General features: G+C 39.3%; 1 protein-coding gene across 2 annotated transcripts; it reads right to left on the minus strand.

The window, feature by feature from the left end:
• Positions 1 to 11,700: 11,700 nt before the first annotated feature.
• On the minus strand, positions 11,701 to 111,859 carry GALNT2 (polypeptide N-acetylgalactosaminyltransferase 2). Of its 2 annotated transcripts, none has more exons than XM_075708396.1 (16): positions 111,746 to 111,859; positions 56,628 to 56,718; positions 49,679 to 49,832; positions 44,345 to 44,443; positions 43,699 to 43,766; positions 42,705 to 42,770; positions 39,308 to 39,429; positions 32,734 to 32,821; positions 28,945 to 29,032; positions 28,313 to 28,416; positions 23,557 to 23,683; positions 19,371 to 19,463; positions 19,085 to 19,168; positions 17,165 to 17,291; positions 13,181 to 13,300; positions 11,701 to 11,856 (listed from the first exon to the last, which is right to left on the minus strand). In XM_075708396.1, the coding sequence occupies exons 1-16, from the start codon at positions 111,857 to 111,859 to the stop codon at positions 11,701 to 11,703; spliced, it is 1,701 nt and encodes a 566-aa protein (XP_075564511.1). The 2 variants fall into 2 exon arrangements, with proteins under 2 accessions (XP_075564511.1, XP_075564510.1); XM_075708395.1 differs by having other exon boundaries at positions 56,628 to 56,715; positions 111,701 to 111,859.
• Between the last annotated feature and the right edge of the window lie 10,037 nt (positions 111,860 to 121,896).

Raw genomic sequence — 121,896 nt, forward strand, 5'->3', positions numbered from 1 at the left:
AACCAAATCACTTTGACGCTACCTGAAAGGGAGAAAACTAGAACAGAAAGAGAGGAAGAAAGAATTTCTTTTTACTATTTCTTTTTAAACAATGAGGAGTTATTTATAACATCATTAGGTTCATTGTTGTGAGGCAGCAGTGCCCTTTCCCAGCTGACAGAGCTCTCTAGCAATGACAGCCTCACAGTAGCCTGCAGGATTTTATCGCCTGAGGTAGCTTAACCCAGTTTCTTGCATGGTTAATGAAAATCAGCACTGGATGAGATTTGCTGTTGCTGCTGCTCTTCGGGACCCTATGCAAAGGCTGAGGCACCCAGGAACGCATGAGCAGCTCTATCTCTTCAAGACAGGTTTACTTAAAAATGGGTGGTTTCAATGTGGAAAGATGACTTTACAAACAGAGAATACCATCTTATCTGGAGTCTAGGGGATTTACAATCTGGTCCAAAAGTTGCCCTCCCCTCCTGTCAGCCCCTCGGTGCTGTGTGACTGAGGCACTCGGCAGAGACCACACCACTCCCTAGGCAGGCGACCTAAATCCTGCTTTGCCCATTGATGCTGCAGGGCACTGAAGGGGTTTGTGTGCTGCCTTTCCTCCCCTCACCACCAGTTAGATTCTCTGGGATGCTTTCACCCCCAGTAGGCACCACGGGACAACCCAGGGGCATCCTCGCAGTTTGGAGCAATGCGACTGCTCCACAGTCCCCAGGGAGTCACCCCCCCAAGAGGGACAGCCTTCAGAGGCACCATCAATGGGGCCAGCATCACACGTGCCAGGCCCTTATCCACGCAGGTGCACATTGGCACAGCATGGCCATCAGGCCCAAATCTGCCTTTCCCAGCTCCCCAGCAGTGCTCTGCAAGTGCTTGCTTCTGCACACATCCATCAAGATCGTCTCTGGCCTAACAGCACATGAGCATCCCAAACAAGTAGCAAGAACAGCAGCAGATTTGTAGGCATCTCAGAGCTGCTCAAAGCAGTGTGGAGAAGATGGAGTGGGAGTGTTTTAGGAAAAGGTGATAAAGGGTCACTATCATGGGACATCTTGGACCTTTGGCACCTTCACACAGGCCTTGAGTTTCACAGGATGCTCCCTGGATGGACCCGAGCCTCCTGAGTCAAGCTCTGGCCAAAGAGCTTCGCTGTAACTTTGCAGCACCAGTTGGAAAAAGACACAGAACTTGTGTTTGGCACAGCTGCCAAAAGTTAATTAAAACAACAAAAACAAACTAAAGAGAGGGCTCTGCATATGACAGGGTTCATCAGTCAAATCAGGTAGAGCTTCTGCTTATTATATGTGTCAGACCAAACTCCCCACAGCAAGCTTTCTCCACAGGGCTAATTTAAGAGCTGTTCTTTGCAGCCCATAATAATCATGAGAAAAAAAAAAAAAAAAATCTGTTCTGCCAAAAGGAGGAAACTGGAACAAGGGAACCAGCAGGAAACTTGTCTTGCTGCCATCTCTGGCTTTCCTAAGGAAACTTGTGCTCCAGGGCATCCAGTCAAAGAAAAGGGAGCTCAAGCTCTCCCCGTGAGGGAAGCAGGGCAAGCAGGGGCTGGTTGGCTGGGAAAGGGAAGGCCACTTCCCACAGATAAAAAAGCAGTGAGCTCATATGTATAGGTGAACACAGAAATAACCATACCATACAGACAACCAGTTAGAGAGGCATTTTCTCTGTGGATACCTTACACTCAGACAGCCTGTTTTGTACGTACAATCCCTCCAAATCTTTCCTGTGATGGGCAAGAGCGGTAACCTCCCCTGCCCTGAAAGACAGCCCCTGACAAAATGGAAAGCATCCGCTCACTAACAGAGCTCTTCACACTCTACAACTCCAGCTCAACAAAATGCTTAACACACATTTGTGGCTATTCTTGCTGCAGCCTTTCCAGACTCAGGGAGCGAGGCTGATGTGAATGCCACCTCCAATGCAAATACTCAGGTAAAGCCAGAACAGAGTGAGCAGGCTAAAAGGTCGCGTTCAACTCACATGGATTTGGGCCCACCCTTTGTGTCCCCCATGAAACAACCTTTTATTTGGCCAGGTCTACACAAGATATTCCTTTTTTTTTTTTTTTTTAAAAGTGACTTTCCAGAAAGTCACTCGATGGTGCTTGCTTCAAGGGCGTTGCTCACTCCTGCCAGGCTCAGTTCTGCTCCACACGTGCTGGGCATGTCTTCAGCTTCATCGCCGGAAATTGTTTTCATCCACATGAAATATATCATGAAAGTATAGTACTGGCACTAAGAAAAATGGTGGTGCTGGTTCCCACCAAGCCCGCAGTGCAGGAGTTCCCAGGTTGCAAAAGCCAATTCCCCTTTTTGTCATCATTTCTCTAGCAACAGAGCCTGGGGTACCCCATCTTGAACCAGGACCCCCTTTGTGCCAGGTGAGGATATTCAGAAGCTCATGCAAGCCTTTCTCCAAGCACTGCTAATAAAGGTCTAAATTCAGATGGAGGACAAAGATGATCACTTTCAGGCTAATGGAAAATTCCATGGCATGTTTTCAAGAAGCTCATAAAAAGCTTGTTTTCTTCAGAAGTCTATGAGCTCTCAAAGACTGTCCTTAGGGACTGCACAACAAAGAGACACCAGAATGTCAAAGATGCCATCTTCTACCTAAGAGGCTATTAAGAATGCCAATTCTTACAGGTTTATATCTGTAGCAGTTTTGGATCGGAAGGAAATTCTTAAAATAGCATGTGGAATTTGATCTCTGAAGATTTCTGCTATTCACAATAAAATACAAAATTAATTTCCTGACCTTTTTTTAGGCTCGTTTTTTCCTGTTTCATCTTTCTAGGTACAAGTCTGAAATTTAAAAACTTTCTGCAGCCATTTGCCAATATAATATTATAATCAACCAAAAACCTTTTCACATTTTATGCAAGAGGTTAAGGAGACCACAGTAAGCAAGCTGTAGGAAAGAAAGGCAATTTGAAATGAGAGCTGGAGATGGGATTCTCCACAAAGCATATTTAATATCAGCTGCTTGGTAATTACTTCTGGGTGTGCTCAGCTGGCACTGCAGCATCGCACGTTCCTGGCACTGCACTGTTGCTTACCTTGCCTGCTGTTCTCCAAGATGCTCTGTGCAGCCATGTGTTTGTCCAGCCTCGGGTATGAGCTACCCAGAGCACTTCAGCTGGAAACTGTTAGCCAATGTGGACCAAAGGACATGTTAATCCAGTATCCAGACATTGACAACAGCAAATGCCTAAGGAAGGATCAAAGGAATGAGATTAACACTGAGTAATATTTCCTCCACCTGCCCTCCAAGCTCCCATCAGTCTCTGACTTACAGATTTCCTGGTGCGTGTTTTACATGTTTGCATGTTTTACAGCCCCTTTTTTCGCTGAAAGGGCTTTCACATCCATGGAATAATTTTCAACAGCGTGAATTACTTTTGTCTTAAACTTGGTACCTGAAAACATCCATTTCTGCTTTCTCATTTGCTGTTTGTAAAGAACAACCAAGACTTAACGCCCTATCTGTATTCTCCCTACTGTTCATGATCTAACCTCTTCTTGCACAGGCACCATGCCTTTCCAGCTCAAATCAGATGGAGCAGGACAATTCCTGCTCCTTGCTGATAAAGGACTTCAAATTAACAGGGAAAGAAATTGCACCATGGCATCCACTCAGCTTGTAGTTGAGCTATGTCTGCCTCTCTTATTCCATTTTCCCCATGCCTCTTCAGACTGACCAGCATGCTGTATGAATACTTTGATCTATTCCAGCACATAAGCCTATTCTGAAAATTGGGAACCACAATAGGTCAGAGGTCCCAGGTGGACAACCAATTTTTGGGATGTTCCCTGAGCAAACTGACAGACCCTCAAGAGTATTGGTTCACATCAGCAGCCTGCAAGCACTATTCCTGGACATCTGGCAGTGTTTTGTGTATTATTTTCATCTAAAAAAACCCCCTATCTTATCACCTACAGGCCCAACATTGATTTACCTTGCTATGCTGCATTTTCTGGAAGCCAAGGAAGATCATACCGCACCTCAGGATCATTGACGCAGAGCCTCTCAGAGCACTGTCTAAAAGCTGGCTGCCTTCATGACAGCCCAAAGTACAACATGAGTGGTAAGCATCAGCGCAAATGGTACATAAGTAACAGCTCTAAGTGCCTCATCCTGTTTTTACTGGAGTCAAGAGGAGGACCTTCATTCCTCACCATCCCTCCATCTGCCTTGAGGACAGCTCAGGGAACAGCTATAGCAATGGATGGTCTGAAAAACCCGCTTCTCAGCTTCACCTAGTTTAAGAGGCTCAGTCTGTAAGGGGAAAACTTAAGAGATGATAGAATCAGACTCCAGAAGTTCTGATACAAAGAAGAATATTTTGAGCAATGAAACTTAATTAGCAGACAAATGGCTGGGAGTTGAAGCCAGACATTCAGCCTGGATCCAATTACTCATTTGAAACAAACTTGTATTGGAATAGCTGACAAGAACAGAACTGAAGCTAAAGAAAAGATTTCCTAATTCTCAAATTCATCAGTTTCCCATGATGTTTAACTGCCTAAATTTTATTTTTAAAAACAGACTGTCTTTTACATTCGAGGTGAATGCTCTTGTCAGAGGTCACATCCAAAGAGAAGCTGAGGACTTGGCACAGATATCACTGTCAAAGATGTTACAGCTTATACTGTAGAGCACAGGACAGCTAGATCTCATTTTCCCTTAAGCTATGAATTTACTGACTTCAAAATACATTCTAAGCTACAGCTGCTTCTCCACACCCTCTCACTTTGCACCTCTTTCTCTTCCACTTGACTTTTTTTTTTGTCTTTTCTACCTAGACATCAAGATACCGGTAAATGTGTTGTCTTTGGTAGCTCCTACTATGACAGAAGCCCTGACCTTCACCAGTGACCTAAAGATGCCACCCACTTTCAAACAACTCATTCAATAGGAAAAGTAAAAGCAACATCTTCATACAATTCTGAAACCAGCTGGCAGGGAGCCCAACACCGGTATGGTTTGCACCATACCACACAAGACACAAACTGCGTGCAAGATGGAGCATTTTCTTTGTCAAGATTGTCTAAACCAAAATGTTATGTCCCTTCCAAGTAGGAAAGTCCCTATCCAACATTAGCTTGATGTTGAAACTGAGACCTTGATGCAACTAAAGAAAGGTTTTTCTCTTTCTCTCTCTTGCTCTTCCTCCTCTCTTGCCACTACAGGCACTGCTGACTTAAGACTCAGATATCAGCAATAAGACTGTTTTGGTATAAATAATAATAATTAAAGGCATCTCAACTGAAAAGCAAAGCAGAACATCTCTCAGCTCAGGCTCTCTCATGAAAACAAGAGGTTTGATTTTATGGTCTAGTTAAGCCAAGCTTGAATGGCTTTCAGCTACTGAAAGTAGCAATACTCTTTCCCATGGGCTTTTTTTTTTTTCCCAAACCTTCCTTACACCCCACATTGGCTCATCACAAGGCATTTCTAATGCTCCTTTTAACTGCTGCTGGCTCACAGATCAGCACAGGACAGGGATAAAATTGTACCCAGAGTCTCACAGTGATGAGCAGGGAGGAGCAACACCTGAAGCAGACGCTGGGTCCCACTGCTCCACAGGGTGGGCAAGCTGCTTTCATGTTTCATTCGTGCTGGGGAGGTCAACATCTTCCCCCCTTGCCTGCTTCTGGTTATGAAACCCTGCCACTTTGTGCCAACTCCAGCTCTACAGACCCTTCAAAAGGCCAACTCAACTCTCCAAGATAGATAGGGAAAAAAAATAAAGTTAATCTTGTCCTGTTGCTTTATTGACTTAATTGTCTCACAGAATGGGCACCAACGGTAGCACAAGGGAGGAGAGGCAGGGTCAGCATCCCGCTCCCCCTCAGCAGCAACGAACAGGCTGGCTCAGCTGAGCATGGAGCTGCCACCTAGGAATCCACCTCACAACCAACTTGCTGGACAGGAAGAAAGGTGGCACAAAAGTTAAGAGAAAAGTGTTTTGCAGAAGTGGTGCTCACCACGCAACCAGAGCACAACAGACTCTTGGTAGTCATTTTCTAACCCTTTTTTACCACAATGCCCAGATTACCAAAGGTGAGGTTTAATTAAAACAGGTATGGCAGAAAACATAGCTATATACTACTTCCAGATCCTTTTTAATATTAAAAAAAAAAAAAAAGAGAAAAAAAAAAACACAACAAAACCCACCACCCCCAAAATAAACAAAAACCAAAACACACCAAACCCAAAAATCCTTGGATTAAAAACATCTGCTGGGTAGAAATAGGGACTTGAAATCAAACAGGTCCCTCTTCCTGCATACAGAGCAACAACATGCTGCTGGGCTGCAAGAAATCAAATCAAATCAAAAGGGTATTTCGCACCCATTCAGACAACCTCTTGGAGGGCTGTACAGAGAGAACATCTGTGGACTGACTTTATTCCCAATTTTTAAGCTTGATTACTAGCAGATCTTAAAATAGCTACTGGATGTTAAGCTGTAAATAAAATGTGCAGTCTAACAAAAGATGCAACCCTGACATTTGTGCTCATTCTGTAATCATGGCTTATTATCCCAGACTATTTTTTCAGTGGCTTCTATTCATTTGAAATCATTCTGTACAGGAACAAGCCTCTTGCTAGAGCGTTCTATAAGAAGTTATTGCTATGAAATTATCTGTATTTCAGGCTGGATAAGGACACAAGTGATGCATGCATGCATGCAACTAAGGACCACAGAAATTTTATAGAGCATCTACATTTAATATACATCTAAGTAAGGCAAAGTAGACATTGGCATTTATATACAAAAATATAACACTTTAAAATAACTAAGGTTATGGCAGTAACGCCCCAGACAGGAACTGCACAATGCTCTATAGGACCCACCTTAAACAAGACAACAGTTTGTACCTCAAGCAGATCACAGCCTTTCAATCTCTCCCAATATTCAGCTTCCTTTCCAAATGCACACAGGCATCTTCTTGAAAATTCAGGATTTAAAATACGTTTTTGTTAATCCACAAAGAGGAAAGATTAAATGTTGTCTTATAAAAGGGGTATAAATATATCTGGTTTTATTCACAGTGATAGGCAAGCAGGGTAAACCCATGCATAGAAACTGGCTAAAAAGCATGACCTGAAATTCCAGAAAATGAATTACACTGAATGGGAAACTTTTTTCATATATATACTTGGGTATAAGGCAAAGGAAACAATGGAGTTCTGACCAGAAGTAATGCAAAATTTGCTGGACTGTTCTTTCAGTCCAGATACTTACACTAAGAAGTTTGCTGAGAGCAGTACACACAGAAAACATGTAAGACTCTAGGCAGACATGAAACACACTCCTACATTTAACATTGGATTAGAGTAAAAGCTTCTGCTGCCAGAAGCCTGGTATAATTATCTTTTAGTATTACCTGTCAGCTCACAGGTGTCAGAGGGCATTTTCAGATGGAGAATCCTCATCTGAGTTCTCAGATATAAGATGCAAACGCAAGGTTGTTTCTTTTGTTTGCTGCAGTTTGACAGGGCCTTTTAATTTTTGCCAACCATTAATATTTAAGATCTATTTGCTTGATTTAATTTAGACTTTCTGAAAGGTGCCAACTAGCCATTGACTTCTGGCACACAGAGAGTTAAGTCCACACCCACAAACTCTCCTTTCCTACAGCCTAATAGGTAAAAAAAATCTTCCTGTCAGTAAAATTAGAAGAGTAGAAAGTGTTTAAATCTTTCCTATAAATGCTCTGCAGGTTATGCTAGATGAACATGTCCTTGGGGCTAACTGTAAAGCTAAGTTTCCTTGACCAGGAGCAAAGATCCAGTCCTGCATGCCAGAGTGGGAAAGAAGGACGTGCCCCAAGAACTGACATGAGGCATCTCTGAAGCTGGACAAAACATCACAGATGAGGTTTTTTTACCTCATTCATTCTCCTGCTTCTCATTTACCCTCCCAAGGAGTATCATACCATCCTCTGCCTGTCTGGCTTGCAGGCCACCTCTGCCAAGGTGATATTGTAATCGATGTTCATTCAGGACTGTCATGGTTTAACCCCAGCCAGCAACCAAGCACCACACAGCCGCTCAGTCACCCTCCCCCGCAGTGGGATGGGGGAGAGAATAAAAACCAAAAAAGTAAAACCCATGGGTTGAGATAAAGGCAGCTTAAAAGGACAGCAGAGGAAGAGAAAGTAGTAATAATAATAATAATGATAAAAGAATATAAAAGACAGCAGTAGGAGGGTCTCGCCTTCACAGCTGTCCATCACCTACCATGGAGGATTTGCTCCCTCCCCAGCTGTGCCAGCGCAAGTTCATTTGCAAGCTCCCTAAACTAGACCTGTGAAGTGCTTGCCACCCAAAAAATACCTTTCTTAAAAGTCTTTTTTTTTTTTTTTTCCCCCTGTTTTAAATACTGGGTATTTAAGACCTAGCTTCAAGTGCACCACAGACATCAGAATTACTACCCTGCACAACAGAGAGCAGAAAGACAACGTGAGCAGATGAGGGCAGGCACCCCCATCAACTAGGAGAGCTGCCGCTGCAATCGTCCTGCAGGCTGCAGGAGGCCCTGTCATGCTTGGCACAGAGGCTTCTGGCAGCAAAGTGAGGAACAGCGGAATTCTCAAGAAGATTAAGGCCTAATGGGGCAGGAGGGGAGTGAGTGCCTTAGCAGTATATCTTCAGGTGACTACAGTCAGCTTTAACTCACTCCTCCACGTAAAGCAGCTTCTAAAATAAGACAATTTCCTCAAAGTTATCATATTAAATACAAACAAATTCTCTTTTCATAAATGCAGATATACACCCACATAAACACACTTTTAGAACAGAAACTTTATGAAACAATCAAGTGAACTGAAGCATTTGAGAACTACTTCAACCTACAAGCTCCAGGCAGACTTCTTGGTTTTACTCAGTTACATTAACCACCACACATTTATCTATAAAGCATTCTTCTTTATTTAAGTTAAACAATTTTTCAAGGATGGTTTCCATCTATAAAACGAACAAAGTACAAGCTCTGTACAGCAGACTTTTCAAACCAACTGAAAAAACAGTTTCCAAACTATGTTTTGAAAATCTGCAAAACACAAACAATATCACCATTCTTGCTCTGAAGACGGTAAGAAACGTTCTCAGGAGACTCCATCGCAATTTGCTTCAAGGGCTCTTAATTTTTCTTTCAAATGGGCGAATTTCTTCAACATTAAAACCCCTAAAATCACAGTAAGTAACTTTGGCACACTGTCATGTAAACATAACAAAAGGATACCATTTCTTGTCTGTTCTCTCAAAGAAAAGCAAAGCTGTCTTTAACATACAGCTCCTATATTAAAACCTCTACGCACAGCATCCATGGGGAGTTAGTGAAAATATTCCTACTTTATATGACAGCAGTTGACATTAAAAACTTAAGAGGTGGAATAAGGATTTTTTTTTTTTACTAGCACTTCTGACAGAGTTAAGAGGCAGGTCAATATTCAGAGTTGCAACTGCTGATTTCAGTTAGTACTACCCTTACTACAATCAAAGTTGCAAATGGAAATACCTCCATGGCAGAAGCTGAGTGGTTGGGGTTTGTTTTTTTTTTTCTTTTAAATTCTGTTTTTCAAAACCTCAAACAATTGACTTGCTGCTGAGCCCAAATGTCAGCATTTCTTTTGCAGAATATGAAGAAATCTACTGCTATGTTATGAATCACATTCAAGTTCTCAGCTAGGTTAAAAGGCTACAGATAGGGAGAGACTAAATGCTGAAAAATAATTTATCCACTGTATGGCCTCTAAAACAGGCAAGTTTTGGAGAAAGTGGACTGAAGAAGCAAAAAAAAGTATTAATTATTCATAAAGAAAAAAGTCAGATGATGAATGGGAGAAACTGGATTTAATGCCCCCATCCAAAAGGTACGGAGGTATTGGCAAGTCATAATTTCAGACACACAAGGTATTTATGGGCACATTGACTGGCACGGTTAAAGCCATGTTGCCCAGAAGAGTACCACCTCTATACCCAAGGTATAGATGCAGCCAGTGGAAACTGAGAATCGGGAACTACTCTACTTCCAGGAACAAAGCAAGAAGGGAACTGTACCAGCATACTAAAGTACAGCAGATGTTTTTCATCTCCTTATGCTCAACCCTTACATTTTTCCAAGATTCATCTTCTTACCAAAACCACTTCCTGGCACTGTATGTCTGCACTAATTTTGTCAATGCTGTCTCCCTTATTAGTACTTTTTTACCTTTCCTTTTCACTTTAAAAGCTCATTGAAGCATTTGCTTTTAATAAAAAAGTATATAGTCTATGCAAACATAAGAAAGGACAAGTCAAAGTCAGGGTTAACTTTGACAGCATTATTTTAATATAAAAAAATGACATCAGCTGGACTGAAGCTGCAAAATGCATGGGTTCTATGGTTAAAAACACATAGGATTTGCTGGTATCCAGGCTGATTCCCAGAGCCAAGCCTGAATCCATTCAAAAGCTCCATTTAAAGAAAAAAAACGGAAGAAGATTCCCCAGTAGTAGGTCTATAAATTAAGCAAGTGCAATTCAGAGATATTACATAGCTGCTCGTCCTTGCAAATTAAAATTCAGATCTTGTGCTGTCGACAGTAACGTTACTATTCTATCTTATTTCTACAACTCAAAAGGGAAGTTTGAGACAGAAATTTTTCTCATTAGGGCCCAGAATAAAACTGTGCTGAACCCACATGGCTGCATGAAAGATCTGCTGTTTATATAGTTTTGTAACAAAAGAGGAAGTATTTTAAAAGACAAAGTACTACAGAAATGATCAACACAAATGTCAAGTACAAGTTTAACGTTATCCAGAGCACATGTAATGAATTTCCAAGTTGGAATAAACAATCCAAGCAATCATCTGTACAGATGCATTGGCTTATTCTGCTATTTTCTTTCTCCTCCTGAGTTTCATGATCTCCAGTGAGGGTGAAGTGTTAAGAAGTAGATCCAGTTTGCAAAGCAAAAGCATCCAGTGTTAGCACGGACATCATACTGAGCAGCACAAAATCCGCACCTTCATAAAGTTTCGCTGTCCTAGCATTCCAATCCAATTTCTGGTTATACATATGTCAATCACTTCATTGATAATTATGGGATGATGAAAACTGATATAAATTGTTGGGAGCTGACAATATATATACTTTTATATATTTATATTTAGAGTCCATCATAGAAAAGTTCATATTCAAATTACCAAGTACACACAGGAGAAAAAAAAAACAAACACCTTCGAAATGACACTTCTGTTTCTGGAAACGACAAACCATGATTTCTATGCAAATGGAGATTTCAAATGACCTTCTCCTAGTAATTTTTCCCACCCTCCCCTCCCACACCCTGTTCCCCACAGGTGTTTCTTCAGATCCTTTTTTTTTAATCATACATCAGTTGTTCCTAGAGTTAATTATCTGCTGTGCAAGTACGTAACTGAAGACAGAAAGGAACCATTGAAGTCTTCACACCAAGAAGGAATTGTGCTGCAGTCATGTTCAGTGACATCTTTGCAGTGCTCCAAGTCCCCTGGATCCCTGGTGTCTGCTTCAGCACTCTCCTACTTTCAGATAAAGGTGGAATACTGAGGTATATAAGTTCCGTGGAAAGTTTTAAGAAATACATCAGTAATTCAATCAAAACTTTGCCCAACGTCTATGAATCAAAACAGCATTTTATTTGTAAGTCCTTCTACTGCTGCAGATTAAGTGTGAATTTCCACTGTTGTGACAAAGAAGGACTGCAGATCTCAACGGTGAGACCACCATTTTTAGCATTTCGGCTGTCTAGACAGAGGTTGCTGCCAACGTGCCTCAGTTTAGAATTGCTTTCAATTTGTTCCCATTTCTGGAAAAGAAAATACAGTTATTGAGCTGGAAAAGCAGGAAAAGGATGAGTTCTACATCCTGTCCTTTGAAGCCTTCATAAGCTTCCCTGGCTCGTGCTTGGGAAAGCTGTGAAAACTGCAATAATAGTACACAGTTTAGATGATCCTTGAATAAGAGTATATAAATTATGGCAAGCCTTGCCAAAACAACTGTTCATTCAGCTAACACACCGCAATAGATAGAGAATACACCAAATCATTCTCCTGTACTTCAGCACTTCTCAAATACGCTCTCACACCATGTTACCTGTGTGAAACCTTCAGTCTGAACAAAAAAACAAACAAACAAAAAAAATCAAAATCACAAAACCCATCCACATATCACTACAATTCTGAACAGAGAAGCAAGAAGCACGATCACTAAAGACAACTTTACAGAAATCCACAAATCTGTCAGACACCTTTCAATTGCCCAGAAGACAACCAGTTAATCTGTGCTGTCAGAAGCTCTTTGCCCAAGGTGATACCAAGGATAGAGTGAATCCCAAATACAGGAAATTAAAAAAAAAGTTTTTTCTGTTGTACTTTTAACATATTGTGCCTTTAACCTTATCAAGAAACTCCTGCTTCCCATTTCAGAAAAGTGGCAAGAATATTCTTCCTTCATCAAGGAATAGCCTTTCAGTTATCTGTCTGCAAAAACTGAACACAGATACAGAAAGCAAGGAAGCTGGCAGACAATCAGAACTGATGATTTAGCAGAAAGAGATGAATTGTTATGCGACTAGATCAAAAAGATGGTATGACTCTGCAAATGTGATTTTCCTCAGACATGGGAAATAGATGGAGTTACAATGCTGCATTAATAAAAATGCACTGAAGGAGTCTAGTGCTGTTATAAACATGTCACAGCTGAAAAGAAGAAAGGAAAGCCAAACCACACTCTTCTGAGACACAGACTCCATAATCTTCAAACTTCACTAAAGAAAGCCTTTCAAAAATACATTGTGGAATATATATTCTATTTCAGAAAACAGATGTGGCACTTGAAGACTGTTACACAGCAACACTGTTGGGTGAAACCTTTGTATAAGGCCAGTGTTGGGGTAACACCTCTATATGTTCATAGAAGATTGTCACTGGCCTATAAAAAGAAAAGCTCAGTACACAAGCTTATTCCTGCTGTTCTGCCCAGATGTCATGCATCCTAGCTTTACAAACAACAGCGATACAGAGTGAAGAGCAGAACGGATAGCAGGTATGATTACCAGTGCATATTCTTGCATTCTCATTCACAACTCTTGTTTTCCCACTGTTTGCAGAGCGCGTTCGCAACATACTAACCTGTCTGCTGTCATTTTCCCTACAGCCCTGAAGTTTTATTAGTGAACCAGGTGCTCTGTCCACAACAGTAAGGCACAAATCCATGTGTTTCACTGACTTGTCCTTTGTTAAGGCCCATTCCTAGAAAAAGGAAGAAAAAAAAAAACCACATATACAAAATTGTGTATACTAACATATGCACAAGGCACACGTGCTATCTCTGCATACGTAGTACAGATTAAAATCCTATAAATGGCTATGTATGAGCATTCAAACAGTTCATTGCTTCCCACAGAGCAGGAGAGGAAAAGAGGTCTTTTTCAAACACAACTGCTTCAGCAGCCCCAAGTCAGCTCAGGGCCGGGCTGGCTGTTTGCTCCCTCTGCTGGCTTTACACAAGTACAACGGGCAGTCACACAGGTCCGCAGGTTTAAAATATTTGTCCAAATATTTGTCCAGCTATGTTTTCACCTATCTATTTATATATATACATGTCTGTGTGTGCATTACATACATATCTTCTATGTAGGAGAGGTTTAGATATACGTAAAAAAATATATATAATTATATATAAAAACCCTAAAAAATGGGGCTGCAGCATCACTGGCCGCCCTACCGACACACTAAACAAAGCATACATACCACAGTGAGGCAACAGTAGTTCTTAATATGATAGAGACCACCAGAAAGCAATACACAAGCAGGCCAAACTCAAGGGAAGAGGGAGAATGTTACTTCCTATCCAAGGTGTGATGTAGAACGGAATTTCTTTTAAATGCATTTAAATATGCAGCTTCTTAAATAGAGAGCAAAGAAAAGCTGTTCTGTATGTACTGTTGCCCAGCTTGTTTGATCTCAGCATCCTTCTGCACAGGGCCTGATCTTGCGCTGATGTTCAAAATCTCTCCATGCCTTTCTCCCCAAAGTTTGGTCTCCAGGATCCAGATGGGTCTTCATTTGTCTAATTATCCTTTGAGGAAGGAAGCTGATCTATCAACTAAAGCCACACTAATTATCCAAATCATGCTTATTGCTACTTAAAAAGGCACGGTTAGCTTTTTTTCAGCAACTAAAGAGGATTCAGAGTTGTGTAACACAAAACTCTAGATACACAGGGCCAAGCCTGGCTACATTTAAATGGTATTTCACAACCAGTGAGTGTTTCAGAAAGAAATTAAATGGCTAATCCCATCCTATTTGTTTTTACTTATTTTCTGATACCATAACTGAATTTTTGGTTTGCATAATCACTTTTAAACTCAGCAGATTTAACAACAATTGAATTTCTTTGAGAACAGATGCTCAGGAAACAATCAGGACCTCTATCCCACACAATTACAAGTAATCGCCATCATACAGGTAGCAAGCCATTAGATGGGTCCCATATTATGCAAGTACTAGAATAATGACAAATATGCAAAACAAAGCAAAGGCAGGAGAACTCTGTGTATCCCTTCACTTGTTTCCCAAATCCATAAACTGAAAAATTTTCCTTTCACTCAATATGTAAAATATTTTCCACTACGTTAATCTCAGGTGACAGCAAAATTACTTGCCTTCTCAGTTCTGTCCAGTTCATAAGATGTCAGTAGGAATCATTAATAGCCACTTTTAACAACTTAAGGAATTAAGTTATTTTCAGAGCTTATCAGGAATCACAAATGCCCCTGAAAAAGATGGCTCCCTTCTAAGATTTATACTGAATAGCGACAGTTGAAATACTACCAGGGAAGTGGTAAAACTTGTGTTTGAGAACCCTGCAGCCAGAGAAAGTTAGAGCCTTGAAAATACTGCTTTATACATCTTCACCCTTCCATGAGAAGGCTGGAAGAGCCCCAGACACAACAGCAATCACGCAAGAAATTAACACATTTAAAAGCCAAAGGTACTTCACAAAAGCTCTAAGCTCTGCGGCTGGAGACATCTACGTGATGGCCCTTCATGGTATGAAACAGAGTGTATAGATGCTTTCCTCCAGTGCTCAGGAACTATGATTAGCTGTAATGGAGGTAAGATTAAGCAAGTTCCACTACACCAGAAGAGAAGAAAAATTGCAAGCAGTTTATATGCTCTTTGCACAGGCTAGAAAGAGGACGGCTCTGCGTAACAATTTGAAAATGAGGACATCTGAAAAAACCTGTGTCGTAAATCAGAAATACAAAGTTAGGAGAACACCACTAGTCTGAAACCTTCCCCTTGCACCTAAGTGCATTTGGCTTTACCTTTAGCTCCTTATCATAACCCTACATATTTGTACATATTTGTCAAATACACCAATTTCTTCAGCTCTTTAGAGGTGCACATTTACCTTTTTAATCACTGAATTCCACCAACCGGAGGCGGGGGGGGGGAGGGGGGGGCAGGGGCAGAAATCCCATTTTGACTTAAATTTTGCATTTTAAGTTGTGTTGGAGCATAAGTCAGAGTACACTCTTCAAATTATAGGAGAAGGTCTCCACAACCTATATATCTGAGTACTCTTAATCCCAACCTCCCCCCAAACTCTCTTGATAAGAATAGGTGCAAAACACATAGTAGAGATTTAAAGACTCTGGTTTGTTCCCTATGCCTCTTCTCCCATGCTGAGCTCACTCTGCTCATTCCCTCCAATCCAATATGAATTCTGCTTGGACATAAAACCTGGTTTTGACCCGTTCTGCCTCTTAATCTGTCTGAAAGTCCTCTCACAGGGACCTGTTCGGAGCAAGCGTATATTAGTTTGTCAAGGTCAGCTTCGCAGAAGAAACTACACAGAAAAGAGCATCAGATTCAGGGGAAGGGAGTTTGAAAGAAGCAGCTAACTTGTATACCTATAGAGAATACACAACATCACCAGAGACTTCCAAGTTTTTGCGCCAAAGCAATTCTGACGCATCCACCTTTTCTCCTAAAAACCACTGTGGTGTTCTGAAAGATGAATGTACTTTCATAAAGGTAATAGAAAAAGCCTCCCCGGATATATTCTCTTTAATGATAGGGAAGAGAGGCATATCTCAGATGTATGATGGCAATGCATTCAAATCAACATGGTACATCTTCTAGGAAATAACCTCTTTATTTTAGGCTTCATCTGATTTTAGAGTTTTCCCCCTTCTAATTCAAATCAGAGAGAGCAAAATTCTGATATTCATTCAGCACTAGATTTGTAATTTGGTCAGCTTCCTATTTTAACAGAGGTACTTGAAGTATTAATCTTGCATTTGATTTATAGAAAAGTTGATTCTGGAAAGAATTTAGTGAGAAAGCAGCACACAAAACAGCAAGCATGTATGCATATATTTCGTGAACACTAAGTCACAACTGCATAAACAGATTCTTTGAAATAACTAATGCTCTCATTTATAGATTTGACACATTTGCAATTAGTTTAAAAGTAGGATTAGAAAGGATTTATTGAAACACTCCCTTTCCTGTGAGTGAATAAGATATGACATTTAGGCATCTCTGTTTTCTAGAAGAGCCAAACAGGGATTTAAGACAGTTGTGTTTTATATCCTGCTACCACAAATTGGAAATGACTAATAGGGCACAGTAAAGCATTCTTCTATCTTGCTGACCTTTGTATGCTTATATGATTAAGACAAGCCAAATCTTTTCTTCAGTAAAATCCCCCCCCCTGCCCCCCAAAAAATCAAACACACCAATTAATTGAAAAAAACATTCATTTACAAGTGTAAAACTCCTGGTAAGGATGTTATTGGCCTCTAGTGTAAAAGCAAATATTAATAGAGACAAAGGAAGGGGATAATCTGATGCACACTGAATGAATCTCTGGGCTCAGATTCTAATCCTGAAAATGCAAAATTGTATTTGAGGGAGAAGTCATTTAGCCAATCTGTTACAATAACTGATCTGCTGATTTGGGTTCATCTTCCTATCACCAGTACACAGTACCTGCTTGAGTGAAAAAGTTAAGCATAACTTAAAGTTAACTTAAAGTTTCACTTTCAGCTTTTTCCCACAGTATGTGATCTTAAAAAAAAAAAAAAAAAAGGGCATACAGACCTGGTTTCCCCCAGCATTATGACATTCATAAACTCCAACAACACCATCTGCAAAATGGCCCAAAGTGTCAAGGCAATTGGTACCCTGCTGCAAAGCCCCAAAAGCTATATCTTGATGATCAGGTACACTGAAATAAAACCAGAAATATCTGATTAATTAATTTTTTTTAATTTTTTTTTTTTGTTTTAACTCCTTGTCTTTACTCAGACTCTTTTTAAATGACATGTTAAAGATGAGGGATGACTACTATCTGGAAATCTCAATCATCTTCTGAGGAGGAAAGGCAATAATCTGATCATGAACTGATCAAACACGAGTAAACTTGTAAGCTTAGGACTGAATACAAAAAGACTTGTACCAGAGAATGAGGATGAACAAGCAAACTCAGCACAAAAAGCAAATTAAAGGTGACTTATCATCATCATTTAAGGTCACTCAAGCTTAATGCTATCAGTTAAGGTCATCAAGCCCTCTTGTTTTTTCAGCGAAGCTAGATTGTGGCAGAAATGACATTCTACATTTTGCCCAGACTGTTTTTACTAAAGTGTTAGAAAGGGGGTTAGGAGGTTTTTTTTTTTTTAAAAAAAAAAAAAAGAGACAACGTTTTGCTGATATCTATTTTCTAACGGTTGCACATAAAGTGCACTCATATAGTATGGAAATACCTAGGCAAACCCATTCAACAAAGTACAATTGTGGGTAGAGACCATAAGTTCATGTCAAACAGTAAAGCACGGGCATATTAGCTCCTTTTAAAACTTCAGACTATAATATGAGTATGATAATTCAAGCTAGCAGAAGAGCACGAGAGATGGCACAGAGTAAGACAACATTATACTTAAGTAATGCTTATGGTAGCACATTTTTGAGGAGAGCTTGCAAGATTTATTTTTTCTGACAAATTAAACAAAAATAAATATCCTCTGGCACTTTCAAGAGAAAATAAAGAATAACTTACTTCCTCAGCACCATCCTGGTTTATGAGACTCTTTAGTGTGGTTCTGTACACGTTTCACTAGGGCTGTAATGGCTGGTGCTTGTGCATTCCAAGCCTGTATGCCACTAGCAGTTACCTGACTCTACTGACATCAAGTGCCCCCAGGAAAAAAAAACAAGTATTCTTATAAGCCACACGCAGCATCTTACCCTTACACTGCCAATATTAGGTTGACAGCAGACAAACTAGTTCATAGACTCAGATCTGACAGACATACTTATTGACAAGTTATTGAACAAAAACCTTTTTATCCTTTCAAAAAGTGTTTCTCTTCGAGGATTTTTCATTAGTTAGGATGCATTCATGTTACAGAAACTGTTTGCAATATTACCCCTCATTTCCCTCTTCTCCCCTCCCCTCGCCCCGCCAAAGTTAGTGATTATGCAGTGACAAGAGACAGAAAGAGCAAAAGACTCAGCTTCTTAGAGTCTTGGGCATCCACCCTTGTCTGGCAAATACACAAGGCTCTCTTATCTGCCAATTTCCGTCACTTGTACTGTACTGAGATGCAGTCTCCTCACTCAACTAGGCATGTGCTTAGGCAAAGGCAAAAGCTTTAAGGGGATGACAACAGGGTGCAGAACAGGGCACTTCTGAGCAAACGGCTTGCATAGGAGACTAACTTCAGGCTCAGATAAGTTGAGTTCTTTGGACACTGTTCTCTAAAATACATGCTACTGCAGCTGTAGTTGTGGTAAGAAGAAAAAGAGAGAGATGCTTACTAGGGAAAAATGGCGCTTTAGGAATAGAACTAACAAAAACCAAAAGCAAATAAGCCTGCATGAGGCATTGCTTTCACAAATAAATTAAAAAACATCCTTTACATCCAAGGAAGGAGAATGAGAAACTGATGATTTATGGGGAGAACAAAAACAAACAAACAAAAAGAACTCCATACTATCTCTGATTCAGCCAAAACTTACCGTAACTCAGGATAAACATTTTCAAGATACCACTTGAAGGGTTTGCAGCTAAGTCTCTTTCTGAGTTCCATTCGGCTTTGAATACTAGAGGGGAAAAAAAGGAGCAGTTTTCAAAGTCAGGCTGCTTTCTTCATATACTTTAAGGAATACACAGAAACCTCAAGAACAGTAGAACTGTAGAATTACATCTTAAAGAGATAACACGAGAACCAGCACTGCTTTCACCTCAGAAGGCACTGTCTCATGAAAAGTAAATGAATAGGGCAAAGAAGCACTTGTGACTTACTTGCCATAAGGTACATTCCTGGCTGAAGGCACTGCTGCGTAATAGAAATTTTTATACTCATCCATCCAGACTTCTGCTGCCCTGCGTGTATTTCTAGGGACAATCATATGAAACACATAGGTTATATTTTCTCTAGCTGCAATTAAACCATGTCATTTATCCTTGGGTTGATTTTAATCCTTCCCAGTCACAGTAAGCTGCCTCAAGCCAGGCAGAAGATTCCCTATTAAAGACCCAAGTAATAGAAAACTATTAGAGAGTGACATAACTGAAATCAATGCATTAAGAATGAAAATTAGGTCTTTTCCACACTTTTCACTGCTTCAGGTTTTCATCCAGAATTCAATACACATCTTGGAATTCTTTCTGCAAACTTCATGGAAGTTGTTAGGTTATTGTTTGTTGGTTTGTTTGGGTGGGGGTTTTTCATTTGTTTTTTTTTTGGGGGGGGGGGGGGGTGTTGTTGCTGGTTTACTTTTATTTTTAAAAAAAAAACAACTTGACAGAAGTCAAATTCAGTGAGTGTTCACCTGGGTAAGCAAGCTAATTGGAAACAAAAATCTCAACAATTAGCAGTATTTAATAATATCTTTTACCCTTCTGAAAACAGATATGCTAACATGGGCAAGACATATTTTCAGTCTTCATCCTATTCCTACCAACAGAGCTCTCAAATTTCCAAAAAGACATAAGCTGTCATGACATTTAAGGCTATGAACCAAGTGAGTCTGCTGTAGCTGAAGTAACAGAAGAAAACCAGTAAATTAGAAAATATTTTTAATGCTTGAAAATTCAAGAGAGATTAATTATTGCAATAAATGTGAAAAACACTAACCCAAATTCTTTACTTCTAATCAAACACATCTCTAACTAAAATTTCTGTGTTTATGTAGCTGTGTCTTTAATTTTGGACTGCAAGAGGGTAATGTCTTTTTCCATTCCCTGGCTTCCATGTAAAACTCATTTACTTCTATTGTTTGTAATTTTATGCTCAGAAAATTAAGTCTTGCTTCACTTGCAACTGCCATGCTCTGAAGCTTATTTTACATTTGGCACTAAGTTCATCTGAAGCAACTGGAGTAAACTCAGCCAGCCAATAACTTTTTTAATATGATTTTTCCAATTCAAAAGACAAAAAATAGTCACAATAAAGTGAGGAGTTCTTGCAGGTCCCTGAGAAGGAAGGACACGAGGAAGAAAAAAGTCACAAGACAGACCTCAATCATTTTTTGAGGACTGATTTTTACTTGCAAAGATTCCTTTAAATTTTTTGTAAGCAAAATCCCATTCAATCCAGATTAGAGAGCTATTCCAATTTATCTTCACTTGCAGTCTCTCAGGCCTGTGTGAGTGTCAGCCAGCCACTCAGCACCTGCCCCTGTTGCTTGCCCAGCGATCAACTTGGCTGCCCATAGGAGGCCAAACACGTTTTGGTGGTGGGAGAGGAACTATTCGGTTTGCCAGGGTTTAACGACTCCAAAGGCAGAATACATGCCTGCATCATGCTTCCCCATACTCAGGGATGAACAGTTCAGGCTTAGTGCAACACAAATATGGAAACTGTGCAGATGTTGAGAACTGCCTAAACTAACAAGACCCCAAAGAAGGCAGGGTACTGAGAAACACAGCATAGGGTGCACTCAGCACTTAATGCTGAGCCACAGTTAAGGAAACCTAGCACTGAGCGATCAGAGGTAGCTTTGCATGGAGCAGGCTGGGGCCTGCAGGGTTTATTAGCTCGTCTGAAATAATGTATTAAGGCAGTGCATACTGGTCTAATAAATCCTGCCAGATGCAAGCCGTATCTGCCCACACCACACAGCCAGGATGTGGTCTCCCCTCTCATGAAACCAGACACCTGGTCTCTTATCACCAACTTGTTTTGGCTGCCAAAAGGCCGTGCGTACTGACTAGTCAGCTAAAAATACGACACTTACCCAGAGCACTCCAGAACAAATTGCATACAGCCAAGGGACAGGTGATGGTATAAGCTAACAAGTCCCAACTGCAAGATGAGCACAGATTCCATGCACCAAGTTTCTTGGCACCATGGTCCTATACATATCTGATAATACCTGTACTACAAGGGTATCCCATTACCTTAGGTTTCTCATTCTGTCATTGCTAAGACTGATTTTAAGGCATTGTTATATTGGTTTGACACCCAAGAAAGCTGACTGAGGAAGAAACCTTCAAATATACAGCAACTTGGCAACTCAGCTTTTATGCAATATGCAACTTTTCAAGGCCAATTAAAAAATAATTCCAATGAAACGAAGAATTTTAAGGACATTTCAGAATTTGAGACCATTGGACAGCTAAGGACAAAGGTAATAAACCACTTGCAGAGAAAGGTAGATCTGGAAAGGGATGCAAGTACCCAAGACACTAGTTTGCAGGCTTCAGCTATCCTCACCATTCAAGTACACATGGGATCTCCTTTCAAAGAGATTTTGAACACAAATGACTGGAAAACACAATGAGACTGTAAAAAAACCCTGTCATAGTAATTGTCAGGACATTTGAATGATCAAATCAAAACCATTATTTGACTTCACAACAAAATCCAAAAGCTTTGATCCCAGTATGAACACAGAATCTTCAACCCCCTGCTAATATGATGCATTTCTGATGTCTTCTGTATCCTTGCATGCATACAGCCACACCTTCTTCCTACTTTTCAGTTGAGCTATGTTTAAGTACTTATTTAACACCACAAGAAAAGCAGCATCTTGGCAACAGCCCAAAAATAGAACAGCTGCAGAGGAATGGAAAAACTGCACAATTTATATATTTATTTTAATTAACCATACTCCTTGTTATGACATTGTCACTTTAAACCTACCGTGAAAGTAAAACAGTTGCATCCTAAGCCTGCGTAATACAGTTTAATTGGTATACCCTGATGCACACTATAAATACTGGAATAGAGATGTGATGTATTAAGATATTTCATTGCTAGCTTTTGTTTTCCCATAAGTACTATTACTCATTTTTCACTGTAGAATAGAATAAAGATCTCAAAGAATAGGGGACCAGAAAAATCCCTGCTATAACTACTGGAAGAAACAGGACAGCAACTTTATTTTAGCAGGCTATTAAATTCATTAGAGTTATTTTGGTGGCATAACCAGTGTGGAAGAGAAGAATTATACCCCTAAGGAGGTTCCTCAATCTAAAGTGAAACACAAGTCCAAATATATCGGCAGCTTAGGGCATTCTTACGAATTTAAGTACGTCTGTGCTCTCTGTGTTGCTTCATGTTAAACAGAGTTTGGACTCCACACCCCTTCAAGGATAAATAACCAATTTTATTTGCAGCTCTTAATCCACAGAACCTTTATCTGAGACTTGTACTTCTTCAGCCCCCTGAGCACTAAGTCCAGTTCTCTAAACCAAAACTTACAGTGATTCTTCAGCTACAACTGATAGAGCATTGGTCAAAACATCTACCGCACACTCATGCAATACGTTCATCCACGTTACTTAAAAACCACTATGAATATGAATCAGAATTGCTATTCTCATTCTACAGAGGAGAAACTGAGGAAATAGCTCAGTATTTCAGCTACCACCATATACTGAATCAACAGCAAAATTAACTGGCATATTAATCTAAGCCCTTAATACTGCAGTTTCTTAGGTCTATAGAAAAAGTATTTTTAAACATAGCACAGGAAAGGCAAATATGATATAGAACGAAGTTGCCAGACTGGCACAAATGCCAGAATCAGTCTACATAATCATTTGTGTATCACATACCAATCATATATTAACAAAAAGTAAGCAAAGCATATTCATAACTTAAGTGTATTCTGGCTCTTAGTGAATGATGAAACTGTTTCTATAAAATGAAGATTTGAGATAGTTCTGAAAATAAAGCCTTCTTTAAAACCAAATAAACACAAAGTTCTCAAAATTGATAGAATGCCAAGCTAAGCACTTCCTTCTTTTCCAGGTTCTCAGGCTGTGTCTACTAGAAGTTTTCCTTTTCCAACAGGTTCTTCTCTCAATCTGTGTAGTTGCCTCAAAGTCATTAATTTCCTTTTAATTAATATGTTTCCATGCTAGATAATGCAAATACTTCTAAAGAAAAGATCCTTAAAATGAAATTACTGCCACCTGCTGATCATCTGAAGAAATCCAAAACATTCCTATTCAGCTGAAGACTTGGCTTAACAGTTACCTTGCAAACACAGTACCACTCCCACCGGGAAATGTGTAGGGATGCTGTTTGCGGAACACATGACCCACTCTGCTGCAAGGGATGATTTCTAGACTCCCACCGCATTGCCAAACTCTGAATGAGATCTCTGAAATAAAACCATGAAAGACCGACATCACAAAATACTGTAATTTTGTAGTATACTATTTACAGAGAAGGCTTTTATTGACTATCACTGAGAAGATCAATAAGAGAGTTTCCTGAGAAATTCCTGCATAAACAAAGGCATATCTGAGCATGTATTATTCTCCAAGCTCAAGAGAAATAATCATATTAAGTTGGAAACAAAACTCTATGTCTTCTCTTATCTGAGGTTACTAGCATTCCCCTAATTCATAAGCCATGCTGCAATTTGCCAGAGTAAGTTAGGTCTATATGTACCATTACTGTACTTTAGATAAAGGGTAAGCAACAGTTGATACACTTCACAGATAAATTAATGACCTAGCTTACAATAAAATTTTTCAGCTAAAGATGGAGTAACACAGTGGACAAAATCAAGGCATGATAAAACAATCAATAGATTCGAGCTGCTAACTTACTATAGCAGATAACCAAACACTCACCATGGAAGGAGTTATATCAAGTCAATCTTGACTTGAAGACAGACTGAATAAAGATGCAACTTCTGTAAACTGAGTGTTATGGACAGTACACTTCTAAGCTGATCTAGTGAGCTGACCCAGCTAGTGAGGACAAGAAGGTCCAGAAATATTTAGACACCGTTCTTACCTTAGACCTTTGACAGCAGAAGTCACCTAGTGCTGACAAAGTTTTCCTCATTCATTCCAAATAAGCGCAGTAAGAAGGGTGCTTCCAGTAGCACTGTTTCAATTTTGATGTTTCCCCCTTTAGTCCAGTACCTGCTACCAGTTACTGAGTGCTACCCTTAGTTTCAAGCCTCTTCATAATCATTCAGTATCTTTACACAGATTAAAGTAATAATAATAACAATCTCTAATTTAAAGTCAGTGTCTACCTTTTATGACTTACACTAAGTGCCATTCCTTCCTCCAGAAGCCTTCCTCCCACATACACAAAATAAGCCATAAAAATAGCATTACTTCAAAAATTAAATTTGGGGGAAAAAAAACCCAAAACAAAAACAAAACCACCAAAGCTTAGAGAGCATGTCTTCTTGATGGTCCTTCCAGAGAAAAAGGGGGAAAAGGAGCAGTGGGGGGAAGAGAGGTGCTGTGATTTCAACTGCTGACAGTGCAAGTTAACTGCCTTTCTTCTGAATGGTCTTTGCTTTTACAAGGATCATTTCCTATTTGCATTGCTTCAGTGATAAATTCTTTTGTATCAGGGCCAATTAGGCATATTCATGAATCCTAGACAGTCCACATAGTCCAATCTATAGACAGATCATCCTCCAGAAATATTAATGACAATATTGTCTTTGCCAGTAACTTATAGTCTTGATTTTCCAGTTGAATTAACATGGGACAATAGGCAAAAGTGATTTTTAAATCAACTGAACATAACATTCTCTCTGTACATTTTTCACAACACTGACTTCAGTCTTACACCTCTAATTTTGAGCTTAGAATAATAATAAAAAAAAAATAGAATCACAGTAAACAACTGGTCACTGCTTCTACTAAACAACTTAGTAACTAAAGCACTTCCATGTTTCTACCAGAAAAAATTGCACATAGATAGAAGACTTCAGGCCCTCCCATATCTAGCTCAAATTTAGTCCCATACTGCTCAAATTGAGAAAGCAGAGGAGTAATAGCTTTCTTGTACCACTTTGAAGCATTATTTATGGAGTTTTGCTAGAAAGTTCATATAGGTATTAGCCCAATGCGAGGGGATGCTGTGCTCAGTGAGGACAGCCTAGTGAAAGAAGATAGGGCGATCTGATCAGAGATAAAGGCTTTTGCGTTGACAAGCAAGTGCAGACTAAATGCTTGAAATCTAGTATTAGACTTAAATAAGTTTTTAGGAAATACACACCTCTGAAATGAGGTAAAGTGAGAGATTCTGGTTAAAAATAAAGGTCAATGCAGTTTTTGGGTTTTTTTTTTTTTTTTTTTTTTTTAAAGTGATTCATTTGAAGATTTAATCCAAAAAGTCACTGTCATCTATTGAATGTGTGTAGGCATTGAAAAAGTATTTTTGTTTTTTAAAAGTAATTTAGAAATACCTTGTGTCAACTTTTTTCATTATTCATAGCTTCCTCTACTGTGTACATTAGTTTGATTAATTCTCCCTCCATAAATTCCCAGAAATGTAAACCTACATGTATACTTTCCAGCACCTTAGATTCTGAAGAACCTCAAAAAAAAGTGAAAATGATGAAAAATAGCTCTATGGGAAAGACAGCAAAGGACTAGTAAATAGGGAGAAGAAAACTAATTCTTATTTGCACCAACATGGCTTCTAAAGGCTGTGTGGATTTTTTAAAAATCCAGAAAAAAAAGGAATATACAGCAACTAAAACTTAAAAAACTCCCACAACGTCTTACTCGCTCCCCGATTTTAACAAAATTATTTTTAAAAGCCTAGGCTTTCAAATTAGACCCAAACCTTGTAATGGTCCATCCAGTTCTCCAGTGTACTCTGATCCTCCTATGCTTATCAAAAGGCATTGTAAAGATTCTGAGAATTAGAGTTTACGAATTCAAGACAAGACTGAACAAACCTTGATCCACATTTTGTACAGCAAGCACGCGTTATCAGTCACGTTTAGCAACAATCTCAAAATGCACCGTATCTTCATAGTAAGAGCTGTCTCAGCTAATTTAGGCAAAACACACGTGAACAAAATCTCATATAACAGCTGCTCTGTACATGCTTGAAGGAAAAATGCTACATTTTATAAAGCATAAATGTAATGTATAGCATTATTTTGCAAGTCCATCTAACAGATTATCAAGCTGCTGATCCAGAGATATGCTTGAGAGTAGAGAGGCCTGATGAGTGTGCATGTTGAATTTTAAACTGCACATCAGAGATTTCTGGTATCTTTGTCATTTATTGCCAATTAAATCATATGCCATGTGATTTTTACTCATCTTCAGTTAGTCTGGCAGCTATGAACAAATCATTAGCTGTCTGCTGTAGTGGTTGACTTTGCCTTTTCAGGGGACAGAGAAAAAGCACCCCAAAATCTCCATCTCCTCCTTCCTGTGGAGGAGGGGGAAGAGAGTGCAGCAGGAGCAACACTAACAGCTTTTTGCATACAGTCTTCTCACCTTGAGGAAGGAGCTGTTGCTTGTGCCTTTCCTGCTATCAAAGCCTCAATTATCAGAGCATAAAAGTAGCTGCTGAATTTTCAGAAAAAAACTCTGTCGCTCAAGTACATGCTTGCAGCTAATCAAATATTTAAGTGCTCTAGTGGCAAAACAGGTTTTCAGAGTGAATGCAAGTATTGCCGTAGTAAGTTTATCCAATGACTTTCCAGGACATTTTAAAAACATGAAAAATTTTGATACACGTTAATAAAATTTAGCAATATAAAGCCAAAATAGTGAGAAAACAGAAACACAGAAAGTAATTGTTCAAAATGCATGAGAGGTTTCTTCGAGTATTGCATAGGAAAGTCAGAGACTGGACTGTAAGGATGCCTCTTCCAGCCTTTAAGTTCCTCACAAGAGTGTTAAACATTTGGTTACCATATCTCCATACTTAGTGTGCTGTATACAGCAGACATTTCCTTGTAGGCCAAGCATATGCTCAATGCATATGCATATTTCAGTAACTCAAAATACCCATTGGTTTTTACAAGTTCGAGGTATTTCAGGATTTTGCAGCTAGCACGTGCAGTAGAGAAGTTTCTATCCTTAGAACTGCTCCTAAACCACACAACTTAATGTCTGAGATGCATCTCTACCCTAAAAAACTAAATTAATGACAGAATGGAAGTCTTGAGAAGTTGTAGAGTTCTGCTCCTCCCAAACCTTTTTTGCTTTAACACAAGTATATACGTCTTAACTGGAGAAAAAACTTTGTACAATACTGTAGTGCAAAGAGCCAAAAAAGCCTACTAAAGCCAGATCTAACCACCAGGTCAAAGAAGAAATGGCTAAAGCACAAGTTCTCTCACAGCTCCTCCTCCCTCTTCTCTAAATCCCAAACATCTGAAAATAAGGAATTACAGGAAAAATACCTTCTCAACCATAATTATCTCATAGGGGTGAAGTAGGCGTATAAAATTAAAAAACTCACTAAGTTTAGATGCCAGGCAGTATAGAATTATTAATGTTAAGAAAGATTATTCTTCAGTCAGCTAAGTTTTAATTGATTTCTTAAGATGTACGTAAGAATATTAAATTCATGAACTCCTATGTTCTACTTTTCACGATTAAATTTCAGCAGTATCTTAAAACATACCTTAAATTGCCAGCATTTAAACGTTACTGTATTTTAATCAATAACTTTAGATGAGGATGTGACTTTCAAACAAGGTAGCATTTTTGAAAGTAATTTCCTGCCTGATAAAATAAAAAATTACAGGATGTAGACAACTTCCATTACAAAAAAAATTTCACTGCTTAAAACACACTTTTATTCTCTCACATTTAGCATATAATTCCTACCTTGTTTTAATTCTTTCATTGAAATAAACCTTTTGGATTTTGCCAATAATGCATGTGAAGTTTGAACCCTCTTTGCACAAAATCAGGAAGACCATGACTCTATGACAATAAAGGCAATGATCAAACCTGCTTTCTTTAAAGACTGATTTGAAGGTAAATAATATACTTACCTAAGTTTTCTCCACCCCAAACATCCATCATCATGTCATACTTCCCTAGTTCTTCAAAATAGGATTTGTCCATCACAAATAACCCACCAGCTATCATGGGTGTCCTAAACAGACAAAAAAATTAAATTACTTACAGAACCATGACCTGGGAGGTAACTATTTGCACCTCAAGATTAGTATCAACTTGAAAAAACTTGCAATGCTTTCAAATGCAACTAATTTTGCAACTATCACTTCAAATGTTGTCTGCACATTTCTATGGCATATATAGTGCCATGACCACCTTTTGAGGCAGTTTCCAAATCTCCATTTGGCTCACAAGTTCCTTATGTAAAGGGTGCTAACTTGTGCTACTGATGCTGTAGATTTAGCCCTCAAAACATACCAACTTTAAACAAAGTGACATCTACTTTTTGTTAAGGGTAAAATAATCTACCGGTGTGCTTTAAAGTATTTTTTAAAATACAATTTATTTCTGAGAGTCTCATAATGCTACATAAATATGAATGAAGTTTCAATATTAATGAAAGCTATAGTAAAGATCCCCTTTCAGATTCAGAGAAGATGATTTCTAACTTTGGTTGGTTGTGAACTACAACCTATTAGAGGGAGAAGTGGTGGTACAGACATACTTTATGGGAGCAACTGGATTTCCTTGCCGTGCTCTTCTTTGCTCTGGTGTCATGTAATCCCACTTGAACACCAGGTTCCAATCAAAGCCTTCAAGAAGAAAATATTAGAGAGTAGGATGTTAAAAAGACTGTGGTCATCATTCAACTTGTAGAAATATAATGTTGACTGAAAGTACTGGGAACTGCAATTTAAATTAAAAATTTAAACTTCTACAAACTTCTGGGTAGAAAAGAAACAAGTAGGAGTCCAGATAAAAGTTAAAGAAGTTGACAGGACAATAAAAAAATTAATCTTAAAACCAAAATAACTTTGATTTCTCTTGTTGCCATCTATTACACAAAGAAACCCAGTCAGCAAGTGACAAAGCAAAAGCCTTATATAAGAATCTAACGTCTCATATCCTTATATCAAATAGAACATCATATGAAGATCTTCGAGCCGTTACAAATGCTCTCAGTCTTTACTGTACAATTGCATTTGAACTCTTATCAAACAATCACATATTTATGTTTAGATACAGGTCACAACAGGCTATGTAGCTCCCACTTATTAACATTAATTTAACTTCCGCCTTTCCCACTGTATGCTTTTAAGTGCATCATTTTTTAAACCCAAGGCAAGCACTAGAGCACCAAAATCTTACTTCTCTTATGTATGTACATATATGTGTGTACATGCAGCAACAGCTGGTCTGGTCCTTTTGTGAGTTAAGCACAGAAGCACATAAAGATCACTAGAATAGACAAGACCAATAGGTCACCTACAGCAGCTTTCTACCTAACAACCATTTGAACTACCTCCTTTAGGCAATGATACACCACTGGTATTAGACAAACTTCCTATAGGAAACACTTTCGTAACAGTTTTTGAGCTGGGTTATGCCCATAAGCATGAACATTTATTAAAAAAAACTACACAAGGTCCATAGCCCTCTCCCAGTACACCTAACAAATCAGCCTTAGACAGACTGCCTGCTGCCAAACACATTTAGATCCTATGAGGTCATGTAATGAATGATTTCCAGATTTCTGGTGCACAGATGTCAACAGTTTTCTTTCTCCAGCATACAGATAAAGCCATTACTTTGTGGGGAAGTGGGGAAAAAGCTAAGGTAAACAGACAACAATTACAGTCCTACAAACTGTCTGCCTGCATCCATAAACATGCATAGTAATGATTGATGCAGAGAGTTGAAAACTTTAGTTTTCATTTTAACTCACAAGATATTTCCCACACACACACACAATACAGAAATTATCCTGAACAGTCTTTACAGCATGCATGCCAACTCTTTCTCTCCATATTTCAGTATTTCATTAAGTGTTGCACTGTAAAAATGAAAGACCATGTAACTATTCCAAAACTCCAAGTAGCAAAACAGTAAAATGGCTACGATCTATAGTACTGCAAAACCTCCAGCATGAAAAGTAAAATGACCTCCAATATTTCCATGCAGTTAAAAAGTTGCATTTCATCATATGTGCCCAGCAAAATTACTTGCATCTGGGAGAACTTGAAAAAACATACTGTTCTCCAGCAGAAGTAGTAGAGATAGAGTTACATATATTCAGTGAACACAAGGGGTCTCTTTTGGAACACAGCACTCTGTTACGAACTCGGAACAAGTGTATAAATTGTCTACCCATAAAAAACGGTCTTCCGTCTCCATTTTCACTGACTCTGGGAAAAATCTGCACTCAATGAGATAATATCAGTAACTGCAAAAGGAGTATTTTTAAACACAAGTGCATAGCCAGTATGAAATTCTATCCAGTGTAAACTGCATCATAGGCATACTCTGAATTATTAGATCTCAGTTAACCACAGTTTATCCCAGTAACTAAAGTGTTTCTCAGGGCAGCATAAACACTTTTGCAAATCCCCTCTCAAAAAAAAATTTGTAACACGAAGTGCGTGGATTTAGGAGTGGCCAGACTTGAGAATCATTTCACCCCTGTCAGCTTTAAAAAGTTTGTAGCATTTGCTAGGTTGCTTGTCTCGGGTGATTAAGTCCTTTCAAAACAGACCAGGCACAAATGCTGTCCCAGCTGTCTCAACTCTCCATGCTTCAGCCACACAGATACTGTATCTAAGGTTGAAAGCATAGTTTGGTTTCCGTGTTTAGACTTGGCCCCAGTGAAAGTGTCCTGTGATGCCAAATGCCTCTAACATGGTAATCTGTCCTCTGGGAAGTGAAAAGAAATATATTATTCACATTTCAACAGACCCCCAAATAGCTTTAAACACTGGTATGTGCAAAATTTCTATTGTTAACATTAAAAAAAAAGACAGCTTCTCACTCCTCAGTCCAGAAGCTCCATGCACTTTAAAGAATCTATTCTATTGTGTATAGGGGGAGAAAATAGGGAAACATAGTTCCAAAGATGAGGCATGAAAAGCAGTAACAAGTGAAATGATCTCTCAATCTTCTCCCACTTCACTTGGGAAGAATTAAAGAGCATGAACCCCACAGGAACCAATCGAAGGTTTCAATGAAAGAATTCCTCCTCCTACTGCAGACAACAATAAAAGCCACATAATGGTATAGAGATTTCCATACTCAAGGCATAATGAATAGATTGGGTAAAAGCCTTAAGGTTTTAATAAAGCTGGCACACAGATAATAGCACAGAACTATACATTAGCGCACTGTGAATACATGCACTGTGTTATTTCAGACCATTAATTAAAAGGATATAGAACCTCTCACCTCCAGATCACTGACTGGAGATTGAAGCACGTGTGACACTATGCAAATACTGCTTTTATTTTAATTTACTGGAACAACACTTGGTGGCCAGTTCAAAACTAGTAACTGACAGAACAGGCTTGAAATTGTTTTTTCCTTCCTTACTCAAAGTCCATTCAGAAAATGCTGAAACACTGTGAGAACAGCACTGCGTAATTTCTATATTGTGGCTTATCTTATATCTTTGTGCAGACAGTTCAGTTTCCAGGGTTGTGGGAACAATTACTTTAAAAAAAAAAGTGGGGGGAAAGGGGGCAGAGAACCACTATTTTAAATGCCAGATTCTTGCTTACAGTGAAGAAAGTTTTGAAAACTTGTAATGAGTAAGGAATTTAGTATATGGTTGCCCTCCCCACTTTGGAAAAGGAGAGGGGGGGATTTTTTTTTTTTTTATATATGTTTTGAGTGGTTCACAAGTCTTTTTACTATTTACTGCCAACAGTTCACATTAGCCAGACATAGGGAAACTGTAGTATTTGTAAACTCAATTTAAAAGGAAATTTTGTAACTGCAAAGGTATAAACACTAGAAATTTTGAAGGTCACATGTTACTCTCTTCACAATTAAAGACCATGGTAACAGAAACATTTATTTTTTAAACACATTCCAAAGCTTTCTGCTTATTCAGAAGAGTTTAATTTTTTAAGCAAATCAGCATCTTGAAAAAACCTCATAGGCACTGCATTGCTGATGGGCTTCTAAGCTAGAGGGCAATTAAAGCCTATCTTATCTAAAAAGAGAATCATAAGCTCTGGCCATAAGCTGCTTCTGACACATTCACACAATCCTACAAACATTGGAGTACTGCACATTGCAGCATAAACTTATAGGAATTAGTATAATAAAAACGAACTGTTTTAAAGCAGAAGACAATAAAGCCAATTAAAATCCAAGCGTAGAAACAACTGACCTATAGAACTTAAACTAGATATATGAAAGAGGAGAATAGTATGTTAACTGCCCATTCTACAACTGCAGTGATTATGAGCTTTGATTCTTGATGCTTTTTTTTAATTTGTATTCCAGTACAGGTACATACCGCCTTTTAAATCAGCTGACGCCCCCACGTACTGGAAGTTGTCCATATTAATTACATCAATAATAGGAGACACAACTCTGGTCTTGTCCTAAAATAAATATTAGAAAGTAATATTGAAATATTAAATCAATATATAAAGATTCAGGCAGGATGAGATGTTGAACAGTTCAGCAGGTTTTCATTAGCATGTCTCCCCCAGCTCTCCCCCTATTTCAACTTATGGCTCTGAATAGCCAGTCCTGTGAACAGCATTGCTCAGCACTGCTTCAGAAAGCAGAAACCACACTATACAGCTGGGAATCTTCTTTCTATTCTAGGCTACTTATATTCAGGTAAACCCCCTCTTCTGACTTGCTCTTGAAGGAGGCAGCAAACTTGTAGTTCTAAAGGCAGTCAAGCAAACGGGACTTCCATTCTTACTTTTAAAACTGGCTCAAAGAAAAGAAGCATCCAGGCAATTGGTATTTCCCACAGCAAATCTCTAGCCACACAGTGTACTACAGTCTTATTACTCCAACCTCTACGGAACCCTTAGGCCTTTCTGCAATCAGGAAAGTCTTAGGTTAATGCTAACCCATTTTACACTAGAAGAATCACACTTCACAATCAGATACTTAGACAGGAAAGAGAACCTAAAAACACCTCAGACTAATGAACACTATTAATCTCCAGCAGCCAAGATTCCAGTGGTGCAGATACCACATTCCTCTGTCCAACCATGGTCTCATATACTACTCTGAGTAATGTTAATTACCTTAGCTGATGTGTTTGTCAAAATAGTTTTTAAGAAAAAACAAAAATCTTTCCAACAACTCCACATGCATCATCCAATAGGATCACAAGACATCAGAAATAGGATCCAATAGGATCACAATAGGATCACAAGATATCAGAAATGCAATATCATGGTTAAGCCAGTTTGTCTCCATGAAGTACTTCTTGGGGAAGGAAAACAAAACCAACCCCAAAACCAACAACACACACATACACACAAACCAAAACAAACAAAAAACCCCGAACCCAAGCAACCCAGTTACATTTACACACTGAAACATAACATCTATGGTAGTTTGATCAAATACTTTGCTTGAGGAGTTCAGCACACAATTTAGCATCATTCAGAGAGCACAGATAACTTCAGAACAGTGTATCACCAGATCTGAATATAAACAGTGTTTTGAATAAACAGGAGATATTTTGGTAATTCTGTTAGAGAAATGGTTCTCATGGTTTAAAAAATACCAACCTAAACATCTCCATTTTAAGAATTTATGTCATAAGTATGTCTTCAAACAACAATACGTGTATTCTAAACAGCAGTTCAGCAATGCATCCCCCCTTGCTAATCAGTATTATACAGAACAGATCGGAACCAAACTAGTATGAGAATAGTTAGAGCTCATAACGAGACTTAAAAGCAACTCTTGTAGTCAAATGCTTTGGTAGGTCCAATGAGGACATTAAACACCCATTTTCATTTATTGAATCTTAACTATTCAATCTGTGCTGATTTTAATAAGCCCAAATTACATAGTTGGCATTTACTAGATCGTTCTACCTGAGTGAGCAAAAGGTCACTAACTTCTGTATCAGCCAAAAGGAGAACTGAAGCTGTGTCTTCAGCTAAAAACTGAAGAGTAAGCTAAAAGGTGAAGACTCATTACTGATTTCTACATTCCTTTTAAGTATCACTGCAGCTATACCACCTGGGCCAAACATCTGCCTTTAGGACAGATCTAATGTAACAGCTAATCAGGTCTGCTACTAAGTATTAATTAGCTTAGTCTAAAGCAAACTAGAAACACAGACAAAAAAAAAGGCCAACCTGTCCTGTTCCACCATCAGCCACATCTTTAGCTCTTATTTCTGTTAGCCTGTAGCCCCAAGTCCATGCTTGTAATGGCAAGCTTATGGTTTTGCTAACGGTGTTGTACTTGGGAGGCAGTTATGATTTACTGCACCTTAACTGCAAAACACTACTTGCGTTTGTCTGCTCTCCTACACCACTAAAGCACTTGAGGTGCACCCATGACCTTATTTGAGGCATTCTATATACAGTGATAGAATTAGAAAACTCCTTTATTAAAGACTGATGATACAGAAGATACCCAGCCTATCAAGTTACTCACTATACACCCATCAGCATGAAATACAGAAATGCAAACACCTGTCCTCTCTTTCTCCTTCTTTCCTTAGCTGAAATTGAGACAGCTGATAGAACAGAATCATAGAATCATTTAGGTTGGAAAAGATCTTTAAGATCGAGTCCAACCATAAACTTAACGCTGCCAAATCCACCACTAAACCATGTTCCTAAGCACCGCATCTACACATCTTTTAATTACCTCCAGGGATGGGGACTCAACCACTTCCCTGGACAGCCTGTTCCAGTGCTTGACTACCCTTTCAGTGAAGAAGTTTTTCCTAATATCTAATCTAAACCTCCCCTGGCAAAAATTGAGGCCACTTCCTCTCATCCTATTGTTTGTTACTTGGGAAAGAGAGACCAACATCTATGCCCATCTCTAAAAACCTTTTCTGACAACAATTTGCATTTTCTCAAGTGGTTCTATTCTGCTCAGTTGAACCTGGTGGTAAAAGTTGCCCAAGCTTCAGGTGTCACATCAGGCAGAGCTTCAGTGAGCTTCTATAAGCTTCAACTTATCCCCACTCCACTGTGCTGGGTAAGCAGGCAGCACGTTGTCTCTATGCATTTGGGATTTCCTCAGGCTTTTACTGCCTGATTAGTTCCATCAATATCAGCAACACCATACTAACACCTCTTGCTACTCCTGACATTATTTAAACACCTTGCAGTTGTTTCTCAGACAAATAGCCAGGTTACAACCATTCAGTTTGATGTACAACCCCCACTTTGTTGGCTTGGAAACATGCTGCTCCTTCCATGATCTGAAATTACAGATTTGCTCAGCAGCAAAGCAGACAAGACTTGCACATTCTTAAGGTGATGCTTTTCAGGGCACTACAAATTTGTTAATGCAGAGACTGCTAAAAAGAGCTTTTGGGTCTCCAAAGTACAGAGAGTACATTCACTTAAAACACTAAAAAGCAGCTGCTCCCTTTAAATTATCCTAAAGGAAGATAGTTATTTATCCGTAGCATGATTAAAGTAGAAATCTGATGTGCATTCTAGAAACAAAAAAACATGATCAAAAAGGAACTCCTCTTTTTGTAATCTCCTGTTTCATTCTGAAGGGTTGACATGGTAACTTATAATGGAACACACAATTGGAAAACCATGTGCTTCTTGGTGAGGGTAATGAAAAGAAATAGCCTGTGAACTGCAAGTCTTTAGTGGCTGGAAATTTGTACCAGTCTATTTCATTTTAATATTTCATAAGGAGGTTATGTACGCTCTAGAGAGTTAGACTATTATATATTAGTCTCATAAACCATCAGAAATTATCCTCAAGATTCTGCGTAAATTGCTTCCCCCCCCCCAAAAAAAAAATCTCAAGACACTTCAAAGATTAAGCTTCACAACACTCTTGAGAGAAAATAAGTATTTTCTCTTCAGCATTGTGCCAGTTTAAAGTTGACTCATTCAAGGTCACAAAAATCTGACACATACATATGAAAAAGGAATACACATCTCATTTCTTAATCTTAGTTCTTTCTTCCTTTTAAGATCACCTTTGTTTAAAAACACCTTCCTAAAAGGGATGTAGGATTTACAGCTATGCTATGAAAACAGATTAGTTCAGTTCTGCACCAGAATCTTTCAATTCTTATTTTTCTCACATAACTGATGTACTACAAGAATAGAACAAAATTATTAGAAATCGGAAATGGAAAAAGCCAAGTAGACAAGTGTTCATGAAATAACTAGTAGTTGCCAATGTTTTCAAGATTGTCTATACTTATTACTATGTTGATATTTTGGGGGAATCAAAGGGTTAACCTCCACTGTCTCCTCATTTCAACACACATACACAAAAAATCTAGAGGACATAAAAGGTAGCCTTAGGGAAAGAGGCAGAAAACCATTCTCCAAGACGAAGCAAAGAAGGAGAAGATATACCAGCTCCAGGTTACACAAGTATCTGCATGTTCTGAACTCTAAAATATTCACCTTGTATGTATGCTGCTTCTGCTTTAAGCCTTTGCTCAAATTGCTGAAGAAAAATCCCTAGCAGTGTCAGACCCCTCTAGGAATGCTAAGCAAGCCTGCTCAATAGACAAAGATACTCTAACCAGGAAACCATCTCAAAGGAAAAAAACTGGGGGATGGATCATCCTTCAACTGAAGAAGAGAGCTTGATGCCTCAGGTGCTCCTAACACAAGCAAGAGGTCAAAGACACAGCTTTCTAAAGCGGTTACAGCACATCAGATAGAGTACTGTAGAAATTATTCAATTCAGACTGTTTGTTGGAAGCTATAAATTTTTATATTGTAACACACACAACTAATCCCCCAAACTCTGACAGAATTAAATGCCAAGCAGGCAATTCTGGAACAAAAAGAAAGAAGAAAAAGCCCACTCTTTCTACCACCTATAGAATAGATGCAGCAGCACATCAGAAAATGCTGTATTAATGTATAGTAGCCCTGACCTGAAAAATGTCAGCTTTGAGGCCAGAGCAGGACTGAATTCAGATCTGTTCAGCTTCTTGTCACTGAGACTATCAAGAAAATGCTGCCAATTGACATTAAGTGACATACCATCTACACTGTGAGCAAAATCAATCCATTTAAAATAACAAAGAACTATCATATACTCTATGTAGACACTATCCTTGCCTTACTTATTTGAACAAGCAGAAAGTTTAGAAGCTGCTTTATCAGTCCCCAGACTTGTTGCTTGGGAATCTTCCCCTGTGAAAGGAAACTGGAATTCCACACCAGTTATTTATTTAACAGTACATCAAGCTTTTAAGAATGGAAAATTGTATTTATACAGCTGAAAAGTATTCAATGGCACACATGATTAGTGTGTATCACAGTGACAATTGTGAGGAGTAAGTTTTGAAGGATCTAGTAATATATGTGCTGCTAAAAAGTGGCTGCTGCACAAAGCAAAATATGCACCAGTTTCTCCCACCAAGTACACCACATGTAATATTGGATCTTCACAAAACTGTCAACAATTTAGTAAGAAGTTTTACATTCTATTATGATGAAAAGGTTAACACTTTTTCATATCCCATATCAGTTTCAGAAAGCAAAATGAGTATACCCTGAAAAGTCATAAAGAAAGAGGATAAATGGCAAAATAGCTGTCTTACTAAAAGCAGGGTTTTGCTGACCAAAACTACCATTTGTCTTCTGACTTCTTGAACAGGTAGATGCTTCAAACCATTTACACAAAGACTTGAAAACAGTTCTCATATCCTAGAATCCATTAGTGCTTTAGCTGCAAGCATTCTCCACTTCCGTCTGAGATACATTTAATGCCTTCAAGTTTATTTTCCTAGTTAATTACTATAAAGAAATTCCCCCAACCCTTCTGAAGCTGCAACACTTTACACGAGCACAAAAATAGAAGGAAGTGCTATGTTACTCACGCTCAAGGGCTTTGTAGGCTCTAGGTACTTTAATAGTGTCCAGGATTTGAGCTGATTAAAGTTATTTCGACTCCAAAATAGGATTTTAACTGATGATATGTCTTAGGCAACTTACAGTATTTCTGGAACACACAGTAAAGCATCATAGAACCAAACAGAATAAGGAAAACGAGCCATCAGTTGATAGCTTCTCCATTGGCATATCGAGTATATGGGTTTTACTTGCCTTTTTTCCCCCCCCCCTCCCTTTTTGGGGGGAAATGCAAAGGGAAGCGTAGGGAAAATAAGCAAGGAACTGGGCATTAACAAGAAAAGAGTAGCTTAGCAAAACCATTTTGACCAGGAGCATTTTGAAAGAAAGCCTTTCCAGGAAGCAGAGTTTACCAGAAAGGGAATGCAATTAAGAAAGAAGAAAAACCCTGTTGTCTTGAGTGTTCCCCAGTGCTTTTTGGGATCACACTTGATTCACTTTCCACTTCAACTGAGTTCCTCCAGAGCAAGTCAACAAGTATAACCAACCCCTGGAGAAAACAGCATACTTTCACTCTCAATCCTCTCAATTGCTTTTCCGGGACACAGACCAAGCATCATTTTCATAGAAGCTGAGAGCCCACAGGCCTTGCTAATTTCCATGAGAATTTTGGTTTCACACCTCAACCTCTCTCCTATTATCACACTGAATCTTAATGAGGCATAAATACTCAGGTAAACTGAATTACATTGAGAGGATATTGAGTGAGGAGAACTATATTTTGCTCTAAAGATTTTCACCACTTACTGAGAAGGTCCCTAAAGAACCAAAGAAGCATATATTTGAATTGCTTGTAAAGATAATAATAAATATTCACATTTTATGTTCCTGTGTTCACAGATTAAATGAACAAAAAGTGGGTTTTAATCACAGAACACTCTGATCATCTTCATCACCTCACTTCAGAGGAAAAGCTTCCTTAGAAAATGCATAAAATTAATGTAGTATAAACCAGATGGCTTTAAAATTTTAAAGCTACTCCTTCAGGAAATTACTTTAGAAGAACTCTTTACTAACCTCAGTTACTCTTTCCAAAAGTGGTTCCAGCCAGTGTTCATTGCATTCACAGTGACTATCCAGGAAGGTCAGTACTTTTGCTTGTGCTGCATCTGCACCTCTGACACGGGAGCGCATCAGCCCTGCGAAGTAAAGATAAAAAGCTTAAAGTACTTAGTGAGGAAAACAATCAACAGTAGTGAGAAACTATTGTATTCCAAGTCATTAATTAAATAACTCGGACAGGGCAAACACACAAGTTCCATTATCAAAATGAGATACTAGTTAACAATTCAGTGAAATGACTTCATAACAAATAGCCTGCAAGCTTCCAACCTAGTGCACAATAGTCTACAGATTTCAATCTGATTTAGGTAGAAGAATTAAAGTACTTTTTTTGAAAAGTGATACACAAGTACAGCTGGGTCTGCATTACAGTAAGTAGTACTTATACTGATAAATATTACTCAAGATAGGGCCTGAAAGCAAACACCTTTCCAACAGTTCTACAATAGAACTGAGGAAAGCACCATCATCAGCTTATCCTCCCCACCTTTTTGCCTCCCCCATCTTAGTTCTCACCGCAGTCTGTCCATTCTTCTATCAACTTCTTCCAGAAATAACCATGCTTCACTATTTCATATCCGAGAGCCTTCCTCCCACCCCTTTCAACTGCTTTTCCCCTGTGTTTCTTGCACTTCTCTTGTTTTGTAGTTTGGGGTTTGTTTTTTTTTTTTTTTTTTTTTAAATATTATCTTGAAAAGATTTCTTTAGGAAGAAACCTATGGTAAAGGTTCTTCTCTATAACTCAATTACACAGATCCCCTCACTGATTTTCCCTGTTCCTTTCCTTCATTCCTTCTCTTTTAGTATTTGTTCATTGGATGATCTCACCATTCCTTAAAGTCCCTTGCTATATGTACACACATACCCTAGAACATCCCATGATGTACTTCAATACAGAAAAATAGCAAGCTTCCTCTCATTCCTTTGCAAATTCCCCCCTACTTTTCCCTATTACTATTCAAAATTAATTGATTTCAATGTCACTCAAGATCAAAGCCAAGTAGTTACTTTTTTTCCTTTTTCTTTCTACATTGTTTCCCACCAAATCTGTTCTGCCTTTCCCCCTTCCCCAACTGAAACACTGTAAAAGAGTCAACCCCACTTCTTTCCATCCCCTTTACAAAATAAACCTGCAAAATATGACTCTGCCAAACAGAATACAAGAGGCTTAAGAGGAAAAGCTTGTTTGCTCTGTCCAACATTCAGCAATAGCCTCATCAAGATCCTTGTACTGCCTCTTACTGCAAACGTGAGCACTTCACCATTGTAGGTATGTGCTATGCTGATGCTTTCCCACAGTAATTTCTACACCTTATCTGTTGCCCATTGGCAGCTAACTGTACCTCATTGCTTTTTATGCTGTCTCCCTAATTCCAACCTTTGAACCTGTTCCGTTCAGTTTTTCTACATCAAACCATTCCTCAAGCACTCCAGCTATGTTTCTTTTACTTTTGCAATTCCTTCTTCCAGAGCTTACTATTTCTAACTTACTTTCTTAAAGAACCTACTGTCTCGCCCTACTTCCATAGAAAACACACAGTTGCATTTCTAATTTCAGATTTAGGGCCAAAAAACTTGCTTGGGTCATTGAGTCCTCTACAATCACATTCAGCCTTACAACAGAAAGAGTCTAGAAGGTTCCCTTGAACATTTATTCTGTAGAATACCATGCCCTCTGAAACATATCTGTTCTCATAACAAACTCCGGTCTTACAGATGAGGCTAATAGCTACTATCACTTATTTCTGAAAGCGAGGCAGTCAATGTCATCCCCTCCACAAACACTATCCCTTTATTTTAATTTTTGTTTTAACACACACTGTTTTTCTCTGTTGTTCATACTAATGTGTTACTCTTAGCATCCTGCACACTGGTTGATTTTACTGATTCTCTTAATTTTTAATTTGTATGTGCCTGAGATATCAGTATCAGTCTACACTTGAAAATGAAAAGCAGAGTATCAAACTCAAACATAGCAGCCAGCAATCAAATGAACTCTTACAGTATTTTAATTTAAAAAATTATCACCTGGTTGCACATATGGATGCCTAGGCAAAACTTTATGAACACTACAGTAGATCCCATGGGTAACAGTTTAATCTTAATCTCACAAAAATATCAAGTAAACTAGTACCATGCCTTCAATCTGAAAATAGTTGTTCTTTTCTGACATAATAAAAGATTTGTCAAATCGTATTTCATTTTCAGATATACAGACGCATATGTTTAAGTAAGAATCTGTATATGCAGTACACAGTTAATATTCATAATTACTAAAAAATAAACATCAAAAAGATGTTACTTCATGCCATTTTTTCCATTACTATTATCTCCATCTTTAAGTGCTGTACTGATCAGAAAAATGACATTAACTTACTCAGAATCCTGCAACCATGGCAAGTCACAGAAGGCCTGCTTTCCTAACAAGCCTTTATTCACAAGTATATTCCAAACAAAACATTGAAACACTAAGAATCCACCGGTTTGCAATAACTGTAGTTATGGGACAACACAGGTTTTGCACATGTAATTTCCAGTTTCTGACAATCTAATGGTTCTAGCTGCTCTCCAGGCGAGGCTGGCAGCCTAGAAGATAGAGTGCTTATAATAAACAAGCACATATCTGCTAACTCAGTCAGCTATTTCAACTGTCAACTCTCAGTTATTATTTCAAACAGCTGTAGCATAACAGTTGCCTATATCTAATACTTTAAGATCCATAGCCAGGAAGCTGCTGCCTGAAGGGCTCAGTGATAAAGACCATAATTTACAAAGCAACAAAGAAAACAAAAAAGTAAGACAAGTTTGTTACATAGCACACTGGCTTCAGCAAAACTGGCATATGTGGTCCCAGCCCTCCTGGCTGCTCAAATCCTCTCAAGTCTGCCAAACAAACTGTTTGCCAGGCTGTCCATCAACTGGATCCTTAAAATGATGTCTAGTAAGGGAACCAGCAAAAAAGAGGGCTATTTTTAAGCTGGATCATTTCAAATATTCATACAGTTTACAGTGAGACCTTCCGTACAATGGGAGCAGCTTAACTCAGGATTCAGTATAGTAAAAGAAAGGAGAGGTTGAGGGTGAAAGGCAATTTCTCAAGTCAGCTTTCACTATGAAAGCCAACAATGGGCAATTGCACACACAACAATACGGAATTTATCAGAATTACTGTTTTTACTTGCACAATTGCATTTGTTTTTATTTCTTCCACTAGAAAGTTGATTTATAAAGTGAAAATCCCCCCTTCGATATGGAATGTATAGCAGAATGTTAGTTTAAAAGACTTGATGAAGACTAACAGGTAAGACAGCACAGTGGAATTTGTATCTGCCTTCCCGCAGATTAAGCCTACCTTCTCGACGATCATTTCGAAGAACCCGCACTTTTTCAATTTTTCCCAAGAGGGCACCATCCTCAGCTTCAAAAAATAAAATAATTAAAAAAAAAATCAGGTGATGAGAACCAGTTTGATACCCAACACTGTATATCATAAGAGTGGCTGTCTTCAAAGAAAAACAAAAGCTTTGTAGTGGAAAGTGTTTATGGTCATAACAGTTAAATATAAGATACATGCTTAAAAAATGCCTACTTGTCCCACCAGAAATAAAGAAAAGTTACCAGGCTAAGAAATTACTACCCTCATTATGTTATTTAAAGCTCATTTAATTTTAGACTCCTGAAGTATTTTTATTTAATAATATTCTCTTTGCTTACTTTAAACAGCTTCTACACTGCATAAGGAAAAAAAAATCTTTTATAGGATTAAACTATTTTTGAGGATTAACTGTTTTCTTTGCATATAAGAAAGCTCACTTTTTAACCAACATTAAGGCTTAAACCTATCTTAAACTAGCTATAAACTAGCAATGCAAGTGTAGACATTAACTTCCTTGAACAAATGTTACTTGGAGGTCCATGCCAATTGTTTAAGTTTGTATTGCGATACCCTAGTACTTATAAAACCTTGACTTATTTTAGATTCAGTAAGAATTTTTCCAAGAGATTGATGGAGAACAGCATTCATTTAAAGCAGTGCTACAAAAACACTTGGTGCAAGCATTATGGGTTTTATTTTTACATCAGATAACAAGCTATGTAAAGGCTGTTTTCAACTATACACTCTACTCCTTCAGTTAGCAGGAAGTAATAAAATATACCTGAAGTACTTATCAGAACTCTTCAAATTTCCACAATGACACATACAAAAGAATTAAGACTTGGGTTTGGATCAGTCTCTGAGAACTCCTATTCATGTGACCTATTCTCAAGCGAGTCACCTACTAGCATTTACAGAAAGTGTTACCAGAATAAACAAAATAAAGTTAGGACCCTGTAAAAGTACTTACAATCGTTACTGTAGTCATCCACCAGTATGATTTCCTTAATAAGATGTGATGGGCTTTTTTTAAGGACACTGAAACAGACAAAAATAGTAATTAAAAAAAAGCATTAAATACTAAGCAGTCTTAATTTTCCATAACAATGTCATAAAAGCAGTTACTTCAAGCCACAGCAGAACCTAGCCCAGGATGCTATCTTCAACAACAGCTATTGGCTTATTCTTATGGAAAGTGTTTGTGAAGGGAGGCACATGTAGAATTGTTCCCCCCCCCAAACGCCACCTTCCAGAAATCAGTGCATTAGACAACGTGTAACATTGAAGTTTTGCAGATATCTTTAGGTCAAATATCCCCTGAGAATCCATCTTCCCCAATTTTTTCTTGAAACTAGTTACACAGCCAACCTCCACACATCATCTGATAATTGGTTGCACACTTCCATGCACTTGTAGTTAAGGGGAGCAATTTTGTTTAACATCGCTATTTCAGAACATAAGAACTGGAGGCATCAATGAAATTAAGACTCATCTTTCCCTCTGCAAATGGTTCAGAAAAAGCGTAACGGATTGTTACTTCTCTTCCTTATCATAAACCATTATCTGACACAAATGAATGGCCTTTAGGGACAAATCAAAGTCTCTCTTAGGTATACCTGACGACAGTTCGAAGCAAAGCAGATCTTGCTTCATTATGAAAGGTGATCACCACACTAGTGGCTGGCAAATCTATCCGCCATTGTTTCCGTTGACACCTGAAAGACATAATACCCTGTCATTTGAACATAATATTTACAGCCCAGGCTTAGCAGACAGCCTTCATTGTGAAGCAGTTATCTATTAAACTCATGTACAAACAACATCTACCTAGGAAGAATGAAATACCTTTTTTTCAGGTGAGATTATAATCAACTCCCACCACTTTTGGTAGTTGTCTTAGTACACAACATACTAAGAAGTCAGCGTCAGATATAGGCAGGTTCAGAAAAGTCACCGGACTATCATCACTGCAGTATGTCGTAAATACCTTTCATGCAACTGAGTATGAAACCTGAGCACTTATTTTACTTTAAAAGCATTCAATAAATCTAAGCAAATGAGCATGTTTTCAATGAAAATGCACAGGTTCACAAGCTACCGTATGTCTCCTCTTCAGAATGGCATGTGTCTACTTCTGTCTTTATTTTTAAAGCTACTGTGGCATCCTGGTCTTGCTCACAAATACAACTTCTCAGAAGAAGAGAAAACTGCTTTTAAGGATTGTAACATTCAGAATTTGAAAAACAAAGCTAGCTGTGACAACATTGAGCCAACTTAACACAGAACCACATCCTTGCAAACCATAACGATATCATTATCTTCCATCTATGTCAATTCATTTTTCATCATCTCTAGTAGCCTGAAATTAATATAATAAGCAAAAAGAGGCAAATCCCAAGATACTTCCTGCAGGACTACATAAAGTTAAGCTGTTTAAATCTACTGATAATAAACCTAAAAAAAGACACTACTGTCATTGTATTAGACACTAACAGTACTAGAAAACACTGTATATCAAGTTTATGCTGAAAGCATTACAGTCTGAGAGGTCACGATGCTGATCCCCATTCATGCAGTAACATACACAAGTGATGTATTTCTTCACATATCCTTTACTTAATATTAGGGGTAGAGTTTTAAACAGGCCTAATTGTCTTCAGAGGGGATAAAACCAGCTAGCATACGCCTGTAGCAAATTCAGCAAGTAATTCTGTGCTCTGTGCAGTATTAATCAAACTAGCTTTTAAGGGAAGAGAGGCAAGTTGCATATTGCTGCCTAAACTTCTAAAACTAGGCCTCTGCCTATATAAAATGCCACTGCACACCTCATTAAACACCTGTGACATAGATCATAAACCACGCAACCTTCAACATCTTGGAATCAGAGAGCAAGCAGCAATGCGCTTCTTGCCCTTGCCCACCCTACAAAAATCCCAAGGACCTGCAGTGTTTTTGATACAACGCACCCATAATGTCACACATGTTAGTGCTTGCCGTGGAACAAAACGTTATTGTGTTGTGGTGATCCCACTCACTCTGAAGAAAAAAAAGCCCATGCCAACCCTAAAATTGCTGTGTCAGATTAGCAAGGCCTTATCTAGTTTTGCTTCTCAAAGGGTGGGCGTACAAGATGGCTTCATCACTAGTGCCCAGCGTTGAAGCAATAGATAACAAATTTGTATGCATTCCTGGAAAGTAAAGAATTAAGACCTTCTCTATTGTGAGCTTCTGGCAATTCATCTAGACAGCTACGAGACACCCAGATATTATACACCAAAGCCTAAGTGCCCAAAAAGATAATCTTTTTTCTGCTAACTTTCAAATTGCCCACAGAGGACAAGCCTACTGTGCATGCAGTTATCACATGAAGCACTTGCATTAGAATAATTAAACAAGTCAATTTAAACTTATACTGATATCTTTGCAGAAGACAGTGCTTGAGCCAGAGCACATCTTAAGGTGGAATTACTCAAGGCAATGAAGCCTCTCAATTTTAAGAAACCTGAAGAGAAGAGCACTACTGCATATTTCTGAGGGAGAAATTGAGATTTTTAGATTTCCAAATAAAACTGGAGGAATGTTTCACTGAGTATTTCTGCTCTCAGCTCTTCAAAACCCCCTGCTTTAACTGACTCAGTAGCAGTCCTCCTCCTATTCTGCTGTGTCAATAGCACCACAGTTAAAACTCAAGCCAAAGAAACAATGTCATCACTTTTGGCACAGAGATTAGACTTTCTTTCCTCAAGTTACTGCACTTAATTTTACATGCAGGATGAGAAAATACATTTGGATAAAATAGAACTTGAACTGAAAACTTCAATCTAGACCTTCAATGCTTAGCATAGGTCATTAAAATCAGTTAAAACAAAAGTACATTCTTTCCCCCAGAAATTTGAGTCACTGGACTAGTTCATACCATTAACAAGTTTTCTGAAACCTCCATGGTTTGTTGAAACTATTTTTTGACAGAAATATCCACTTTAACCAGTGCAAGAATAACATTCACCTCAACAGATATCTGGGTACCGAAGAGACAGGAAAGTGTTTCTTCTCTACTTAAGAATAAAACTTGAGGGTGAGGTCAGAATCTTCTAATAGTTGCCAAATGAGAAAGAAAGCACGGTTTAGTCCGGCTAAAGTACTTACCAGTAATGCTCAAGAATCATGCCACCACATCAGGTAAGAGACATGATCAGAAACCACTGGTCCAAAGTAAGTGTGATGGACATTGGTCCACAAAAACCATGGAGTAGTTCACTCTTCACCCCACTTGGGAGACTATTTTATACTGACAGAAGGACAGGTCTGGAAGTTTCATATTACAACTGTGACACACTTTCTGGATATCCAAAACCTACCATGACAGGGATAGCTCTCAGTTACACATCATAAACAGACTGCAACAGAAAGAAACCCAGAGGGTTCTCAGAGCTGTTGGAAGTGGCAGTTGTGAGTATCAGCTGGAGTGCAAATCTGCAGTCCTGCTCAGACCTCCCTCCTTTCTCTGCTTCCTTTCTTATGTTATATCCACCTGTTTCTCACTTCTCCCTTTTGTTTAAAATAAAGGCAAGCAGCTTAAACAGGCGAACCAAAGTATTTTCTAGTACTGCTGGCAGGCTTTTACAAAAAGCAAGTAGAAAACTTTGGTCTTAACCTGATGCTAGTAAAATTTTGTCCAATGCAGAATAGACTAAACAATGTAGTATAAAAAAAGATGCATAATTACACACACACTTACATATCTAATGTAGAATCCTGATAAACTGCTTCTAAACAGCTTGGACGTTTTCAGCAATTAAACAGTATTATTATGTAGTTATTTTAGAATCAAACAGCCTTTTAGGCGCATCAATACACTTAATAAAAAGTTGCTTAAGCAGAAACAAGTATTTCCTCAACCAGGTTTCTTTTTTAAAGAAAAAGATTGTAGCAGTTCCATAAGAGGTCTTAATCTTAACCCAGTTGCCTCCAGTTTTATTGAAAATAACGTGCTTCCAAGTGTCACGTGCTCAGATCTGTAACATATTATTCTTCCTACGGCTATTGCTCTTGCTCTTTCCATTGGACATTTCCCAAACAAATATTTCATGTGACTTTCAGATTTTGCAGTGAATGTCCTTGCCAAAAGAGAAGGAAAATTAACTGCAACATGGCAGGGAAAGCATCATGAACAATTTGCAGGAATGACTGCTTCAGTTTGGGTTTTGGTTGGGTTTTTTTGTTTGTTTGTTTGTTTTCGGTTGCTTGGTTGTTTTTCTTTAAAAAGATGACCATTTACAGACTGATGGGCACTTAAATCTGCTCCATGGTAGAGTCTAAGTAATAATCACAGCACAGATACAGCCTTTCCCCAGAAACATCTCTCTCACTCTCTCTCCATTGCAGGTTTCTTTTCCAGCTCCATTTATTGAAAAAACCCAGGCAGGTCAGCATATAATGACAACACTGACAGTTAAAACAAACATAGCCACTGTAACATAATTTGTCTCCTGTCATCTCTCTTATTTAAGTTCTTCTCAAGGAAGAGCATTTGCCTGTTAGACCCCCCTCAGAGGTTATTAAATATCTAGAAAAATTCTAAATTCAGCCTATCTGAATCATTGAAGCTTCTAGAAGTTGGTGGCTGAGCTTTGCTCTTGTGGAAAAAGAATACCTGGTCTAAAAAGTTAGAATGCATTTCTTGTGAAAGAAGTATACGTGATGAAGAAAATTCAAAAGTAATTTTAAACTCCCCAGAATACCATGGGCATTGTACTTTTCACTGCTTTCACAGCAACAAGCGAAACACCAGATTCTTCCTACTCTCCCATTCAATTAATGGCAAATTATACAAGACTTGCTTTACCTTATCTACTTATCATCTGCTTAAAGGAACCTAAACCCATGCTATTATACAAGGGATTTAAAAATGACACAGCAAGGGTCTGAGTTTCTATACACATCTCCTTTGCTATGCCATTCCCGATTAAAGCTCTTTATGGAGGAAAAAATAGGCACCTTCCTTTTCTCTCTCCCTCTGGTGTCTCCTCCAGCTTCTTTACCTACAAAGCTGTGAATGTACGTTCATCCTAACTGTAGAATTAGTTAGGCAAATTAACTATACACAGTTGGCTAATTTTAGGCTTTGAGACTATGCATGCCTGGTTTTTAAGAGCAAGTTCAACCTGCTTTTGTAATTTTTCTTTAAGTTATGGAAGCCCTAATGAGCAACTGTTGTTTTAATATTAATCAATTCTGCTTAAACAAGATTAGTGCAAGTCACTCAAACTCTTTTTTAAATGGAAGTCTTCTCTACCCACAAGAAAATAATATTTTTCCTTACTCGGAAGTTTACTATTTCCTGAATCTGCAGCAGCAGCCTAACATAGCAGAAGTTTTTAAGTATCTGAAGTGTAACTCTGTCCTACGTTCACCAAAGTGTGCAAAAATGGATTCCTTTAGGTCTGGAGTTGACAATCATCACATACTTAGAACAGAATCACAGAGCAACTGAGATCGGAAGGGGCCCCTGGAAATCTTTTAGTCCAAACTCCCTGCTCAAAGCAGGGCCAGCTACAGCAGGCTGTGCATTGGGCTTTGAATATCACTAAGCTTGGGGACTTCACCGCCTCTCTGGGCAACCTGCTTCACTGTTTGATCATCCTCACAGTGAAAGAGACTTACAAATGTAGAAACCAAGAAAAGCCATCAGATAAACAGGAACAAAAAGAGACTGAAATGCAGCATCACTTTGGATATAGAAAATATGCTGATGGAAGTAATGGAACCAGAAAAACTTGAGTAAGATTCATTGTTCTTTAACCCACTGTTTAAAGATACCACCACAGTTTTACTGTTCCTGTCATTTTGAAAGCTGGAGAGCTCCTACTTCAGAAAAACCACCTGCTGCTCAAAAACCATAAATACAAAAAAGTTAATCCAAGTCAAACATGGCTCAGGCTGGCACTTACTGATCATGCCTAGTGTCAGGAATGCTTCGGTCCATTCGCAGTTTGTCACTTTCTACCTGATTGAACTTATTGCGGGCATATGGATCCTGACCAGATCGCACCATGGTAGCGCCAACATAAGCATCTTGATCAAAGTCTTGCCACCGAACTTTTCCTACAACAGAAAAACAGGAAAATATCCAATTTAATCTTCGCAATTTAAAGAACAGCATTCAGCAATCCAAACATAACTGATGAAATAGCTCGTTTTCTAATTTTGCAACAAAGTAATTAAACTTCAACAGTCTTGTTAAGTGTAACAGCAGTCACTTTTGCATATTAAATTCCTCTAGAACACCTTACAAATTAATATAAAATTGAACAATTTTACTTGTATAAAGAGAGATCTGTAATCACCAGACCGTGCTTCATCTTGTCCGTTTTGTTTGTTGGGTTTTTTTAACCCAAACTACCACAACTTCCATTAAAAAAAACCCAAACCCTCCACATATGAACAGGCATTAGTATGGCAGATGATCTGGCTATAAAGTTACCCAAGTAACATTTATTTTTTAAGATGCAGTCCAGACTTCAAAGACCTTACAGTTTAGTTTACTGTCTCATTACGTAAGTAAAAACCCAGTCAGTTATAATCAAATCATTTGAGGAACAGGCCTTTAAGAAGCATAAGGCAACATTATTCTCAAAACCCAGCATTTCATGTAGGTGGAGCACTAGATCGCCCTCCAATATGACATAACTGCAACCTCCTTTACAATCAGAACTGACTAATAGATTAATCCCTCTAACAAGGACTGTGTTATGATGTGACTGGTTGTGGCACTAACACAGAAAGGTAGATTAGCATCCAGCCACCAGGAATAAAGCTTTGGAACTTTCACCATCTTCAGGTACAAAACAACAGTATGGTATTTATCAAATGTCTTAAAACTATCAGTTCTTACTTCTGGCTGAGCATTTATTTTTTTGCCTATCGACAGCCAAACCTATGCTGCCTACAGCAAATTTATACCACCTTTAACTCAAAATCAGAGCTGAAGTTCTAATGTGATACAGACGTTCTTGTTTTAACGTGGATGTGTATGAGAATCTCCTGCAAGCATGTTGTGGTGAGCACAGCATGCTGTTGGCATAAAAAAAAAATACAAAGCAAAAGCTGTCTTTCGAGGTCACTGTTTATTACAGATGAGAGGAATTAAAATTCATTGTTTTCAGAATTAACATACAAAGTTTTTGTGGTACTTTCAATTAAGTTCAGTAAGTACCAGGTTGCAGAGATGTCACTCCATTCAAGCTCAGCTTTTAGACAAATATTATAGCTCAGGCATATCCTAAACTAAGCTGATATGAGTAGAGGGAATGCTACTCTAACAGCTATTAACAAGAGTCAGAGGTTGCTTAAATGTTTCAAAGTTTGCCTTTGCTCGGTTTCTCAACCTGCACAGCATGGAAACTAAGGCAGACTTCTATCCATAAGCCATGCCTCAACTATGGTGTGTTAATTCCTGCTAGACAATTGATACTGAAAGAACACTTTCCATCATTAAACAAAATAACTGTCTGTTGTTTAACCAGACAAATACCACCAACTTGCCTAAAAATTCTCTATGATCTCAGGATCATCTACAAGAGCAACTTGGACCCAAGGTGTGATTTGGTTATCAGATGGTAGTGGAGGTTGTAAGGCAAACATATCAAGGTTGGGGGGGTGGGGGCAGAGGTGGTTTTGGGTTGGTTAGTCTGTTTTTAAGAAAATTCCAACATCCAAGTAAAGTCACAGCATAAAAGGGCCCATACTTTTGGATTACTGGTTTAAGAGCTAACCAGTTAATACTAAGCAACTACTTTTACATCTGAATTACCATCCTAAAGAAGTTAAAACATGCACACACATACACAGAAGCCAGAAGTAGAGAGTTCAACAAAAACAGACTGCAGAGCATTTAATAGACACTTGGTGAAGCAGCCCAGAGGGCAAATTATAGGAAAACGACTGGAGAAATACAGATTTTCAAATTCCAGTTACTGAAAGAATTCTAAAAAGGAAGCTTTCCAGCTGTTGTTAGTAGCCCACAGACTGCCAAGAGTTTTTCTTAGCCTTTCAAGTTTTTTCTTCAAAATATTTCCAGGAACTTACTTTGAAAACAAGTTTACACCTTAGCCAGTTACCACACTACAAATAACCCAATACAGAATTGTTTACAAAAATTACACCAAAGCTTACTTTCAACAAAACTATACAAAATACACAGTGGCTTAATTCAGGAAACTGGAAGAAACAGCAGAGATCACAAGATCATCTCCCTATATAACTCTCTCCCTCAGCATTTCCTGACACTTTTGCAGCCTCCTTGGTAACTAAACTATATTATCACCCTTGCTTCTAATTTATAATATAGCTTCAATCTGGAACATATGTTGAATATTTTCTGAAATACAGGACATGTCATGTCATTGCTTTTCCAGTCTAAAAATAAAGATGTTAGTGCATTTTACAAAATATAACCTACACTAAAATGCATTTATATAGAACTTCCAAATTTCAAACACTCCAACTTCCAATGGATTTTAGTGCTATACCTGCATCAGGACTGCCACCCCCATCCCCTCCTCTAGTTGCGTTCCATCCAGTAGAAAGAGTAGCTAAAAAACACATAAGGTCATGAGGGCATCACAATAGTGGTACAGGTGATGCCATCACAAGCATTCTTCTTAAACAGGTTGTGTTCTTTATGAACTACAACGTGTAACATGGGCTGCCCACATGGTTACAAGTACTAATGGCTCAAGTCGACTGCTGGAAAATGAAAGGCTGATCCAAAGCTAAGGGTCCTGCACTTGGGTCACAACAACTCTATGCTTGGGGTCACAACAACTACAGGCTTGGGGAAGAGTCACTGGAAAGCTGCCCAGCAGAAAAGCACCTGGGGGTATTGGCCAAAAGACAGCTGAACATGAGCCAGCAGTGTGCCCAGGTGGCCAAGAAGGCCAACAGCATCCTGGCTTGTATCAGAAATAGTGTGGCCAGCAGGAGCAGGGAAGGGATCGTCCCCCTGTACTCAGCACTGGTGAGGCTGCACCTCGAATACTGTGTTCAGTTTTGGGCCCCTCACTACAGGAAAGACATTGAGGTGCTAGAGCGTGTCCAGAGAAGGGCATCAAAACTGGTGAAGGGTCTGGAGCACAGGTCTTATGAGGAGCAGCTGAGGGAACTGGGGTTTTTTAGCCTAGAGAAGAGGAGGCTGAGGGGAGACCTCATTGCTCTCTACAACTACCTGAAAGGAGGTTGTAGTGAGGTGGCTGTTGGTCTCTTCTCCCAAGTAACAAGCAATAGGATGAGAGGAAATGGCCTTAAGCTGTGTCAGGGGAGGTTTAGATTAGATATTAGGAAAAATTTCTTCACGGAAAGAGTAGTCAAGCATTGGAACAGGCTGCCCAGAGAGGTGGTGGAGTCCCCATCCCTAGAGGTATTTAAAAGATGTGCAGATGTGGCACTTTGGGTCATGGTTTAGTGGTGGACTTGGCAGTGTTAGATTAACAGTTGGACTTGATGATCTTAAGGGTCTTTTCCAATCTCAGTGATTCTATGATTCCAAGTATACTCTCCAGCCTTACTTTTGCTGAAAGGCTTTCCTTTCTGACATTTTATCAACTGAATTTTGAAGTTAGAAGTGGTTTAACAAGACTTTTTCCAATAATAGGTACTGCCTCTGTTGTACGCTTTCCTGGGGTGCACAAATAGGAGCATGTTTGATTTCATTTCTTCTGGGGAGTTAGCTGGCTCTAATTTCCTGAGTTTCAATGACTTTGCCAGGTGGAATGAATATCAGAAAACGTAACTACATTATTTCAAACTTAAATTAAACAACTTTGTAACTTTATATTCGAGCAAATGAGTGTTTACATGCACTGAGACCTAACATGACAATAAATTAATCTTTTAAACTCAACAGTAAATGAACTGCAGAGTTTGCTACCAGAGTCAAATAGAGCCAAAGTAATCACTGAACCAGCTAAGAACCTAGAACCAGGGTATGCTGCAGTGCTAAACTTAGTTTTGACAAGAACTGTGTATTTTACAGACTGTTCTGAGCCTGAGAAGCTGAGTAGAAACAAGAAAAAGCTGAAATCCAGTGAAGCTGCTTCTTTTTGTCCCAGGTATTTCCCAACTCTGAAGTCCTGGGGAAGGCAATCAACAAAAATAGTGCAATTTACTGATATTATTTTTAATAATAAGCTGGTTGATTTTAAATAGGAGCTACTTGTTTTTTTTTCCTCTGTAATAAGTAGCTGTATTTAAAAAATAGTGCTAGTTTGGTACATTTTATTCCATTCCAGTTTCCATCCAAGTAGAGCTTGACATAAATCATTCAAAATGCATCATTTACCATTTCCAAGACTTTAAAACCAGCAAATGCAACACTAGTCCAGAAAGCATAGAGTAAATTTGAGAAGAAAGAACAGAGACCTCTTCACAGGCCTAAATTTACTGAAAAGCAGTGACAGCCCACAGAATATAAGAACAAGTGAGTTTGGCTTCAGGAGCCAGGAAGGAGGCAAAGCCTGGCTCTGGCTCCAGCAGAAGGCCCTGCCAACTGTGTGCAATATGAATCAGATCTATTAAGGAAGAGTCAGATAACAGTAAGAGCAACTCAAAGAGAGATTGAAAAGAAAAAAAAGCATAGCAGATAAATCTGCATGCAGCCAAGCAGCAGGCAAAGAGTAGCAATAGATGGATACAACATCCCCTAAATAGCTTGCACTCCCTCTTACTGACTCAATACAGCTTAAAAGCAGTAGGATACTCAATATATAGTGATTATTTTGACTTACAGGCATTAAGAGATTCCAGTTCTTCATTAACTAACAAAGAGAGCTGTTTGAGTAACTGCTGAAACTCCGACCATTACAGAGAGCTGGTTATACAGTTTTGCTTTAGTTACCCACACAGACAGTTCACGGTTGTCTTTCTAACTACAAGAGCTAACATCGCTATTTTTACAAAAGAAGAAATAGACTTCTGCAGCATATAAAAAAAGTCACCAAATGACAAAGAATAGGTACACTCCAACATACAGAAGGTTAAACACCCCAACAGTTTAATCTTTACATAAAGCTATTTTAAAGGTAAAGATAATAAACAATTCCTTAAATCTGAGAAGTTCTGAAAGCTACCACACAGCATAATGCTGAAACCTAAACTACAGGTCTCCTAACCTCAGTGGAAAAGCAAGAAAGTTTTGAACCAAAGCCCTCCTAAAATTTGATCACTTTGCTTTAAAACAGGGCAAAGAACCTGCAGAAACATGAATTCCAAGCTTCACTGCCATAAGGATTCAAAAGTTTGCCTACACGAATTAAAAATAACCAAAACAGTGATTTAAGAGTGCATAATTCTGTTTGTGTAGCCTTTGATGTTTGACTCAAGACTTTCATGCTACTTTGCAATAACGATTCTCCTGTCTGTTAAATCAAGCCATAAGAGATTACTAATAAACAGATGAAATGAAAAAAACCCTGACCTGCTCTACTTTACACTTAATTTTACTTCTAGCTTCAACCCTTTCAGCTTCTGATGTCTCTACCTTTCAACCTGTGACATTTCCCACTTCTTTTAATACTCAAATAGCTGTTTAGGGCCACTGGGAAAGGAAGGTCTTAGAGGAAATGTATAGGGTTTGGCTCAGAATACATAAACATTCAAAAAGGGGAAATAAGAATAGTAGCTGGAAGGTGCAAAATTGGCTGACCTATAATCCCAGTAACGATATTTGCAGAGAGTTCTGTTAAGGAAAAAAGATACTTGGAAAGATCTGCCAGAAGTCAAGTTAAATAAGCCAGGCGCTTCAACTTTTTAGGATTTATTTCCCAATTCACACACAAAGGTTTTGCCAAAAAAGCATATATAATCAAGAGTCTTGTTTCCCCTCTCCAGAAAGCAGCTAAGACAAGGTAGGCCAAAGACTACAGAAAAAAAGCCATGAGTGTCAAACAGCTTATACTGTATCAGGAGTCTAACACTGTAAACCAAAAATCATACCTCACACATTATTGGGGATGGAAGTTTCCAGCTGCCTAAAGGAAAATTTACCTTGGTTAGTTCTTTCTTCAAAACCTCATAGTACTTCACATGTTTGGCTAAGACAAATTTGTAAGGCGAACATTAGGATTAATTGAAGAAGAGTAAAACATGTTGTGAAGCTATCTGATCAGAAGTTGTGCTCCTTGTATGGTAGATTTTTTGAATACAATGTAAAATATTCAAATCCATTTTACTATTTCTGTATTCCTTGGTACATCAATTCTAGCTATATATTAAATCTCATTGATGTGAAACAGTTAAGCAGCAAAAGAAGTTTCATGGAAGCAGTCATATAAAATGAAGGTTCCTTAACACCTAATTTTCCTAGCTCATCCTCAAGACATGAGACCATTTCATTCAATTAAACAAAATTCACATTGTTCTTTTTATTTGCCAGCATGTGACAAATACTGAGCAAGTATGAGAAAAATAAGGTACAGCATTGGTGCACTCAGGAAAAACTGCCACTTCAAAAGCTAGATGAAACTAAAAAAGTATGAACCTTGGCTGAATCTTCCATCGGAAGCACAGTCCCAAGGCGACTTGTCTGTTGCCTGCCAGCACTATCCATCAAGAGAAATGGACTACTCTTGTACCAGAGGCTTTTATGGGAGCTCAAATCTATTGCAGGACAATACAAATGTACTAGCAAAGAGTCACATTCTCTGTGGTTTTAAACCCAAAGGAGTAATGAAGCAGGTGAAATTTAAGGAAGCTAAAGATTTAAGAATACAGAAGTACATATTACTAAAATAATCCTAGCACTTCCAAACTACAAAGAATAAATCACAACTGCCATGTTTTATGGCTTTCAAGGATAAATATTTTATGGCTACGGATCTTTCATAACAAACATTACTGCAATACCTGGAGGTAGCGTTTCCACACTTTGTGCTTTGTCCTCCCCATCATTGCCACGCACGTCTTTCCTTTTGGGGTTGATATCATTTGGGTCCTCCTGAAAAAAGTACATAATCTTTAAAATAATCTCCTTAATTGATTTAAATTTTGTGTTTTCAAAGCAAACAGCAATAACTAAGCTTTGTGGGTTTTAAACTCAGGAAGTGGTCCAAGAGAGCTAACTTTGGGTTGTAAGAGAAAGGTTGATTTCCTCCATTACTTGAAAAACATAATTTAAGAACAAAAATTTAAGACAGGCTTTTGCATTTAATTTATGCAGCAAATCTTACTTGAGGGGAAAAAATTGTTTAAGAAGGAAACATATTAGGAAAAATAAAATAATAAATTTATTAATTAAAAACACCCCAGTAATATTCAAGTGAGCAAGGCAGGCAAAACAATTAAACAAAACCTGAAGAAAGCCCTGCTCCTCTAGGGAGGAACAGGCCAAATTAGGAAAGTTATCAGAAAAAGAGAAGTCAGGTTATCTAGCAGTTGTATCCACAGTGGCAGCATTCCAATTGGAAAAAACGTTCCAAAATATCTGCAAGTTGCTATTTTCATGTCTTCATTTCAGTGGAGCTTATCACGGGTTTCACAGGCAACACCACTGGATTTGCAATGCCAGTAATATTGATAGTACCCATTTAGAGAGCGGGGGAAAAAAGTATTAATAAGTTTCATCTCTCCCCCCCAAATTTCCAACATTGATTCTAAAAATCTATAAATCTTACTTTCCTATCAACAGAGAAAAACGCTCTTCTATGCTTATTACCAAAACCCATACAAGTCATCAAGCTTGAATTGGGTCCTTACCACATTGTGCATTTGGAAGAAGTGGAGAAGAAGTTAACTTTTTAACAAAAACCAGACACACGCATAATTAGCAACTGCATGCCAATTTGCACACTACATTTAGCCAACTGAATTAAATGCCAACAGTTTCAGTTATTCTCGCACACTTGCCAAAGGAAATTCCGTTGCCTTCCCTAAGTCTGCACTGAAGAAGTCCCAATTATAACACTGGCTTTATTTGCACAACCCCACTAAAGGCAACACCTTTACTACATCATGTAAGAAGATGCAATGCTATGCCTATACTAAGAAATCAAGCGTGCCTAGAAACATTACCAGTCACTGAAGCCAGCAGTGCAGAATGGTTTGTATCTCTTGTAGGAATCTGCCTGAGCCTCCAGAACAGGGTGATGGTGTGCCAAGTGCATACTGTAAACTGTCTCTGCCATCCCGGCTCCTAAGCCGCACCTGAGAATTCTTTGGGTAGAAGAGCAAGTAGTTGGAACAGGCCAGATTTATGTTGGGGAACATGTCAACCACAAATGGTATCATTTCAGTAAGTCCCCAGGCATGTCTGAATTTTCCAATGTAAATTCAGCTTAAGTGTCTACATTAGGTAGGCACTAATAGCTAGAAATATTTTGGAAAAGAAGGCTTTCTGAAATACTGAAATGCAAAACTGAATACTGATGCTTTTTTGTAATTGTTAATCATTTTCAGAGAACAGCCATATAAACACTAAATCAGTTAAGAATGAAATGCTACAAATGCACGTTTTTCATAGAATTGTGCATTGAGTATATCAGAGAGAGAGAATTTGTCGAGGTTCTTATACTACATTCACCATATGGTCCATGCTTTGGGTTACTGGGCCTTGTGGACATCAATAGCTTTACTTAAATAAAGATTAAAGCAATAAAAATAAAGAAAAAACCCCCCACAAAAAAAACCTCACCACATTTCAAGAAAGTTATCAAGGCTTATGCTGGCAAGGGAAAGTATCTTTTACTGTGCACTGAGTGCCACCAGCATATTGAAACAGAAACTTTCTATGGTTCTGGGAAGTTGTATTTCACTAGTTATTTGGCTTTGTGCACCATGTTAAAAGATAGCAATGCTATGGAAACACTTAATAAGTGCAAGTATCAAATGTAGGTGGATGAAAAAATCTTCCCAGTAAGAATGTCAAATTTTGCAAAATTCCACCAAGCTCTTCACTGTCCCAAATTACTGTAACAAGTCTAAAAAAAAAAAAAACAAAAAAAAACCCCACTATGTAAGTTGAAAAATAAATACAAAACATCCATTAAGCAACCAAAAAAAATTGCAGGGATTTCTCCTGTAGTTAAACAAAAACTACCGAGTGCTTCCTCATCCTCCTTCCTGCCCCTCCCCTTTAAGCCTTTAGGGGAAACCCTCTGTCTTCCCATTAATCCTACCAGCTGAGGACCATGTGCCATTAAGCATGATTATTTATCAAGTTCTTCCACTTTGGTTTTGTTGTGGTGGTGGGGGTTTAATTAACACAAACTACCAAAGGCAAAGGTTAGATTTAGAGATCTAATAGCTAAATGTCATTTTAAATTCTTACAAATTCAAGGCTTCTAGGAAATTACTTGGGTACAGCCTTCAGAAATTCTGAGGGGAGCCAAGCTGCCAGAATGAAAGTGCCCACCACAGATTGCTGGATGTTCAGCTTGCCTCCTAGGACTCCCTATAAAACAGTGTAGTGATAGGAGAGTATGGGATATTAACCTCGAACCTTTGTGCCCTAGATGAGGGCTTTGTGGTATTTTTGTTCTCCCAAAGAAGTCTATTTTAATGATTTTTAAAACAGACTACTCTGCTAAAACTGGTGTTCTGTTGTAAGCACTAACTTTCACCCATTAAAGCATTTGGAAAGTACATGTGGGCATCCCATGCCTTTTAGGGGCAAACAATATGTTATATCCTTTAGAGACAACTCGAGTGCAAAATAGGAGAAGAAAGCAGACATGAAAACCATAGACATAAATACAACCAGTTTCTTTACAACTCTGACTGTAAATTGCTTCAGCATGTTAACTTGGTGCAATACACAAATGAACCATATGGTCAAATGACATTCCTATGTTGTCATCATCACAGGACAGAGTTGATTTTTCAGCTTGCTTGGAGTGAAATAAAATCCCAACTTCTGGTGCAATCTTGAAAAGCCACTTGCATTTGATGAGTAATCTTTCTGGTAGAAGATAACAATACTTGCACTGACAAAAGTCATTCATACAAGAAGCTAAGCTTAAGGCAAGACTGAAAGCAACTGAAACCATTTAAGAGGAGGCACAACTCTTTAATCATGAGAGCACAAGAGAGATTTAATAAACAAAAATTAAACAGAAAGGCTAATGCCTTTGCTATATTAAAATACTATTAGCGCTTAATACTTTAAAATACTATTTTCCTGACATACTAAAAAAAGCTGACAATATCAGGCTACAGCCTAAATATGTAAATGCTGTAAATACACCTGGACAAGTATTTTGAGCTTAGTAAAAACCAAAAAGGTAGCTGGCCAACTAGCATAGACACTAACCAAACATTAGATGCACGTGGATCGCCACAAGACTAATACATTTGTGGCTGTTATTCATGCAGTTATTTTCTCAGGCCAGGAGACATATAGCAACATCAAAATAAGTACACACCAGCTATAATGCACATGTTGCAGGGATTTGGCATACATTAATTTTACACATCATGTTACTGTTTCCCATAATTCCGGATTCAGTACCAGATGACATGCGAAGAAATAAAATTGCAACCTTTTGACTCTATTCAGTGGGAAATCTTACAACAGTATTGTAGTAATATTTTGGATGTACCAATTAAACCTAAATTAAATGTAACTTTAAAAATTCAATTATCTAAATACCTTTGCTACTCCCAAAGCTCAGAAGTTAAGGTGATGTATGTTTACTTGCCAATTTGTTAAAACATTCCTTGCAAACTATAACCACAATTCATTATGGTTAAATAGAATAAATTTTGGTGGGTTTGGGGGGGGGGGGGGGGGGGTTAGGCTGATTAATCACTGAAGTACAGCAACTTTTTCTTTCAGGATACTGTAAACTCTCTCTATACCTCAGAAAGCCTACATCAGTTTACAAAGCTTGCTATTAGCACTTTTCCTCCTCAACTCACTGGCTCCATTAAGACTACCCAGTAGATTGAATTTGAGATACAACAAAAATGCAGTATGAAACTCCAGTTTTGAGAATCAGACTCGAAAAAATTGTTTCATGAAATGATTAGTTACACATTTGCAGCTGGTCTGACTGGTGAGGGGAAAGGCAGGATGAGGTAGTACAAGTGCAAAGCAAGATTCAAACACATTTTTACAGCATTTCTACACATCTACAACAAGACACGATCATATTCAACAAGAAATTTAAGACTAGTACCATTTTAGTTTAGAAAGCTGTAATTATACACAGATGTACGTTAGTGGATAATTTCATTACCATTACTTAGATCTTCCAGATAGCTTACCCTTCTGGTTTTGATATATTTTTTGCACTGAATACTACATTCCTTACAAGCATTGCAGAGCAATTAGCATTTGGTCAATTGTTATTTCACTTGGCACAAGAAAAAAGATATTAAACTGATCCAAGTCCCTAGGTATGACTCCTATACAAAAAACACTTAAAACCACCACTGTTTTTCTTATTTCTGTCTTCCTTTTTTTCTTTTAATTAAAGTTTCAAGTATCACAGATTTGACATTTAACTGCTATGTATTGGAACTCATTATAGCAGCAACTTCTATCCTACACTGGCTTCCTATCAACAAGAGAACAATTTACCAACATGTAACATCACTAGATATATTAAGATATCACAGGCCTTGCAAGTGGCGAGTCAACACAGACTTCGGCAAAGCCCTTGTGGTTGAAAACATCTTAAGTGCAAGCTGAGTGTGCCTCCAATACCAGCCATCCCTCTCACAGACAGACCCAGATGCTGAGCAACACGCAACGTTCGGGCACAGGAGACGGATGGGAGCTATGACTGCACCACGTGCTACCTGGACAGCTGTTCACTGTCTCTTCCATGGAAATGGCAGCAAGCCAGAGGAAAACATCTCACAGACTAACACACAGCACTACCCAAGGGCTAAGGCCTTCCAGGTATCCTAGACACATGTCGAACCAACTGCTTTGCTCATCACCATGTACCAGCACAGCTTTTTAAAGAAGTTCATACAGAATACAAAGCGGGGAATTACACAGAGTAAAACAAAGTTCTACTTACCTTGGTAGCATACACTCAGATAGAATAATTGAGAAATGTGGCTTCATGGGACAGAATACATGCTAAGGCTTAATGTCTGTTTTGGTACTTGCTTTTAAGATGTTGGCCAAGGGCCAACTGCAGACAGATTTTCTTCTACTGATGATTTTCTAAGAGGAAACTGAATACTGGCAGCATCTTCAAAGAGCATGATTTGATCCAGCTGGCCTAATACAAGGCTTCACTGCATCATGAAGCACAGATCAGTCAAATCAGCTGATGATTTTGGAAGGGGTGTTCTCACTGCAGACACTCCTCTCAGCACTTCATATACTTCTGTTCTGATCATGTACTTGGGGCCAGATACAGATAAGTACTTTGATATTACATAGAGCAGCACTTGGCATTGCAACAGTTTAATGCCTGCTACAATTCAGATCCCTAAACCAAGCATGAAGGCTCCTTACAGAGCTTAGTTACCTAAGAAAAGGACTCAAAGCTGAGCAGAGTCAGACAGCTGCCTAAGCCACAGATGCAGCCAAAGCCCAATCTTCTTTGCTACTGCTGGCACTTAATATCTGCCTCCACCCCCCACCCCCAATTCAGTTTACAATCTTTTAATTAGACATCACCTTAGATGCTTATAGAATGGCTAAGGAGGCTCTGAAGTCCTAGATCCTTCTAACCCAAGAGGACCTTCAGCAGAGGACAGAGTCCAGTGTGTTGACTTGCTTTCTGACCCAATGCTCACTTGCTGCCTTCCAAGAGGTCTTCAGAAACATGACTCCAAATCTCTCTTGGTGTAGGAAAGCTGGACTCATTTACTGTGTGCCAGGCAAGCACTCTAGCCATTTAATGTAATTACATTACAGGGCACCCATGTCTTCCCTTGTCAGCAAAAATGTTTTGTACGAAACAGAGATAAAGGGTACTCTGAAAACACCTGGAACACTGATTCTTACAGGCAAGATGAACAGCAAATATCCTGTAAACAAATGCTGAATTCCTTTGGTTGCCAACTTGCTTAGCATTAGTAAAACAGACATTTCCAAGTACACCAATAAGCAAAATATAAGTAACCAGAAAAAGAATGAAAAAAAAAATATGGGGACAATCTTTTTAGCAAGGCCTGTTGCGACAGGACAAGGAGTAATGGATTTAAACTAAAGAAGAATAGATTTAGACTGGATAAGGAAGAAATTTTTTTTTTTTTTTTTTTTTTTTTTTTTTTTTACAATGACAGTGGTGAGGCACTGGAACAGGTTGCCCAGAGAGGTGGTAGATGCTCCATCCCCACAAACATTCAAGGTCAGGTTGGATGGGGCTCTGAGCAACCTGATCTAGTTGAAGATGTCCCTGGTCACTGCAGGGGGGTTGGGCTAGATGATCTCTAAAGGTCCCTTCCAACCCAAAGCATTCTATGATTCTACGATTTGATTACCACTGTTAGACGTAATGTCTGAAATTATTACAGCAAAGATGATTTAATTTTCATTCTTATTCCTTTACACAGTTTAAGTAAATTGCTGCCAAAGGTACATTCTTTTCATATGTTTGAATACTCAAAACAAAAATAGAAGCTTCCAGCAGGGGGGAATGAACACCCACACACACACACACTCATGCATACAAGAAGGCAATTTTAAATTCTCAAAAAAAGGGAAAAAAGCAAATCAAGATTATACTTTGATGGCTCCATATATAGGAAATATGTTTAGATATAAATCTCAGTGAATACACTCAAAGCATTTTGAAAATGCCAATTACTATAAGCTGTAGTCTCCAGAAAATTAAATGCCTTAGTGCCCTACCTTCTCTGTAAATTTTACCTTTACTTAGGGCAAAGTACATATTTTAGAGCTTACAGGCACTATTTGAAGTACAAAAACAACTATAAAACCTGACATTTTATAAACCCAGAATGGATTAGACAAAAATAATGCTTTATCTGAAGTTTCTGGTATACGTGTATACATATTCTCTGAGGAAGGTATGATCCAACTTTGCAGCAGCAGATTTATTTGTACAGCAAATGGGATCAATTGGAAGTTCTGGTTCAACTTCATTTAAGATTATCGGGCACAATAAACTTATTCAACTGATAAGAGCCAACGAGCAACACAAACCCCCATGTACAGCAAGTAGGGCTATTCACGCAGTAGGCTTTTAAGTATAGATAAGCTGTTAAACACAAAGATTTGCATTTCAGTATATTTTAGGGAACTAATTCAAATTTGAAGGTAACCTAAAAGTAACAGCATGACTCACCACACAAATGTCAATATTGGTTTAACATACACTGTGTTAATTGATTAGCCCGCAAATGCTATGCAGTTTTCGACTGTATTGCAATATTTTACAACAAACAATAAATTATTCTGTAAGCATCTGACATTATAGGATGTGATCCTAAAGGTATAAAAAACCCAACCCCACAACACTTACAGCTCCATGAGAATTCAGGTATCCAGCTCCAGGTGACCTCTAATAAATCATGTTCCCTTTTGCCTGGATATTTCATCCACTCTAGTAATAAGCGTCTAAACTAAATGGTCAACCTTATCACCTACCAAGAAAGCAGAAAACTAAATGCTACTTGCCTTCCAAAATTGGCAAGCTAGTATACCACCAGAAAGAGGAAACAAAAAACCCCCACAAAACAACCCACAAACCCGGAAAACTACAACATACCCTTTGTTTTCTTCAGCTGTATAGGAAGAAAAAAAAAAAAAGAAACCAAAAAAACCCCTAACATCTGCTGGAGCTGAAGTGGTCCTCAGACTCTTAGACTAAGAGGACAGTCAAGACAGTGCACTAACACACACCCCTGCACAGATAAAGCGTGGGTGGATAAGAACACACCTTCTTGCCAGAGGCTGCTTCTAACACCAGCTAACCCAGGTCTACCACACCTAAAGAAGCCCTACCAACCAAGCAAAAATCTCTGCAGAGGCTACCACAGGCAGAAGAAAGACCGGCACCTGCTGTGAAGTGCCCAAGGACCAGAAAGCAAAACAGAATCCTGCTCCAGCTCGTGGGAGAAACCGTGACCTCTCCAAGAAACAGCAGAACCAAGTGGAAAGTCTCACGCACCAGAAAGAACATGAATGCAACGGAAACACTGCAGAGGAGCCATTGAAGGGCCTTGCTGTTTTTTTCTAAGACTATTCAACCCTCATGATTCATGAAGCTGTGTAAATGCATGGGGCAGGGGAGAAGAGCAGGAGAAACATTTAAGGGTACTGGGACTGATGGAAGGGTAAACTCAAGTGCACCAGTAACTTTGAAAGCAAGGAATAAGCATCTCTAAGGATGGCAGCAGGGAGTCAGAAACAGTATCTAGTATTTCCTGCTTAAATTTATCATGTCTGGGGGGAAAAAAAAAAAAAATCTCACTTGTCTGCACTACCTGCCACAGACTATGGAAATAAAACATCACAAAACATTTACTTAAATTCAAGATAACATCTAAGTCTATTATCACTCATTTTTAATTCCCCAAAGGAAAGACTGATAGAGACAAAAATAAGGCATTTCTTTCAACAGTTAATTCATGGTTTTTTTAAAGTAATGTTGAAAACAGCCTTCTATTCTAAGTTCTATTCTAAGTCACTGTCAGTGCAGACACATAGTTCCACGATTTACAAAGTGCACACTCAGCAGCAATCATGTTTACATTGCTTTTTTAATTGCACTAGGTTGAGAAAAAATCCAAGAATAAATTAATCATAAATCATTATCAATCAAAAGGAGTTATCTGATCTGTTATACATACACTTGGAAAAAAAAAATTCAACAGCAAAAAAGAAGAGTCAGGAAGATGCCACAAAACTTTACCTAATTTGCAATTTGTTAAAAGCATCTTGCTATGTCCTATGTCCACCTCCAGGGAGCATTTTGTCATCACGTCTCATGTGGGTTAAAAAGTGTTTTAAGGCACATGCTCAGGTAGCAGCATTCATGTTAGTATACCTATCTCACACCTACTGCTTTTCCCACACTTTATAACGTTTGCAAAGACTATTTTAATTTTTTTTTTTTTACTGTTTTAATTGATCAGTTTCTAGAATGGGACAAGGTAGAAAATGTGATAACAAGTCCCAGAAATGTAGGGCATGCCTTGATACACAAATAGTATCCACCCGCTGTGCTTCTTTCAAAGTCCATAGCTCTAGTTTGAGAATTACTGTGCGTATTCATTTTCTCGCTTGAGGGCTTTCCAAGATGTGAAATCTGAACATTCAAGTGGCTTAATACAAGTACACAGACTCCAATTCAGATCCAAGAGATACAGCGGGCACGTTAGTCATTCAAAAAATTAACGAGATTAGACTAAATCCCTGTTTAACAATTCCAGTTGATTTTACTTACAGCAGATGAAAGACCCCACTGAACAACTAGTCCAGCAAGGGGAAGAAACCAGAAGGACAATATAACCTTAAACTGCTGCAATGCTTTGCAAAGCAAGCGTGTAGCTGGTGCCGCTTACCCTGGCAAGTCAGCTGCTCTAAAGGCTGCTGAAAGGGGCTGTTCACACTTCATCACATCTCCATCCTGAGCTGCTGGACTGTCCCCATTTCTCCCCTTATAGACACTGGTGTGGCAGATCAGGTGATCAGATGCATTCAACTGGCTTGACAGTGAGCTGGGTGGGCAGGGTGTGAACGTATGGATGCATTATTGCACTGGTTGGGCTTTTTTTAAACCACAAGATCAACCACTAAATTATCCGAGTTATTTGATGCAAGGCAAGCAGCAGCCAGGGTAGCAGGGAAAAAAGGGCTGAAAGGGGTGTTCCCATTACAAGTGAAGGATTACAAGTTTAGTTACAACATTAAACCACCCATCACTCAAAACCACTACATATTTTTCTGCTTGAAAGAGGCAATTACTCCAACAAATGCTCAAGCATGATTTAATGCCATCTCTTGTTAATTCTACAATATCAGAAGTGTCTGATGAATTAGCCTGCATTTCAAGGTCCTGTCCCTAATCCTCTTTGAATTCAACTCATCACTGCTTGCTCGTAGCTCTAAGACTGACTGTCTAAAGGAAAAAGAAAAAGCAGCTCTTCCACAGGAGAAGGGGGAAAAAAAGCACAGAAAACAAAGCCTGTGGTGCTTTGTTTTAATATTTACACACATGAGAAAGTCATATGTTTTCTGGAAGTCCAGGCAACTGGAGTGAAATAATTGAAAGAAAAACAAAGGATGGAATAAATAAGCAGAACTCAAAATGTATGCATCCAATACATTAAGGATACTGAAGTATTCCAATAACCCAGGTATTTCCAATTCTCCCTCTATATACTTCTGAAGGAAGCAGCAGGCAGTCCCTCAGCTGCAATACAAGAACCAGCTGGGGCACAAGGAAGAATGGAAGAAAAAGCCTCCCATGCCTTTACACACATCTTGAAGCAGAGAGCAGAAAGGGAAAGCAATTAGAACTAAACCGTTTTCAGCTTAATTTTGTTTTATAAATATTTAAACATGCCAATGCAACTGAGAACAAAAGGATATACATTTATCAGAAGCACAAGTATATATAAAGGCAAAACTGCTGTGGCAGTCGCATCCGCAGTTTGTTAGTAAAGGGAACAAGGTGACTATTATAACAAAACAACACAGAAAAAGGATCCAAGAGAGCTGTCTTGAATGAGGAAAAAGAAAAATAAAGAAAAAAAGAAAAATGAGATAGAGTTAACAGGTTGAGTGTTTTGCGGGATCAAATCTGCAGGGTTATGATGCCATGAAGCAACACAACATTACACCACACTTTCTCAGCCCAAACAGAAGGTTATCACAGGCATATAAGGAAACTGAAGATAGGTTGAGACAAGGGAATTAAAGTTGCTGTGTCTTGGATCTTTTCTGTAGTATGCAAAAGCATTGCTTTGTTCTCTAAGAAAACAATAGAAAAAAGTGACATTGACTTAAAATCTTAACCTTTTTAAAAAGGGGAAAAGGTTAATCTTCAGATTCAGAAACTATTTTCTTCTATCTCTTTCAAGGAGGACATATTTGAACACAAACAGATGGAGTAAGTCCCAGAAGTCTGAAAAATTACTTAGTAACTCCACTAATTAAATAACCTTGTGACAAACTTGGATTTGACAGATGACTTCTGCCTTCAATAACTCTCTGCATATTTGCCTTTCCATCCCAACATTAGGATTTATGGACAAGTCTCTGCAGCTCTGGGCACATGACACAGTACACACAGTATCACTATTTAGCATCATTGTTTAACTGCAGATTCTTATTTTTAAAAAAATAAAAATGAAAAATATTGTCTGCAGCAAGTATAAAGTTTTAGTACAGTCCAAAAATTCTGACAGTAAATAATACCTACTAATGGATTCAAACATTACAGGCTCCATAGTACAAAATTCACACAGCTAATTGCCAATAACATCTTTCAGTTTTGCTAGACCTAGACAGCATCGTTCATCTGAAATACTCCGGACTACTAAATCAAAGCTCAACCCCATAATGAAATGAATGCCTATCACAAACCAGACAAGAAGTGTGAAAGGCAGACCCCTGCATCAGAAGGAAGAAATACTAATCACTACAGAGATAAGGGACATCTATACTTCCTTCAGATTCTTTCTGCCAAATTTTAGTACTAAGATTTGTATCCGAAGTAGGCAACACAGATCTTTGTATCTCTGTTCAACATGGAACAAAACTATACAACATTATACTTCTGAAAGACACCATTCTGCAATAAGGCACCAACTGGGAAAAAAAAAAGCTTGCTTTTTTTGTCTAAGGTTAACACCCAAACTGATACTATTACAGGAAACAAATGTCAGAGCACTCTGTTAGCAAAATTTCAACCATGCACAGACCCACAGCTTCAAGGCAGGAAACCAAGCATTTCACCTTGCTGCTAGACATTCTGCTCCTAGCACACAGCTTTTCCTCCAAACTGCACTTCATTAGTTTGTACTTTCTCAGAAAGTACATTCCTTCAAGTTGGGATCCCACTTGTTCAGTCCTAAACAAGGGCAGATATTAAGGTGCAGAGGGGAGCAGCAGCTTTCTGCAGCTAGATTTTATACCAAGTATATAAATGGAGCCCTTTAGATACAATTTAGGTCCTGTGTGCAAAACCTTCAAGATTTCCACTGTGTATCAGATATATTGCCGACACCTGGGAGGACATAACCTTCAGATGTGAGACAAAGCTAACAATACACAAACCTGTTCATAGGAAAACAAGGTTTTCAGGACTGAGGGGAAGATGTTTGGAAAGGACTGGGCAGTTTACTGAAGCATCCCAGGAATTCTGCACAATTTGCAAGCAGCAAGCTGGAAGGATTTCACACTACACAGGCACACTGGAGCTAATTGCGTTCTAACAAGAAGTGGGAAACCTCCTCCTGGATGTTAAGGCCTAGCAAGAAGAGGAAGGGGGCTAAAGCCTGCTCAAGTTATGGCCTATTCATCTGCAGTCCCTCAGAGGAGAGGTCACCAACTGTGCACCCTTTGCAGAGATCTCACACAACCTCCACAAAGAGCCCTTAACATAGAAACTGACCTAAGAGGGGGAAAGCCAGAACTAAAGGCTGATCCAAGCATGATGGCTGAACCAGGTGCAGCACAGAAAGCTTTTGTGCTGCTCTCAAACCTACCAGGAAGAAAAAGTCTTGGAATTTAACAACTCAAAAGACTCCAACAGGAAAGATGACTCTAACTCAGATTCCACTTTAAGGCTGCCTAACTCATGAACTATTAGAAACTTCTCAAAGTTGAAATTTAAACCCTTATACATGAGTTTATGAGCTACCATTTTCCAGAATTCATTAGCTCAAACAAGGAGTTTTACTACCAACTTGGAAATGGAATATTAGTCTTAACATTGGAAAATGCCGAAAGATGAGGTAAAAGCCATCATCTGTTTGGAAGTCATGAATGGTATATAAAAGATAAGAGCAAAACACCACTCCTATCATCTACGGTTTCCACAATACATACTACTCCACTATTTTCAACAGTGAGCTCTCTGCCTCCTCTCGCTAGATACACCCATATACCAACATTTAAGTCAGAAGTCATTCCAAAGTAAGTGAGAAAATAAGAAAAGGATTTGAGGAGAAAGATTCCTTAAATTCATGTGTATGCCTGCATATATATATATAGGTATATGCACACACAACAATATATACGCACATGCATACAGAGAGAAGTACTCTTTCACAGTAGTGGCCAGAAGTGAACTCAAATCGCAAACTTACTTTGTGGTAGAAGAATGGGGTCAGGCACAGGGTAGGAGACCAAGTGCACTTTCAAAAGCACAACAGAAATCCTAATAAGTAATCTGAGCTTCCACTGGAAGACAGAAAAAAAAAATAATTGCTCTCTGACAAGTGAGAGAAGAGTTGAAATCTTGATCACAGCACAACAAAATTAAGAGATACATTACCCCAAAAAATAAATAAAAAAAAAAAAAAACTAAGCAGCAGCAAAAAGATTTCACAAAAACTAAGGAAAAAAATAGTAATATCAGCTGCCTTGAACCCTCACCACAGCAGCATTCTCAAATTTAACTGGTAGAATAAAAGAGTGTGTTCAGCTTCCTGAAAAATATATTGTCACATGGATTAGAAAAGTCCTTAAAGATGAGAAAGGACTACATGATACTCAGGAAAGACAATGTATGTCTATTGTCCTGGTTTCAGCTGGGATAGTTAATTTTCTTCCTAGTAGCTGGTATAGTGCTGTGTTTTGGATTTAGTATGAGAATAATGTTGATAACACACTGATGTTTTAGTTGTTGCTAGGTAGTACTTACACTAGCCAAGGACTTTTCAGCTTCCCATGTTCTGCCGGGTGCACAAGAAACTGGGAGGGGGCACAGCCAAGATAGTTGATCCAAACTGACCAAAGGGGTGTTCCATACCATATGACGTCATGCTCAGTATATAAGCTGCGGGGAGTTGGCCTGGGGGCAGCGATCGCCGCTCAGCAACTGGCTGGGCATCGGTCAGCAGGTGGTGAGCAATTGCATTGTGCATCACTTGCTTTGTATATTATTATTTTCCCCTCCTTTTCTGTCCTATTAAACTATCTCAAGCCACAAATTTTACTTTGGTTTTTTTCCCAATTCTCTCCCCCATCCCACTGGCAAGGGGGAGAGTGAGCGAACAGCTGTGTGGTGTTTAGCTGCCTGACAGGTTAAACCACAAACATCTATAAAATAGAAGGCAGCTCCAAATCACAAGTTAGCTCCAGTAAGAATATGGTTACCAGTTTGATCAGCAGGCTTCATATTGAGAAAGATCACTGCACTGCTGTGAAAACTTTAATTACTCTATGTGAACATACTAACTCATTCATATGTTGGTGGTCAATCAAGCAAGATAGAGTCAGGTAATGCAGTAAGTATCTAACACTGCAAATAATTTTTAATAAAATAGCACAATTCTCATGACCATAAAGAGTTAATGTTTCATTAATAGGATGTTACTTCTTATTTCCTCATCATTTTTCATTTCATTTTCTGTAACAGTCAAAACAGTAGCAGAACTGACAAAATTAAATAGCTGATGTCGTGGGAAAGGAATAAGGATTATTTTAGTATTGGTTATTCCACAAGATACTCAGGAAAAAATATATGATTTGAGACAGCAACATTTTCTTTCCTTGCATCAGTCTGAAAACATGGATTTTATTTATGCCCTCACGTACACTGTGGATGTGGTCCTCAGTTTTGCTCAGCAGTAATACCACTTCACACCTGAAATCTAACTCATCTACTCTTTTCCAATTGTTATCCAACTAGAACATCATCTCTACAGGATAGTAACATTCTTTCTGGCTAAAAAGGGGATCATGGTCTTTAAATCAGTCTCACACTCCATTATGAAGTGCCACTGTGTTGACTAAATTTATCAGAGACATGTCATCACACACACAAAAAATAAACTTTCAACACTGGACTGCACAATCAGGTTGCTATGGCTGTATTTTCCACTTTTACTGATTGTAGAGGCTGTTTAATCCCTCTTTTATACAGTCTCATTTTACGTAGAACTTTAAGCAGCCTCATCCTTTACAAGCACATAAAACAGCTGTCCAGCCCCAACAGTTCAGACAACAGGGGATGAAGGGAACAAGTAGTAACATGAGAGACTACATGTAGATATCAAGACAGTTGCATCATTGGTTTTTTAAACAACCTCCTTCACTGTTGTTCTTTCAAATCATCCATAATTCCTCATCACAAGAGGCATTAGAAGTGTCAAGTGCTTTCACTTGAAGGCTGAATGATAATATTTCTGAGAGCAACAGGTTATAGCTGTAGACATCCAGTATCTCAAGCCTGAAGGCTAGATCCTCTAAGGCATAACAAAAAAACCAGACCCAGACCAAAACAATTTTTCTGGATATTTCTTAAGTCCTAGAACAGTTTGTTTCACCTAAAAGATTTAGAGGAGAGAATAAGAAAAAAGTTGTTCATCAAACTTGGAGGGATTCAAACTGCATGAGTCAGAAGTTCTCAGATACTGTCTTATCTTCCTAATGACTTGTTTTGAATAGCATGGGTAAATAAAGCAGTATAGTCGACTGGCTTCAATTTTTAGACCAATCACACTATCCAGAAGTTAGAGACACCAGATTTAAAAAAAGAAAACAAAAAAAAACCCACCCCACACATTGCTCTAATTTCTTACCCCATTTTGTTTGCATTTTGGAAAGAAAGCACCAAAATATTGAGCCACAGCATACAAGTGAAACTGAGCTTCAGAGATGTAGTACTTAGCACAGCCATACTTCTCACTTACACAGACTAATAATTCAAAAGCTATTTCTAGACTAATGAGTAAATATGATCTGTCAAATTCCTTAAATTCTGACTCATGTAGCCAGATTAATAGTTGAGTTGCAGCGTAAATGCAGCTTTACCATCATTTTTAAGACTTTAGTAAGACTGGTATAGATAATAGAACTACACAAGCAGCAACATTTATAAACTAAGGCCATGAGAAATTCAGCTTTGTAATCTTTACCCACAAGGAGTTACAAATATTTCAATTCACAATATAGCTGTTCCTTCAGGGACATCATAATCTGACCTGTCCTCATCTGCTACATTGTCTAGTTTCAAAGAACTTGACAAAGATGAAATACTGAAGTTTATTTTGAATCAAACAACATATTCAAAAGCTGGAGGAGGAAGAAGAATAAGGAAGGAAAGAAATGGGAGAGTCCATTAAAAGAGTTTTCTGGGGTGGGAGGAAGGCTAAAAAAATCCTGACACATACAGATGCAAAAAAAACTCTTAGAGAAAACGAAGGAAAACTTCGGAACCACCAAGAAACAATTCAAAGCAAGTATTTCTTTGACATTTCATTCTCACTACTGGATACATAAGTTTCAGATAACAGTAACTTTAAAAGGTTTTTAATAATAAACATAGACTGCTTGAAAACTCATTTAGTTTTGGACTTGCAGGAAAACACAGATAAAGACAGAGACATAGATTAGGTCACCTGCTTTTAAAGCGTGTGCTGTTCTACTGATGGATATTATTCACATGTTGAGATTAAAGTTGAAAAAAACAAAGTGCTAAAGAAAATTCTGAAAGATAAAACCCCCGAAATTTACAAAAGCACTAAAAGCAACATTCCCAAATAATTTAAAAGGGGAAAGGAGGTGGAGATGGATGTTAACTTCTCTAGCTACTGAATGCTACTTTCCAAAAGCCAAGCATGTGCTACTTTTTGCCAGCCCTGAGCAACATTGCTTGGTGACTCCAAGCTTTCCCACCTTTCTTCTTTTCATTCATGCACTCACACTTCTTTCCTCTAAGAGGATGAACCAGTCCTTAAAACTGGAGTTGAATTCTTTGATGCTCAAACTGATCAGGTGCCACTGAATCAAGCTGCAACACAAACACGAGCAAGTTATAGCAGCGGTTTCTTGCATCGCTTTTGAGAGCCGCCAGCTCTACATCCTCAACCTAATATCAAAACCTGTTCTGATCTTGTATTTCACAAGGCTGTCCCTTTCCCTTTTTCCAAACGTTTTTGACTGCTGGCATTGTAAAAAGGAGTTGCTTACTGTCAGCATTAGCTGCACCTGAAAAACCTATGTATTATAATTTGGGGTGACCATACTCGGTTCTAAAACAGTGCTAAACACTGTTTACATATTTTCTGCTACTGCTTCGAAGCCATGCACCCAGCAACCACCGTTTTTACAGTTTCTTGTGCTTGTGACTCCTTCACCATCAGCACTTAAGGCAGAACACTCAAAAGCCTATCGTCAGCTCCATACCCAATGCTAACCATTTATTGCAATGGCACATATTTAGAAACAATGTTGAGATTATATAAAGGTAGTCCTAAACTTTCTTATACAGGGAGAAATGCAATTGGTCAAGAGTTTCCCTTCATAAGCACAATAATACAATAAGTTGGTTTGGAATACTTGTTGCACAAGATTATTATTGCATTTATTCCTCTATCAGCTGCTTTCATTACTACCAAAGGAATTTTCGATTTTGGCCGGAGTTACTGAAAACAACAACTGGCCCACTGCTGAAGATGAGACAGGTGAACTGTCAGACATAAGCGGGAACTTCAAATTTTAAAATCATATTTAAGTGGTGAAAACCAATAGAATATTGAATATTTGTTAAAATTCATAACCTACAATGGGAGCAATAGGTTTTCTGTTAAGGAACACCTTTACAGGTAATTTTTTTTTTTTATTTTTAAGTAAATTGTTTTTTAACCAGGCTATTAGTTTAAATGCTTTTCAGATACAGTAATGTCTTGTTAAATGCATGAATAAAAATGACAACATTGAGAATAATCTTGGTTCATTGCTTGGTTACAGTAAGCCTGAAGCAGTGCACACAGACAGGCTTATTGATTAGTTCTGGACACAGGATAATCTTGCATTTATGAAATCAACGTACTTGAGGCAAAGATAAACTTACGCAGAAACTCGTACACTACAGTTCACACCACTTTAATAGAAGGTATTGATTTTGTCTTAAGCATCAGTTTATTTCACTGACTACAAACCACTGCTGCTAACATCACTGAAGAGAAGCAAGGCAATTCCATTTTTAGATCTTCAAATATCCTTTCGCACTGTTTTGCGGAAGTGTTTTAATTAACAGTAAAATTGTATTTATGGAATAACGAGATACCCTTGACACCACTGCAAGTAAAAAGCAGAGTAGATTTTTTTAAGCCTAGAATACAAAGTCTTATGACAATTTTTCAAGACTTGTCTAGTGAATTTAGTATTCGGAAATAGTTCGCTGGGAACCACACTTTAAGCCTTGTGAATAGCAAGCAGCACCTTGTATTTCTTAGTGCCCCTTTACACAGGGATGAACCTATGCCTATATCTTCTCACATTAAACACTTTGAAGTTGTACATTTTTCCACTCGTGTTTAATTTAGATTTCTTAGCCCAGTTTTCCTACATGTTAATGGATTTTTACTACCATCTTGCACTCTGTTAGGTTTCTGGATGAAAAAAGTTTTGTTTTTTTTTAATCCACTTTTCTATATGGAGTGATTTAAAATAAAAGAGAGTTACTGCCCCCATAATAGTTTTTATTTTGTGAGCTTGTTCTTCCTTTCCCTCCTCCCCCTAAAAAAATACACAGTACCTCTCAAACAGGTAATTCTCAGCGATAATTTTGGGGAACACCTACTGCCACCACCGAAAACAACCACCTCATATTGAAGTTCTCTACCACAGCAAGGAGGGTGAGCATATGGGGTGAGCAGATGGGGCAAGGGCATCTATACAAAAGGTGATCTGGAGAACATAACGTATCAGCCCTCACATGTGATATCAAGAGGGCTCTCTTCTGAAGAAAAGATAATGCTTTGCGCTTTTCAACCAAGTTGGTCCTTTGTATCTGCTTGGATCTGTCCAGGTTAAATTCCAGGAAACTCTGTAGTGAGAGCAGAGAGAATGGAATTTGAGGAAAAATGCAGAACCTGCAGAACTGACAGACACAGAGTCATGAGATTTTTCAGAAGAAAGGGTCTCATCTGGAACTCTCTAGAAGGGGGAAAAGGGGGGGTGGGGAGGAAGAAGAATATAATATACTGCTTACTCATAAAACCCAAACACACACACACATTTAAGGACAAAAGAAAAAGCAAAAAAAGCTGCATACTCAGGTTTAATTATGGAAAAGAAAAGCAACTTGGCATTATTTCTACCAAAAACTCTTGGAAGGCAGCAGAGATCATAAGGAATAGTTCTCTAAAATGAAAAGAAACCTAAAGCTCTGCACCAGCAGGATCAAGAAAAAACAAACCTGCTCTGAAGTTCAAAATGAATCTTAATCATGAATATCTACAAACTATATAACAGTATGAATAATATATATTCCAGATGAAAGTAAATATTTGTCCTCTTAATGAAATCATTCCTTTGGAGATGAAATAAATACTGGTTGTTTTCATTTAACTTTGAGTTCTCACATTTTCATCCCCTTAAAAGGAGAACTGCATCCCTGAAAATGGATTTTCTTGGAGAAGATCAGCATGACCTGCAGGGCTCTGAACTTTCTAGAAACTATACTGAAATCTTGTAACCTTTTGAAGAAAATAATGTCTTTATAGCCAGTCAAACACAAAAAGCATGAATTTCTACAGCTAGGGTAAAAAAAATACAGTGCAGGAAGCAGGAAATGTGCCAAGTGTCAGGGAACCCAAATGAGAGCACTACTGGAAGAACAATACCACATTCCTCCTCCACGCTACTGATAAACTCGACATGTCTGGCTTTCAATGAAGGACTAGATTAAAATCAGTTTTCCCTTTTCTTGCACCAGACTTTTTGCAGTTTGCATTCTTAATCCACTTTCTATGTTGGTTCAGCAAACAGAAGGATGTGTTACACATACACATTGACAATATGTTTAGTTACAGCTGAAAAACAGTTCAAAACTCCCTTAAAGCTTATTTCTAATGAGCTTCAGATATCTAGTTCTGAATACATAGAAAAGCAAACCTGGTTTTGTCACATGCACAATGCCACCAAAAGAATACCCCATTCGAATAGCAATCAACTCAACTAGCAAGAGCTAAGGACGTACGTGAGATAAAGGCAAAGGAGCAGAGCTGGCAGACACAGAAGAGCGTGTCTGTCCAGGAGGTCTCCATCAGGGCTCTTCTAGTAGTGACTCAAAACTACTAGAGAATACTTTCAAGCAGAGTTTCTCATGCCTTCCATCTAGATATTTATTAATCTCTTACTGAGTGCCAACAGAGCACCACTTTTCAGGTTTCAGTTTCATTTTCCACTAAAGACAGGCTCAGGCATCTCCAAGCGACCATTACATTACACTTCGGAGTCCAAGCTGTGCAGCTACATTAGCTATGACCCAGGTAAAAGTTGTGAAGCTCAAGAGTGTGCAAGTACTGACATGTGAACCCAGACACTGAGCAAAAGTCTGTTCTGCTAGATCAATTACACTAGTCCTCTTCACATGGCAGAGCTAGCACACACAACCATACACCACAGGAAAAGTGTTTTAGCATATGTGGATAGTGTATTGGGAAGACACGGTCCAGACAAGGCAGCAGGCTTGAATGGTCAAAAGGAGAATCTGGTTGTGAGGACAGCCCTCTTGACTGCTCAGAGAGCTTAGAAGTAAGGGAGTTTGTGCCCTGTGAAGTTTTGCTCTCTTTCTCTCCAGCCATTGGAACAACTACTAAATCTCATCTATTAGGCTGACCCAGAAGATGGATGTGCAACACATTTTAAGAAGTACATAAGTAAATTCAATTTTCTGTAGCAAATTCATTTGCATTTTAGGGATTCCTACTGAACCTAAAGAAGGGATGTATTTTCTCAACAAAATGTTATCCTCTACACAAAAATTGCCCTGGATTTATTTTTTTTTTTTTTAAAAAAGCTTTCATGCACACAAGAACAATGGAAACTCAAGGGGTGGGCAAAACCAAACCACAGTACATATGTAACACTTATGAAAGGTACAAAGCCTCAAAATATTTAATTTTTCCTATTAATTTTCCAGGTGCCTACCACTTGCAAGTAAAGTTTCAAACAGGTCTTCCTTGTAAAAGCAATAAGTACTGAACATTTGTTACAAAACAAGAATCTGCTGGAAACAAACAAGGTTTCCATCATAAGATTCCTGCTTAAAAGTAAAAACAGGTTCCATCTCAGAAGCCTACCTTTCCAAACACTAACATAGACTATGAGAAATTGTTCTTAATTGTTCTACAGCACCTTACACAGCAACATTGACTAATATGACAAAAAAATATTTCTCCTTTTCCATTGGTCCCTCATGGTACTTTGATAAAGCCAAACACCACAGCATATGCATAAAAAGTCCCTGGCCAACAAAAAAATTATTAGATGAACAGCTTTTCTGTTGCACAACCAGCAAACTGTATGGAAACATGTTCCTTTCATAGGAAAAAGGGTTACAAGGGAGAGAACAGAAAATGAAATAACTGTTCTGGCAGACAATACTTCTCTTATCCTAGAAAAACATACCGTATGTCATCCGTCGTGAGAAAATTATTAATAATGAAATGAAAAGTCTAGAGTCCTCAGGCTGCCAAGTTTCACTGCAGCGCAAGAAAACCAAGTTTGGCTTCCTCTTAACTCCTACTCATGATCTTATCAAGTTCTTGTGCTAGTCTTCCAATGACTCACATCCAAACAAACAAATCTTAATCTTTTACATTATTTTTAATTAATTACTACTGATAAGATTTATACAGATGTAAACAAGAAGAAAAAAGTGCTTTATCAAAATAAGATAGGGAAAATGCAACAAACATGCTAACCCTAAAGTTTCTGTGTGAATGTTTACCTGTGGGTTGATAACATTCCTGTACCGAATAATACTCTGTTTAAATTAAAATTTATTAGAAGTACACTAGATACGCCTCTTGGTCTACCAATTAAGGCATTGCTTGCTAAGACAATTCTGTTTTACAGATGACTGAAGAATAACTTGACAAAACTGTCAGAGTTGTCTAATTTACTACATAAAATATTACCTAGTAACATTCCTTCCCATCTTGACAAGGTGACTGTAAAGAAAAGGATGTTCAAATTTTGTTTTTAAACCCTTGGAGGAATGCATACTGTAGACATTACTCCAACTATCTAAAAGATAAAGCTAACAGAATATTACAGTATTGTCAAGTGTAAAGCAACAACTAGCTTTTCCACGCAGTTAATGCATTCTAGCCCATCTACTTTCTGAGCACCGCATCAAGGATTTAACCATTTCTTTATAAAATGTTCCAAACACTGAAGTCTCTACACACACAATTTAATACCACATTTAATATTACAGTTTTCCCTGATTTTTCTTTTAAACCAAGAACAACAGATGTTCCTGACATTAATTTTTTTGCAAGATAATTTTAAGACTTCAGAATGAAGGCACAACAGCCATGTACTGCAACATGATTCCTATCTTTCCTAGGCATTAACTGAAGAGTGAGAGCTGAATTAAACTGTTGGGCCAATCTGCCAGCACAAACAAGAACTTGAGTAAATGGTAGTTTTCCTCTTAATTCACAAGGCTGTGTTTTGGGCAGAATTCACTTCAGTGCCTCCACAATGACCCAACAGAAGAACTATCCCCAGAGCTCATAGCTCACCACTTGGCCACAGGCCATCCCCTGCACCACGCAGAAGTTGGCAACACACGCCTGCTCAGAGCTGCCAGCTCAACTGCGTGCTCTGCCAGGAAGCCATTACGCTGTGGACTCATACAAGCCTATGGGAGAGAGCAACAGATAACCAATTATTCCCTAAAAATATCTTTAAATGCAACAAGCACTGTGGGCTACATTGCTCTTCTCCAGCCATATTTTCTACCATTAATTTACTGCAGTCAGGAGGAGCATCAGCTTTTGCTCCACTGCTACATTTAGCCAGCTCAAATCCATTATGTACAGTTTTGATGACAACTCTTTCAACGTGCAAGTGCCTGGACATGCCTGCCCCACTTACATTTGCTGTGCACTTAGAACCCCTCTTGTGAAGCTATTCATGACTAACACAACTTTAGCCTGATCTCTGATCAGGTCATCAGCCACATCAGCAATAAGTCACAGAATCATAGAAAAATGATTTTTTAGAAAATATACTTAGTTGCAATCAATGCAACTGAATAAACATGCCACAAAAACAGGCAACCCTTCACTTTCCTGGTGATGGCCTACATTTCATGGCCTACAGACTCACCTGTTGACATACAGAAGTTAAAAATATCTAACTAAATAGCATAAAAAGCAGAAGATAGACTAACAGCCAGTTTTGCAATCCATCTTGCACTGTACAGTGCGTGTTCTCGCACAGGGCTGTGGTCTTACCTCAAATAAGCAGTGAAGTATCACATCAAAAGATGAAATACTAGATTTTTCTTAAAGTGTATTGCTATAGAGTCTAAATGACATCTAAGGACATAATTGGGACCTAAGCTCTACTGAATACTTAAATACAAAGCTACTTTGCTAGCTTTCCAGTTAGATCCACAGGCAGCCTTATTCTCATTTTTAATGGGGAGGAAACAATCCCAGAATGAGTGTGTGATAACGAAGGCAAGCCCATTTGTCAAACATACAAAATTATTATTTTGGAAACCAATAGACATGTGCAATTTAATTTGATTTCACTGAGCAAGCGCTAGAAGCCAAACAATATGATACTAATTAGTTCACATTGACAACAAAAGGAAATTCCCAGTTACTCTACGGATTACTTTTCTGAAGCTAACCTTTCCTAATAAAGGCAAAACTTCTACACTTACACAGAAATACTTGATCGAAAGATTAAAATTCTGCAGAACTAAGTTTCTGCAAATTTAGAGGAAGGTAGTACAAAGATAAACTTTGCATTACAGTACTTTGTTTACTACTTTATTAGCTGTACACCACTTTTAGAAAACAAAAGTCACTGTTTCATGTGACTATTAGTTCCCTGCAATAATTAATGATTTGGGGAGGCAGGACGGGTTAGCTTCATTTTCAGATATCTTGATTATAAGAAACAGTGTAGCATTAGAAGACGGAGCACTATGCTACAAATATACATGCAATACCTGCAGCAGGTACACCCTGAAGCATCAGTGGCTATGCATGAGGTCATGCTGGAGCACCTCAAAGCATGTGGCCATGGATAATCCCACAACAGAGCAGGTACAGCCCTCGAGGGACTGCAGCCATGTGTAAGGCCACACTGGAGCAGCTCTATCTCTGAAGCTGCTATGGCTGTGGGTAAGGCCACACTGGAGCAGGTATATCTCTGAAGGTGTTGTGGCCCATGGAGAAGGCCAAGCTGGAACAGGTGCAACCTAAAAGTGACTGTGGCTGTGGACTAAGTCTATGCCACAGCAGGTATACCCCTGGAGAGACTGTGGCTCAGATAAGGCTCCACTTGGAGCAGGTACTCCCCTAAGGGACTGCAGTCTGTGGATAAGTCCAAGCTGGAGCAGGGGCAAGGGGAGGAGTTCATTGGAATATTAAACCCAATGGTCTGGTCCAAAGGGACCAGGGGTGGAGACTGTAATGGAAATACCTTTAAACTGTTGTAACCTGGGATTTGAGTTGCATGTTATGGGAATTACTATAGCAGGAACCACCCAAACCAATGGAGGACAAACCTTACGAGCAGCAGCGCAAGTGCAGCAGTGACCCGACCTGAGCTGGCTTTGGTGCCCAATAACTCCACACAACACACCACCTCTCCTGTCCTGAGTGACCACCGTAACAGATGGAGCCCAAAGTCATGGACTAAATGAACTCAGTGGACATTTTGTGGACATTTTACAAGGGTGGTCCATAGACTAAGCTAAGGGAACGATATCTGCATATTATATCAAAGGATGGGAATGGGAGTGGTGGTTAGTGAGGATGTTTTAGACAGTGCGGGACCTGAGCATGACTTAAATAGTATGGAATAAGGTGTAGAGAGTGTGCTGGTTTTGGCTGGGATAGCATTAATTTTCTTCATAGTAGCTAGTATGGAGCTATGTTTTGGATTTGTGCTGGAAACAGTGTTGGTAACACAGGGATGTTTTTGTTACTGCTGAGCAGTGCTTACACAGAGTCAAGGCCTTTTCTGCTCCTCACACCACCCCACCAGCGAGTAGGCTGGAGGTACACAAGAAGTTGGGAAGGGACACAGCCGGCACAGCTGACCCCAACTGACCAAAGGGATATCCCATGCCATATGACATCATGCTCAGCATATAAAGCTGGGGGAAGAAGAAGGAAGCGGGGGGACATTCGGAGTGATGGCATTTGTCTTCCCAAGTAACTGTTACATGTGATGGAGTCCTGCTTTCCTGGAGATGGCTGAACACCTGCCTGCCGATGGGAAGTAGTGAATGAATTCCTTGTTTTGCTTTACTTGCGTGCACAGCTTTTGCTTTACTTAAACTGTCTTTATCTCAACCCACGAGTTTTCTCACTTTTACTCTTCTGATTCTCTCCCCATCCCCCCAGGGGAGAGTGAGCAAGCAGCTGTGTGGTGCTTAGCTGCCAGCTGGGGTTAAACAACAACAATGTTGTTAGAAGTCTGTCATTAATTGGAAGGGATTTTGAGCACTTAAGATCCACCTAATTGCTGAAACAATACTGAAGATTAGTACTATAACATTTCTAGTAACTTTCAGTTCTGCAGAGTTGCTTTTGGGGAAAACCTGATCTCTCTGTAGTGCCTTCAGAGTAACTCAAAATCATCATGACTATGAGGAACAGAAGAAAAAAAAAATCAGACAACACCATCGATCCTTAGAAGGCATGGTCTCAGTATAAATACTTTGCAAATTAACTGTGGACATTTATAAGCATGCATATAAAAATTAGACATAAGTTTCCAGTCCAGAAGTGCTGAGCAGCAGTTTCATAAACTGTTTTAACTCCAGGAAGATGTTTAAAGCATCCAGCACCTACAAAGGTACAAAATACCTTAAATGAATAATTATCATGCTTCTACAAAGGAGCTCTTGAGAGCCACTGGAATATTACAATCCTTGCTATAGGTTTCAGTACAGATCAGAAATAAACGCCCGAGATATGCCTGCAGAAGAAAAGAAGTTGTAAGTGAAGAAAGTTGCAAGTGAAAGGGTATTTCCTTATCTACATGCATTTCAAGAAACATCTTTGCAAAAAGCTAACTAGAATTCCCAACCTAGCCCCCCTGAGTCTTCAAAAGTAACCACACTCCCTTCCTGTTTATGCTAAGGAAGGAAACTTTGTCTTAATTTATCAGTCATGCTCTGAAACAAAATGTTTTCATAACCAGGAATCCAAACCACTACAGATTTCACAGCTTCAAAAAGAAACAAACTTCAAAACTTCTTTAACACCATTCCCAACAACTTTCAATAAAAGAACAGCAAGTAGTAAGATACAGTAGGTTTTCCATGCGAAGTCTTGCTCAATAGAACATGTTGAAAGTCGACCCAAAAAAAAGGTTTGGAAAATGGCTCTCTGCCCTAAAATTTTCCTTAAGTTTTTAAAATGAGAGAACAAAGGGTAAAATATCAAGTTCTGGTGATCTCAGATTTGTCAAAGGACATAGACTACAAATTGCCACACCTTAGTAGAAGGCACAGATGAAGTAAAGAACAAGACTCCTTAAAATAGTGCACCTTCACATTAAGGAGCAGAAAACATTTTTCTTCACTGAACTGTAAAGGAAGAAGTCATTCCTCCCCTCACTGAACTGATAGATTGTGTGCATCTTTTCTCCTAATTATCTGATAATCTGAACAGTCAAGCTTTGTGTTAAATAGAGAGTCTGCTTAGCCTGGAACACTGTTTACACAGACACAGTAGGAATACACTCATGTTTCTCACATATTTAATTTCTGAAAGTTTCTTTCCATCCAAAAAAATCTGACAATCGTTAGAAGTCACATCTTTCATTATTCAGCTCACCTAAATCCACTTTCAAAAACATCATTTTGCAGCTAACAGCCTTAAAAACAAAGTTAACTTTTTTAGAGCATCACGGAAATGGCATCCACATTAGTTCAAAAACAAGGATATTCATACAAAGTTGTGATCAGGAAGACCTGCATATAATTTGTGGGAAATAAAGCATGAAAGAGTAACAACATAAGGAACTAACACAAGAAATATTAAGCATTATGGGCGTTTGCTTTTCAATGTTTAATAATCTTTGGCATGTATATAATTTGTGGCAGTTTTCAAGTGCTCAGACAAATTAAGAAGGACAGACAGAAGATGATGTAGTAACTGAATTTTAGCCAAAGCACAAATCATATATATAGAGAGATTTCCATTTCTTCTGATTTTTCATATTAATTTGCACTGCTGACCATTTTCTTCCTCCTATTATTATCAAAGAACTTCAGATAGCTCTAGAAATTTATTTCCTATGGACCTTATCCTTCAAAGAAATTTAGAAGGTACAGAACATGCCTTTAGCAACAAGCATTTAAACAGGTAAGCACATCTCTGTATTACAGTAATTTTCAGCTAGGGCTACTGTCTAGATCACACAGTATTTCCTCTAAACTTCTTTCTAAAATTTCAGCAGACCACTAGGAAGAGGATTATCACCTAAAATGAAGGCAAAGAGCCGCAGGACATCTCTCAACTTCATGAGGCTCAGACATTAGATTTGTCCTTTATTAAGGATAATCTTTCAGGAGTTAGGAGAGAGCAAATTTAGAGTGTAGCATCCCTGTTCAAATCCTGATATTCTCACTCAAAACTTTCCCAAATCAAAGAAACATGATTTTCCTTACCTGAAAGATGTTATCAGTCATCTGTGAAACTACAGAACCTACAAAAACCTAGCCACTAGCTATAGCTGCGACAGTTATAAAAACCAATTAGAGCTTTAGATTAGAGACCTTTTCCCAGTACTCTTGGCAGGGAGGGGGTGGGGGGGGTGGAACACCATCACACTCATTCCACTTTCAGACGGAGTAGCAGCTCAGATATACACCTGCCTAGAGAAAGTGGGGTGTCTGGGCAGCCCTTTGGGGCCCCAGCAGGCAGGCGGTGACAATAAAACCCATTTCTTCCCAGAACAATAGTCCAGGATCGGAACCACTAAACCTTCGTTTAGTACTCCAATTATTAATGGAGTCTTCAGAAACATTACGGTCTGTGAAAGATTCACTGGAGTTGGCAGGTGTGGTATCAGGAAACTGATTGAACACAGATGCTTTTACAGCAAGTATGCTAAGCAACAACATAACTTGTCAGTCAAGGGAAGAGCTGACTATATGCATCTACCAGGCTTCTTTCCTGCAGTAAAAGGACAGAGAGGCAGGGATTAAGTGACTAAGAAGAGTTAAGATACCATGGAAGATAAGAAAGTAGAATAGAAGTGGTTGGAATATTACCTGAAAGACAAATTGCAGTACACCACACCAACTGTAACTTCCCAGTTAAAGATCACCAAGTTCAGATGTCCCAGCCAAAACCAACCAAAAAGTTCCAGCTGCATTTCCACACAGGCTATCAGGCCCTAACTCTTGTTTTTAACTGTCAGTAAAGTTTTCAAAGCTCGTCACTCAAAGGAGATTAGTGCAGAGAGGAAAACACAGCATCTGACTTCAGCGACAGAAATCAAATTTTAATTTTCAAAACCATTTTGAGAAAATGGTAAATCTGTGTATGACTAGCTCAGTTAGTTGTTAGTCGAAGACAAAGTGGTGCAGTTCTGAAACTGCAGAAATAAGATACAACTCATGCAAAACTAACCTGCCTAGTACAACATTAGACAAAGAAAATGTTATTGATACAATTTTACAAGCAAGCCATTAAGGAATATGGAAGCACTCATACTTGCAGCAAGATGCTTTTGATGTCTAATAGAGGGCCATTAAAAATTGCTTTGAAAATGACCACTCACAAGGTGCAGAGGCGGGGGTGGGGTGGGGTGGGTGGGTGTGTATCAAAGCTTCAGAGGGCACACTAGCACTGCCCATTTCCTGGGCAATACACACACAGAGCAATGCCAGTAGCATAGGCAGGAGGCTGTTTATAATACAAATACTAAAAAAAAAAAACCCTTTTAGAACAGACCCACAGATTTTATATAGTCATCACAGAGGCATGCAGCAAGCTGCATCTCTAAATCAATTTCAAGAGCAATGAATACTCCTGTAACACACCAGGCAGACTAGATAACTACAGTTTTGTTTTCACAACTTCTTGTGAGTGTGCCTTATAGCAAAACAACAAAAGCCAAAAACAAAATCTGCTTTAGTACCCTATAGCAAAACAAAAAAGCCAAAACCAAAATCTGCTTTAGTACTAAGAATAATTTTTGTCATCACTTTGCCATGAAATCACTGCATCTCTCTATTTTCTGAGTCAACTAAAGAAGTATTATCACAAGAAGTGCCAAGAATATTTTGTCTTATCTAAAATTATAACCCTATATAGTCACAGTAAGCAAAGAAGCATTTTAAACCTGTAAGACTATACGTGATACTTTTTTAAAGTTGTTACAGGAATACCATAGGATATAGAGTTCATACTACTTTAAAAAAAAAAAACAAACTGACATTCTAGTATGGTAACTCACTATATTGCACATAAGATACTGATGATTGAATTTCTATAAAACCCTGCTTTAGTTTAAGAGGAGTAGAGGTCCATGTTAAGCAGTTTATATCCTAACTCTTGAAAATGTATGCCAAGTTAACAAACAGAACATCATAGAGTGTACTGACAAAAGTGGTATCAAATTTTATCCTCTACTCCTCTAGAAACTTGCTTCAGGTATACAAGTTAGTTATGCCAGCTGGCATATCAAAAAGCAAGTCTTACATTCTAAGATGCTGAAAAGCATCACCGTAACTTCGTCATCTTCTATATTTCTGAAAGATGTCCTCAAACACCAATCAGTTTCCTGCAGTTTCCATAGGTAGCTGCTTTCCACAATTAAGTGCAAAGTTACCTTGCTAACTCACAACTAGGTATCTCATTTATGGCTGCTCCATATTCCAGCTTTGTGCAGCACAAATTCATACACTTTTGTGAAATGTAACTGAACTTCCCATCACTTGAATTCAGTTAGTCACTAAGTACGCTGCAGAAAATACTGATCTGTAGCAGAAAAAAGAAGTATATCTAGAATTTCAAGAGTGGTGTTAGGAGCAGTAGGAAAGGTTTGTCCAGTATTTTGGGATGACAGGGGACAGAGAATAACATTGTTGAGCTTCTGGAAGGAAGCACTGTGATGTACCTACCCAATTCTCTACTAAGACTATGCTCTAGATCCCACTAATGGAAATTAAAATCCACTTGCTCTGGCCCAACCCTTTGCTATCCTGAACTACGCAAAAGAAGTGTAGAAGTGACTGGCAGGTATAAAAAGAACCGCTGTATAGAAAGATGTGCCCAATAAGTACCACCATTTCAGGGCAGCTAATTCTGCAGCTTACTGTAGTTCAGGGCAGCCAATTACACTGCAATTCAGATTGCTTTCATTTTTGCTTAGACAGCCTCCAAGTGATATTTTTATGTATTAAAATATAGGCTGGAAGAAGACAGCTATAACTAGAACAGGAATTTGCAATTTCTAAAGCAGTGCTTTAGATTTTTGCTGACAAAAACCTATAATTAGTCAACATTTAATTACCCCTGACATGCAAGAGATGAAGATGTAATCAAGAATGATTAGAAAAATTGCAACTTCAAGTTGTGTAGCTTAATGCTAGCAGTACCTTATAGAAATCTCAGAGTTCTAATTTCATAGAAATTAGCGCAACAATTTTGTGCTAGGAGTTTCTGAAGACGCAAACAAACATCAAACGAAAAAAAGCAATACTTGCTTCTTCATGTATACAATACCCTGTTGGCTAATGAAAGAACATACACATGCAGAAAAACCACCACAGACAACATGCAAGGCCTACATTCACAGAATTTGTTAGTCGCTGAGTTTGTGTTTTAATTTCTTTCTGATTTAACCCCAGAAACATTTTTCTTTTCAACAAATGGAATAGTTTAGAGTTACTGAACATACACAAGTTCAGACCAGACTCACATTCTCAGCCATACTCTTTAATCCTGGCCAGGAACCAAATAAAACACATTCTCTGGGACTTGAATAAATTTATGTCATGCAATTTCCTTTCTAAGACAACAGCAAGTAACGTGATTTTGGGAGATGCAATGTCATAATAAATGCAGACAGATTTTCATCATGGTCAATATTAAGCACTGGACTTGAATGCCTATATCATCATAGCACAGAAGCAACTATTAAGCCTAACAGGCAACACTGGTTTGGTACCAGCTTTTTGCTGACAAAGAACTCGGTGGCAGATCCAGACTACCTGGATGCCATTTAAACTTCGAAAGGATACACACCACATCTGACCCTGTTAGGTATGAATTAGCATCACAACAGTTTCTAGACTTCTGAAGTCTCCTGTCCTCCTGCTTTACTTATCTGGGACAAATTAAGCATTCAGTAAGCAGATTACAGCTGGTTGAAAACATTAACAGTGAAGTAATAGATGTAGCTCACACCAGCTGCGTCTACAATAGTGATTTAGCATGCCAAAGGGGTACTCCTTGGTACAAGTTTGCATTATGTCTGTATCCGGAGTTCTGCAGCATTTATTATGGCACAGCCCAAGCATGCTCCAAGGATCCCCCCTCCTAGTGAAACCAAATCTGCAGTCCTACCCCAGGGCTCTACCTGTAGTTCCCTACTTTTAACAAAGATGCAGATCCTCCAACAGTTTGTTCTCTACACAAGCACAGTGCACTCCAAGGACTGACAGCTAATGCAAACTTTCCTGACACAAGAAACGCAAAGTGGATATGAAGTCCTAGAGCCACAATGGAACATAGCAAACAGCCTCTCTTCACCCCACAGATCAACAGAGGTGCACCCAACCAACTTCTTATATCAGTACTACATACATACCAATACCAAAATTGGTTAATTGGTTCCCAAGTTAACTAACTCCTAAACTTGTCCTATGTTATAGTAGGTTGTCAGGGTTGGGGGGGGGCAGGAAAGAGGTGTTTCACAAAAAACTCATTTTTTCTCAAAATTCCGCATATGCGTATTGAGCAAACACATCAGCAAATATTGTATAAGCCAGCTGAGGTGAAGTTTTAGAAGTGAATTAACATTTAGGCTTATTTACATTTCCTAAAAAGTGATAATAAAGAACAAGTATTTGGTCTACCCATTGTCACTTTAAAGGCACAGGATCAAAAATAACATGCTTAAATTCATTCTATGATCTACCCTCTTTTCGCTAAGACCCATCTGCTCCTTCAGCTCTACAGTGCCCACTCCCCGTGTTCTGCCAAGTCTCTTCTCCTAAGGCAGAGCAACTCTTCCTACTGGGCTATGTTGATGATACCCCTTTGGTATACATCCTTTCATATTTTCTTCTTCTGCCTTTCTTCAATCCTCATCAGTTTTTTTAAGCCTCTTTCCTGCCCCCTTCCCAAATTCTGCTTTCTTCCCTCTTTGCTTTAAGGGTTGCAGAACAGCTGGGTCTAGCAAAGTTTCTTTTACTAGCCCAGTAGTACTGCCCATTAAATTAATCTGTTCTTGCTAAGTAGGTATTGATACACGGTAACTGAGATCACATAAACCTATTAATGTTAATAAGCTGATAGAAGAGGGTTCCTGCAAAAGCCCAGAGCTGTCAGCTCACACCTGAGCTAGACTGCTTTTAGTTAGACTGACAAGGTAAACAGAAAATTGTTTCCTTATCACTATTGCTTTGCTTCCAAATGATGCATTGCCTTACCAGAATTTATAGACAAAGATAAAGGGCACTGGCTCAAAACTCTTGGAAAACCACATATAAGGTGTTAGTGACACATACTGTAAGGTAACCAAACTTTAACAGCATGGCAAGGTAAAGACATGGCAACTTACCACATTCTCTTGCAGTTGTCTAACAACCCAGTTACTACACGACTGGCCTCACACACATGCTTACTGGACCGGACCTCTAGCAAGACTAGTAACTATTTTATATCAATGGTGCTATCCTGTGCACTTTTATTTCCTCAAAATGTAAGAGTGAACATACCTGTTTAGATTTTACACACACACACTTACTGCACTGATTACCACTGCTGTTTCATTCAGCAATCTACATCTTTTAACACATGTGCCGATACCATCCACAGTAAAAATGTACAAAGTTGTCAGAGATCCGTGATCACGCCTTTAATGATATAGCAGCCCCTTATCCCCAGTTGTAGTTCCTGTGTTCAAGACAAGCTTGCACATTTTACTACACTGTAAATGTGCATATGAACTGTGCACTGGAATTGTTGACTACTCTCTTGCCTTACTACCTTTCCACATTTTTAAGTTATGTCATAAGTTTCTACTCACTTAAGAGTTGGACAAGCAGAAAATGAAAACACAACTGAATTTTGCAGTACTCTTATATGACAAAAGGAAGGGAGGAGGCATAACAGTCAGGAGTGAAGTTGAGCCTGAGAAGGGCAGGGTGGGGGAAAGTGTTTTTTTGGTTTTGTCAAGTTTCTCACTATCCTACTCTGCTATTAACTGGCAATAAATTAAATTAATTTCCTTAAGTTGAGTCTGTTTTGCCAGTGACAGGAACTGTTGAGTGACCTTCCTGTCCTTATCTCAACCCACAAGCTTTTCATTGTATTTTCTCCCCCTGTCCTGTCAAGGAGGGGGAGCGATACAGCAGCTTGGTAGGCAACTTGTGGCCAGCCAAAGTTAACCCACCACACTGAGCACAGCTGAATGAAAAGCTATAGTCATTTGCTTGACTTGAAAATGAATAGCCCTCAAATATCCTTGTTACTTCCACAATCTCCCTTCTACCCTGTGCTGCTAAGTATTTTTTCTACAATACTCTCATGCAAATGCAGTTTTTATCATGGACTAGAGAGTCAAGTCTTCCTGACAGTGTAAGCCACATCCCAAAAACCTTATTTTAATCCACCCTAATGTGGTGGAGAACAGCAAAACATATCCCACCCATCTGAGAGCCAAGGCTGACAGTACTCAGTCATTCATAAGCAGGAAGAACAATTCAAATCTCCATTACAATATAAACACACCATTGTGTTTCCAAGGTGCTAGCTATGGCTGCTGCAGCAGTTCTGTGAGCTTGCACTCTATTGTAGTTGTGGATTCACCCCACAGTCCTTTTGACAATAAAATCTCACAGAAAGCACAGCCAAACTTGCAAGCAACAGCAATTATTTTTACTTATTTCTATCTACAACAGCCTTTCTTAATGGTACTCACTAGGACATTTGCAGCTATGAGGAAGAGGGAATTCACAGTCTATTCATATCCCGGCATAGATACAAGAATTGTGAAATTGTCACATTACTAGAAAAAGGATCTTCACAGCAAGTAGGAGCTAAGAAAATAACACAATGTTTTTTATATGCTATGCTTATTACTGTACAACACACCAAAACCAAAGAAGAAAGGGTATCTGTATGCCTGGCTGCGAGGCTTTCTTCTTCACTACTTGCCTTTGTAGATTCAAAACCAAAGAGCTTCCAACATAATACAAAATCACAGGGTTTGTGAAGTTGTTCATAGGCTTGCTCCTTGGAGTCTAACCAGACGGACTAAAATATTAGGTACAAGATGCTACCGATCATGCTGCATACCCCCAAAGCAGGGAGGAAATGGAAGTCTAGATTGCCCAGGAGGAAAGTCATTGTACTTTTAGAGGTAGTGAAATACCTTCAGTATTAGTTGACAGATTCAGCCCTTGAATTTTGAAATTCACTACTTGGATTTAAAAAAATAATAATACTGTTGTGCTAATAAGAATATCTGCAACCATGCAGCCCCTCCCACCCACCCCACCCCCCCCGCAAAGAAGAGAACTTCATAGCTGCTTATAAAAACGTACTCTGTCATGCACAGTTGTCTGCACAAGACACAGTGGGAAAGTACAACACCAGATTTCCCTTTGAATTCAGTAACACCCATCTTCAGACTCTTTCTTCTCCTTATGTTTTCCTCTGGAGGAGGGAGAAGCCACAAAGAATTATAGCTAAAAATCTGTTAAAAAGAAATCAATTCAATCTACTTCAAATAAGAGAGGAAGGAGGTATGGGAGAATAACAATACTGGGGGCTGGATATGGGCACTCAAAAGAACTTCTTCCTTCAGACGTATCCTGTACTGGCAAACAGCTGTTCTTACCCTTAAAGGACAATATTGAGTAACTGAAATTGTTCACTATATTTCTCTTCTCATAGCAGTTATGAACAATTAATCAGCTCTTCGAAGCACAATTCTTCAAACATAAGTTAAAACCATCAAAAACATTAGTTTATTAAACACAGGAGTACCAATACTGTGTTTAACATAAGAATTCCACTCCCCCCAGTACGTGCATTTCCTGAGAAATTAAATTCTGAAACAGGGCAAAGAAAACCTGCTTTTTTTCCTTATAAAAAACTGCCATGAAAGTTTGTGCAGAGTTAGAAAGCTTTAGCTTTAGAAAAATTTTTTCCAGAATGATTGCATTTGGAGTTTGTAGCAGCTTGACAATTAGCATTCCATTTCCCAAAACTTCAATATGAGGACCATTCCACCAGCAGTCTGAGGCTACCAGATGCACCTTCTGCAGAAGTGGTCAATTACTGAACTAGTCAATCAGTAATTACAGTGAATTGGACACATTTAAAATCTGGCTCTTAACAAAATAGTTATGTCAGTTTACTTGCTTTCTGCACATATTAAGACCACTTATTCACCCATTTAACAGATAAGTACCCATGCACTACTTTCGAAGACTTGCTTTCTGATCAGAAAACAAGCTACTCAAGAGTATGGCAATACTACTATTATGGCAATGGGAAAGAAAGACTGCTTCAAAAATTTGACCTTTCCAGTGGAAAACCACACCAGATTGACAAAAACCCATAAGAGCAGTCACATGGATAGAGGGAGCAATGGCAGGCAAGAATTCCTTTGTGTTCCTGTTCCAAAAAAAAAAAAAAAAGCCACTGAACAGATTGCTTTTTCCTTACATCAGACAAAAACTTATACTGGCTTCACTGAACAGAAGTACAACAGAGGTATAGCTTACAGTCAAAGATGTTAAAATAAGTTTTTAAGACCCAGAAGCCACTTTCAACTGCTTATAATAACAAAGTAATTTTTCAACTTCTGAATCTAGCTGTTGATGTACAGCTTCAGCATCAGAGGCTAAATTTGAGGGGATTTCTGCATTGTGGTAATTTCTACCCTTACATCTGTGTTGATAGTCTACACCAATAGAGCATATTTCTCTGCAGTTCACATACTGTACTCCTGTCATCAGTACCTGCTATGGACAAATCTCAGATGTGAAAAGCAGAAATGTTAAGTTTTATATCCCTCTCGGTAAATACAAACTCCTGGGTTTGAAAACCAGTTCAAGCCAAGCAACTGAAAACTTCACAAAAGCAAGGGAAGCTTCAAGGGAAAATACTGAGGGTTATATCTATTTTATGGAATGAATATATTAGAATGAGCAGAACAAGATGGTTGATTTTGTATGCAACTAGAATAAAGAAATAGCTACATCACCACTCTTCAAAAACACATTCCCAAGACTTTGGAGATATGCCATGCCACACAAACACAGGCTCCAAGACTGCTACTAGAGCAGATTTCTTTGGAAAAAGAAAGCCCATAATGACAACATATTCAGATCTGGCAGAAACTGTTTTTCAAAACGTCCTTGTGAATCCATCTTTAAGTTAACCTTCATTCAAAATCTTTGATATAAATTCATACCTAAGTTCAGTTTGAGACATCAAATTGCCTGACGTAATAAACTGAAGCTTTGCCACCCACCCTCCCACCACCCAACACACACACTCTCACTCTGAAAAATTGCCTTTTTTTTTTTTTTTGTAAGATCATTATATTCTTTGGGCTCTGGTTACCATCAGCACAGCATTGTGTCACATTTTCCCTCCAGCAGGAAAATAACCATGTTATTTTTCTTTGTTTCTGAAGTCCCCCCTTTCACACTAATTTGAGGATTCTCTAAGCAAGAGGGGGAAAAAATTATTCTTTTTTTTATGACAATGTTTTATACTATTTCCTCCGCAAAGGGTACTGGTCTGCACTGGTGGTCAAAAAAACTCAACAGGCAAGAACTCTATTTTCTTTTAAGTCAATGCCTATATGTATGGCTTGCATCAGAAAAAGCACTACTGTAAAACAGATAACCCAGTATAATCCTGCTGGCAGCCAAATTCTTTAAAACCCGGAACAACAAATAGCATAACTTTGCATGAAGATACGCAGAACCCCCCCACACACACACCCACCCCCCCCATCTGTGAGGACAGGAACTATACGGCTACTTATTTGCAGCAGTCTAGTATCAGCTGGAAGGGAGAAAACAGTGAAAAATCAGAGGGACAACACACAGTTACCAGATGCAAAGAAAGCCAGTCAGCACAGGAGAACCTACTCAGTGATCTTTATAAACCGAATCAAAGCTCCCTTCCTGGGGCAGGGCTGACTATGCTCCTTGGTAGAGCAATGAACTAACCCTCTGGACACAGAATTGATTTTTTTAATCTTGAAAATGAACATTAATTTTAACTTGTAAGTTTGGTAGCCTCTGTACTACTTCTATGTAATGATTCAACGAAAGCCTACTAAGCCTTACTTTAATTTCAAGCATTGGCTACACACCAAGATTTTTTTATTGCGACAACCGTATGCGGAAGATGCTGTTCAGGCTCTGCAGAAAGACAGACTTTGTTACAAAGAACAAAATGCTTCTTCAAGGACTCCCAGGAGCTACTTGGTCTCCCAAAGGTTATCGCTTTCTGTAACTCCCAAGGAGGAAAATAATTGTGTATATTAAGCTTTCATTCCTATTAGTTAACACTACACAACAAGGAGAGCAAGAGGGTGGAGAAAAAGAAAGGACTCAAATTTTTAATTAAGTATACTTATGCATTAATCATGACCATATGGTCATAGTATCATGCCATGAGATAGTTCAGTGCATTTCCTCCTATAAAGAAAAATAAAGTACAAATGACCCATCCACGTGGATTTTACTCCATCAGCCTTTTATAAAGGAAATTATTACAATGTCCTTATCTCTGTGAAATTTCAGGTCAACATTTCTCTGCTTTGGAAAACATGTTCAACTGCAACTGTCTAGTAACCTGAGATCTAGAAAATAAGGTGTTGGTCTGCAGCCTTATGTAGAAAATTGAAGGCTCCGATACCCCTGTAGCTTCGAACTGTAGCACAGAGTAAATGATGATGTGAAAGAGGGAATCGGACACATTTTGCCATCCTCAAAAAGAAACAAGCTCCAACATATTTAAGAAGTCTTAAAGACTGTAAACAGTACAATGGCAAAAATGTCACAAGCAGATTAAATTAGCTTTTATTTATAAGACATAATATTTTCCACTTGCACTCAATGCAGACAGTTTATAAAGTAAAATAGCATGCTTACATCAAATGGTAAAAATATTTTGGAAAAACAGTATTTGTTATTTCTTGTTGCAATAGTAGAAATCTCCATTCCAATTTCTTTTATAGCAACACGACAAGACAGGTTTTGTTTTAAGTAACAAAGGTGGACAGAGAGGGATGCTGAACATGCAACACCTTCAGAATTAGTGCATCCATAAGAAGGCAGCTGCAAAACAGAGCCTTGGCAAATAAACATTGTTGTGAAATATACAGCTTCTCTCAATGAACAGCCCAAGCCTACCATTGAAGTAGAGTTTGAAAACCACATTATAAAATAGTAAACAAGTTAAAATTTGTAGATACCTAACCACAGGAAAAAATTAAGTTGGCAATCTCATCTCCCTTCCATAACTGCAGATCTCCTCTCAGAACACCTTCTGATCAATTTTGAAATGAGCTGAAGTCATGCAACTAAGATAGGCGTTGACATTTCTAGCACCAGTGCCATTTACTAGCAGGAGTGATGACTCAGGAAGAAAGGAAGACTGAAAAACAAGTTCAAGGCCAACTGGTTTGTACCACAGAGAGGCATGGAATGCGGTGGGAGCCACGGGCATCCCATGCTCGCCAGAACCTAATTCACTACCTGCCAAAAGTTACTGTGAATTCCCAAACAGCCAATGGAAAAAAGCAGCTTCATTTTAGCTTTCAGACATGTATTCTACCTTTAGAGATAATCTAAACCCAGTATTTCAATGGTTGGAGTTACAGTGATGGTTACAGAGTAAACTGACCCTTCTCTTAGAAGATTTTCAGTACCTTAGTTTTGCCACAGTTCAAGCTCTAACTTTGCTTGCGGGTTCTCCCACCCAGCTGAATCTTTCCAGCAATTTTTGAAGCGTGGTTTGTGGCTACACAAAACTCAGATTTTTATAGATTACTGCAACTTGAAAGTTTTTTTTTTTTAAATATACCCACCAAAAGTGGGTACAATCGAAATCACCTGGCATTCTAGGATGAAGCACCATGACTGTGTTGTATCTTTTTTCTTAGCTTTGTACACCCCTACACCACATATTTAATTTCTCTCTATATACACCATACTTTATAGCTGCCAAAAAAGACACTGGATCACAACGGATGTGGTTTCCATTTCTAGAAGCCTCCTTCTCTGCTAATGCGTATCTGAAGACAGCTGACACAGTCTACAAAAAACCCCAATTGTCATGATTAAAATCCAAACATGACTAAAAAGAAATCAATCAGTCGGGTTGTCCAGAAGGATCCGAGTGGTCAAGTAGAGGGATACAACAGCCCAAACAACAATACATAAACATGAAGAGAACAGCTTTCCACTCATATTTGCTCTTAATGGGAAAGAATTGGTTTTCTCTACAAGTAAACTTGTTAAATGGGGGTATATGGAACACGTCAGTCTAAAACTGCATTGTTATTCTTAGCACAGAGACTATTTATTGTTTTGCAAACCTCAAAGCTAAGTGAATTGAATAGGATAACTAAAACTATACATTGTTGCCATTAGTACAAGTGAACATCAACCAAAAAAAAAAAAAATCTGCAGCACAGTATTCTCCACAGATTTCCTTCAGTTCAACTGGATTTGACTTTCATGAAGAGACCAGGTAATACCAGCAGCATTTTATACTAATGGTAAGATTAGTAAAAAACACGTTTCCTCTCTTAGGGCTTGTGATGATTTTCTGAGATAGAGAAAAGGGAAAAGGCTACACTTCTTTAGCATACCTTTCTTTGCTTTTTGACCTACAGCTTATCTTCACCCTGTTTCTTCCTTTTCCGACACAGGATGCTTTGTTGGTGACTGATGAAAAAAAAGTATGTACAACAGATACCATCCCTTCTAAAACAAAGTAACAGCCTGTATCGTTACCTTTCCCTTTTCTGTTGCAGATCACAAGTAAAATGCTTGTTGGTGTGTGCCAGATATTATTAGAATTATTAGATGCTTGCAGACCTTCTTCCTGCACAGAAACACTGGTTTTGGGCATCAGAAACGGAAGCAGCCAGTTGTTAGTTTAAGTTACCTACTGAAACAGAAACATTGAGCTCTTTTTTCCATATTCTACCAGTATGCAATTATTTCATACTTAAATCTAGGATCATAAAAGTTCTAGTTAATGAAAAATAATCAAGTGGCCACCTAACTTTCTCTTTATAAGCTCCTGGTTAGATAGCAAATTTCCCAATAAGTATTCACCATGCATTTTTTATTCCGTGGCAGGAATACTATCATGTCAATATCAGCAGCTTTTCGTACTTGCAGGGAAAAGACAACATGCAATTTATTTACACAGTACTTTTTTTTTCAACTAAGATGTAAAAAGTACAGCCACCAGAGATTCAAATACAAACCCAAGAGTACAGCACAGAAACTGGGCAAATAGAACTAACACAACTTCTGCTGTACATCTTCAATCCTCAAAGGAGTGAGAGGGCAGTGTATGTTACAAGTCACCTCTATTATCAGAATGGGCATAAGAGCTAGAACTGCACTTCCAGAAAAAACAGGTGGAATCAAGTTAACAGTTGAAAAACTACATGGTGCTACACATGAGATAGATTATACTAGGATAAGTAAACATAAAAACTGTGATTACTAATATCATCGTAGGGACTAATTACTCCCACTATAAAATGCTAAAAGGCATCTGCATTTTTACTAGACATGAGCCAGTAATTACCATTTTCTTCAACAGCAAACAAGAATACTCTTGGCTAAAGTATTTAGGGGATTAATCTTAAGGTTAACATGGACAAATTAAGACCACATACTTAGGCATGCTAGCACTCAAAGGAATTTAGAAATACAGCCCATACCATGTTATCCACATATTCAAACAGTACAGGTGGGCAATTCCCATCCCAACAGTAGCTCTATCCATACTAACACCATTGCATTAACTGGCAAGCACTGCTGTTTACTGGCAGAGCTAGGAAAAGCTTCGGTTTCCTGGCAAAATCCAGAATTCAGGAAGAGAGGGAAGAGAATCGACTGCTTGATCATTGAACTATGGGCAAAAAATAGCATTCAGGCATGCAATAACCACTGTAACTTCCAAAACCAGAAGGGAAGCCAGTACTAACACTTCCTACCATTTCATTGCCATTTTCTTCACTATTTGTATAGTGGCAAAAGGCCATTCAAATACAGGGAAAAAAATTACTACAAAACTATTGTCTCAAACTGATAAGCCTGAAAAAGAAGACTAAACCATGTCACAAGAAAGCAAACATGCTGACATCCCAGCTGCTACAGCCTACTGCCAGTAAGAGCATGAGAACAGTCTAAATGAAAACATCGTGCAGTTGCCAAAACAAGTTATACTGACATACTTCAAAAAAAAAAAAAGAACCCAACCAAGCACACACCTCTCCCATTGGAGACTCTTGTTTCTTCAGCTGACAAAAGAGCCAGCTAAACAAATTCAGAGCTAGAAAGCTATCTGCAGGCACTAGCTGATCACAGAAAGTTAGAAAAAAAAATATTTTTAATTACTCTGATAAGATGCTTATGTGAAAGTACGTTTTCTAGACTGATCATTTAACACTCCCTCTCTATCACCTCCCTCTGGGAAAAGGAGCACATTACTTTAACCTACAGAAGATGAAAGCAGACAAATGTCTTTAGCTCACTTGAAACTGCAGATAGCAAACTGTGTCACTGCAAAGTTCACACTTCTAGGCGAAAAGATGAAAGTCAGACTTGTTCAAATATTGTACGAGAAACAGTAGCAAACAAAGTATCAGTATCTACATAGAGGCCACTGTCTTTAGTTTTAAATGAACCAAAACACAAACCCAAAAGTCACACACACACTTTGCCAAAACCAGTTTTAAATCTATTCTCACTTGTTTAATAAAGCAGTATCTCTACCGAAAAACCTGCCTAACCTAAGAAATTATGTTTAAAAAAGAAAATCCATCATGTGCCATGATGTTCTGACAAAGTATTATGACAGTACAAGAGGAAAGTGACACAGTCATATAGCTAAGAGGAATGAGGGATAAACTCAAAATAAGATGGTATGTAACACTCAAACAGAAAAGTATTAATAATCAAAGCAAACTGCAGACACTTACTAGTTGTTTTGCATGCATAAATGAGTGCTTAGAGTCTTGAAGAATTGCCATAATTTCAGTGCTTCTCTGGTTTATTTTAATAGAAATTGCTATCTTAAGTACAGGGTTGCTTCTTAACTTCTACTAGTCACGTCTTTTAAAAAAAGATAGCATCTTGGAAGACTATCAAGTACATATACCTACTAACATCCAACACCTTGCTTATTCATCATTATGAACTGGCTTTCAATCACAACCTGGGTGCACTAAAACCAATGTTTTTTAACATAGTGTTAGAAGTCTTCACAAGACTTTACCAAATCACTCACGCAGCAGTTCTCTTAAAAAAAAAAACACCACAAAACCAGAACAAAACATCTCCAAAGCAATTTACAACTGAAGAGCAATCAGTTCAGGCATTGTAAAGTATTCAAAGGAAGTAAGATCCCAAGTACTCCTATACCCCAATACTCATCAAACAACACCCCTAAACTGCCTTTTTTCTTAATACACCTTTTGGAACACCAAGGACATTTCTATAAGGTTGGTTTTTTTGGTTTTTTTTTAAAAATCATTACAGGATACATAACATTCAGTGAGTAGAAGGAAGTTTTTTTACATCAATTTTCTTGTGTACTTATCCAGATCTGTCCCTGGAAACTTTTCTCAGTAACTGGGATAACAACACTGTGAGATGACAGCCACAATCACAGTTAATCTGAACAAATGCCATGGTATTTCCAAACTGTTGCCTACATTTGAGCTGTAACTGCTCTTGAAAATAAACATTAGAATATCACAATTCTAAACAAAACTGAACATGTATGAATAGGAGGTTTCAGAAGTGGTCAACATCAATCACAGAAAGATTAGACACTAGATGTGGTTCACTGCATAGCTTGACTACCATATCAGATCCAGACCCACATTCTAGTAAGCTCAGCAGCATGAGGTCCCATCACGCTTCAATGCTGAAGACTGAAAAGCTTGAGCTATCTTTTCCATATGATGTATAACTTGGGACTTTATAATTTCTTAACACCCATTCAATTACTGTGTTTTAATCCATAAAAGTCAATTATCTAATATAGCTTGTTGAGATACACGTAGACAAAAAGGTTTGGTTTTGAGTGAAAGGCCAACCAAGAGATGACCACATGAGAATTTCTACTGTAAGACCACGGCTAACATTCACACACAGATATCTAAATCCTACTAGGAAGAAGCCCTTTTCTAAATTCAGGGTGTAGAAACAACCTGTTAGGACCATTCAATCTTTTGCACAACAGAGCCAGGACTCCAGACAATGCTATAATGCAAGCAACAGTTAAAAGTGTCCTGAACAAGTAGTGGTATCTTTTCACCACACTTTCCAATACTGTCAGACAGTGTTTGCAACAGCCAAGTTTATCAAGAAAAAGATACACAGACAGCCTAGCAAACGTACTACTTGAAATTGTCAAAAATATTTTCTATATGCTTAACTTAAAAAAAAAAAACCAACCCAAAAAAACCCCAAAACCCCCAAAAAACCCACCCACCAAAAAAACCCACACCACCAAAACACAAAAAAACCCACACAACTGCTTTGGTATAAAGACACAATCATGGCCAAATCAGAAACATTTGCAACCATTAAGGGATAATAATGACAAATTAAAAAAAAAAGTTTTTTTACAAGTCACACTCCAAGACCATCCGTGTATATAAGACCAGTTTTTGCCTAAGTTGCTGGCTCTTGGGATTGCAAGCACACATGAGAGAGAACATTAAATGATTGCAGACTGATTTGATCATCTTGATTTTCTAGCTATTGTTCCCAGGATACAAGAAGTATTTTTCCTAGAACACCACTATGATTCGCATTAGTTATCTCAGTCGGTAACTGAAATGGATTTTTAAGAAAATAGCTTTTGCTGTGTATAAAGCCAGGTACTTTAGGTCTAGGCTAAAGTGAACATCAAGATCAATCTCGTGCTTATTTTTGCTAGAGAATATTCAGAAAGTATTGGGAATAACTGAACAATTGCACCTTAACAAGGCATACTGCATCCTTACCAAGTCTCTCACAAACCTGACAGTCACTGCAGACAAGTCCTTCAAAAATTTCTTCTTCTCTGATCAGTATGAGTTTTGTCCTAATGCATTTTTAACTCTTGTGACACCTCAGTGTTGGTATCAACAATCTTCCACTCAGTTCAATCTTCCTACTAAGAACCTACCAGGCTAAACAACACTTGCACTTATGTTTCTTACAAAGAAAAAAAAAAAAAAAAAGAAAAAAAACTTTCCTCAAAAAATGTTCAGGCACACTGTTTGCTCTACAAAGAAGCCAAGTCTTTCCCCCTTCACTTTTTGCACATTAACTTTAAGGATGAAACCTAAGGATGCAAAGATGTGCTGCGGTTTGCTAGGTCACTGCTGACTACTTTTAGTTGAGATACTTCTTTTAGACTCCAGATGCCTTTTTATTTCACTGTCAAGACCTGCAAGTTCTTAAGACATGCTTATTAACAGAGAGCACACAGCTTAGCAAATGAGGTGGGGGCATTGTCTTTGATAGACATCTATCAGTTTAAGAGGTATTAAGAATGTTTCTTAAAAGTGCACCAAGTAACAGAGTCAAGCTCCAGCTCTCTCACAGGGTCCTTATGGCACTTACTACAATTACTGTTCACCATCAGCAACCTATAGAGAACACCAAAAGAAAGCTAGATGCTGTGTCAGTGGAACCAAAGGGAACATTTCCTTAATTAAAACTTTAAAAAGCATTCACTAACACAGTGTATATGGGTAATAACTATTCCACATGGTAGAACAGTCAGTTCACTATTTGTTGAAGCTAAATGACATAGCACATCTTCATGTCAGTGGCTGTTGGCAAAGCAACACATTGTGTTGTGAGAGCACAAATCGGAGGACTAAAGAACATGCCCTATTTGCTCCAAATAGATAACACAGGAGAAAATGAGCAAGACTGCTGTTGATAGACAGTCTGCTATAGTAACCAGGAGTAACCAGGATGACTGGTGCATTCCGCTGTAGCAGGAGACATGTCACCACACTTATCACACTGTCTGGACAACATACACAAACCTAATTTTGCAAAACACTCCAGCAGATATATACTGTAATTCGGTTGCCCCTGCATTTTTGGTAGGTCCACCCAGCACAGTAGTGATTTTGTGATAGGGATTTTCCCAATGGTTGAACAACAGCCTGTAAGTATATAGGCTGGCCCACCATTAGTCAGTAACAGTTTGCTACCAAATTAAGTAATTAATGAGAAGGAAATTTTCCTTTTCCTTACCACGGTCTTAAGAGAACCTAAGTGTACTTGAGTGAACAGGCTTTTCCATTTCACTTGAAAGAAGGAAAAAAAAAAAACCAACAAGCCAAGCTATCTAAAAACCTTAACATTTCATCTCGCTAAAGCATATAACCATATATACACTTCTGTATTTACTGACCATCCTTAAACTGACAGGACAGCTAGAGCAAATTTATTTTAGTAACCAAAACTAATTTCAGCTATGCTGGTTATTTCCAGGGTGGCTAAACATTTGGAACTTCATACAAGGAGAAAACATTTTCTCCTCATCAAGTCACAGCTCTTCGAGAATTTGTACACAATAGCATTAGTTCGGTGCCAATTCTTTGTATAATCTTTCCTTGGCTAAAGTCTTTTTGTTTCAAACAGATCTGTTACTCAATACAGACAGTCTATTGCACTTTGCTAATGCCCGAACTCAGCAGAATCTCTAGTTACTCTTTGCTTTCCTTAAAAAAGCACCCAGGTTTTACGACAATTTTACAACTTCAGAAAAGTTATTCAACAACTGAATCTGCAACCTTTTCAATAGGCTCTTTTTTTCCCCATAAGAGACGATTGTTATAAAGAAGACAAATCCAAATTATTGCCTTTGATGTGCACTACACAGCAGTTTTGGGGGATATATGGAATGCACTAAAATTCAGACTTTCTGTTCTTTTACTATCTCATTCCTTTCCCATTTGAATTTCATAAGCAGAGCTCAAACCTAACATCTGCCCAAATAGTCCCTTCACACAGATGTGCTCTGTCAGGTGGTGGAGCTATTTGAACATATTTTAACTTGTTTAAATGACAATAAAGGTACCCTGGTCAATTAACACAACCAGTGTATAAAAAAAGGGATAGTGGGGAAAATAAACAGTTTAGACAGATGAGAAGGCAACTAAGGAAAAAAAAAAAAAAGCCTTGATAGTAATTTGCAGAGGCTACATTGGAAGGCTATCATATGAACAAGTTACTTTGTTTTCTCAGAAGAAAAACAACTTTAACATGCAAGTTGATACACACCAAGAAAAGAAAAGAAAAAAAGGCCTACCTTAAAGCCACAATGGAAGTTTAAAATATGCTATATTCCAATAGGGGATGTATCAGTCACAGTTTATAGAAGGAAAAGAGATGCCGATTTTTTCCACTTTCTTGATCATTAACAACAGCCACAGGACACAATAAATAGTCCAGGATTGTTTCATTCATGGAAAGATTACTTGGCAAATCAACACTTAGAGAACAACAGGTAAGCATGTACTTGGTATGCATCAGTAACATACAGGTTTCATAAAATAATTCATTCTCCAAATAATGGAGGGGGAAAAGAAAAAAAAAAACAAACCAACACAAAAACCACAACACATTTAAATATCTTCACTTCCTCTTAGCAGGAAAAGTCTACAATATGAAGCTTTCTGTGAAAGAACCTTACAGACCCAGAGGGAACATGAAATGGTTCAGTTTCTAGTGTTATCTAGACTATCTTATGCTATGCCTTTAAATTCCCAAACACAAAAACCAAACATTTTGATGTGGATCTTTAACTTTTTTTTCCAATCTTCCCTCTGCAATCCATCCCTTATTCCTTTGAAAGCTTACATGAAAAGGAAAAGCAAAAGAGGAGCACCTACTAATTTCAAAACAAACAGCATGAAAGAATGCACCCAAGTTTTAAAATTTATATAGCTTAAGATACCACCACTTTGCATTACATGACAGCAATAAAACAACCTGCTCAGTATTTCCTTCTGTAACGCCCATGCTCACATTCTGTTTCCACACTATCCCAATATATTCGGGCAATGACATTCAGCCCCATATTCCTGCAAAAAAAATGCAAATGTCTCATTGCTTCCTGTAGATTCATTATTAGAATCCAAATGTATTACCAACACATGGCACTGCCAACATACTAGCAATACACAGCTTCTCCTCTAAGTCCTAATAAAAAAATCACATTTAGTAACAAGTTATCAAAGGCCAGGGAGTGGAAAAACTGTTTGCACACCACCTGGCTATATATTGATTTCTACTGTTATAGCTAAACTAACTGTCAGGAGTAGGTTATTTAAGAAAAGATTTAATTGGACCAAATCAACTTAAACAAAAATACAAGTTTATATTTATCATTTGCATTGACTTAATTTGAGCAGCTTACATTCATCACCTAAGTTTCACAAGATCAACTGCGTCCTAATGTTTTCTTTTCAAACAGGTTTAACTTAACCAAAAATACTGTATATTAAATTATTTATAAGTGATATGTAGTTACCAAAAAGCCAATGAAAAACATTTTATAGGCTGTCTGCTGGAACTACTATTTTTAAACAGTTTCTAGGCATGCAACAAGCGTTGCTCTCTCGTGACACCCAGTACCAACATAAAGGTCTCTCTTCTATTCTGTAGTAGAGTATCATTGTGAGTGGCTTTCTAGCAGACAATACCACATCTCTCATCTGACCTACCAGCATCTTAAACAGTATCAGTTATACACCAGCACTTGGATACCACATAACATTGCAAACCAAAAAGGGCCAAAAGAATAGACAAGACAGAAAAAGAAAAAATAATCAGGATTTCTAAGGAAAAAATGTAATTTTGAAGACCAAGATTGACGTTCTCTAACATATGTTTAAATGGTTTATATTTTGTTTTTCTAGGTTGTGATGACAATTTCATTTTGGTAATCACCACTGAGATGGATCTTTAATATTCTTTTACTTCATATGAAGTAATATTGTGCCTTTTCTAAATTAGAAAAAAGTGCTGTAATATCACTTTTCATGTTTTATTTTTGGAAGGATCTAGAACATATGGAAAGAACAACTGGCATTGATTTGCAATACACCTCAAAACACAAGACCAACAAGACAGAACAGGTAGGGTACATGGCACACCTCATTAGTGCACTACTTTATTTTTAAACTCTATCTGTCAAAGGACATCACTACAACTTAGAAACTTTGTACATGGAGATCACAGCAAGCAGCAAACCACAGCAGCAACAGAATAATGCAGAGAGGCACAGCAAACTACTACAATACCCACATAAGAGGGAAAAGCTAGGGGAAAACCTGGGTAACTACCCTGTTTCATATGAAACTACTGAAGAAGTCATTCTTGTTTCCCCAGCCCTTTTGCCATCACTACAGCTCTGCTCTACTTCTCCATTTATGAAACAAAAAAGCTAGCACCTGTACCAAAGCCCGAGTCATCAGTTTCTAATCTGGCAGGTTGCGGGGGACAACACAATGGTCTTCTAGCTAAGAATTTCTCACTATCCCTCCATATCAACATCACTGCCCGCCCCCCCCCCCCCCCCCCCGCCCCCGCAGCATTTCAAATAGCAGGGGAGAAAAAGGGAAGAGCCCAATATGACCACACACCTAAACAGACTGCACAAAATTTGCAGTTGACTGTCTTTTCATCACAAAGTTAAATTTTATTAAGTAATCCACAAAAATAAGTGACTGAGTTGCCAAAACAGTCATTTTGCCAAGTGACATATGTTAGATTAAGAAGACATACATGTACAACAAACTTCAGAGACTCATTTCTACATTCTAGTTAGAGAAGGACAGCTTTATTATTGAAGTGCCTGGGCATTTGATTTCTTTCCCATTTATTATAGAATTGTATAGAAGAAAAACATCCATTAGCAGAAACTGGTACCTGTTATACAGAGGAACATCCTTTTCTATCTCCTTGCACCTTCTAGGAAGTGAATGCCACAGAAAGGACACATGATAATTTGACTGTTTTAACCTTCAATATCTTCACTTGTCTAAAGATCAAGATATCAAGAAATCACATCCAATGTCACATCACATAAGGGACTGAAGTTACATTTAAAAATGATGTGACAAACTAAACTTGGTACTTAGCAATTAAAACAGGCAATGCTTTCCTCAGATGAAAGAAAACAACAGAATTGGACAGGTTACTTTTACCCCTTTCCAAAAAGAAGCTCTACTGCCTTCATGCACCTTGAGAGAAACAGTCAAAAAGTTACACTCTGCAGTTTCATTCTCTGACAAATACAGGTTAAGGCACCTGAAGTTAAAACACATTTCCTTTTTCCTCCTACTTAAGCCTTCAAAAAGAAACTTAGGTACACTAAATCTGTAGTAGATGTGGAGCTCTTGTTCTCCTGTGTACATCATTATGTATAATGGCAATAAGAGCCTCATTTAACAGTAACTGAAACAGTTCAGGGGTTCCAAAAAATGTGAAAAGAAAGAGGAAAAGAAAGCTTTGTGTATGCTGAAAGGAGTTATTCTAAAGTTTTATCCTTATAGATACTTACAAACTTGGTGTGTATGACTTCATGTGGTCCTTATTACTTGCCTTACAAAGCTTGCTTCTTTTCCCCCTGCTTTCCCCAAAGTGATCGAGTAATTTTTAATCGGTCATATACTCAAGGTAAAGCATGACCTTTTACCTTTGGACTTATTTCATCTCAGCTAGCTCCATGGTACAGCCACCTATCAAAAGCCTGCTCCAAAATAAAATTAAAAAAAAAAAAAAAAAACACAACACACACAAAACCAAACCAAAACCAGAATAAGGAAAGGAAAAATAGCACTATACACAGGGTACTAACCAGTTCTACAGGAGAAGCCTGCCTCCTTGTGGCTCAGCGAGCCGTAAATTAGATTTCTCCAATTAGTTCCATTACACCCAGTAAGTCTGGTGAGCCAAGAGAGTAACAAGCTTCTAGTTCAAGGTGATTTGGGGGTTTTGGTTTTCGGCTTTTTTTTTTTTTTGGGGGGGGGGGGGGGGGGGAGTTGATGAAAAAGAAAGGTGTTTCTAATTTGAAGAAGCACTGGCAAAAATTATCCATCTTTCATTACTGAAAGATTGCTTTTAACCACCTCCTCTAGATAGCAAAGACAGGGTGGGAGGGGACAGAGGTCCAACTTAAAACCATTGACATTCTTTACATGGCAACAAAAGCTTGTCAGCACTCTGGCACCTAAATCCAGAAGGTTGCAAACCTTGGCTCAGCTGCAGCTTAACCTAGCAGGCCTCTCTTGATGCCTTAGCTTTCAACAGTAAATCCCCTTTTTGTCTACAGGTCTCCTTCAGGGTACACCTAGGAAGATTTCACTCTTAGCAGCAGTGAAGTGTTTGGTGCTTTCAACAAGATGCAGACATTCCTCTGTCCTGTCTGAAGGGCTCAATTGCACTGGGCTACTTTCTTAATGCCTAGAAGAGTAAGTTTGTTAGAAAACAGCTGGGGTTTTTGGCTAGTGGTTTTTTGGTTTGTTTGGTTTGTTTTTTTTTTTTTTTAAATCCAGTCACTCTATTATGCAAGAGCTTAGTGGTTAAAGAACTCAAAACCTGTGTGACAAATACACAAATTCAAATTCATACCAGTCTCGAGAGGGGATCACATCATCAGGATGACTTTGGCTTGGGAGGGTATGAGTAGCTTGCAGAAGCTGCTCCATTTTGTGCAAGTCTGAGACACAGAGCATGAACCACTTTTGCTATGGGTTAGGAAATTCATCCACAAAAAGAAGGGAAGTTCCAGTCTCTACTCCAAAGGCTTTTTAATATAAAACACATTAAGTGAACACAAAAGTAGCCCACATTTTTTCTAGTCTCGCAACTGTTGGGCTTGCAACTTGCTTTCTTCTGTGTCACAGCCTCTGTTTTGGGAACTGTTTCTCTAACCTTTAAACAAGTTAATCAGACTCATTCTTTCCAATCTACGATCCAGTGATTTGGCTGGAAAAGGAGTGAACTGAACCCATTGCTCTCTCATGCTTACAATCATTTTAATTGGAGATTCACTGGAGGGGAGAAGGTGGGGAGGACATTTCTGCCCCCTCCAAGCACGTTTTGAATGAAAGGCTTCAACTCTACCCTTTTCTTCTTTTCCAGAAAAAAAAAAAAAAAAAAAAAAAAAAGAAAAAGGTTGTCACACCCCAAATTCCAGATGTGGAAAACATAATTTCTTTCTACTATAGGATTTATGCCTAGGTCCAGAACAAAAAGCATTGCACCTTCCTATTTTTTTTTTGTTATTACTATTTACACATTTACCAATGAAACAGCTTCTACTTTGTGTGCTTTAGACCCTTTCATGCCTGCTCAGCTCCTACCAGGCCAGAGCACTGTACACAGGGCTATGGATTCCACCACTGTTGCCAGGGGCCCAAAACAGGCCAGACTGTACCGCACACTGCAACATCCAAAAAGCTTCACCGATGTCATTAGAAAGGTTGTAAATGGAGAACCAAAGTAAGTAGAAGCTTACATTAATTCTGGCAATACTTTAATAAGAAAAGCAAAGCGGGGGAGGAGGGGAATCACTCTTTTTCTTTTACTCGGGTGCAATCCTGGCAAAGGGCAAACACCTTCAACTCTACTGAAGAGAATGGGAATTGGTGGTGTTCATCACATCATGGGACTGGCTGCTGTACCAAACAAGTCCAGTATGTCTGGATTACACATTAGGTCTGTGTATGGAAAAAAAAAATCATCCTTACGGAAAAAAACATTCTGTTTGTATAACCAGATCTGTAATTAACATGCAAATTACTTACACAAATGAAGAACTATCCCCTCCCGGCTTTTGTAATTTTATAGACTGAACACAGCGGAGACTTCAGTTTATTAAAAGTTATGCTCTTCTGTAAGCAACTCTGTTTCCATTATATTGAAATAGTGGGCAAGTAATAAGGACCACATGAAGTCATACACACCAAGAAATTTACTACAGCAGGGTTTCCGTTCATAAGTTTAAGACAGTTTGTGGTTTTGCTTTATACCAGGGTCTGACACTAAGTTAATAAGCCTTTTATTGAGATTCAGAAGCTATTACATTACACACATCTTCCTCTACTTACATTTGCTAACCTACGCTGAGGCCCAGGATTAAATTTTACGCTTCACTGACAGAAAATAGAATCCTAAATCACCAATCCACACATAATTGTTAATTTCCCCACTTGTTTCTTGTGGTCACAGTACCTACTTTTTTCCTCACCACGGCCTTACATTAAACTTTCACATTTTTAAACCTAGCACTGAGCTTCAGCTCAGGCCTATGAAATGTCTCAATTTCTTTAAGTTATCTTTACTAAACTCTCCCAGTTACCCAAACCAGTAAGGTTTACTAAATTTTGCACAGAATGATAACAAATTATACTACTGAAGCAAGTATCAGGATCATAGATCTCTTAAAACCATAATAAAAACCTCCTGCTAATATCAATAACAAACAGCAGCAGATTCTAGTAGATTAAGTACCAGACTCATACTCAGAAAAAACAGGTTTCTTTTCTATTTTTTCTCACCTAGTCTTCTAGGTGACCTTGGGCAAAATCACTATCCCCACACTGCAGTTTCCCCAGCAGTAAAATTGAACTGAACAGAGTTGCAAATCTGTCTGGAAACTGCAAATGAAACACACCATAAGAGTTAAAAACATATTTCCCTCTCTGCAGATATATTTGCCTTGATAGCTCTTCTTCATCCCATTTTACATCAGCAGCAGCATAAGATTGCTTTTACTTTCTAAATACACCCTGGTGGTTCTTCAAGAAAGGCTTTAGGCTACTGCCTTACTTTTTATCACATGCTTGATCTATTTCTGCTACTGTATCTACTTTGAAGGACTAAGAGCTTGTATTTAGCAACACACAACACTTATTTTAATATATTATGTCAAAAGTTGCTGTTGAACAGATTCCTAAGCTATGGGGAGAAAAACAAAATAGGGCACATCAGAACAGAGAGCCAATTATCAACGAGCAGCAACTCATTCTCCAGACCCTTGCTCGTGTAAGCAACCTTGTAAGTAATCATGCAAGTATTTGCTTCCATGACCTGCCATGGGAACCAGTCATCAGCAGATTTTTACCGGGAATACATGCATTGATGAATCAAACTGCATCAAAGCAACATGAAAAGATTCCTTTTCTTATACACTGATAGACTTAAGAAACACTACCTTTAATTTAACAAGAGACTGCCATTTACTAGTAAGTAACACTGCTTAACTGTGGTGCACTTCACTCACCTACCCTCTCCCCATTTCTGGGTTTGTTTGGGTTTTTCCAAAAAAATGATGCAATTACGAGATGCTTTTTCACCTTTCCTATTCCAAAATATAAGGCTTAAACAACAGTTTCTAAAAGCTCTTGGGTTTGCTAGTTGTTGTTGGACCCCACCCCCCCCCAAAAGCACTTATTCATAATTAATTTTTCTAAACAGAGTTAGTGGATAGACTGGCCACTTCCCACATCATGCCACAAAAACCTGTTTTGTTTGACACAAACGTGAACTGTGATGGACTTCACTTCCAGCTATTTTCCTGATCAATGAATTACTACAACATGTCAAAAAAATTTACTTAATAAGTTGATGGACAGAATAATGAAAAATTACTCCTGTACTGTCAATAGACAACTTCTTGAACGTTAGTAACTGAGCCTTGAAAGAAAAATGAAGAGACAGACCTTCCACACCACAGACATGAAATGTGACAAATCCAGCTATTTCCTGAAATCTTGCAAAGCCGATGAGAAAACGGTATCTTTTAGGCGCAGCGCTAAGAAGAAAGGAAATCGCTGTGCATCCAAGAGGGAGAAGAAAGGGGAAAACGCATTCGCCGCTCGGATCCTCGCGTATTCTCGAGGTGGGAACACGAGCCCAAGCGGCTCCGGTGCCGGCGGGGGAAGGAAGGGGCAGACGTTCCCTGCCGGGAGCGGAGCGGAGCGGAGCCGAGGCGGGCCCCCGCCGCCCCGGAGCGCAGCCCCGGCCCCCCCCGCCGCCCGCCCCGCTCTCCCCTCCCACCCCAACTTCCCCCGGCCCGGGACGTGGCCGGCCGCAGTTGGACAGGGAGCGACGTGACGAGGCTGAAACCGGTCTGAAGTCCACAAAGAAGCCATCTGCCTCCGGGAAACGGGCTGGGGAAGGGCGGGCGGGAGGAAGGACGGGCGGACGGAGGAGGGAAGTAGAAGCCCGGGGGGAGTTTCACCCCGCCGGAAAGCGAGCGCTCCCCCGCCCCACGGGGCTGCGGAGCTCGCCACCGCCCCTGCCCCCGCCCCGAGCACCGGGCAGCGCCGCCCCCAGCCCGGCCCGAACCGCCCCGCCGCGGGGGCACGGAGCGGGCGCACCTTCCCCGCCCGCCCCGCGCAGGGCTCCGGGCTGGGCTCTCACCTTCCTGCCGCCGCCGCCGGCCAGCGCGGCGCTGCCGCCCGAGTACATGTAGTAGGCGATGCCCAGCACCCAGAGGAAGGCGAAGCAGAGCAGCAGCCGAGACCTGCGCCGCATCCTCCCCCCCGCGCCGCCGCCAGGCCACCAGGAAACGGCCAGCAGCAGCCGCCGCCTCCGCTCCTGCCGCTGCCGCCGCCGCCGCCGCGCAGGGTCAGGGGGCAGAGGGCGAACGCCCGCCCCCCGACCAATCCCGCGCCGCCCGGCCCCGCGGGGGGCGGGGCGGGGCGGGGCGGGACTACCGGCGTCGCCATGGTTGCAGCACGCCGGGCCGCCGCCCCCTCCCTCACGGGCCGGGGGCTCCGCGCCCGCGGCGGCGGCCGGGCGCGCACCGGCACGGCCCGACCCCGCCCGCCCCTCCCGCGGCCGCCACCCCGCCCTGGCCCCTCCTTCCCGGCGGCCGCCGGGCTCCCCGGTGGCTGCCGGAGGGGCGCGCGCTGCCGCCGCCGCCCCGTGAGGCGGGAGCCGCGCGCTGCGCCTGGCGGCCAACGGCCGGGCGGCGGGGGGCAACCGCCGCCCCTCCCTGAGGCGGCGGGGCCGCCCCCGCGGCTGCGGCTTCCCCCGGGCGGGCGGGGAGAGCAGCCGGCCGGCGCCCGGAGAGGCGGCCGGCGGGTGCCGCGCCGCGGCGTGGCTTCGGAGCCGCTCCGGGGGCCGCCTGGCGGGCGCGGTGCGCTCTGGGCCCCGGCCCGCCGCCTCCCACCCCCGCCTGCCTCGGGCCGAAAGCGGCCAAGTGTCCGTGGCCGCGCTCGGTGGATCGGTCTGCGGGCTCCCTGCGGAGCTGGGGCCGGAGCGGGACCTCCGACGTGAGGGGCGATGCCGGCTGGCAGGGTTTGCTGGTGGCTGCCCCCCGGTTCGGTGCAGCGTCCGAGCAGCGCAGCGCAGCACTGGTGTGTTGATCGCTCCTCTTTCGGGTTGTCTCACTCCCAGCCACGTTGGCTGCTTGTGTAAGGGCTCCCAGGTCCGCAGAAACTCCAGGCTGGCCGCCACAAGTTGCGCTTCTGTCTCTCTCCCCGCTGTTCCCAGTGAACAGCAGGGAACGGAGAACGTGCTTTCTGAAGGTGTTGTCCTTGAAGTCACTTGAGGCAGGTGGTGATGCTGGCCTTCGGTAAACCTCACAGGTGAGAAAGCCAAGTCATGTTGGAGGATGCCCAGTGGTCTCTGCATGACAGCTATCTGCATCTCATTTGATAAGTCTCAGCCTTTCTCACGTCATTCAAGAGATTCTTCCGTGGCTTATGGGAGACGTCAAGGTCCTGACAACCCCACCACACCACTGCGGTTACGCACCTGCTGCCCTTGCACTGCTGGGGTCACTGCATTACTCAGGTAGCAGTCCCCACTCTGGAAGTGTGGTCACCCCTATGCAGGGCTAAAGGGACCTCTGGGGCATCTTCCCAGGAGGTTGACCCAAGTAGGGTTCCACTCTTAGAGGCTGCTCTGTTGATATGGGGTCACTGGCCTGCTAAAATTACCTTTATTTCTGCTTACCCAGTTTCACCCTTAAACACCTCAGGACAGACAATACACTGCTGCGAGCTCTCACTGTAGTTCACTGACTTGTGTGTGCACAGCTCATGCTGCTGTTTTTCCACGCCACTGAGTTTCCTGTTGTTTGGCATTTGCTGCTATCTCATCCCACTGTGAGACATCAAGAAATAAGAATGTAAAACTAAGGGAAGAGACACATTCCCTGACAACTAAAAAGTGCCTCTATTTCAGAGCCACGGTATCCACTCAGGGCAGAACATTCGTGGTTTTTAAAGGTTTTCTCTGTCATCTCACCTCTTTTTTTCAGTATGCTGTTTTACTGCCACCCGTTCTGACTGTACCGCACATTTCTGTCCTCCTTCTGTCTATACCGATGACAGACCTCTGCCAGTTCAGCCGCAGCAGTGGCTACAGAGCCTCTGCAGAAGACTGCTCACCAAGCCGTGCCAGGATGTGGCTGGGGTCTGGCAGAAATTCTGTTGCATGAGCAGGAAAAGATCCAGCAGCCAAAAGAAATGGCATCAAAAGCTCACCTGCTCATCGGCACGGTCACTGTGCTGACAGTCTCGTCAGGGAGGTGATTTGTCTCAGTGTTGGCACTGATTGGGCAGAAGTTGTCTGGCATGCAAAGATTTCAGTGAATAACTGCATACCTTCCCACCTGCCAGAGCCCTGATGGAGAGAGAGGACGGGTGAAAAGACAAAGGAAGAAATCCCAAATAAGTATTAATTCAGGGAGGGTAAAATAAAGAGGTCTCTTTCTTCAGAGCAAATGACTCTTTCAACAAACTCAGCATTACAATTCTTGGGTTTGGAGGGAGTTGGAGAGAAACACCCAATTTGTGCAAAATACAAGTTTTGGAATCAAATAACTGGCATCTATTGAAGTGAGGTACAATGGAGAGCGTGGGCTGCCCGAAGACACACAGATGTTCTGGATGAGAGTTTTTGATTTATCCAAAGTGTGTTTGATGGAAGTGAGAGCAGTTCCTGCAAAAGCACTGATTGTGGCTGCATCGAAAAAGACACACGCACACACCACCCCAAAGGCTAAGTTTTAATTAGCAAGATTTTCCATATAATTCAGAGCAGTCTCACCAGCCCAAGATTGTGAATGTGCTGATAATCTCCTGCCGCTTAAGCTCTACTATCAGCTAGAAGTGAGATGAAGCAGCAGCTTCCCTGCTGCTGGGGGATTCCTTCACTGGGCAGATCTGCTGAGGGAGAAGGTACTGTACATGACATGCTTCCCCACAGAAAACATCATATACTTCCATGTGTAAAGTGCCCAATTCTGGAGCCATAATCCCATTTAACCTTACAAAATCTGCAGGCCGCTTACTCTTTAAACACCTTGCAAAGGCTATGGAATCTTTTCTTGCCCTTTTCATAGTCTAAAAGATCTTGAGATGGTCTTCAAAGGTCTCCCTGAAGCCCCAGGTATTTTCACTGATTTTAGCAATGCGCTTAGATAGATTTTTCCCTTTCCAGCAAAATTAGCCAGCCATGCATGTACAGAAAATCCTTCTGTAGCTGCACACTTCACAAGCTTACCAAAATAATCCACTGCACATGCTCAATCACAGTTTTCAAAGGTTTATAACTCAGTCAAATCAAAACTAATTTCTTCTTGAACAAGCAAATACATGTCTACTTCAAGGAAGGCTACTTCCATGTCAGAGTTCGTTTTCCAGCCTTCTGCTGATAAAGCTACAGAAATGTTCAAAAAAGGCTGTAAGAACCTATTTAGCTTGAGAAACACTTCTTTTCTTTTTTTTTTTTTTTTTTTTTCGCTCTCCTGATATTCTGAACTGGCTGAACCAGTTTTATTCAAATCTTTCCAAAATATTCACATTTGGACAAAGTCCCAATGCAGCACATTTCATCCTGAACCATTCATATTTCAGAGACCACAGAAAACACAGAGGTTTAGAATGGAAAATGTTACATCATTTTAACTCTAGGAAAAGCTGCCTGTTCTATCACAATGCATTTGCATGCACATACCTCTTTGCCTCAGAAGTCCTAACGTGTTTAGTCAGCAAAGCAAAACTGAAAAAAAAAGCACTTCAATTAAAGCAAAGAATCCAAGAAAAATGTAAGATATTTTAAAATTATTTTTCCAGTGCATTTCAAAAGAAAATATTAGCATATTTTAAGAGCAGCATTGCTAGAATGATTCACAGAATGTAAATGCTTCTGTATCAACCACAGCCCTTTAAACAAAAGAGAGATCAAGCATGTGAGAGTACAAATAGGAGTGAAATTTGCAGAAGGAATCATCAAAACTTTGCCTTTGATCTGTAATGCAAACACCTAGATTTGATGGGCCAAATCCTGACCTCATTAGCTAGGGTGTAAACCAGAGGGAATTCCACTGAATTTATTTGAGAACGGGTATAAAACCAGACACAACCATGACCAGAGCCTGATTCAGAGTGTTAGCATTCATCTTCTTGTAACTAAAGATCACAAAAGTTGCTCATCCTTTTCTGGAGTTAAATGACCTAGTCAGAGATGAACAAATCCTCCGACAGTGCGAATGGAAAGTAGTCCTCACCTTTAGGAATGAGTGAGTCAATCCCTTACTCATGCAAGCAATTCTGTCCTTGCAAAGGCAGGAAGGAGGATTTTCAGATTAGGTCTAAAACACAGAAAATAGGTTTCAAAAACTTTAGAGGGCCCAAAATCCAATCAGGATGCCTGAACCTCTTTGATACATGGAAGCTAATATGTTGCTGGTCCAGTTTAGATGACATTCTTTCAAACCTATGCAGTTATCTCAGAAAGGATATCATTCCTCCTCTCTCATGAGAAAGGTTACTCATTAGCCTAATGTAAGATGTTTTATAACACAAAATCACACATTAACGTGACATTTAAAATACATCTGTAGAGGATATAGGTTTATTAATGCCTGGAGAGCTTGAGCTGAGCACTCAGCCCGAGCCCAGTTTGTGTTTGTAGTGCAAGAACTGTGTTTGTAGTGAAAGATCCTGATCCTGCAAACATTTATGCAAATGTTTAACTTCATTCAGTGTGTATTCCCATTGGAGTCAGTCAGACTACTCAGACGTTTAAAATTATATGCTCATGGCTGGGTACTTGTAGGATTAAAGGTTAAGTGCAGCTAGCAGGTCTGAAAATCTATGTGGGTGTTTTGCAATTCCTCACTGCACAGTGGTAACAATGAGAAACAGAATACCTCCTCAGCTAAAGACTTGGGAGTCAACATGTCCTTTCCCATCTGTTTAGATGCCAAGAACTATGTTTATTTAATTTTTCAGCACAGTTTCTGATGCTACCCAGAGTAGGCAGACATGCTGGCAATAGCATTCGAAAGTGGCTCACTTCCAGAAAATCTTGTTACCCTCCAAGAATGTTTTTTGAGCTGTTAAAACCCCAAGTAGCAAATATTGTATCATGCACACTTTACCCTGAAAATAGTGTGTCACCCTGCCTGACCTGTACAGGGTTTGCTGTGCAAGGTCTGAATGCATTCAGGCCTTCTAGAACTAAAGCTCTTTCGTCCCAGGCTTTGATATCAAAAAGGTAGTATCTTCACTTTTAAAGCATAAAGCAATGGCTGTTTCCTCTGATAGCAGTTTTTTAATGCTGCTTCCCCATTAGAGATCGATCAACACATTGCATCATGCGATGCAGATATTGTAAATGCTGCATTTTCTCACAAAGGTTTGCAGTATCAGCTTAAGCCCTCCTGCTTCCAAAGCAAATGATCCAAATCTGGAAGCCCTTCCTCTCTGCTAAATAAAGTTTAAGGTTCAACATTCCTTGGAGTTGTTCAGTTCTACAAAGAGAGGAAACAGATTCTTTTCCTATGGGTGGTGAAGACAAAAAAAACCCAATTCAGCCTTTGGTAGGCCTCCCGCTAAAGATGGCAGAAGCCAGCACAAACTGCAGTCCCATTGCCAACTATTCTTCCTGAGCTGAGTCACTTAGTGCGTTGGACTGAACTTCAGCAGCACAAAACAAACCTCTTGCGGCATTCTGGAGGCTGATGATCGGATTTCAAAATGTGATACGGCTCAGAAGCATCTCTCATAGAAGAGTGATGATAGATGAAAGGGGGAATCAGCCATAGAGAGAGACTTGCTGAAACAATGACCTCACCTTTGATTGAGGTAATTTGATCCCCCTTCATTGCATTTATCTGAATTCTGAGGGTCATGCTGGATTCTTCATGGCTGCCAGGAGAGGTAAAGACTGATGATCTATGGTCTGAGACAGGGCAGGAAATTCCATCCTTTCCTCTCGAGCAAGACTACGTTGCAGCGGTGTGCAGCTGTAGTACTGTAAGCCATTTGAGGCTAGGGGTAAACACTATGTGCTAATGCATAATACAAAAGTCTATTTTTGAGCAACAAAGACAAATGTGAACACATCACACAATGGGGCTGTAATCTCAACTGGTACTTTGTCTATTCAAACTCATAATCCAGATCTGTAAGGCCACAGCCAAGTCATTTGATGCTATCTATGATACAGCTTTTCTACAGCAAAGCATAGAAAATGCAGCTAAATTAGCCTACATTCCTGGAGATCAAGAAAGAGGTTTCCTCAAGTCAAAGTGTTCTACCAGAAGCATGTTTTGCTTATCTCTTTAAATAAAGTCTTTCCTAGCTAATTGCATTGTCATCAACTCACCAGAGGGAATGTGAAGGAAAGGGAAAAAGAAAGAACGAATGTAAAGAGGAATGCAGGAGATGTGGTAGGAAGGGAGGTGAGAGTACAAGGAAGCAACATAGGCCTTTCCCTTCCAAAGTTACTGCACCGTATTCAGAGTCTCTCTCTGCAGTGTCTGAATGGAGAAGACTGATAAGTGATTCAGATCGCCAGCTCCCCAGGATACCAGACCCTGGCTTTCTATACAGAGAGCAGGGAGAAGCTGATACTTAGCGAGTGCTCAACCTAGGTATTGCAAAGTGCTTCTCTGCAGTGATGATATATGATTCAGAGGGGCAGAGAGAGAAAATGTCTCCTTGCTGTACAATGTTTTAGTTTCAGCTGGGCAATAGAAATCACCTCCGTACTTCTTCCCCACTTCCCTTACAGTAGAAGTTAAAGAAAGTGCTTTCAGTCTGAGACATGGCAAGCAGGTCTTCAGTTTTCTGGAGAAGCAACCTAATAACTGATAATGATAAGTTACTTGCAGAGGTGTCATAGTGGGCAGGCTGAATACAGCTCAGATGTCTTGGATTAATCTTTTTTTTAAAAAAAATATGATTCTTCCATGTTCATACTGTTGGCTCCCACTCAGATGCACACAGTGGAGCCCATGCCTCAAAAGCAGTACTCTGCCTATAGCAAGCTATCCACACTATCCCTCCTGGACACAGTGCGGTCTGACAGTCAGCAGTGCTGCACATCCCCAGAGACTCCTCTGCGCCAGGTGAAGGACACCACTCCCCACACATCTGCCCTAGCACCATGTCTGCTTTTTGCTTTACAGCTGTGGCTAAACAAATAAATCCCAGTGATAGATTTTTGTCAACATTATAGATTGTACTCTTGGATATTGCTTAAGAATATTTCGCAATTAAAAGTCGTCTTTTCATACAGCATATACCATCAATAAATATGTTACTTTATCATGCTCACTTGCATATTTGCCAATTTGCAAAATTTGGTGTTTGGATCCCACAATCGTTGTAACAGAATGCACAGGTCTCCTGTATCACACTCAAGAGCATATTTCATGTAAGAGGGAAAAGAGATGCTCACAGCTATTTCAGTGCACATACCCTCTAGAAGTCATATATTGATTTCTCCCAAATTTAATCTTTCAGTACTTTAGAACAGACAGTAAATAGGCTCACTTACCACAGGGGATGGAAATTGACCCTGTTTGTAGCCTTCATGACCCTTTTGGCTTCAAACCTTTATCATCATCTGTTCAAATCATGAAACACATTGTTTCTGAACACAGGGCCAAAACCAGCAAACCTGGAGAAATTAGTTTTACACTGTTCCTCTTCCAACAGAAGCAGCCAGATCCACCCTCTGTGTAACACAACTGAACCACAACGAACCTGGCCCTGGAACCTATCACACAAACAAAATAATTTGAAAGAGAAACTGGGGTTGCCCTGCAGAGACCGTGTATTTTCTATCCCCTTTGTTCTTTCAAGAGTTTCAGGCAGAGGACCAAGTGTTTTCTTCCAAGAATTCAAATGGCAAATTTCTGTCCTGTTTCTGTAAGCTGAAGGTCTGTGGGTTTGTGAACTGAGGTTAAGATCCTTTTTCCTTTCTCATTCTACTAGAGTATCGCTCACCATTTTCTCTAGGTTTCAAAGCTATTTCTGAACTGAGACACATGCAGCTCGTGGTGAGATGGTCAACTAATGATTTTACTTTTACTTGTAAATTAGATTCTTCCAGTGCATACAAGTCTAAGTGAGGCCTTCCCTATTGAAATAACATTTTTGGCCTCAGGAATTCCCCAGCGAGGTCATTCCTTCCATAAGTCCAAGAGAGAGATACTTTGTCCGATTGTCATCTCACAGGCACTGGTGTAAATTGGGAATAACTCTGTAGAAAAGCATGCCACTACAACAGGGAAAAACTGATGTAAGTTGAGAAAAAGAATCAGGTTTCCCATACAGCTCCTTCTCTCACTGAAAAGTGGTAATATACAGTGGAGAAAAAAAGAAAGGCATTCGAACAGAATACTGCACTTTTATGTATACTTTGCACAGAACAGTCCTAAAAACTGTCATCACAGGAGACTTTGTGCATGGAAATGCTCGCAGGGTCATTGTCAGCCCCAAAGGCTTGTGTGCAGGGAGCGGGGGGTGGCAGGGGAGGCCAGGGTAAAGGAAGGTGTGTGAAGAGGAAGAGGAGGGGAGAATCAGAAAAGAGAGGACATGCCCTCTGCTTGGTTATGTACAGGCATATACTGGTTGTGTCAGGAAGCCCAGCATGAGGGACATGCCTTTACACTCCAGCCTCTCACACATTGCTTATTAAGGAGGGAAAACCCCCACATTTTAGGAAATGCTTCCTGCTGTGATGCTGGGAATAGAAAACTCTGTGATGCTGAACAAGAAAAACACTGTTTCTGGTACCGCATCTTTGTAAGTGGCACTTCTACTGTGTACTTATTATTCTTTTGTACTGAGTCATCCCCTCTAGATGGATGCCCCAGGAATCTTAGGAACAAACATCCTTGGCTGTACCACACAGTATAAAACATTTACCAGCTATTCTCTGTGTGTCCTTGTTACAGAAGGGCTCACTAAATACTTGCCTAGGGACACAGATGTACCCGCAGAGGTGCAGCGTGGCAGTGGTGAGACAGATGTGCATACACAATACTGACCTTGGCAGATGTATGCCATGTGGAGCACCAGCAGAAATCCTAGCAGTCCACCAGCAGAAATCATGCCTTTAACCAGTACAGCCCCTGCCAAGCATAACAGTGCCTCACCTAAACCATTATTTGTCTAAGTTATCTGCCCTTTCAGGATCCTGCATGCTATGAGACCCAAAGCTCTTGCTGACGGGAGTGCAGAGCGGATGGCAGCTCGATACTACAGACACCATCACACCTGAAGGCAAGGATCCCATCAGGAAGAGGGCAATGTCACTGCACATTAGCCAGGCACACACCTATGCACTGCAGAGAAACCCTATACTTAAGAAATTTATCTCCCTGTGCTCCCACTCTTCCCCGGGGCTCTGTCAAGCCACTGGTACTGGATTTCAGCCAGAGCAAAAGCAACATCCTCTGTGCTTGGGTGTCATGGTTTTCCCTGCTTTGTGATGGAACCTTGCTAGGGACTGGATGCAATGGGAAGCCTCACCTGCTGCAGGACCACTGTTGGTTTTTATCTTGCTCTTTCCTGCTTCTATTTCAGTTTATCAGCTTCACAGAGTCTGTCTTTCTTCCTGGCAGGCAGATTTCTTTTAAATTTGACAAAGGGCAGTGCACTTTCTTGTTGCAATTAATCACATGTTTTCTGGTATGTGACTAAATAACAATAATTAACCCAGCAGTTGGAGTTTTCCTGGGTTAGATCATGATGTTCTGTGCTGGATCTCCATAGCGTTTGCTTGCTGTCTACGCTGCTTTCTTGGCTAGGTTACCTTCAGGCATACTACATGCTTGAGTAACAGTAATAAACAGGAAAAATGAGGCAGTTCATAAGATTATTGTTTTCGTTAGATTTTCTGTTCTAAAAGCCAAAAAATCATCAGCAGGCCCTATTGGGCCTCTCACTAAGGAAAGCCTGTGATTTCCCCTCTACTCACTAATACATTGAACTGTTGTATAGCTATATCAAAGAATTTGATGGGACACCAAATTAGTTCAGGATTCCACTGGTACTTCAGCTGCTGAATTTGATCAGCCATGATCTCATATCATCACTCATGAAGAGAGAGACAGGAAAGATGGGCAGTTTGCATTTGAAAGATCTGAACAGATTCAGATCTCAACTGCTTGTTGGGGTCAGTCTGCAACGGTCATTCTTTTAGTTCTTGAAAAATTGTACTGTGCTGCTGCATAGGAAAAAAGACTTGAAATAAAGGGCCTCCAAGAGACCAAAAAGTTCCTGACAGGACTCCCACATCCCACTCCCCCAGCCAAG

This window comes from Pelecanus crispus, chromosome 3 (genome assembly GCF_030463565.1).
Source record: "Pelecanus crispus isolate bPelCri1 chromosome 3, bPelCri1.pri, whole genome shotgun sequence".
NCBI lineage: Eukaryota > Metazoa > Chordata > Aves > Pelecaniformes > Pelecanidae > Pelecanus > Pelecanus crispus.

Coding starts and splice junctions, on each gene's coding strand:
- GALNT2 (XM_075708395.1), bottom strand. CDS start 111,859: ATGCGGCGCAGGTCTCGGCTGCTGCTCTGCTTCGCCTTCCTCTGGGTG. Junction 17,292..19,084: donor AATGTTTATCCTGAGTTACG/GTAAGTTTTGGC, acceptor GTTTTATTTCAG/TGTACCTGATCATCAAGATA. Junction 13,301..17,164: donor ATAATGCTGGGGGAAACCAG/GTCTGTATGCCC, acceptor TCCTTTTTCTAG/GAATGGGCCTTAACAAAGGA.